This window comes from Pinus tabuliformis, chromosome Q, assembly GCF_031772625.1.
Source record: "Pinus tabuliformis cultivar Carrire ecotype Pingquan chromosome Q, CPIR1, whole genome shotgun sequence".
Classification (NCBI taxonomy): Eukaryota; Viridiplantae; Streptophyta; class Pinopsida; order Pinales; family Pinaceae; genus Pinus; species Pinus tabuliformis.
In genome coordinates this window covers 1,042,739,310-1,042,883,488 of record NC_142296.1, presented here as the reverse complement: position 1 = coordinate 1,042,883,488, position 144,179 = coordinate 1,042,739,310, and positions in this window count along the sequence as shown.

Below are 144,179 nucleotides of genomic sequence, written 5' to 3'. Positions count from 1 at the left end.
CTTGAAGAGTTCAAGATCGCCGACTATAGACCCGTGTCTATGCCTATGATCACAAACTAGAGGATAATCAATGCATCAGAGGACGAGGATTTTGGAACCACCTTGTATAGACATATTATTGGTTTCCTCATGTATTTGGTTAATATTAGGAAAAATATCTACTTTGCGGTCAACACTCTCAGTTAGTTTATGGTGGGACTGAAGATAGTGCATTAGATAATACCAAGGCACATTTTGAAGTATTTGTGGGATAAGGTCAAGTATTAATTTAGGTATATTCGAGGTGATGGTGTCAAGCTATGTATTCATAGATAAATATTTAGTAGATAATTTAGTGGGCTTGAAGAGCACATTAGGGTGTTTCTTCAACGTTGGATTAGGGGTGGTTTCATAGTGCAACATGAGGTAGAAGTCAGTAGCACTAATATCTGTAGAAGGAGAGTATACGTCAGTTACCACAACTATGTGTGAAGTGATATGGTTTCAAAAGTTAGAGGTGAATATATTCATGAAGATGATGTTGAAAAATGCATCAAGAAATTCTCAATTTCATATTTTATTGATTAAATTAAGAAAATTCGAATTTCCACATCATTAAATAACTTAGATGTAATTAACTTTGATGACATGGATCTTGTCACTTAGTTAGCTATATAAATTTGAGTTGTAGGAACTAGAGCTTAGTTAAGCATGTGTGATTTCTAATTTGTAGAAATCAAGGTTAGTTATTTCAAGTTATTTTCAGTTAAACTAATTCTAATAGTTTTAGGAACTAGTGGAAGGTTAGTTGTGAAGTGGGACTTCAGTCAAACTCAGTGACCATCGAGTTAAGTGATCAATAATTCCTAAATAGCTATTGCATGTACATAATTCAAATTCCCTACTTTTGGTGGAGATTCCAAAGAAATGTAGCATCAATTGTAGACTATTCTTGAGTGTACAAGCGTTGCATGGAGTCAGATGATCATCCTTGGGAGTTTCACAATCAGTTTGAGCAGTTTCCTTAATAATAGGGGCATAATTTGTAAATGAATTATGCAAGGAAATAGGGTCTCACACAGAGGCATAAAATTACTAATTCTTGGTTAGAGCTTCTTAGTCAGCAGAGAGATAGGTCAGTCACTTGCAGGTTGAGCTCAGATTGAGCTAGAAATTGCAATACATCTTTATTTATCAATTAATGCAAGAAGGAATTAGAGTTCTTTTTTGTGTAAATGTGTGTTATTTCACATTGCATGTTTGTGATTGATGTTCTAAATTGGGAATTGAATTTTGAATAATAGTCGAGTAGTTTTGTGTGTTGTGATTTCGATTAAAATTTCATGAGCACTTGTAAATCTACTTCGTAATTTCTACATAGAATGGAGGCGACCAATATCTACTATCATAATCAGAGTTACATGAGGCTCTCTAAAAATTGAGTGTTACATGACAAGGGGAAACACATAGTTATTCGATACCACTTCTTCAGAGATTATTTGCAGTGTGGGTTTTCTAGCTACAACATGTTCCCACAATAGAGTAGGTTGAATATAGACTCAAAAAATCTCTATGGAGAGCTAATAGTTTCTATTTAAGAGAACATATGGGTATAGTGGAGAACCATTTTTAGTAGCATATGGATGACTGTCGAATGGCACTGTCAGTTCTTGAGGAGACACTTCCAGTACTAGTTGTAGCGAGATGTTGAGGAGTGCAGTATAGTTGTAGCAGAGATAGACCTAGTAGACAATGTAGAGACTAGTAGCAGTCATTGCCTTAGGACACATGTGTAGTACATAAACACATTTGGTTCATAGTTTTCATTTGTAGTAGTTGTCGCTATTGGGAACCATGATTTTTGTTAGACCAAAACTCGTAGGTGTTACTCAATGATCATATTTCTATAGGTAAATATCCATGAGAGGAGGTTAGTCCATGTTGGGAAAAAAACGAGGAGCGTTGGTTTGTCCAATTTCAATCAATATCCCCCTGAATGCGATTCAGGTATGTATAGAACTCAAGACCTATACTCTAATACCACTTGTTGGGAATCATGATTGTCATTAGACCAAAACCCGTAGGTTAGTCATTGTCGCGAAACAATCAAGGAGCATTGGTTTATCTGGTGTTCACCAGTAGCAACAATAGAAGCATGAGATTAGTTGCAACACAAAGAAGAGTTGGTATTAATACAGGGTGACACAACGCAGTGTTAGCAGTAGTGTATATCAAATTTGGGTGAACTTGGAGTGGTAGATGAATTAGAGTTGTGCAGTGGCTTGCTGGGAAGTGGCCGGTTGTCACAGTTTTCACACATCAGTAGAGTGTATAAGAGGATGTTATGAATTAGAGTGAGATATCAACTTCCTTGGTAACAGGGATTGTTAGTGTGTACCGTCAGATAGGTGTTCTAGTATCAAATTTTCTTAGAGAGGCTTAGAAACACTAGATCTCCAAAACCCAAAAAGTGTTTGAGCAGAAAACACTTAAAGATGGCTCAATTAATTTAATTGATAAATAATTATATATTTCCTAAATCTAACTTAGGAAAAGTGATTAATTAACAATAATTAATTGATAAAGGTGATAATTTTCTATAAACTCACATGGGTTTAGTATGTGATGATTAGTCATTGATGGGGATCAAATTATGGTCAGTGGTTCATAAACAAGAGATTACAAGAACAAATTGATGGGTAGATGGAGAACATACTTGAGGGGCTGAGTTCCTTGGCATATTGAACAATATAATAGTGCCAATAGATCAAGTATGAAGAGTTAAAGGCAGAAGGGAGGCAGAGATAGAGAGGGAGAAGAGACATTTATTTTAGAGTAGTTTCTAGTTTTGAAGAGGCAACGACAAAGAGGCCAACTTATTAAACTAGAGGATACGTAGGGACTGGATAGCCAACTTCAGTTAGGCATATTGATTTGCCTAACTAGGAGGTCTATTCACTAACAAGAGGTTGAGATAAATTTTTCAAAGTGTTCAAGGATCAATTCTAGAGGCAACAATAGGTAGAATGAGTTGTTGAAAGGTAGATTCAAGCTACATGTGTTAGAGTTTGCAAAATCACTGTGCTGGGGCTTTCACAAGGGTTATTGGAGAGTAATTTACTGAAATAGGTTGTGCTAGGATTTCTCATGGAGAGACAAATAGTTCTCTCTAAAAACATTTTCTATATCATTTTCTAAGGATAGCTAATTTTGGTAATTCACATTATACTTAGAAAATTACATTGTTGCATATAAATAAAGCCTTCATCTGCCTCACCGGTTTTTCCACATTGGTTTTATCTAGGGACATTTGTCCTAAAATAAATGTGTCACTTTTATTATGTGGGTGCTCTAATTTTCTTAGTTTCCAATATTTTATTTTCCACAATGTTTTTATTGTGAAAATTGGAGCTTTTATTTTATTCGTTATTTATCGTAGAAAATAAACTGCACTTAATTTTAATCAGTTAGAAGAATAATTTCTAGGTACTGCAATACAATTAAAAATTTCACATGGTCAATAATTGAGTGATGTATCCTAAAACCAGCTTACCCTTTAGCTCTATTACCATGGATTTCAAGCTAGAGGCTAATATTCTTTTCCAAAATGAGCCAATATAGTTTGACTAAACTGTGGCTAATGATAATGGTGCTATATTAAGAGGGAACATTTTTATACCCACTTTTAAAGATAGGAAGAATAAGGATTTGAGTCCTATTCTTAGGGAAGTTTTGCTTTACCACCAGATTAAGAAGTTTATTAATATGAGAGATGGTGATAGGCCTTACCATTTTGAAATATTTTTTATCTTTGCATCCTTCAATATCCCTAGCTTTCTCATTACCAAGTTTCTTAATCCCAAACATTACTTCTTCCAAAGAAAATATATCCCCCACTATAGGAGTGTTTAAGATGTTTTGCCTAGTGTTCGAGGAGTCATAAACATTCTTAGGATAGTTATCCCAGTTCTTTAAGGGGATCAAATAGTTTTATTTTATTTTGCAAACAAGTATATTCCTTAAAAACATTCTAGCCTCAACTTTACAAAGGTGAAGAAGTCGCTCTTTCTTCTTATTAATGAATGACCTCCTATTCCTTTTGATAATATCTTCGAAAACACTTATATTTTCAAGCTTTACATTTTCGTTTGAAGAATTTCTAATCACTTTATGAGAGTTTAACAATCATTATCATATAAAGGGTTGGAAGTTCTACTATTCTTGTTATATAAAAGCTCGGCAGAAATTTTGTTAATGGTAGTGGAAAGGTTTATAATAAAATTGTAATAGATGTGATCAATGTTATCGTTATATGTTAGGAAACTTGAATCCATCTTTATATCCTTTAAGAAGAGATCCATTTTACTTCTGTCAATACAAATGTGCCTTTGAATCTCAGAGTTATTTTGCATGTGGCTAGTCTACATATCAAGATTTAGAGTCAAGGATAAAGGTCTCGGGCCAAAATTAGGCTCATGGTAATTTAGGAGGTCAAAATTTGTAATATGGTTGAGAACACCTCAGATATTGCATAGTATACAATACTATTATGTAGCCCATGAATACAAGTCATTTGGCTAGAGGTTGGAAATTATTAATTCCATTACAAATTATCAGGTCTTGGGAACGCTAAGTGGAAAATAGGCTATCGATTATGTCTTCAAAATTTCTTCCAAATATATTAGCTAAGTCCCAATGCTAAAACAAATACATATTTAATTAGTTTTATTTAATAATGTGGACTCTAAAAATGAATACACATTTGGCTAGATTTAATTATTTAGTTTATTTTTTATTAATTTTTTTTAATAAATGTAAATATTTGTCTCTAAATACTCGCTAATGATTAATATAAATAATTTATTCCAATCCCCATGATTTACATATTGTATCATAATGTCAAGCGGTGCACGTAATTCCCTCTAAATAAAAATAAAATAAAATAAAAATCATAGTAAGTAAAAAGATTAATGTAACCATTAGAGGAAATTTCAGCCTAAAGGTGCCCATGAAATATTCATGTAATTCCCATGACATAATATGTAAACCAATCAAAATCCTTCAAATTTAAAAAGATGTACATCCCAGAAAGAGTATTCGTGAAATACTTTATTATTAATTTGGGTATTGATCAAATATTTTATTATTAATTTGGCTATGGATGAAATAGTTTATTATTAATTTGGCTATTCATGAGATATTTTTATTAATGTTACTTAACTACCTTACCCATATCAATTAGAATGTTGAAAATTTTATTTTTGCAATGTAAATTTTGATATTAGTGAAAAAATATAAATTGAAAATTTGCTCCCATTTGACATTAATAATCATGAAAAAAAAACAAAATGAATTTTTAAATATAAAATATAGGTATAGACGCTAATAGCTAAATATAAAATATAAAATAGTTAAAAGTAAACTATAATTATAGTTAAATACAAAAAAATTAAATAGTTTAAAAATAGTTAAAGAAGAAAAATAGTTAAATAGTCAAAAAATATATATTAAGAAAAGATACATTACGAGATAATGGCCGAAAATAGTTAAATAGTTAAAAAAATGTATTAAGAAAGGTCAAGTTAAATTTTATTCGGAACACCAAAAAAAGTCAAATATAAAATATATATATAGACAATTAAATATAAAATTTAAATGTAAAATATTAGAAATAATATATTATTTTTTATTAAATTTCACGTTAATAAATATTGTGGAACATAGATAAAAATAAAATGAAATAAAAATCATAATAATAAAAAAATTAAGATAATGTAATGTAAAAATTTGAACTCAGCCAAAATTAAATAAAAGTAAAAGGGGCCTACAATATGTCCTCCTCCCCATAGCTCGGGTCACAACAGGGGGATTTGAACCTCACCATAGCTTGGGTCATAATAGGGGGATTTGAACCTGGGTCTCTCTAGATTCAATGATTTAACATATGTCAGATTACCAATTGAGCTGCCCCGGCGCAAACATCAAAACATCTTATTACTAATTGATAGTGTAATTTTGTTATTTTTTTTTATCGAGATTAGATTATACTATTTCATTATTTAAATTATATTTTTAAATATACAAATAAATTTATCACAATTGTATTTGTAAACACAAAAACTGATCATGTAATTTAATTAAGTGGTTTTTTCAATTGAAATTGGATAACCATCGTAAGGTCATGTTAACCCCGGATCTATCAATCGATCAGAGGGATCAAATCTCTTGAGGTGCAAACCTCTTTTTTGAGTGAAAAATTTGAGGAATGGTTTGCACCTCAAGATATTTGGTCTCTCTTGGTGATTGATAGAACCTCGGTAAAGATGGATCTAGCTAGTTTTTATATATACAGATACCATATCTAGGTTGGATCTATCTCTCCCTCACTCTCTCTCTCTCTCTCTCTCTCTCTCTCTCTCTCTCTCTCTCTCTCTCTTCTCTATCACTCTAATCTCTCTCTCCATCTCTCCCTTATCACCATATATCTCTCCACCATTCTCTCTTTATGTATGTTTTCTTCCCTCTCTCTCCCCCCCTCCAATTACATCTCACTCTCCTTTCATATCTCCTATTTCTCAAGTATTTTATCTTTTCCTTCCACTCTCTCCATTTTTCTCACACCTCCCTCTATCTCTCCTCCCCATCAGTCTCTCTCTTTATTCCCTCAAACTCAGTCAATATATCCATCCCTCTCTCCTTCTCTATGTCCCCTTATAATCCCCTGATCTTTATATCTCCCCCTCTCTCTTTTTACCTTCTATCCCTCTATGTCTCCTCTTGTTCTCTCTGTCTTCCCTTCTCTCCTCTCTCACTCACACTCTCCCATCTCTCCTTTGTCAATCTCTTTCTCCTTCCACCTCTATCTATCTATTTCTTTGTTCTTTCCCCTCTCTCCCCCCTCCTCTCCTTATCTATCCCAAGAGATCTCTTGCTTCCTTATTTTCTCTCCCTTTCTCTCCTAGCTCCCTCTGTCTCTGCCCCCATATGTCTCTTTCTACCCTCCAACTTTGTCACTATATACGCCCCTCTCTCCCGCCTCTCCTCCCCTCTCCCCTATCCATCTCTCTGCCACTCTTTCTCTCCCTCTATCTCCCATCTCATTCTCTCTGTCTTCTCTGCTCTCCTGTCTCCCTCTCTCTACACCTCTCCCTTTTCACTGCCTCTCTCTCCCTCTATATCCCCATGTATTTATTCTTCCCTCCCCCACTAAACCACTATCTCCGTCTCCAAATCCATATATCTCTTACTCCCTCCTCTCCCTCCCATCCTCTCTATCTTCATTCCTCTCTCTTACACCCCCCTCTATCTCTCTCCTCCCCATGACTATTTCTCTATCTGCCCTGGTCACTATCTCCTATCTTGAGAATTACCTATCCCAAGATTTTTGTTTCTATGGATATGCCTAAGGGATTGGTGGAGAACCTCATCTTATACTATAGAGGTCATACAAGAAATCATATTTTGGATTATGAAGGTATTCCTTTCAGATGTCGTAGGTGCCATCAAGTGGGGCATGTTTATACCTATTTCCCCATTCTATAGCGGAACCAAGTCCACATCCCCATGAATGTTCAAGAGTCAGCTGGTCAGAATCCCACTATGGGACCTTCTGAGGGTTTGCTACCATCATCCATTCGGGACGCTTCTACTATTACTTATCAAGGTGACATCGAGAACCCTCTTTAGCTAATTGATCACAATAAGGACATCACTGTGATGATGTCCCTACATATTTATTTTCCCTCCTTCCCCCCTTTCTCCTGTCATTTGTCTCTGATTTCTGATCATTTGATATCTTTGGGAACTATTCTTGAACATTGTCATCATTCCTCGATGCATCTCGATCCTATTTCCTATCTAGTATCATCTCTACTTTTGTGATACCCTACTCCTCTACTTGTTATTCATGCACACAATAATTCTTCATCTTCCTTGGGTATAGGGCACCTATATTTCTTCCACTCCACTTCTCACCTTCCTTCGGGCCCTCTGAGCCTCCCTCATCTCGGGACTAGTTTGGGACCTCTCGCCCCATCCGAGATCCCGAAGATCTCTTGGGGTAGGAAATCCCATATTTTGAAATATTTGAGCCAAGCCAGCCTGGACATAGTTGTCAGTAAAAAATTTTATCTTGAAGGGGTTCTTAGAGAAATACATATCCCATCGATAGTTCCCCAATGAACTATTTATCTTTCAATTCTCGAGGGTTGGCCAACCGCTCCAAAAATCTCTCCCTTTAGAACCTATTTTTATATGATCGTCTTGATGCCATTTTTACAGTAGGGGCATAGTCAGATGTCGAATGCAAGCTATCATCTATTAAAAGGGTTGGACATTTCATGCGATTGATGCTATGGGAAGATTTGGGGAATTATATTTCGATTTCAACCCCAAATAAATTCTGACGCACAACATTTGGGGTTCACTAAACTTCATTGTTGTCTATATCCACTCTACTGAACTCGACAGCTCTATCACATTTGTCAACATATATGGTCCCTATCACAATCGTGTTGCTTTCTCAAACTCCTTGAATATGTCCTTTATGAATGTTGATAATCTCATTATTGGGGTAGACATGAATTTCTCTATTGGAAGGTTTGAGTGCTAGGGAAGTACGACTCTGGTGGACTTCCTATCTTATTACTTTATTGGTCTTATGGAAACACATAATCTCATTAATATTGATATGCAAAAATTCCTCCCGACGTGGAGGAATCAAAGGGCGGTGGATGAAGTTCTTTCTCATATATTGGATCATTTTTTAATCAAGGAACCCCTACTAGAGAATTTTTCATGTTATAAACAATGGGAGGGACAAGACGAACAATCTGACCACTACACCATTTATCTTTAGATTTTTGGTCATTTTGACAAGCCTATAGCTACCTTCAAATTCAACTCCACCTAGATCAAGGAGGTGGAATTTCAAAAAATGGTGATAGAACATTGGAAGATATGTGAACAGCCAGAGAATTGATCCATGGCCTCACAATTCAATGATAACCTTAATAATATCAAGAAGAAAACCATTTCATGGATAAAAGGGAAACATAGTAGAGACGAGGAATCTCTCTCTAAGACTGAGGCCACTTTAGAATGCTTGGAATTGCCAGAAGGTGTGGGTTATGAGACAAAAGAATCTAAACTACAGATTATTCACTTGGAAATGCAAAAAAGAAGAATCCTAGAAGCCAGAGAAGAAACATGGAGACTCAAGTGTAGGGCCATATGGCTTCATTCAGGGGATGACAACACAAAATTCTTCCACCAATATGCAAAAGCGAGGAATTCCTTCAATACAATATGGTCCATAATCGATGACATTGGGAATACTACTAACAATTTTAAGGGTTTGGCTAGAATGGAGATTCATCATTTCCAATCGATGTTCAAAGTGCCCCAGCATGAGTCCCTCAATGCCATTATGGACATCATCTAGGAATTCCCTTGTTTTATCATAGAGGAAGACTTTGAAGAATTGCAACAACCCGTCACCCTGAAGGAATTAGAATATTTCCTTCGGTGGCTCAATAAGGATAAAATCCTTAGGACGGATGGGTGGATGATTGAATTCTTCCTCTATCTTTATGAACTCATTGGACATGATTTATTTGTTGTTGTTTAGGAATGTCACAACACTTGAAAGTTGTAGGAAATTTTCAACTCTACTTTCATTGCCCTTATCATCAAATCGTATGCCCATCCTCCTTTGTAGACTATCGCCTGATCTCTCTTTGCAATGTTATTTACAAAATGATTTCCAATAGAATTCGCCTTGTTTTCTCTTATCACATATCAAAGGAATGATTTTACTTTTTAGAATACCATCAGATCCGAGAAGCCATTGGTATCACCCAAGAGAGCCTTCAAATCCTCAAGACCCTAAAGCTAAAGGGAATGCTCCTCAATATTGACCTATCCAAGGACGTTGAGAGGGCCAATTGGATCTACATCAGACTACTCCTCACTCACCTAGGATTCCCCATATCTTTTATTAAATGGATCTTGTGTTGTATCTCCACTGCATCTTTCTTTGTTCTGATCAATGGTGCTAATATATATATATATATATATCTTTCATGCAGAGTGTGGACTTAGGCAAGGATTCCCTCTCTCACCATTACCTTTCTTGCTGATTATGGATGGATTAAGCAGACTCATGCACAAAGACACAAGGTGGGGTTCTCTCAAATGGATTCACAGTGGTGGCACACTACTCTCACACCTACAGCTCGTAGACAATGTACTTATCTTCTTTGATGGTTATCTCAACGATATAAATGCTTTCAAAGGGATCCTTAACACTTTCAACAATGATACTGGTATGTCCCTGAATCATCCAAAATCTACTATCACCTATTGTTAATGCTCATATATTGAAATAACTCATGCTCGAAACATCTATCCATTCACTTTCTTTCACCTTAAAGAAGGAATTAAATATCTAGGTTTTAAACTCAAGCCTAATGATAACTCGAAGGCAGAATGAACATGGTTAGTGAAAAAAATTGAGAAGAAAATTAAATGTTGGTGCCATAAGTGGCTCACTAGAGTGGGTTGGATCATACTCATTGAATCGCTCATTGAGGCCACGTTCTTGTTCTGCATCTCCCTATCTTGGATTCCAAAAGGAAGTCTAAATATTCCAAGGTATTTGAGACTCCCAAAGGTCTCCCACGTATTCGTGATCATGATCATGCTATTCATTTTATTCTAGGATGTGTTCCTCCAAACGTCAAGCCTTATAGATATCCATATACCCAAAGGAGTGAAATTGAACATATGGTTGCAGAAATGGTAGAGGTTGGTACAATTATCCAACCAAATTTGATAAACAAAGGAAGGTATGAATGGAAGAATGGCGAAGCAAGGTGGGAACTCATTCAAAAGTTGCTGAATATCCCAGTTCCAACGATATTGCCAGAACTTGACAAGGAAGGAAAAAGCATATTAGAACCTAAAGCATTTACAGAACCAAGAAGCCGACAGTTATGAAATTGATCAATTTCAAAGCATCTCATCAATCGGAAGAACTTACTTGTTGAAGATTTCACATGGAAGGACAAGAATTTTATACAGAAGCATCAAAAACTACTCAAGCGTTGAGGACAACACTTTTTGAAGGAGAGGGGCATGTTAGGCCCCAATACTACTAGTGTAACCCCTTATTGTTATTAGTACAACCCCCTTATTATATTGTTGTACCCATGTAGTCCCCATAGAAGCCGACTATTGTTATTATTGTGCCCCATAGAAGCCCGCTATTGTTATTATTGTGCCCTTACATTATTATTTTTATGTCGGCTCTGATTATATTATGACCCCTTAGACTCCTATATATAGAAAGGAGGTCATGTCATTTGTATCATCCAAGAATTGTTCATTTATGTAATGTAAAGGAGGTTGCCCCCTTGAAGAGGATGAATTCTAAGGTGTTAATCTATCTTTTCTATCCTTTTGTGAGCTGGTTTCATAACGGTCTATAAGGTTTTTTTCATTGAAAATATAGAAAATCCTTCGCCATGGAGGGACTCAAATGACAATAGAGATTATACAAGTATGTACTATGACTAGCACATTTTATTGCTTTCTTTTGTCTCACACTTGGAAAATTATCGTAGACTTATCTGAGAATTAGTGACACATTGGAAGCATGAAATCCTCTACGAGCTCAATGATGTTGGATTTCAAAGGGATGATAACATGGAACATCCTATCATAGATAGAATACCATAAATATAGTGAAATATATAGTACTAGTCTAAGGCATACTTGCAGATTTCAATCCCCTTGAAGATAAAATCAAACATGGATATCAATTGTCCACTTTATGCTTCCAATATTCCTTCTTAGGTAAAAAATAATAATACATTAAGTTGCCAAGTCAAAGGGATCAAACTTATGAAGCGAAAGAAGACATATTTTGGTTTAGTGTCAAAAACTGACCAAAATACGTCAATTGGACCATAGAGAATAACATGGGGTAGTTGCAAATGTGTATCTACAAACATTTTATGCAAATTTCTACATAGAAGAATTTCCAAAACAACTGTTAGGAAGAGAAAATTTCAAACGCCTTATAATAATATGTTTTCATTAGTTTACAAGCATAAGTTGCTGGAATTCTTGATTAGTGAGGATGGAAAGCATAATTTAGCTAAACAATATAAGACAACAGAAAGTGAAGATATAAATCATGCATACCTTTATTGTATTTTCCATTGATGAAACAATTTTATATGGAATTAGGTCATGACTTAAGTGATCCATACTATATTGAGAATGGAATGAATACATAAAGAAATACATAATAAAAAGGTTCTTTGTATAGAACACAATAGTATAGTGAAACCCAAAAATGTAACTTATGGAATCCCCCTCGTTAAATGGAGGTTAATAATGAAGAAAAGAAATAAGGTGGTTGGGGCTTAAAGACAACTCACTTTTGTGGTAAATATTTGGTAGTTGAAAGCGTATGGAGAGAAACTACTCATGAAAGCCTATTGGTTTGGATGGTTGGGGTAGGACAACAAGGGTTTCTATTGACCCAACTTTGATTGCAGAAATGATTTTATGTTGCCTGATAGGCTAAGAGAATTTGTTCAAAATAAAGGTATATACAATCTCAATCAAATTATTTGTTTTCACTATTGGGGTAGGAAAACCAGGATGGTCATTGACCCTTTGATTGCAAAATAGGTTTAGATTTCTTGATAGTCTAAGATAATTTGTTAAAAACCAAGGTATATACAGACTCAAGCAAATTGTAGATGATATGGCCACAAATATATGGCAATGGGTTGGATGAAGATGGATAAACTAACGATAGAAGGTGAGGATGTTGAATATAAACAAAATTTGATCCTACTCTCCAACTAGACCTGCTTCTTTATAATGGCCTTCTATTTTAATCTTATCATTATGAAGGGAATTTTTTTCTTTTAACTAATAATCTCTTATAATTTTCGATCAAATTCTTTTCTAAAAAACATACAATATTTACAACATGTTCTACTAGGTCCCTATAATACTAGTGTTTCCCCCATTACTATTGTCATTGTAGCCCTTATTATTATTGTTGTGCCCATATTGTCCCCATATTGTTATTATTGTTCCCCATAGAAGCGCACTATGTGATTTTTTTGCACTTATATTATTATTGTTCTATCGGATTTGATTATATTGTGACCCCTTAGACTCCTCTATATAGAAAGGAGGTTTTGTCATTTGTATTATTTAATAATTGTTCATTTGTGTAATGTAAAGGAGGTTTGCCCCTCAAAGAGGCTGATTTCTAATTCATTGATCGATCTTTTCTATCTTTTTGTGAGCTCATTTCATAACACTTGGTATCAGAGTTTTGGATTCAAGGGTTTCGCTACTCCAAAACAAGTCATCGTGGAATTTTTGCTATAACTTTTTGTTTGAGATGTTTCAGACGCTAAAAAAAAATCATTTCAGTTGAAATCTTGATGATCCTTGGGTTTGAATTTCATATCTTGTCTCGCTATATTTTTGGAGATATGATCCAAGGAAGTTATGGTTTTTGTAGGCTCCCAAATTACATCCCAAACATGTGACCTTGGGAAAAACTTCATAACTTTCTCTTTGAGTGTCAGATTGAAATACATCAAAAGTTACAGAAAAAGGATGGACTGTAGTTTTCTATGCCTCATTTTCAAGTCCGAAGGTTGAAACAATGACACTTGGCACTTTGTACAAGTTCACTCTACTGAAAACGTGTATAATCAGGTCATCTTTGGAGATTGGGCATAACACTTTCTTGAAGAATCCAATTTCAATCAGACTAGTAGTGTTGGAAATAGGACTCATAGGGCTACCAGATTTCGCAATTTCAGACCTTGGAAATCCGAAATTTCATAGATACATTAGATACAATATCGAGCTCCTACAAAGTGAAAAAAGGTGTGTAGTTTTTTTATAATTTTTCATAAGTTCGGTTTGAAAAATTAGTTGAAGGAATTCAAAGGGCATAGTGAAGCATAATTATAATAATCTATGCCTCAAAGAAAGAAAATGGAAACACCTAGTAAGCAACCTGCAAGCTCTGGCATGACTCATGAAGAAGAGGAAGAAATCCAACATGATATATCAAAATTACGAGACGATGTGCAACAAAATTCACTCCCTCAAAAAGTAACGGAAGCTAAGAAGGATGGTTTAAAGAAAGCCATAAAAGCTAAGATGAATGACGTGGAAGCTAAAATGAATGACATGAAAGCTAAGATGCATGGCATGGAAGTTAAGATGGATGGTTTAGGAGAAAAACTTAAAGGCAACATGGATGAATTGAATACATAGTTGACAAAGTTTCTGCAATAAATGCTTACTAATGGTGAAAGGGTACTAGAGGAAATTAATGATGAGAACAAAATAAATGTTAATCATGATTTCATAGACTCTAACATTAGATCGAAGACCCACCATGTTACAAAGATCAATATGAGGAAGTTTGATGGCAAGGATCCTATAACATGGGTACTACATATGGAGCAATATTTCGATCTCCATAATGTGAAAAACACACAAAAGGTATGCATTGAAACTTTATATTTGGAACCAAATTAGTTTATATGGTATTGATGGCTTTGCTCTCGTAAATAAATTTTCACTTGGGAAAGTTTATGGATGAAATGGTAGCACATTATGAGGATACAAAAAGCAACACTTTCTTTAGCCAATAGATAAATCTCAAACAAAAGGGTTCAATGATGGATCACGTTGAGGACTTCCAAAAATTGAATATAATGGTAAAAGATATTCGAGAGGAGCATAGGATTGATGTGTTCATAAGGGCTTTAAAGGATAACATCCAACATGAAATTTGCCTTTGGGAACCTAATTCATTGGAGAAGGCATTTGGGTTGGCAAGAAAAATGGAAAGAAAAATTATGGCAACGAGGAAGCCTACCACTCAAAATTATAAAGATGGAAGTGTTCTTGCCCCTAGCCTTCCACGACATACAAGGATGACACCACAAAAATTGGAAGAAAAAAGAGCAAAAGGGCTTTGTTAGAATTGTCATAGAAAATACACTAAAGGTCATAAGTGTGGTGAGAAGAAATGATTTTACATAGATTGTGAAGAGGAGGAAGAAAAGGAATAAGAAACACAAAAAGAACAGGATATACACTAGGAACAAACCCGAGAGAAGGAATAAATGAATTTGACCATATCTTGTAATGCATTCCCCAGAATTACCACTCCTCAAACTATCAAGATAAAATGGCATATCAAGAAGAAAAAGGTAATAGTGTTCATTGACTTGGGAAATACCCATAATTTTATTCATTGTAAGATAGCCAAGGAAATGAATTGCTTCCTATATCAAGTAACAGAGTTTCAAGTGATGGTTGCAAGTGGAGGAACCATAAATTGCTCTGGAAAGTGCCATAATCTCAAGCTATCCATGGGAGAATATGTATTGAATAGCCCAATGCTTTCCATTCCAATGGGTGGTGCTAATGTTGTACTAGAAGTCGAATGACTACAATCCTTGGGTACAATAGCTTTTAATTTTCAAGAACTTTTCATGAAATTTTCTTCAGAAAGAAAGGATGTTAAATTAATGGGTATCGCAGGGAAACCAACAAAGATAATCATCTATAATGGAATGACAAATATTCGAAAGAAAGAACAACGAGGCATAATTGCACAATTATGTTCATTAGAGGTTCCCACATTGAAATCATCTATTTATCCAAATCTCCAGAAAGTCTTGGACAATCATTCGAAGGTATTTGAGACTCCCAAAAGCCGCCCACTTATTCGTGATCATGATCATGCTATTCATTTCATTCCAGGAAGTGTTCCTCCAAACATCAGGCCTTACAGATATCCTTATGCCCAAAAGAGTGAAATTGAATGTATGGTTGCAGCAATGTTAGACGCTGGTGTAATTCAACCTGGTCAAATTTCTTTCTCTGCTCCAGTAGTATTGGTTCACAAGAAGGATGGATCATGGCACATGTGTTCGGATTACAGGGAGCTCAACAAGCTCACTATTGAAGATAAATTTCCCATTCTTGTCATTGATGAGTTATTGGATGAATTGCATGGATCAATTTACTTCACCAAGTTGGATCTTCGTTAACAATATCATCAAATCAGAATGAAGACTGAAGGCATTCCAAAAACAACATTTATAACTCATGAGGGTCATTATGAATCTCTGGTCATGAAGTTTGGCCTTACCAATGCACCTTCTACATTTCAAGGTTTGATGAATTCCATTTTCAAACCCTTCCTTAGAAAATTTGTGTTAGTATTTTTTGATGATATACTAATCCACAACAAGTATTGGAAGGGTCATGTCAAACATGTTGAGAGGGTGCTCAAATCATTGGAGGAGAAACAATTATATGCAAAAATTCCAAATTTTTATTTGGAGTACAAGAGGTGGAATATATGGGTCATATTGTATCACATGAAGGTGTTAAGGTAGACCCTAGCAAAAATAAAACCATGAAGGAAGGGAAGATCCCCACATACATAAAGAAGTTGTGATGATTTCTTGGGTTGACAGTGTATTATCACAATTTTGTTAAGAATTATGGGAGATTAGAAGCAACTCTAACAACATTATTGAGGAAATATGCATTTTCATGGACTCCATAAGCAACGAAGTCCTTTAAACATCTTAAAGAGGCAATGTTCCATGAACCGGTCTTAGGTACGTTTGAATTCACAAACACCTTTATTGTGGAATGTGATGTCTCAGGAAAAGGAATTGGTGTTGTTTTGATGCAAGAAGAAATACCCATTGCTTTCAAAATTCCTCAAATCAAAGAAAAGTATTTACACAAAGCAATTTATGAGAAGGAAATGTTGGTAATACTACATGCACTTAAGAAATGGAGACCCTACCTAATGGGAAGAAACTTCAAGGTAAAAATGGGTCATTATAGTCTTAAATAAATTTTATAACAAATACTATCTTTAGAAAAGAAACAAAATGGGTCACAAAGGTGTTGGGTTATGACTTTTAAATCATCTACAAAAAAGGGAACCAAAATGTTGTGGCAGATGCAATCTCAAGAAAGGATGACGATGTGGAAGCATTTCTTTGCACCATTTCTATTATCCAACCAGATTGGATAAATGAAACAAGGGATGAATGGAACAATGACGAAGAAGTGTGGGTACTCATTCAAAAGTTACAACAAGATCCCAGTATTTCTGATATATTTAGCTGGAAAAATGATTCATTATGGTACAAATATCGCTTATACCTATGTAAGAATTCCCAACTCAAACAGAATATTCTTATGTAATTGCGCACCTCTCCCTTAGGAGGGCACTCAATATTTTTAAAAACTTACCACAGGGTTAAGATGGAATTTTTTTGGGATGGCCTTAAATTGGATATTCAAAAGTTTCTGGCGGAATGTTTGGTTTTCCAACAAAATAAAGTTGAAACAATTAAGACCCTAGGTCTATTACAACCTTTATCCATTCCAAGCCAATGTTGGGAGGAGCTTTCAATGGATTTTCTCACAGGTTTAGCCAAGTCAGAAGGAAAGGGTATTATCACGGTGGTATTTGACAGACTTACTAAGTATGCACACTTTTGTGCATTATCTCATCCATTTTAAGAGAGTAAAGTTTCTACTACACTTATGGAAGCAATTCAAAAGCTACATGGAAATCCAATGATTATTCTATGCGACAGAGATCCCATTTTCACTGGAAATTTTTGGATAGAAATATTTCCTTGTCATGGTACTCAATTAGCTCATAGCTCATCTTATCATCCTCAATTTGATGGGAAAACTAAGATAGTAAATGTAAGCGACAGAGATCCCATTTTCACTAGAAATTTTTGGACAGAAATATTTTCTTGTCATGGTACTCAGTTAGCTCATAGCTCATCTTATCATCCTATATTTGATAGGAAAACTGGTATAGTAAACAAATGTTTGGAAAGATATCTTCGTTGCTTTGTATATGATAAACAGACACAATGGGTCAAATGGTTTTCTCTGGCTGAATGGTGGTATAACACTTCCTTCCATACTGTAACAAAAATGACCCCATTTATGGCACTTGATTGATATCATCCACCATCCATCCCATCATGTTTAAGAGAAAATTCTAAGATTCAAGCAGTGGAAGATCACATCAAGCATCAACAACAAGTTCTCCAACTCGTAAAGGATAACCTCACTTTGGCACATAATAAAATGAAACAACAGGGATATCAACATTGCAGTGAAAGAAGTTTTGATGCAGGTGATTGGGTATTCCTACAACTACAACCATATAAACAAATGTCCCTCAAGCAAGCTAAGAAGGATAATAAATTATCACGAAAGTATTATGGTCCATACAAGGTGTTGCAAAAGATAGGTACTATGGCATACAAATTGGAGCTTCCTGCAGCTTCCTGAGTGCACATAGTTTTCCATGTTTCAGGCTTAAATAAGGTTATAGGTGACAAGCTCCCAATTCAAACAATATTGTCAAAATTTAATAAATTATCATTTGTAGCATGTTGAGAAATGAGAAAGAATAATATGTTACATTTATTATGTAGAAATTGATGTTGAATTAATTGATATAAAGTTTAACCAAGCTACAACCTACTTTGGTAAAGGCAGAGGAACATCTTAAAAATCTGCCTAAGAATACACCATATACAAAATTTGAACACAAGTATTGCCTAACTACTAATATTGTCCTATAAGTCAGTGTTCTCAAAATATTAGTAGTTATGCAATACATATTTTGTCAAAGGGATATGCAATGCTAAATTTTAGGGAGCTCACAACAATTTGTTTCCTTCAATTCTGTTAAAAAGTGTTAGGATATTCCGACACATAGGAAATAGTTAAGTTCAACTTGGTCTAGTATAGAGTTAGGTAAAGTGTGTTTCTTTACCGTTGTACATTTTGTAACTTACAATCTGACGGTCACGATATGTAGTGATCCGACGGTTCTCTCTCTCCTCGGTATTACCGACACTTGATCCGTGGCTTGACACCCGATTGGTCCATGAGTTCTATTTAAAGCACATGGAGGGTCATTGTTCGGGTAATCCGTGCATGAGAGAAGCTTATGTAAATTTTCATTCTTTGATTAATAAATTGCCTGTAGTACCCACGTTGGGACAGGCCGTGGACTGTTTCCCTCTTTGAGGGTTTTAACCACGTCAAAATACTGGTGTATTGATTTGAAATCTGGTTGTGAGTGGTGTCCTTTTGGTGTTCTTTCTGAGGAACTTACCCTGTAAATTCCTACAAAAATAATATTATCCATCTGCACAAAGCAGAGTAGGGATGCTACCCCACACTACTTGTCATCAATGTAATTGAATATCTTACAGTGGGGCATGGATACTTGAATAATACTTTGGACCTTCATCAATGTCATGCTCCTCCCCTTGTTCATGTAATTGTGTAGTTGTAAGGATGCAAAGAAAGTGTGGAATGGATCAAATCATGGAAAGAAAGGATGGGGATGGTATGGGAATCAACTGGTCAAGAAGGGGAAAAAATGAAGGAAGAAGACAACATGTCTTGAGATGAATCGTTGAAAAACTATGAAATGGGAAACTAATAGATAATAAGATTGAGTAGATATGAGGAAGACTTTCTTGACTTTCAGTCACATGCTAAAGATGAAAAAATATGTGAAAAGTGAGTTTAAGATTGACAAAATGGCTAAATCTGAACTGTACATTTCTAGATTGTTAGCTTGAATGAATCCATACAAAATGTATATTCTTCATGTGAGAACACTGACTTATAGGACAATATTAGTAGTTAGGCAATACATATTTTATCAAAGGGATATGCAATGATAAATTTTAGGGAGCTCACAACAATTTGTTTCCTTCAACTCTGTTAAAAAGAATATTATCCATCTGCACAAAGCAAAGTAGGGATGCTACCCCACACTACTTATCATCAATGTAATTGAATATCTTACAGTGGGGCATGGCTACTTGAATAACACTTTGGACCTTCATCAATGTCATGCTCCTTCCCTTGTTCATGTAATTTTGTAGTTGTAAGGATGAAAAGAAAGTGTGGAATGGATCAAATCATGGAAAGAAAGGATGGGGATGGTATGGGAATCAACTGGTCAAGAAGGGGAAAAAATGAAGGAAGAAGACAACATGTCTTGAGATGAATCATTGAAAAACTATGAAATAGGAAACTAACAGGTAAGGGACAAGGAAAGAGGGCAAGAAAGGGGACATAATCCAATAAAGTTAACCAACACATCACATGCCAAAGATTAAAAAAAATTGAGTTTAAGATGGAGAAAATTCACTTGAGAAAGTTAAATTGTAAATTGTTAGATTCCAAAAACATTCATAAGGAAAATATTTCATTCGTAAAAAATAATCAGGAAAGAAAATTATAGGATTAAGTCCAATGAAAGTCCTAGATTCAAAAAGGGCTTAGAACCCTAGAATATTGTCCATATCATTATGGAAGAAGAGATAAAGGGCTTCCTCGTATTGTTTGAGCATTCAGAGTCTTGGAAAATTGCATATATTTTCCAGCACTATTATTCAATAATGATATCATTATCCATTAACAAAGTTGGATTCATCCCTTGGACATGACATCGAAGAAAAAACATATAGCTCTATTGCTAGTCTTTTGATACTAATGGTTAGGTTATTTCTTCAGCCCTAAATCTCAATGAATTTTCACTCATAGCATATGTCACAAGGTTTGCATATTCTACAAAGAGTAAAAATGGTCTGCCCTACACACATATACTTAACGGGGTTTGTATTTCCTAGTTTTCTTATTAGTACAAAATTCCATTTTCCTTTTCTTTTTCATATTTATTTCCATTTATTCCCAACTAATATTGAACCAAAGTTTGGTTAGATATCTATATTTCCTATGTCAATTTGGGTTAAGAGGGAAAATGCTTCCTCTGCCAGATGGAAAACTATGTTAAGCCACATATTCTAGTAACTTTGGCATACTTCATTTGCATCTACAACCACCCAAATGATAAGAAATTGAACATGTTTTATTTTAGGACCAATATTTTTTCAAGTTGCATTTTCATAAAGGAAGATACAAGGGAGGATTTCTACTTGATTCATATTCATGGAATAGTTTGGTTTAGTGAGACAATTGTAGCTATTTAAGAGGAAGGTTGAAGATATAGTAGAGATTTTGGCCTAATCACAAGGGGAGAAGGCACACTTCAAAGAGTATATGCTCCATCATATCATGGGAGTAGGTGAGTGAGAAAGGAGTTAGGAAGAGTCAATAGGAAAGCTTCGATCAAGTCTCCTGGTAGGTTCCTGAAATGTATGTGTTACTAGAATACAGTGAATTAGATAGTTAATTAATTAATCGCTTTTTGAGGATTTTTATTGTATTACTATAGACTCTAATTTGAACAATTTCCACTTTAAGTGACTTGCTAAAATTAATCCTCACACAAGTTTACAAATGCCAAGGAATATGACTAACTGGTCATATTTGAAAAAGAATGTTGAATCTATCTATTTCAAGAGCAATAATAATTTCTTGATAATTGCTCTTAATAAGGATTGTCCATCGTCAAAGTTTAGTATAATCTCAATTGTATCCATTAAAACACAGAAAACTACACATGAAATCAAGATATTTGTAGATATGCCGCAAAAAGTTGCTTGGGGTTTTGACATTCCAAATTGTAAGGGCATGATTTAAAGTTTGTTGGATAGAGCATGTAGAGATTTCAAATTGAATGAATACAAGTTGTTTACCCCACTATTTAAACATAAGTTATTCCTAATATTTTAAGTCCTAGAAATAGGGAGATTGTGATTTATTTCTAAGAAAGGAAATTTCATTGAAAAATCATTTCAAATATAGTGGAGAACTTTACAAGAAAGTTGTCATCTCTCTTGGTAGTGGATATCATGATCAGTTCATTTCTCTCTATGTTAGTGATTGAATACTTCACAACTATGTGGACTGGGGATGGAAGTGGTTGATGTATCTTTTGGATTCCCCTAAAGAATAAAATCCAATGAATTTCATGTAGTGTATGAACCATACTATTTAGAAAAACTATATCAATTCTTGTGCCACAACCAAAACAAAACGGTTCAATTTGAGATCTATAATAGATACTAGCCCAACCCCAAAAGGCAAAGCCATACCTGCATAGATCCTCCTTCATAATAAGAGACTATAAGAGTGAGAAAGGAGTTAAGAATGGTCCATGAGAAAGGTTGGATGGGATTCCTCATCGATCTACCCTCCCATATACCTATGTAGATATTTTTGAATAAAAGAACTCTAATCCATATTTAACTATATATCTATAATATTTCTCTAACTTCTATCTAAACACTGATGATTTCCAATCTAAAGTTCATATACTTTGTAATCTGTGAAAAAATACCTTTCTTTATTGTCTAAACACTAATGATTTCTTATCTAAAGTTCATATTATTTGTAATATATGTAAAATACCTAAGGAATTTACTTCACACAATAGTCTTGTATTGGTTTTATATCAAACTTAGTTGAGGCATTCTAGTGAACAAAACGAAAAAAAACTATGCTTCTCGGTGCACATGAAATCATGGCTCAACATATACATATTTGTTCATAATGAAAAACTGGAGTTTAATGGTTCGAGCCACAACTTGACCTTAATAATCCTTAGTTCTCAAACTTAACCCAATGTTTTATGAATATTGTATGGTAGTTGAAGGTACCTAGTGTTGTTTTTTTGTGATTGAGGGAAGTATGTAGATCAACATGTTCACCAAGGAATGTAGAGAAAATCCCTTCATGGATTCATAAACAATGCTCCTATATTGTGTTGGGATTCATGGGAGACTAGAATATATGCTCTCTAACTTCGTCCCAATGAAAATTCTGTGTATGGAAGCTTTCACTGGTGCTTTGTATTGTGCTATTATTGCATTAATTGTGATAAAATTAATGAACCTAGGGATAAAGAAACTTCATAAATTTCAATAGGATATGAATTTCCTCAGAAGTAATTTTTTTACTTTTTGGTTGCCTTATTATGTGATAATATTGTCTTATAGCAAGATTCTTGGTTGTCAAGAAATAAAAATATTGTCTAAGCTATAAGTTCCCAAGGTGAATATTGTGGACTTTACAGTGATTCATGAGCAGTCAAAGATCTATCTAATCTGTATCATCCTTAGAAGTAGATGGATTAAGAATTTTTGCTTCATAATCTATGGCACATAGTTCTACTAAGGCAAGGTGTATGGCAAGGGTAGGGGACCTACATTTCATCGATCTAGAGCTCAAACCACTTTAAGATGTCTATTTGGATGATCTCGATTTCTAGTCAAAGGATTTTATTTGGTGCAAAACCAATGACATGTTTTCGAACATCCCTCATCACCCATATATTTTATAAGTATTGTGAATGTGAGATTTAGGTAGAATCCTTTTGATTTCATTTTCTTGAGAGCACTTCAGACTACTACAAAAATTTTAGCTTTACATATTCGACAGATGATATTGATGTGGGCTATTGTGTTTCATTTCCATGGTGGATTACTTTTCTTTTTGGAAAGTTTTCCTCCAAGAAAATGAGAATGAGAAGTGATTGTTGTTCACCCAATTGAGTTCCCAAGACTTATTTATGGCCTCCCATTGCATATTATAAACTCCATCCTTCTAGAGAGAACTAATTGTTTCAGCTTTTCTAGCAGGAATGACCTTATCCTTTACATCTTAAGTACCCAGCTCTTGCAAACCAACGTGATTTTTTGTCTAGTTATCTCTTGTAACGATGATTGGGTTTATACCGATTTTATTTAGACCTTCTATGACAACAATTGCCTCCCTTTTAAATGGATCAGAAACCGCTGACATTGCTACTAGTCTTTTATCAAGGCCACCAAAATTCCTATTCTAGCATGTTATTCCATATCCTTTAAATAATCCTCCACAAATGGAGGTGTAGGCACTCCACACTCAGACATCAGCTTCTAGTTACCAACCAAAATATCTATTCCATCTATTAAACGTCTTACATATTTTCCAGCAAGAGATTCAAATTTTTTGGAAGTTAATCAAGCAATATTCCTGGTCCCAATTTCCTTCATATATGTAGTTGTAGGTGGCTCACAAAAGAAATGAAAGTGATATAAATAGTTCACCACTACCCTTGGTAATGGATGCTCATTACTCAACTTTGTTTGAATCATTTTTGTTCAATGTGTTTGAAGTGGAGGTCAGCATAGAAATCTAATGAAATCTTATTTGAACCATAGTGAAAACAATAAATCATTTTAGATCTGAACCTCTATTGCACGTGGAAGAGCAGCATAGCTTTTGCTAGCTTGGTAATAATTTTATATCCAACCTCTGTTTTAAAACCATTGAAATTATAGAGTGAACCCTAACTCAATGCTCCAAGAAGTTTGATGATTGTTGGATTAGTTGTGCAAATGATCAAGATTAAATATGGTATTGAATTCTTGAAAAATATCGCGTGTTTTTGGAACTTCAATGCTATTGACAATGATTGTGGATTCATGGCTATAATTGGTGGGAATTTAGTAATACCTCTAGTTTTAGAATTGGAAGACGAATTTAGAAGATTGTAATAAGGTCATAATTGCATTGGTAAGTTTAAGATTCTATTTTTAAATATTACACCAAGGAGCAACTACTTTGAGAAATTCTCCCAGTTGCATATATGATAGAACTTTAGCACTAGTAATAGAGGATTTTCCTTTTCTGAGGGTACCTACTTTATCAAATACAACACACTATATTTTTTTGGCACGTGACAATGTGGGTCATTGATTATTTCACCAACAACATAAGAAATAACACCAAACCTACTTGAGGGTCTTCATCAGAGAATTGTGATCAAAGATACGCCGTGATATATCTTCACTGCCAGATGGGAGAGTCACACCTATTGTTGGAATAACAACTCCATCCTCACTACACAAAACATATGCAACTTGAGCACCAATATTCACAACATATGAAGTTAACAATCCATTTCCAAATGTTGTATAAGACTTTCCTCGTGGATTACAGTAGTATTGAACTACCCGTCCCATAACCTTTTTTAGTCACCTCTGACATTATTTTCTTATTATTATTTTTTTTCCTCTCAAAAGATGTGAACAATGCCATCTTCCACAAATCATTGTCCAAGATTTCATCGAATTTCAAATCCACTTCCTTAGCAATCGAATCCTGCATATCTTCAAGCTTAAACTTCTAAGAAACAATAACCCAAATGAAAACATCAAATATATCGATCATCTTCTTGAAATGGTTATGTGGAATGTAAACTCTCACAACTAAAACAATATCTTCTAGACATAAAAGTCTAATGATAAAAAATGTGTAATATTTTATTTGAAAATGCTTCAATGTTTTCTGTTAAGTTCTCAAATGTGAGATTTTAATTACACTCTTTAAAAAACACAACAAATCAAACTCTTGAGGATCTACTTCACGAAAACAAGCATCACAAAAATTTTCCAATAGTTTTAAATCCAAAATTCTCTTTTTTCCTTCATGGATCCTCTTAAATTGTCTCAAATAAATCTTAAACCACATACATTTCTAAAGTCCCAAACTACTAGTAGATAATTCAGGTTGCTCATTCTAAAACAAGTCCTTTTCAGACCCTAGCATTTGTTGCTAGTAAGAGAATATTTCAGTCAAATAAGCATGTTTGAAGATAATAAACTTTGTGTTTAGTTAATTAAAAAAAGGCCTCTATTTCTACGTGGAGATTATGGAAGGCCATTAACAAATGACAAATGTGTGGCCACTTAATGGTTGATAAAACCCCATTGGATTATGTGTATGACATGCCCATTTGAAGCTGATGTTCTCACCATTTTTCAGTTCAAGTGGTGCTTCTAGGCTATAACTTAAATGTTGTTTTTCAAGCCAAATTAAAAATTTATGAGATACAACAAAATTTCTAAAGATTTCACTACACAACTGTAGCTTCAATTTCACATGTAACCTTGACAGTGCAAGGACAAAATTCTCCATAGGGTTCCCAAAACATTAACGATATGGTAAATTGTCAAATAAACCAACCTATGTGCAAAGATCTAAATTTCCTATCTCTTACACATACCTACATAATCCATATTCATTCCTCAACACCAGACACAAAGAATTCATCTCTTAGTTTAAAACGTTGTCACTGAGAGATTTTACAATTCTTGAGATGGATTACCTGACTGTGATAAGTAGCAACAACCCACGAAGAGATGCAGTAATGAATTGAGGCCATTGTTGAAGGAAAAAAATTGCATACAAGTTTGTTTTTCATCAAGCAATAAATAGGGAAATGCACTTCATATCTAACACAAGTGGAAACGATGCCGAAAAACAACTTGACGAAGAACTATATTTGTATATCCTATATGGTATTTTCCATCAAGAAGATAAGAAATACAACCTTTAGATTTCAATATTTTATTACAACAAGTTCCTCTCAACTAATGAGGTCAACCATCAGTCTAAATATATTTCATTATTGTGCCAAGATTCTTTATTAGTTTATCCAAATCCATCATGTATCTATCTAAACATGCAAAAACATTCGTAAGTTGGATATTTATTACAGAAATGGATCTTTTTGCTGAGGAAAATCATTACTGACAATAAACATAGTAATACACTAATCCATCATGGAAGTTTAGAGACACAATTAGTACTTGAATTGGGAGCGGTTTCTTGAAGGTTAGAAAAAATCTCACGATCATTAGAAAAAATAGTGATCCAAAGAACAAAAAAGAAATCAAGGGAATAATCTTCAACCAAAATGAGGGCCATATGGTGAAGGCACACACATAGACATAAGACAATGATGGACAGAGTTCATAATAAAGTTTCATCCTTACATCTCCAACACATCATATCTAACTTATTTATAGCACCCCTACTTGTTAGGTAGTTTAACCACTTAACCTCTAACATCAATATTGATATTGTATTTCATTGGTGACATATTTACCCTATAATGTGATTTAAACATTAATGGCTCCTAACTTTAATGTTCAAAAGTGCTATGACTTTAACAATAACCAATGCGGTCAACCCAAAGAATCCACGATAAACTCAATGATCCCCAAGCACAAGAGCCTCCTTTCCTATTTAAATGAGAAGAATATTAGATCAAATCATTCTCACCCAACGACTCATGGTCTAGAGAATACCTCCCCTTTCCCCCACCTCTCCAATTTTCTCTTGCGGACCTTGGGTCAGACATGTTAATGTCAACTTTGAGATTTTTTAGTACCAAATCTATTTCTGATGCATTTATCCTTTCATTATGTTTTCCCATTCCTTCCAATAGATTAGGTACTTCCTATCTTTTATGGAAAATCCTTCCCTTATATAATTTTTTTACCTGTTCCAATGTGGCTAGGTTGAATAGGATTTTTATTCTTTTGTCTCTTACTTTTAAACTCTTCTCCTCCAAGATTTCTTCATCAGATCTAATTTGCATCATTCTCTTGTGGTTATCCCTAGACAATAAATTGTTCACCTTGGATAATGAACAGAAGAGGAACTGAGTAGGGACATGGAATATATATTTTACAAGAGTAGTGAGAAAGATGTGGATTAGTTATATGTGACTTATCCTTTTCCTAGAGTAGTCTTGAATGAGGTTACTCAAGCCACGGTGGGAAAATCTAAATGGGAAAATATGACTTTAGATGATTGACTGTTTGAATGGTTATATGATAAGACAATAACAACATATAAGGCTCTAAACCTACATGTTTTCTTATGTGGTTTGAGGTACCCCAAATTAGATGATCTTTCAAGATTTGGTTATCACATCTACAGAGGTAGCACAAAAGGTTAGAATGGATTGAGATGATAATGAACTACTTCTCAAATAGATTTCTTCTAGAATCCTATTAGTGCCATGTATTGACCATGAAATGCCTTGAGGCTTCTTCGATGAAGCAAGTCAAGTAAACTCTGGTATATGTGGAGCAGGGGTTGTTTTGAATCTACACAATACCTTAAGCTGAAATATGTGCCTCGCCAAGCTTCAAAAAATCGACCCAAATCATGTACCCCTTGGATTTTGTTGAAAATTGCAAATTAAAGAGGACTAAAAAAATTCAGGTCTATGGAGATGCAACATCAGTAATTGCAGTCTACTCCCAATTATGAAGATTGTCCCAAAGATATAAGCCTCTTTCAAAATTACTTCATTTTCACATGTATACCATGAATTCAATACAAAGGTGAATAAGTTGTCTAAAGAAGCTTCTCTCTTGCAGGAGGGTTGCTTAACTTAACTTGAATTCAGAGGAAGAACCCTAGTTTTAGCTACAAAAATAAATTTGTATTTAATTGATCTTTCTATACGAGATGGTGGTTTTTGGTAGAGGTCTTTGAGATCCATTATAAGAACTGTGAGTTTTAAATTCACAAGAAAATTAAGATGTTTGGTTGATGTTTTTTGATGGAATACTTGTGTATAAGACACTACAACAAGACTTAAAATTGTCAACAAGACTTAAAATTGTGGCTTTAGTTTTCTGGCTGGGATAGACAATGCAGATAACAAGAGAGGGTTGAGTCCGTATAGGATTGAAAAATGTATATTCTGATTTCATTCTCAAAAATATCAAATATAAGGATTTTTTTCTTTAAAGAAAATCTTTAAATAATAGTTTGGATCTCCAAAAAGGAAATAAAAGTCAGGGTGTGAGACGGACGAGAAGGGCTTCGTAAAGTGCCATTAATATTAATCTAAAACTATCGGGAGATAAAAATCCATTTTTGTTGCTAAAAATTAATTACACCCAAATTTGTGCTACTATAGAAGAATCAAATCAACTTATATGACAAAAGAGAATGCCTCAGTTTATGAACTTACCAGACACAGGTTATTCCTCCTTTAGGCACTAATGTATGGATGTTATGAAAATTGGTCTGCCTAAGAGCATGAACAGAGCATGGGAGTATAAAGAATCGATGACATAATAGATTTGCGTCATGGAAATTGATCCCCGCACCTCCAATTATCATATGTGACATTGATATCTGGAGCTCCATAAGGATTTATGTGAGTAAATCTACACCAGTAATTGACTCTAACCATGTCCTCTATGGCAGGAATAGCCAAAATGAGTCTATCAAATCAAATAAGAGAGTAATGAGAATAGGATAATTTAGGGTTAACTGCTCAGTGCTCACCTTCCCCTTTCCTTTCATTATTTATTCAGGAAAATAGGCGCCTAACAAATCGATGAATCACTACCATATTTCTCGTGAAAACGTAGAACGAATCTGCAAGTTCAACCCTGAAACCATAACTGTCGATGAATCGCTACACATTTCCTGTGAAAACTTAGAACAAATATCTAGCTAAGGCATCAGAGTGTAATTAGGGCTTCTCCAATTGTGACGATTAATTACCTTAATTCGCGATGCGTGGATCAAGCCCGTGGACCAAAGCTCCTTAGTGTTACTAATGGAGGATGGGTGCAACTCTACGCATCCATTTATATGTTTATCAGTGTCTAGCCCTAGGCTAGTGGCCTTTTATTTCATTGTGTAATCCCTGTTTGGTGTTAGCCCTTGTGATTGTACGATGAGCCGATTCGAAGAACATGAATCGATATAGAGGTCCTAAAAGATCGATCGAGTGACCTATACCTATATATATATTAGCAAGACCATAAATAGAGTATCCATGGGCTTTAAGGCGACTATCCATGGGCTAGATTTTGTTGGAAATAATACTGAGAGGGGGGGTGAATTAGTATTATCTCATTAATAAAACTTTTTCATTTCCATAATCAGATTCATATATGCTACTTCCACAACTTCTTATGATTAAGTTAATTGATCTTCAATGAGTGCATTAGAACATTATCAACCATATTATCAGATAACAGATGCCGTAATAGAGAATAGATCATCACACATAAGGCACACACATGAACACCATGATATAAGGTGGAAACCTAATGCGGGAGAAAAACCACCTGCTCTAAGTCATCTCAATCTTCTTCTTAATAAGAAAATCCTTTTACAATATTTGTACTGGTGCAGTCTTATACCAGTACGGGAGCTACAACCCCCTTTACTCTTGTACTAGCCAATCCATTTACTAGTACGCAGGCTGCTACCTGCTACAATGCTCCAAAGATCTCCCTTAGCTTTTGTACTAGCTTAGATACTAGTACATAGGCGCTGGCCTACAATCTTCTCTCCTCCAGGTACCACGTTTCATCAATTTTCAGACTGGATACACTGAAGCACAACACATAATCTGAAAGGCCACTTTTCATCCAATTTTCATACTGGACCCAACAACAACATTGAAGCTCATAATCAAACAACCTTCTGAATCACCCAATCACCAGATCCATACATATACAATGATATTATGAGAGTTATCAACCAGATCTAGTACATAAAGATAAGTCATTAATCATGCTGTTATCTGAACTCAATACCAGTAACCAAACATCAGTTATGCACCCAAAACCCTGCATAATAGTCAAAGGCAGTTAAAACAAATTTTAAGCAGGGATCGCAACTTCACTGGTATAGATCTGCGGATATCTGTACTACCTCCACACCTGCGCCTTCTGTGGCGCTGCGACCACCGCACCTGCGCCTTCTGTGGTGCCTCCGCACTGCGCCTTCTATGGCGCCTCTGTGGCGTCTCCGCACTGCGCCTTCTGTGGTGCCTCTACACTGCTCCTTCTGTGGCGCCTCCGCACTGCGCCTTCTGTGGCGCCTCTGTGGCGTCTCCACACTGCGCCTTCTGTGGCACCTCTGCACTGCGCCTTCTGTGGCGCCTCCGCACTGCGCCTTCTGTGGCGCCTCTGCACTGCGCCTTCTATGGCGCCTCCGCACTGCGCCTTCTGTGGCGCCTCTGTGGCGTCTCCGCACTGCGCCTTCTGTGGCGCCTCTGTGGCATCTCCGCACTGCGCCTTCTGTGGCGCCTCCGCACTGCGCCTTCTGTGGTGCCTCCACACTTCCGCAGCTGCAGCGCTCGAGAGATCACCCTTCATAGATTCGCTTTCAACTTCACTTTCATAGATCAAACTTTCAAAACAATAACCCAATATTTCAGATCTTAAGATATTTAATTGCAAGGATGAATTAGCCAAGTGATCTCCTTTGCTTTATATAGGCTTAGGCCTTTCACAATACCACGGGCCAAAACCATAGGATCAAAAAACTGTTGGACTAATACCATGAACCAACCATGAAAGAATGTGAGATCAACACTTTTGATGAAGTACCATGGTCCAAAACCATAGGTTCAAATACCAAGGACTAACTACCATGGACCAAAGGTAAGTTTTCCAACATATACGCGCTTTTCCTCATAGGTTCAAATACCAAGGACTAACTACCATGGACCAAAGGTAAGTTCTCCAACATATACGCGCTTTTCCTCATAGGTTCAAATACCAAGGACTAACTACCATGGACCAAAGGTAAGTTCTCCAACATATACGCGCTTTTCCTCATAGGTTCAAATACCAAGGACTAACTACCATGGACCAAAGGTAAGTTCTCCAACATATACGCGCTTTTCCTCATAGGTTCAAATACCAAGGACTAACTACCATGGACCAAAGGTAAGTTCTCCAACATATACGCGCTTTTCCTTGCATGAAAGTGCGTGAACTTTTTCTCTACATGAAATAAACTTTTCTCTGCATAAAAGTGCGTGAACTTTTCTCTACATGAAATAAACTTTTCTCTGCATAAAAGTGCGTGAACTTTTCTCTACACTATAATTTATTATCTGAGATGAGTGGGTTGCCATCAAGTACAACATATGTATCATAATGCCAACAATCTCCCCCTTTGGACTTGATGGCAACAACAACCAATCACTCTCCCCCTTTGACATCAAGGGCAAAGGGTTATGCTCCCCCTAAGAACATGCTCCCCCTGACTATAAACCAGATCTGCAAAGAAGAACCATAATCCATGACCATGAAAGAGATAGATTGTAGCAATAATCAGACCAGCATCCAAGATCTCCTTCTTACGTCCTCCATAATGCCAACAATGCATTATAAGCTCCCCCTGAGTACCTGTTGAAATCTCTAAATGAGCTCCCCCTTTGTATATGTCATGGTGCACCAATCTGATCATGCTCTTTCTGAGAACAAGCTGAAATGTCTTCTCTGCTATATAGTGTTGTTCATGCTCAGGCTCCCCTTGACTGTAAGCAAGGTCTGCAAAAGGATGTTCTACATCACAAATGACCTTCCTAAAAGATTCAATACATACATCCATCACCCAACCAAGTGGGGATATATCAGAAAAATGAAAACCAAATACATTACATCTTCATCCCAGGCATAGTGGGGAAACCAACATAGGTCGTTACATGACCTGAAGAGATGACACTATTACATCATGAGTCTTGATATGACATCACCTAAATAAGATGAACATCAGCAACAACACTTTATGATCTGCTCCATAGTATCTGTCAACAGCAACTAGACCAGCAACTTGTATTAGTGCATGAATCATCAAGGTATGTCCGCATCAACAGAATTTCACATTCTATGTGAGAAACATCATAGCCATCCAGATCTACATGAATCAAGTATCATCAATTGGGAATATCTGCATTAATCAACATATGTATGAAACAATCCTATCATCATATAGATAAGAGCTCATTATCATCATGTCTCCAACAATGCAACTTTGAATAATCATCCCTGTATCCAGCCAACAATCCTCATCCATTTGTGCCAAGAACGAAAGGAATCATAACTGTAATATATGATCTTTATGCATATGACGACAGCAGCATATGAGTGACTCAACATTAAGAAGATGTGAATTCAAGCTAAGTGCTTCCCATGCAAGCATCATTAGAGAATCAACCATAAATCTGATCCAAGAACCATGTGAACAACTCATAACCATAGCAAGATGAATCATTTATCCATATAAGTATCATCACCAAGGACTATTAACCATAATGCCAATAATGCATTAAGTCCATATGCTCCCTCTAAACCTGTGCCATCTGTCTGATCATGCATATCAATAAGAAGTATCAAGACATCATCAATATCAAGTTAGAACCAAAACACTTCTAACCATCATATCCACACATCATTATTATTAACTAGAGCAAAACTGATCCTTCTCTTGAATCTGTCCCTACTGCCTTTCTTCAAACAATCATATACGCGACTGTGCAGTAACTAACTCGCGTATATATGCAACTTTCCTTTATGGAGTTTGCATATGAGATTCAGGACACTGAAGTTTTGTACTTTCAGCTCCCTCTGATTCTGGTATGTCTGTATGTTGTGCAGTGCCGCCTTTTTCTGACTGTACTTCCTTTTTCCTCCATATCTTCAAGCGTGATGATGACATTTTCTTCTTTTGATATGGTGCCCACACTTTGTTCCTGCATTCCTTAGCTATATGTCCAAGCTTGTTACATGCATAACATCTTACATGTTTCATATTCCTCCTGTAACAATCAGCAGCTTTGTGACCAAACATATTGCAAGCAAAGCAATATCCATAAAAGTACCTTGAATGTGATGATGTTTCTGCATAATGGTCTTGAACCCTTCTTCTTCTACATCTAGCTGCAACATGTCCAAGATTATGACATACATAACATTCAACATTATTCATAGGAGGAGTAAAGGATTTTCTTTGAGGAATCTCTTTTCTTGGTTGATGATGAGATTGATCTTTCATTTCTTCATTGATCACTTTAGATTTCTCTTTAGAGTTCCTTGCCTCACCTTGTGAACTAGATTCACCTTCAACAGATTCATGGAAACCAAGACTAGTCTTTATAGTAGGAGACCTTTGACTACTAAGAATATCATCCAAGACTTTAGAACTATCTTGAAATCGTAAAAGCTTATCCTTTTCTTCTAGTTTACCTTTCAAGATATTTACCTCAACCTGAAGCTGTTCTTCCTTTTCAAGAGATTTATTTTTCAAATCTTCTTCAGCTTTCCTTCCTTCTTCCATTTGTTCCCTTAGTTTGAGAATCTCCTTTTCTTGTTCTTCATTCAGATCCTGCTACATTTGACGAACTCGGAAGGCACATTCTAGTTGAGATTTTAAGCTGGTGACTTCGTTTTCTTGTTTTGCAATAGCTTGGAGTAGATCTGTATTCTGCTTCTTTGATTCTTCAAGATCTCCTTTTAGTGAGAGGATTGTAGCTTCAAGATTTTCATAGTAGCTGGATCTATCTTTGAGTTTCTTGATGGTTGTGCTTCTTTCGTTGACTTCTTTTCTTAATGTTGTCACTTCATGCTGCAATTTTTGACATTGGTCTTCCTTGTCCTTGAGTAGCTTTCTTACCTTGTTTCCTTCTTCTAGTTGGGCCTTTAGTTTGGTAGCATCTTCTTTGAAATCACATTCCCTTTTGTTCAATAGATCTTGTTGATCTCTAATTCTGTCTGTCAGCCTTTTAAATTCTACCTCTATTTGATATCTTTCTTATTCACCCATAAGAGCAAATTCAGTAGTTTCGCTATCACTTTCATCTCTTCCAAAAGGAAAGATAGATGGAACATCAGAGGATAATATATTCATACCTGATAATGATTCTGAATCTGATTTTGAATCTGAAGAGCTTCTTATACCTAATCCCCAATCGATTCTCCCATTGTCATAGTTCTTCTGAGATGACTTCTTTTTCTTAGGTGCTTTCTTCTTAAGCTTCTTTCCCATTATTCCACGGATCTCCTTCAAGCGATCAAGCTTCTATCAAAGGACTTGCTCTGATACCAATTGTTGGAAATAATACTGAGAGGGGGGGGTGAATCAGTATTATCTCATTAATAAAACTTTTTCATTTCCATAATCAAATTCATATATGCTACTTCCACAACTTCTTATGATTAAGTTAATTGATCTTCAATGAGTGCATTAGAACATTATCAACCATATTATCAGATAACAGATGCCGTAATAGAGAATAGATCATCACACATAAAGCACACACATGAACACCATGATATAAGGTCGAAACCCAATGCGGGAGAAAAACCACCCGCTGCAAGTCATCTCAATCTTCTTCTTAATAAGAAAATCCTTTTACAATATTTGTACTGGTGCAGTCTTATACCAGTACGGGAGCTACAACCCCCTTTGCTCTTGTACTAGCTGATCCATTTACTAGTACGCAGGCTGCTACCTGCTACAATGATCCAAAGATCTCCCTTAGCTTTTGTACTAGCTTAGATACTAGTACATAGGCACTGGCCTACAATCTTCTCTCCTCCAGGTACCACGTTTCATCAATTTTCAGACTGGATACACTGAAGCACAACACATAATCTGAAAGGCCACTTTTCATCCAATTTTCATACTGGACCCAACAACAACATTGAAGCTCATAATCAAACAACCTTCTGAATCACCCAATCACCAGATCCATACATATACAATGATATTATGAGAGTTATCAACCAGATCTAGTACATAAAGATAAGTCATTAATCATGCTGTTATCTGAACTCAATACCAGTAACCAAACATCAGTTATGCACCCAAAACCCCGCAGAATAGTCAAAGGCAGTTAAAACAAATTTTAAGCAGGGATCGCAACTTCACTGGTATAGATCTGCGGATATCTATACTACCTCCGCACCTGCGCCTTCTGTGGCACCGTGACCACCGCACCTGCGCCTTCTGTGGCGTCTCCGCACTGCGCCTTCTATGGCGCCTCTGTGGCGTCTCCGCACTGCGCCTTCTGTGGCGCCTCCGCACTGCTCCTTCTGTGGCGCCTCCGCACTGCGCCTTCTGTGGCGCCTCTGTGGCATCTCCGCACTGCGCCTTCTATGGCACCTCTGCACTGCGTCTTCTGTGGCGCCTCCGCACTGCGCCTTCTGTGGCGCCTCCGCACTGCGCCTTCTGTGGCGCCTCCGCACTGCGCCTTCTGTGGCGCCTCTGTGGCATCTCCGCACTGCGCCTTCTGTGGCGTCTCCGCACTGCGCCTTCTGTGGCGCATCCGCACTGCACCTTCTGTGGTGCCTTCGCACTTCCGCAGCTGTAGCGCTCGAGAGATCACCCTTCACAGATTCGCTTTCAACTTCACTTTCATAGATCAAACTTTCAAAACAATAACCCAATATTTCAGATCTTAGGATATTCAATTACAAGGATGAATTAGCCAAGTGATCTCCTTTGCTTTATATAGGCTTAGGCCTTTCACAATACCACAGGCCAAAACCATAGGATCAAAAAACTGTTGGACTAATACCATGAACCAACCATGAAAGAACGTGAGATCAACACTTTTGACGAAGTACCATGGTCCAAAACCATAGGTTCAAATACCAAGGACTAACTACCATGGACCAAAGGTAAGTTTTCCAACATATACGTGCTTTTCCTCATAGGTTCAAATACCAAGGACTAACTACCATGGACCAAAGGTAAGTTCTCCAACATATACGCGCTTTTCCTCATAGGTTCAAATACCAAGGACTAACTACCATGGACCAAAGGTAAGTTCTCCAGCATATACGCGCTTTTCCTCGTAGGTTCAAATACCAAGGACTAACTACCATGGACCAAAGGTAAGTTCTCCAACATATACGTGCTTTTCCTCATAGGTTCAAATACCAAGGACTAACTACCATGGACCAAAGGTAAGTTCTCCAACATATACGCGCTTTTCTTTGCATGAAAGTGCGTGAACTTTTTCTCTACATGAAATAAACGTTTCTCTGCATAAAAGTGCGTGAACTTTTCTCTACACTATAATTTATTATCTGAGATGAGTGGGTTGCCATCAAGTACAACATATATATCATAATGCCAACAGATTTCGATTGGGAAGGATCGATCGAATTAAAGGGGGACCGAACCACATTTCTAATGGATGGTCTTCTCGGTTATAATGCAGAGCCGTGCCGAACTATTGTTCTAGCCTTTCCGTTTTCACAACTCTCCAACATTCAAAATTGGATTTTCCAAACACCTGAAAAAGGAAACGCCTGAAAGAAATTTGTGTAATGTGGGTGCTACACTATAATCTGTGAAGACACAAATAATTCAGCCCGGCTCTATCTAACAATCTTTGTGCACACTGTCCTGGTCACATGGGAGCTTAAAAATGCAGATTTCATGATTGATGTTGTAGGGTGTGACATCTCAGGCTTGGATTTGCAGCGTGTTCATCGACTTTTTGGAGATTCTGGTGACGGAATCCGGTGGAAAAAATTGAGGTTAAATCTTGATTTGTATAATTTAAAGTGGTTTTTTAACTGCATATTTGGATTCAGCACCCTGAAAAACCCTGGGACACTTTGATTGTGCAGAAATTAGCTATCAAACTTGCGATTTCAATAAATTGCTGCAGGATTTTGACCAGAAAAACCCACCGGAAAAGCTTCCAAAAAGTCTCTTTAAAGACAACTCCATTTAGGGCTTCCCTTCTACTCGGAGTTATGGTTATATCAATCTAACTCTACCCGGAGTTGTGGTGCTACTTTGTTTTTTGGGCGGGAATTAGCTCATAGTAAATAGATTTAACAACGCGCTCAATTTTGAGTTGTGTTAAATTATGGTGCTATTTGTTTTTTTGGGTGGGAATCAGCTCATAGTAAATATATTTAACAATGCCCTCAAATTTGAGTTGTGTTAAATTACGGGATGGATAGATATATTTGAAGGTGCTCAATTTTGAGTAATCTCCTTCAATTTTTTTGAAGATTTTCAAAATTTGTTTTTTTGGACATTTTTTTTTTATTTTTTGAAATGGTGTGGAAAATAATAAATTTTTTTCATTGTGAAATGTCACAAAAGTGTGCATGTTGATCATTTTTGAGGCCAAAAGCTTCTAATAAATTAAATATCTATTAAATATTTTGAGCAGTAAGAGTGAGATACTTGACACAATGAGTTTCTACATCTTGGATAAGATCTTTGTTTCACTTTATTCATTAGAATTTTCAGATGAGCACATTATGATGTTAGTAGTGTTTGGTAGCTTACAACAACAACATATTTTTCATTTTTTTTCATAGCATAGTTTTTTACATTTGCACATTGAGTAGGGTTTGATTCATATTCTCGTGCACATTGTTGGATACCTATACCAATAGGTTTCATATTTCATGATTGGCAAGAGAAAGTCCAAATATGCTCTGCTTTGAGTTCACAAAGATCCCATATTTCCTAGAGAACAAAAAGGTGTGTGAGTGTCTAAATGATTGAGGACTTTAATTTCAAATTTGATGGATGATCCAACTGTTTAACCTGGATCATGCCATGTTTCAATTTTGTGTTATAGAATAGAGAAAGAAGTCTGTCCAAACAGCCTAATCTTGGCAGACAAGTAGTTCAGGTAGAGAAGAAAAGGTTTCCAACAGCTCAATCTGGGACCTTGGAAGAGATAAGGTTAGAGGTAGATAGAAAAGAATAAAGAAAAAGCCAAAGAAAAGAAAAGGCAAGTAAGGGTTTGCAAGTCCAAGTGCACCCTCCAAGGAGAAACAAAAAATGCTAGGTAAGCAGCTGGGTAGGTAGTTGGGGTTGCAGAAAGTGATCCCTATCATTGCAAGAATGGTGATGATGGGCAGCAAAGTAAAAGACTACAGCAGGAGCATGACTAACCTCCCTCTCCCCCTTCATTTCATTACTAACATTCCCTTTCTTTTAGCTGAGATTTATGGAGAAAGATCATGGTTTTAGATGGTTCTGGTTCATTCAGAAGCCACATTTCTTGTCTAAAATCTTTTCATTTTGATCTACTCTCAAAACTAAATCAATTTCAGATAAACTCAGTAAGATCCCCTTCATCTGCTCCCTTCATTCATATTAACACTAATTCTATTGTATAAATCCTTTACATCCCCTTTTCCCCCTAATATTACTAACACCAAGGTGTATAAATCCCAAACTCTTATAAATACCCACCCCTTGGCATTATAGCCAATAAAGTTACAAATAAGGGATCAAATGACATCAGGTCATGTTGATAAACCTATGCCGAATACCCCTTTTCCTCATAAGCCAGTTCCTCTATCTCTACCCCCTTTTGCACATAAAACCTTTAAAAAAGGCCCTAAACCCCACCTTACCCGCCTCAAAGAGCCAAAAGAGCATAAAAACCTACTTTCCGCCTGTTAGCCGAGGTTGGCGCATATAATTATTTTTATCATAATACATTAGAAAAGCGTTCAAACCACGTTTATCTGCCTCCGCCCTCATCTGTATATTCCACACATGTCACCTCCCCGACGACCGTCAGATCAAAGGCCTACAGATCCGACGGCCCTGATCGCATCGGACTGCATCTGTCATCTGACCATTACCCGTACTAACCCCACGTCACGTCTGCTGTCCTTCCGCCGTCCGATCATCACCCGCAGATCCAACGATCATCGTGACGTCGGAACTCATCCGATGACCGAACGTTATCTTCCGACGTCCGTATTTGGAGGACGTCATCCCACTGCTAGAGAGTAGATGCACAGGGCAATCTGAGATCAGTAGTATATTGGACATCTGTTTTCCACATATCAAGCCACTCTCCATACACCTACTGTGAGTTTATTGATCTTTTCATCCATCCAGCCTTGACTCTACTGATTGGTTCACCTCCTCCTAGACTGACAGATGACATGAAAAGGTGCCTACATTTGTCAAAAGTATACAGTATTGGGGATTGGTATCTCTACCAACACCACACCGTCATCAGAATATATGGGTGTGAATTACCCCCATTTAGACTACCCAAATTTGTGCCCATGAGGCTATTTGCCTTAGAATACTTCAGGCAGTTTGGCTATGTGGATATGTTCCACTTCTCAGGCAGAGGCAAGAAAGCACAGCTGAAAATCAAGAGCCAACTTGGCCATTTAGTCTACAATGAAAGGGATGAAGGGTGGAAGGAGGCAGATAGAATACTGGTGGGATTTGGTTTGAAGTACAGTTTTATATGGAAACCCTATGACCCCAACAACTTCATCACAATGAGGAGACTCAAATATAAACTGTCTGCTTACGGTCATTATAGCCTCCCCCAAATTGAAAAATATGCCAATCAAAGCAAGTGGAAAAGGGGAACTCTAGAAGAAAATATGACTCAAGAAGAGCTTAATCAAAGAGCTCTGAACAATCAAAAGAAGATGGTTGACCTTGAATTTTATGCACAGGTCCCCTCACTGCCAAGCACACAAATTGGACCAGCAGCCTCCTCTTCAACTACTCCACATCAAACTACAAGAGTTGCTGGAAAAGTATCAGAAAAAGGAAAGGAAAAAGAAATGGAGGCAGAAAAAGAGATGGAGCAAGAGCAACAGCAGGAACAGCAGCAAAATCAAAGTCAGCAAGCACAAGAACAAGCAGAAGGGCTACAGCAAGGGCAACAAGAAGACATAGGACAGCAAGAGGAACAACAGCAAGAAAAACAAGGACAAGAGCAACCTGCTCAGCAAAAAGAAACAGTGGATACTCCTCAGACCACTGAAAAAGTCATGCCTGCAAGGCAAGACACTACATCTGATGCCTCGGTCCTCCAAACCCCTCAAAAGGAGGACACATTTGTCTTTAGGAAGAGGGAAAGAGAAACTCCCTTGACATCCTCTATAAATCAAGGAGAGAAAAGGCAAAGACTCAACGATTTTCCAGAAGAGGATATAGCCATCAGAGAAGCACTGGGCATGGGCCCACCGAGTCAAGAAATTTCAGCAAGTTCCTCCCAGCAGGAACTAGACAGGACAATGGGAGGGGAAGTCAGCTCCTCCAGCCAGCAGAAAGAGGAAAGAGTGAGCATAAAGCAGCAGTTCATAGACATTAAGAGGAGGAGTGACCCAATCAAAGTTCAATTATATAATCACCTACTTAACATGGCTCCTTCCAATCAGCAGAGACTCATGTCTGCTTTTGATGTAGGTGAGGGCAAACTGACATTGAGTCATTTTATGCCTACGGCACTCAAGCCACAGTCTTCTGCTGATTATCTCAGGACCAATTTAGAGGTCCTTGCCAAAGACATACACCCCATGGACAAAATTGAGTTGCATAAACAAACAGGGGAAATGGTGTATGCTTCATTGGCCGATAAGACCTTGGACAACTACAAGTTAACAAGCAGTCTGAATGCTACAGCTTCCCAGCTGGAGCTAGAGAGAGCCTCTTCTCAGGCCAAAGACAACAGGATCAAAACCCTGGAAGAAATCATCATAGAAATTGGGCACAATCCCAATGATATCAAAGGGATACAAGAGATCTTAAAAATCAGAGATGCTGATATGGCTGCACTAAGGAAGAAGGTTAAACTTCCAGCCACTATCCATCCACAGACCGATGAAGTGGCAAAACAAAGGTATGAGCAGGATTCCACTGCTCTATTAATTTCTGTTTACAAAGAACTTATAAAGGCACAAGAAAAATTGGGGCAATATGAGGCCACACAAGCACCTCTGAAAGGATCATCAACACAAGCGCAAGAGGGGCAAACATCTCAGCCCCCTCCACAGGTCATTAATCTTGAGGAGACTGCTCCTACTACTGCACCTCCACCTCAGCAGGCTGAACAACCAGCCACATCTACTTCAGCAGCACCCACCAGCACAAATCAGAGCTTAGACATGCAAAAGCTAAAGAGCGAAATACAAGCTCTAGAAGCACAAATGATGCAGCTAAATGAAACTAAGGAGCAGCTGGCCAAGGTGAATGAAAGGCATGACAAAACAAAGAGAGAAGTAGGAGAGAAGGCCAAGGAAATCAAAGCTCTTAAAGACAAAATCAAGGAGCTTGAGAAAGAGCTAAAACTAGATAAAATCATAGCCGAAATCAGAGCAATGATATGGTCCAATATTGGTAAATCCATCAATAACCAATGGCCATACATTGAGACAATCCATGAGCAACTGGAGCTCATTCCAAAGGCGCAGAGGGAAATCAGAACATCAAGGGCCTTATTGGGGAACATGCCTGAAATTGCAACAAAAATGATCAATGTGCTCAATCATAAGACAAGTTCTCAGTTGACCATCATGGGAATCGCAAACAGAACTGATACTATCCAAATGATCAAGAGGGTTCTTACTCTTAGAAGTCTGGTGCAAACGTTAGACAGAAGAACCCAAGATATGCAAACCGAGGTAAACAGGTTCATTGAGAGGTTTCGAGTATTAGAAAGTAAAGGACTCCCCAGCTTGTTGAACAACGGAGGGAGATTATTCACCCATGAAGAATATGCCAAGAGAGTGAATGTTTTTGCCTCATCACAGGTAAATGAGAAGGCCAGCACCTCAGAAGACACAGGGCCTATCACAGGACAGATTTTCTATGGTAAGATAGAAAATCTACTTTTTATAATGAATGAAATGAATCATCTGTTTGATGTAGCTCCCAACTTTTTCAAGTATACAGAAGCTGAAGAGACAATGCAGGCCATCCTCAGGCATCAGCTCCCTACACAGGAATGGTGGATAGATGCCATCCAAAGAATTTTGTAAACATTAGGCCATGCATCAATTCCTGTTTCTTCTATAAATTTAGATGGAAAGAACAGTCAGCAAAATCAGCAGGCATCATAAATTCAAAGCTGAGCCAACTCAGCAGATGAAGCAGCCAACAAAGCAAGAAAGACAAACGCAGCTGGCAAAGCCGAGAACCTCATTGCACAGGCAAAAGTAAATGCGTACCTACAGGATCGATACATAGTAATGTAACCGACTCAGTGACTCCTTAAAGTCAAAACAATCATCTGACAGACATAAAGGGCATTTACTCTGCATTTAACGTTGTAATAACTTCCGGCCTACTTTCTGAACACTACTAAAGATATTTTCTCTCTCTCAGATGACTCAATACCTGAGATATTTTGTATACAGAGTACTATATAGACCCCTCCGCATAATAGAGCAGGGGTTGTTGTTATTTTCCTTTCGGAAGTCTCATTTGCTGTAAGATCCTCAGAGAAGTAATACAAAGGGAGAATGGAATTTCCAAAAGCTTGGTGTATTTGATGCGTCGTGATGAATGGTGAATGTTGCAGGATTCCAGAGTGTTTCATAAAACAATAAGTTTTTCTTAAATCTCTGTATTTCATGTTTTTTCGAGTCTTTTGTTCTCTTTTGTTGTTTAAATGTTTTACACTTAATAGCAAAGTGGAAGAATAGTTCCGGGATTTAATCTATGATTACCCTGAACTCAAACTGAGCTATTATCCATGTTTTCTTTAGATACAGTAACAGAAGTGTAATTCTTAATTGCTGCACTTTAAAACTATATCTTTCACAGTGATAGACATTTCCAGGGTTTCGAGTTTGCCCCTGAGACATCTATCCATTTCTCGTAACCAGTAGGGCGGGAATACTTAAACGCTGAGTGAAAATTCTTAAATGCTTTCACTGCTTGTTTAGCCTGTTCATGTTATTAATCAAAAGTTTGTTCTATAAAGCACCCAAATGGCCCTGTAAGTTTCACCAGTTCATCCCAAAGTTTCTAGACACCTACAGCCATAGACTCCATTGCCCAATGATACTTGACTCTCTGAATAATACATCACAAAGATCTGAAAGAAATTCTTCAACCAAAACATAAACAAAACCTGTGCTTAATACCTAGCCTAAACAGTATCATTACAGATACAAATCATAAAGAGAGAGCCCTCTCTGATCACAGTTTGGCTAGAAACAGTGATCAAAAGATTGGTTAGTGGTTACCCCGGCCGTATTCCCTTGGGAGTCATAGGGAACAACCTGGGTGTTAACATAATTGGCGACTCCGCTGGGGACTATTAAGATTTTTCAGTTACTATCTATCTTCCAAAGCTACCATCAAGCCTGAAACTAGCCAAGAGGCCTTAGGACTGTTTCTGTAAACACAGGGACAGCTTTAGGGAAGAGCTATCTAGGGAATCTTCATCCTAGCGTTGAAACATATATAGTCATTCCAGAAATTGTACAAAAGCCTCCTGTATAAAGTTCTAAAAGAATACTTAGAAGCTGGCTCCCAAAAGAAACCCAAGGCACACTAGGGCAAACCCTGACCCTGATCAACCCATCATTGTTGATAACCCAAATATCATTCCGAAGAACATAAGGGGACAGCAAAAGCAGGAGAAGCCTGCTGATTCAGATATAAGGTCAGACCAACCTATCCTCATTCCAACTCCTTGCAAAGTCCTTTTCCGTTCCACACCTAATTCCCCTAGTTCATCATCAACCCCTCAAAGTCCTCCTCTTCCATCTTCACCATCTGCACATACTCTTTTAACCAGCCCCCCGCTTGTTACCCATCCTATTAACCCTGTTACACCTGTAATCCCAGCTGTCCCATTTGTTCCTATTAACCCCATAAACCCCATAAACATGGCTAACAGATATGCACCTCTGCAGATACCAGCCAATGCTCCAGCTCTACCCCAAGACTACCAAACCAAAATCTCATTTTTTGACTCCCATGGCCCTTTGACAGCTGTCCAGCATGCTAAGAAGATGCAAGACCACTTTGAGACCTATGAAATAGATGATGACAGTGTCAGGATGAGAATTTTTGTTCAAAGCTTAACCGGGGATGTCAGAACTTCGTTTAGATCTCTGAATGCAAATTCCATTGCAACCCCTGAGGTCCTGTACCAAGAGTTTACCAACAGATGGGAGAAGAAGAAAGATCCTCTACACATACTCGGTGAATATAACACTATTAAAAGAGGTCCCCAAGAAACAGTTTTGGAATATTGTGCTAGGTTTAACAATGTATATAATGCTATCCCCCAGAACTTAAGACCCCTCCTGATTTGGCCCTGTATAACTTCCCTGACGGTTTTGACTCTAATATGGCCTATCAGCTGAAAGAAAGAGATCCCCCAACCCTTGCAGAAGCTCAAAGAGTTGCAGTCACTGTAGAGGCCAACCTAATTGCCAAGAGAAACAGGGCAAAGCTGGAAAAGAAGGCTGGCTTCATAGAAGAGCCCTCAGGCTTTGATCAAAAGTTGGATGCAATACTAAACAGCATGAAGAGACTGGGTGAGAGAGTGGAATCAGTTGAAAGAAAATCATCATGGGAGGCATCACAAAGCAACCCTCCTAGAAACCCAAATTTTAGGAGAACTCAGAACCCAAACATAGGAAAAACAAGTGCTGACCAAGATATCAGACCCCCTTTTCAAGAAAACTATGCAGAAACTTCCTCAGCCAATCAGCTCAATGAAGATCCTGAAATCAACTTAATGGGTCTGGATGGTAAAAGCCATGTTTTCTTAACACAAGAAGACCATGAGGAGGATGAAAGCAAAACATTCCAAATGAAATCAGGAGAATCCTTTGACTTTAAACAAGGATATGATACTGCTGTCTATGAAGTCCACAAACAATACAAATTAAGGAGTAGGACTGTGAATGTAAATCAGCCTGAAAAGACAAAAGAGAAACAGCAGTCTAGAGAAACCTCAGTCACAGAACTTAATGACAAAACAAACTTGCCTACAAAGGAAGTAGTGGTTGAGGAGGTTACTGAACTACTGTCCCCACTACAACAGCCCATGGCGACCTCGTCCTCTCACCCTAACCCAAACATTACCCCTCAAGACATGAGTGTAAGGGGCAGGTTTCAAAATCAAGATGAAATCCAACAAGAAGATTTAATGAACAGAGAAAGGACTGCTACCCGTGACTCCAAAACCGAAGTTGACAAACCCTTTGACCTAGGAGCAGAGATTGGCAAGTTAAAGGTAGCAATTCCCCTTTCAGAGCTAGCCAAGCATGACATATATAAGCAACAGATCAAAAAATCCCTTCAGCTCACCAACAGCAAAGATGATGTAAATGTGCTAGATGACACTCCAGAATTACTGTTTGGCCCAGAGGTAGATGGAAAAACAGTAGTCACAGGGGTTTTACCTTTTTTTGTCAGCCTGCATGTTCATGATAAAATACTGCACAATGCAATGTTTGACTCAGGTGCCTCTCATAACCTGATGCCAAAAGCAGTCATGGAAAGATTAAACTTGGATATAACAAGACCATACAAAGACCTGTTTTCTTTTGATTCTAGCCAAGTCAAATGTTTGGGCCTAATAAAAGATTTATGTGTGTCCCTGGTTCAATTTCCCAACAAAACTATTCTAATGGATGTTGTAGTCGCTGATATCCCACCCAAATATGGGATGCTGTTATCAAGATCATGGGGAGCCAAGCTCCAAGGCTCCCTGCAATTGGACATGTCATATGCAACTATCTCTGTCTTTGGGCAACCAAAAAGACTTTATAGGGAAACACTCATGAAGTATATGGTCAGCAGTGAGGAAAAACCTCAAAATTTTCCAATATATGTTGTTCATTCGGACATAGACTCCTTCATCCTCTTCAATGACAGCGCAGACCTCTCCAACAATGACATTAGGACCGAAACACTCATACAAGAGCAAAACACTGATCAAACAAGTAGCACCTGCCAAACTTCAATTAGCCCAACAATACACATTAACCCTCCTCTAGTTGTCAAAGATTGTCAAACAAGTGATGAAATTGTCCTAGAAAATAAATGGGAAAAGAAACCCCAACTCATGCTCACATTGCCATCCCATGAACAGAATCTTAAATCTTCTGTTCAGCAAGATATTCTGTGGGTGCTAGAGTTTGATGGCTCAGTTAACAAGTTAGGGGCAGGGGCTGGAGTATGGATACTTAATAAAGAGAAAGATTATGCAGAAGGTAGGGCTTACAGATTGAATTTTAGATGCACTAACAACATGGCAGAATATGAAGCTCTGTTACTAGGCCTCAAGATTGCAAAATCATTACAAGCACCTAGCCTCTCCATCATGGGGGACTCTGACCTAGTAATTCAACAAGTAAAAGGAAATTTTGTCACCAATGACAAAAGATTGAGGTCCTACAGGTCTGCTGTAATTGAGATATTAGAGACCTTCTCTGAGTTTGTTATCACAAAAATTCCAAGGGGCCACAATCTCCATGCACACAGCTTGGCAACATTTGCCAGCACCTTCAAATTTCCATTGGAACCCAACAACTGTTTCACAGCCGAGGTCAAATATAGGCCTTCTGTTCCAAACAATGTTAAAGAGTGGAAAGCATTTGAGAATGACATGCAAATAAACAACTTTTTAAACTTGCAACAAGAGTTCACAGGATTAAATATTGACCTTGAGTCAGCAACTCAGTCACAAATATTTGATGGAGCATGTCCATCACAAACACAGTCTCAACAGTCTGCTCACCCAATGTCACCTAGGACAGAAAAACAACTACTCAGTCCAACCATTTTCAACAATGAAAACATTCAGCAAATTAACCAAATTGACTGTGAAGAGATGAGTAACGTTGAAGCCGAAATCATACAACTCAAAGACAATTTCCTTCCAGCAGGCCTTACCCCACTAGAGGATATTTTTGACTCAAATGACATCCCTAGAAAGCCAAAGATGCAGCCACTAGATGCAAGAGTTGAAGAATGCAACATTGGTACTATTGACAAGCCTAAAATAATAAAGCTATCTGCCTCTTTGCCCCCTGATCAAAAGCCCAAATACATTGATCTCTTTAAAGAATTTCAAGATGTTTTTGCTTGGGGTTATGAGGACTTAAAGTCTTATGATACTTCTGTCATCCAGCATACCATTCCCCTCAAGCCTAATCAAAAACCATTCAAACGGAAATTGAGAAGGATCAATCCTGTGCTCCTTCCTTCCATTGAAAAAGAGTTGCATAAAATGTTCAAAGCTGGTATCATAGCACCAATCAGGTTCTCAGAGTGGATTTCAAATTTGGTCCCTACAAGAAAGAAAACTGGTGAGATTAGACTTTGCGTAGACTTAAGGAATTTGAACCAAGTATCACTCAAAGATAACTACCCCTTACCCAAAATGGATCACATTCTTCAAAGAGTAGTAGGGGCTTCAAGGATATCATTGCTTGATGGATTCTCAGGTTTCAATCAAATCCTTGTACACCCTGATGATCAAGACAAAACTGCATTTACTACCCCATGGGGAACTTTCAAGTATGTGAAAATGCCCTTTGGATTGAAAAACGCAGGGGCAACGTTTCAAAGAGCAATGGACATTGCTTTTGCAAAAGAGATTCATGACTTCTTGATTATTTACTTAGATGATCTAACACCCTTTTCAAAATCTGACCAAGAACACTTGAAACATTTAAGACAGATTTTCATAACATGCAGGAAATATGGTATTTCCTTAAACCCCAAGAAGTCATTATTTGGTTTGGAGGAAGGGAAACTTTTAGGAAACATTATTTCAAAAGATGGCATAAGAATTGATCCAGATAGGATACAAGCTATCCTACAAATGCCTCACCCAAGGAATGTCAAGGAGCTGCAAGGATTCTTAGGAAAAATCAACTTTTTAAGAAGGTTTATCCCGAATTTAGCAGAATTAGTCAGATTACTAAACAATATGCTAAAGAAAGATTCAAAGGTCAAATGGACTGTTGAAGCAAAACAAGCTTTTGAAAGTATAAAATTGGCCTTGACTCAAACCCCAGTGTTAACTAATCCTCAGTTTGACAGAGACTTTATTATTTTCTCATTTGCCTCCCAGCATACTATTGCTGCTGTATTATTACAGAAAGATGACCAAGGGAATGAAAAGCCCATTGCTTTTTTCAGCAGAGCTCTTATAGATGCCCCCCTAAAGTACCAAATAATGGAGAAACAAGCCTATGCTTTGATCAAAGCTATTAAAGACTTTAGGATTTACATCCTTTACTCCCATGTTGTGGCTTATGTACCTAGTCCTATTGTCAAAGACATTCTCACCCAAGAAAACTTAGAGGGTAGGAGAGGAAAATGGATTGCCAATATACTAGAATTTGACATTGAAATAAAGCCTACAAAGCTGATTAAAGGGCAAGGTTTGGCCAAATTAATGACAGAAGCAAATTTCCAAGCCTTAGATATCAACCAACTGGACAGTGAAACAGAGCTGGCGACTCCAAAGATCAATGTAGCCTTTGAACAATCTCCTTGGTACTCTGATATCTGTTATGTGTTACAAAACTTGTGTGCTCCCCCAGGACTGTCCAGAACTAAGTGTAGGTTCCTGAAAATGAAAACATCTAGATTTTGTGTGATGGATGAAAATCTACTGTGGAAAAACCATGAAGGTATTTTGCTGCACTGTCTAATAGAGAATGAAACTAACAATATCATGCAAGATTTCCATGCTGGAGACTGTGGTGGACATTTGTACTGGAAGTCCACTGTGGACAAGATATTGAGGGCTGGTTATTACTGGCCTACTATGTTCTCTGATGTTAAGAAATTCACAGCCTCATGCCACAAATGCCAACTGTTTGAAGGCAAAAGACAGCTGCTGCCACTTCCTTTGAAGCCCATTACAACAGAGAGACCTTTTCAACAATGGGGCTTGGATTTCATTGGGGAAATTCATCCCTCATCTTCAGGGCAACACAGATGGATTCTAACAGCAACAGACTACTTCACCAAGTGGATTGAAGCTGCCCCATGCAGACAAGCAAATGATTCAGTAATCATTCAATTTTTGGAAAACAATATACTGGCTAGATTTGGCTGCCCAGACAAGATAATAACAGACAATGCTGCTGCCTTCAGATCCAAGAAGATGGTGAACTTCTGCCATAAATTTCACATTACTTTGGGCCATTCTACAGCTTACTATCCTCAAGGAAATGGCCTTGCTGAATCATCAAACAAAAGTTTGATAAATATCATAAAGAAAGTGCTGGAAGAGAACAAAAAGAACTGGCATAAGAAACTAGTAAATGCTTTATGGGCAGACAGACTAACAACTAAAAGATCAATTGGGACCAGCCCATATGAGTTAGTCTATGGATTAGAGGCCAGATTTCCTTCATCACTAGGAGTGCCGGTTATGAAACTTCTGCAAGAAAGCCAAGCAGAGCCAAATAATATGCAAAGAAGGATTAATCAGATAATTTGCCTACAGCAGACCAGAGAACAAGTTTTCAGCAGAGTGCAGATACTACAAGAGAAACTGAAAAGAGCTTTTGATAGAAGAACCAAAGCAGAAGATTTCAATGTAGGGGACAAAGTTTTAAAGTGGGATGCAAGAAGAGAAGAGAAAGGGAAACATGGAAAGTTTGACTCTTTATGGAAAGGACCATTTGCTGTCCAAGCAGTACAAGGGAACAACACCTATTTCCTCAAAAGTCTTACTGAAACTGACTTGGATGAAGGTCCTGTTAATGGCAGGATGCTGAAGCACTACTTTGACTATTCCCCATGAGTGGAACCTAAGGATTCATTGTATATATATAGATGTACATATTATCTTCTGTTTTAGATTGTAAAAAGTAGTTTTCCCAAGTGATTCACCAAGCAGCAAGAGGCTGATAGAATCAGAGGTCTTCCAAAAGAGAAACACACCATTTTGACACATTGAGGCAGCAAGTTTCAAAGATTGGTATGGGCAGCTAAGGAGCAAGGCAATCTGACCTGCTGTTCTTGGTCTTTCAAAAGAAAAACCATCCCCATGTGGAGCCACTGTTGGATACCTATACCAATAGGTTTCATATTTCATGATTGGCAAGAGAAAGTCCAAATATGCTCTGCTTTGAGTTCACAAAGATCCCATATTTCCTAGAGAACAAAAAGGTGTGTGAGTGTCTAAATGATTGAGGACTTTAATTTCAAATTTGATGGATGATCCAACTGTTTAACCTGGATCATGCCATGTTTCAATTTTGTGTTATAGAATAGAGAAAGAAGTCTGTCCAAACAGCCTAATCTTGGCAGACAAGTAGTTCAGGTAGAGAAGAAAAGGTTTCCAACAGCTCAATCTGGGACCTTGGAAGAGATAAGGTTAGAGGTAGATAGAAAAGAATAAAGAAAAAGCCAAAGAAAAGAAAAGGCAAGTAAGGGTTTGCAAGTCCAAGTGCACCCTCCAAGGAGAAACAAAAAATGCTAGGTAAGCAGCTGGGTAGGTAGTTGGGGTTGCAGAAAGTGATCCCTATCATTGCAAGAATGGTGATGATGGGCAGCAAAGTAAAAGACTACAGCAGGAGCATGACTAACCTCCCTCTCCCCCTTCATTTCATTACTAACATTCCCTTTCTTTTAGCTGAGATTTATGGAGAAAGATCATGGTTTTAGATGGTTCTGGTTCATTCAGAAGCCACATTTCTTGTCTAAAATCTTTTCATTTTGATCTACTCTCAAAACTAAATCAATTTCAGATAAACTCAGTAAGATCCCCTTCATCTGCTCCCTTCATTCATATTAACACTAATTCTATTGTATAAATCCTTTACATCCCTTTTCCCCCTAATATTACTAACACCAAGGTGTATAAATCCCAAACTCTTATAAATACCCACCCCTTGGCATTATAGCCAATAAAGTTACAAATCAGGGATCAAATGACATCAGGTCATGTTGATAAACCTATGCTGAATACCCCTTTTCCTCATAAGCCAGTTCCTCTATCTCTATCCCCTTTTGCACATAAAACCTTTAAAAAAGGCCCTAAACCCCACCTTACCCGCCTCAAAGAGCCAAAAGAGCATAAAAACCCACTTTCCGCCTGTTAGCCGAGGTTGGCGCATATAATTATTTTTATCATAATACATTAGAAAAGCGTTCAAACCACGTTTATCTGCCTCCGCCCTCATCCGTATATTCCACACATGTCACCTCCCCGACGACCGTCAGATCAAAGGCCTACAGATCCGACGGCCCTGATCGCATCGGACTGCATCTGTCATCTGACCATTACCCGTACTAACCCCACGTCACGTCTGCTGTCCTTCCGCCGTCCGATCATCACCCGCAGATCCAACGATCATCGTGACGTCGGAACTCATTCGATGACCGAACGTTATCTTCCGACGTCTGTATTTGGAGGACGTCATCCCACTGCTACGTGTCCTCACCACCACGCGTCGGAGGTACAGCCGATGGATACCGCCCCCGTACACAAGGCGGTGCGATATGAAACCATCGCTGGTTTCCGGTTTCCCCATCCCACCCGCACATCACCGTCACGTCAGCGCCACGTCACCCGATGACGTCAGCATGACGTCATCCGACCTTGACCCCACCAATGACGTCATGCTGACGTCAGCATGAATTCGCGCCAAAAACGTAAAAAGGTCTATTATTAGCCAAAAGTTCGCGTTTTTTGGTCATTTTGTGTGTTCGTCGTTATTCTGCTCTGCATGCAAACAACGTCCAAATTGTCTACCAACCTGCTAAACTGAGCAGAAGACCTCCAGCGCACCAGTTCAACCTGCGGTCACGACCTCTGCTCGTTGTTTTACCAGGTATTCTTCATTATTCATCCTCTGTGCGCCTGCAATTATCTATTTAACGCTTTAGAAAGCTTAAAGAAAGCCGAAAATCAGAAATTCATCACTGAATTCCTCAGCAAAGCCTTGAAGTTCCAATTATCACTTTGGAAAACACCAGCCGAGCCTTTTCCCAGTGGCATTCTGCTAAGAAACCAGGTCCTGTCTGCGCAATCGTGGCAGGCACATTTGAAACCAAATTTTACCATTGAAAGGTGCCAGAAAAGCTAAGCTTCGCTCTTAATTACCATAAAGCAGCATTTCAACTGCTGCAGACCCTGCATTCACCTTTTCTCAGGCATTTTCACCCTTCTCTGCAAAGAAACGCTGTTGTTATTGATCTACATAAGTGACACAATCCCCAAGCAAAACAGAAACCTCAAAGGAAAGTCATGGACCCCCCTGTAGCTCCCATAGCCCTCAATGTGGCTCCCCTGAATGTTCCTAATAGAACATTTGACACCAGAGCATTGGCAGACCTGGACTACAAGATAACAGAGGAAATGATGAGCAGAAGCAGGTTCCATCTGCAAATATTAAACGAGATAAAGATCAAACATGAGAGGGGGACAGACATCCTGGGAATTTGGGATTCATTCCTCCAAATATTCAAGCTTCCTCAGGTTAATCAATTCCCTGAGCTTGTGCACATAGCTGCTGAACACTATGATGCATCCCAGAGGGCAGTGCTAGATGCTGAAGGTTCAATTCTGTTTCTCATTACCCCTGAAGCCATCAGGGAGATGTTGCAATTCCAGACAGAGCAAAAGTTGGTCCCACTGTCACTAGCTGATCTAATAGTACAGGGAGCCAAAACCACAGAGGCCCAAATCATTAAGGTCAACCAGCTCTTCATCAAGGCTAGCACTCTGCAAGTTCCTCCTATCAACTATGTTTATCTTAACCAGTTGGGCCTAGACCTGGTTGACATGATCAGTCCCATCCTGGGATATGATTCGATAGAACATGTGGATGAAACAATTATACAAATGATGCTTATGTTTTCCCCAGGAAAAAAGCCAATTCACTATGATTATGCAACATACATATCAGACAAAATGCATGAACAGTTGATGAATTTGTCAAGAGATAGAGTGTTTAGGTACACCTCCTACCTATATCATCTGCTCATATACTTCCAGCATGATAAATTTTCCTTCCCAAAGAAGAGAGTAGATGCACAGGGCAATCTGAGATCAGTAGTATATTGGACATCTGTTTTCCACATATCAAGCCACTCTCCATACACCTACTGTGAGTTTATTGATCTTTTCATCCATCCAGCCTTGACTCTACTGATTGGTTCACCTCCTCCTAGACTGACAGATGACATGAAAAGGTGCCTACATTTGTCAAAAGTATACAGTATTGGGGATTGGTATCTCTACCAACACCACACCGTCATCAGAATATATGGGTGTGAATTACCCCCATTTAGACTACCCAAATTTGTGCCCATGAGGCTATTTGCCTTAGAATACTTCAGGCAGTTTGGCTATGTGGATATGTTCCACTTCTCAGGCAGAGGCAAGAAAGCACAGCTGAAAATCAAGAGCCAACTTGGCCATTTAGTCTACAATGAAAGGGATGAAGGGTGGAAGGAGGCAGATAGAATACTGGTGGGATTTGGTTTGAAGTACAGTTTTATATGGAAACCCTATGACCCCAACAACTTCATCACAATGAGGAGACTCAAATATAAACTGTCTGCTTACGGTCATTATAGCCTCCCCCAAATTGAAAAATATGCCAATCAAAGCAAGTGGAAAAGGGGAACTCTAGAAGAAAATATGACTCAAGAAGAGCTTAATCAAAGAGCTCTGAACAATCAAAAGAAGATGGTTGACCTTGAATTTTATGCACAGGTCCCCTCACTGCCAAGCACACAAATTGGACCAGCAGCCTCCTCTTCAACTACTCCACATCAAACTACAAGAGTTGCTGGAAAAGTATCAGAAAAAGGAAAGGAAAAAGAAATGGAGGCAGAAAAAGAGATGGAGCAAGAGCAACAGCAGGAACAGCAGCAAAATCAAAGTCAGCAAGCACAAGAACAAGCAGAAGGGCTACAGCAAGGGCAACAAGAAGACATAGGACAGCAAGAGGAACAGCAGCAAGAAAAACAAGGACAAGAGCAACCTGCTCAGCAAAAAGAAACAGTGGATACTCCTCAGACCACTGAAAAAGTCATGCCTGCAAGGCAAGACACTACATCTGATGCCTCGGTCCTCCAAACCCCTCAAAAGGAGGACACATTTGTCTTTAGGAAGAGGGAAAGAGAAACTCCCTTGACATCCTCTATAAATCAAGGAGAGAAAAGGCAAAGACTCAACGATTTTCCAGAAGAGGATATAGCCATCAGAGAAGCACTGGGCATGGGCCCACCGAGTCAAGAAATTTCAGCAGGTTCCTCCCAGCAGGAACTAGACAGGACAATGGGAGGGGAAGTCAGCTCCTCCAGCCAGCAGAAAGAGGAAAGAGTGAGCATAAAGCAGCAGTTCATAGACATTAAGAGGAGGAGTGACCCAATCAAAGTTCAATTATATAATCACCTACTTAACATGGCTCCTTCCAATCAGCAGAGACTCATGTCTGCTTTTGATGTAGGTGAGGGCAAACTGACATTGAGTCATTTTATGCCTACGGCACTCAAGCCACAGTCTTCTGCTGATTATCTCAGGACCAATTTAGAGGTCCTTGCCAAAGACATACACCCCATGGACAAAATTGAGTTGCATAAACAAACAGGGGAAATGGTGTATGCTTCATTGGCCGATAAGACCTTGGACAACTACAAGTTAACAAGCAGTCTGAATGCTACAGCTTCCCAGCTGGAGCTAGAGAGAGCCTCTTCTCAGGCCAAAGACAACAGGATCAAAACCCTGGAAGAAATCATCATAGAAATTGGGCACAATCCCAATGATATCAAAGGGATACAAGAGATCTTAAAAATCAGAGATGCTGATATGGCTGCACTAAGGAAGAAGGTTAAACTTCCAGCCACTATCCATCCACAGACCGATGAAGTGGCAAAACAAAGGTATGAGCAGGATTCCACTGCTCTATTAATTTCTGTTTACAAAGAACTTATAAAGGCACAAGAAAAATTGGGGCAATATGAGGCCACACAAGCACCTCTGAAAGGATCATCAACACAAGCGCAAGAGGGGCAAACATCTCAGCCCCCTCCACAGGTCATTAATCTTGAGGAGACTGCTCCTACTACTACACCTCCACCTCAGCAGGCTGAACAACCAGCCACATCTACTTCAGCAGCACCCACCAGCACAGATCAGAGCTTAGACATGCAAAAGCTAAAGAGCGAAATACAAGCTCTAGAAGCACAAATGATGCAGCTAAATGAAACTAAGGAGCAGCTGGCCAAGGTGAATGAAAGGCATGACAAAACAAAGAGAGAAGTAGGAGAGAAGGCCAAGGAAATCAAAGCTCTTAAAGACAAAATCAAGGAGCTTGAGAAAGAGCTAAAACTAGATAAAATCATAGCCGAAATCAGAGCAATGATATGGTCCAATATTGGTAAATCCATCAATAACCAATGGCCATACATTGAGACAATCCATGAGCAACTGGAGCTCATTCCAAAGGCGCAGAGGGAAATCAGAACATCAAGGGCCTTATTGGGGAACATGCCTGAAATTGCAACAAAAATGATCAATGTGCTCAATCATAAGACAAGTTCTCAGTTGACCATCATGGGAATCGCAAACAGAACTGATACTATCCAAATGATCAAGAGGGTTCTTACTCTTAGAAGTCTGGTGCAAACGTTAGACAGAAGAACCCAAGATATGCAAACCGAGGTAAACAGGTTCATTGAGAGGTTTCGGGTATTAGAAAGTAAAGGACTCCCCAGCTTGTTGAACAACGGAGGGAGATTATTCACCCATGAAGAATATGCCAAGAGAGTGAATGTTTTTGCCTCATCATAGGTAAATGAGAAGGCCAGCACCTCAGAAGACACAGGGCCTATCACAGGACAGATTTTCTATGGTAAGATAGAAAATCTACTTTTTATAATGAATGAAATGAATCATCTGTTTGATGTAGCTCCCAACTTTTTCAAGTATACAGAAGCTGAAGAGACAATGCAGGCCATCCTCAGGCATCAGCTCCCTACACAGGAATGGTGGACAGATGCCATCCAAAGAATTTTGTAAACATTAGGCCATGCATCAATTCCTGTTTCTTCTATAAATTTAGATGGAAAGAACAGTCAGCAAAATCAGCAGGCATCATAAATTCAAAGCTGAGCCAACTCAGCAGATGAAGCAGCCAACAAAGCAAGAAAGACAAACGCAGCTGGCAAAGCCGAGAAACTCATTGCGCAGGCAAAAGTAAATGCGTACCTACAGGATCGATACATAGTAATGTAACCGACTCAGTGACTCCTTAAAGTCAAAACAATCATCTGACAGACATAAAGGGCATTTACTCTGCATTTAACGTTGTAATAACTTCCGGCCTACTTTCTGAACACTACTAAAGATATTTTCTCTCTCTCAGATGACTCAATACCTGAGATATTTTGTATACAGAGTACTATATAGACCCCTCCGCATAATAGAGCAGGGGTTGTTGTTATTTTCCTTTCGGAAGTCTCATTTGCTGTAAGATCCTCAGAGAAGTAATACAAAGGGAGAATGGAATTTCCAAAAGCTTGGTGTATTTGATGCGTCGTGATGAATGGTGAATGTTGCAGGATTCCAGAGTGTTTCATAAAACAATAAGTTTTTCTTAAATCTCTGTATTTCATGTTTTTTCGAGTCTTTTGTTCTCTTTTGTTGTTTAAATGTTTTACACTTAATAGCAAAGTGGAAGAATAGTTCCAGGATTTAATCTATGATTACCCTGAACTCAAACTGAGCTATTATCCATGTTTTCTTTAGATACAGTAACAGAAGTGTAATTCTTAATTGATGCACTTTAAAACTATATCTTTCACAGTGATAGACATTTCCAGGGTTTCGAGTTTGCCCCTGAGACATCTATCCATTTCTCGTAACCAGTAGGGCGGGAATACTTAAACGCTGAGTGAAAATTCTTAAATGCTTTCACTACTTGTTTAGCCTGTTCATGTTATTAATCAAAAGTTTGTTCTATAAAGCACCCAAATGGCCCTGTAAGTTTCACCAGTTCATCCCAAAGTTTCTAGACACCTACAGCCATAGACTCCATTGCCCAATGATACTTGACTCTCTGAATAATACATCACAAAGATCTGAAAGAAATTCTTCAACCAAAACATAAACAAAACCTGTGCTTAATACCTAGCCTAAACAGTATCATTACAGATACAAATCATAAAGAGAGAGCCCTCTCTGATCACAGTTTGGCTAGAAACAGTGATCAAAAGATTGGTTAGTGGTTACCCCGGCCGTATTCCCTTGGGAGTCATAGGGAACAACCTGGGTGTTAACACACATCATTGTAACCTTGCTCATTATATAAATTTCAGTAGCACTCGTAAATTTAGTGATAGCCTATCTAGTAGCAATTTCACATACATATCTCCATTAGTAAATTGAGAAGAAAGTGGGAAAATATCCATCTAAGCTGGGAGGACCTAATGTGACACATTAGGCCATTATCCCCAAGGAGAATCATCACTATTAGTTCACCTCCCATGAAGGGTCCCTTTCTATATCTTAAATGTTAGTTTATTATTTAGTTGCATATTTTGTTTTTTCTTCTAGCCTTTAATTTGTATGCATGCCAAATTTAAGGATTGGGTCTTCAATTGATGTTCTCTTTGTAAAACTATAAAAAATCCATTTCCAAATGAATAAGAACCAATCATATTTGTGTTGGATTCATTTATGAATTACTTTCTCTATTCTCCAGGTTTTTGCATTTCTTTGTAGATGTTTGAGATAAATATCATTAAAGCTCATCACACTTATTCTTCTACATTAAAATTTGCTAGTTTTTGACAATATACCAATAAGATGACAAGTGACATACCTAGACCCTTAGTCTATGGCATGTTACCATAAATCCAACTCTAATACCATTTTGAAAGAAATGTATTTATGTTGTATCACATATAGGCTCATGTGACTCTCCATGATTTTAAAATTAAAGAATGTAAATTAATTAATCATGAACAACAACATTTAAACATATAACACAACATAAATTGAACATAACATTCAAGCATAACATTTACATATTAAATAAAAGAGTGATTCGAATATTTATCCTTATAAATGATTTACATAACTAGCTACAAATGTCAAATATTCCATCCAGCCATAGTCATTTTTGGACTAATTCTCTCTACAATAGGCCACCCCTAATATAGGGATATGATTCCACAAAGGTGAGCATGCTCACATGGATGTCTATAGTCAACACTAAGATACAAATACCTAGTAAATTAAGAGTGATGTGACACTACAATAATTCCTACAAGCCAACTCTCTTTCCCATCATTTTTCACAATTTAAGGATGATATCTATTCCTATGTATCATAGTCCCTTAGACAAACTCCCTCCCCTCTAGGACTCTAACATATATTGGTAAGGAATCTCTTAGTTATGGGATTTCGGAAATGTAGCTTCAAGTGGAGAACTTACAACAACCTTTACACAAGCTCTTGAGCGGTTTCTAAATGAGAACCTGTCACAAAAATGCAAAGCTAGTCCTTATCATAAATATCGACTTTAGATATTAGTTGTTGGGTCCCTATAATACTAGTGATTACCCCATCACTGTTGTAGTTGTATCCCTTATTAATATTTTTGTGCCCCTATTGTCCCCATATTGTATTACTGTGCCCCATAGAATTCCTCTATTGTTATTTTTGTGGCTTTATATTATTATTGTTAGGTCGGCTGGGTTATATTGTGACTCCTTATACTCCTGTATACAGAAAGGAGGTTTTGTCATTTGAACCATCCGAGAATTGTTCATTTATGTAATGTAAAGGAGGTTGCCCCCTTGAAGAGGCTGAATTCTAAGGCGTTGATCCATCTTTTCTATCTTTTTCTTGAGCTGGTTTCATAACATTTGGTATCAGAGCTTTGGATTCTAGGGTTTCGTTGCTCCAAATAGGTCAGCGTGGCATTTTCGCTATAATTTTTTTTTTGTGATGTTTCAGAAGCTAAAACAAAACCCATTTGAGAAGAAATCGTGCTAAATCTCGGGTGCAAATTTAAGAGCTTTTCGCGCTATATTTGCAGAGATATTATCTGAGGAAGTTGGTCTTTTTGCAGACTCCTGAATTACATTCCAAATAGGTGACCTGGGGAAAATCGTCATAAATTTCTCTCTGAGCATCGGATTGAAATTTTGTAAGAAGGTACAAAAAGAAGACAGACTGTAGTTTCTTCTATATCTCTTTTAGAGCCAAAGGTCAAAACAGGGACACGTGGCACGTCGTACAAGTTCACTCTACTGAACTACTCTATAATCAGGTCACTATGGGAGATTTGGCATAACTCTTCCTTGGAGAATCCAATTGGGATCAGACTAGTGGCATTGGAAAGAGGACACAGAGGGCTACTACAAGTCACAATTTTAGAACTAGATGATCCGAAATTACAGAGATACATCAGAGGCAATTTTGAGCTCCTACAAAGTGAAAAAAGGTGTGTAAATTTTTTAAATTTTTGCTTAAGCTTGGTTTGAAAAATTATTTTGAAGTAATTCAAAGGGAATAGTAGAGCATTGTTATCTGTAACTGATGCCCCGAGGAAAGAAAATGCAAACACCTAGTAAGCAACCTGAAAGCTCTAGCATGACTCATGAAGAAAAGGAAGAAATGCTACATGATATATCAAAATTACAAGACCAAGTGCAACAAATTTCACTCTCACAAAAGCTAACAAAAGCTAAGATAAATGGCGCGGAATCTAAGATAAAGTGCGTGGAAGCTAAGATTGACAATTTGAAGACAGATTTGAAGAGAGACATGGCAGATTTCAAGATAGATTTGACCAATTTTCTACAAGAAATACTTACTAATGGTGAAAAGGTAGTAAAGGAAACTCATGATGCGAATAAAAGAAATGTTAATCATGATTTCATAGACTCTAATGTGGGATCGAAGAGCCACCATATTCCAAAAATCAATATGAGGAAGTTTGATGGCAAGGATCCCGCAACATGGATATTATAGATGGAGCAATTTTTCGATCTCAATAATGTGCAAAACACACAAAAGGTACGTATTGCAACTTTATATTTGGAACCAAATCAGTCTGTATGGTATCAATGGCTTTGCTCTCGTAAACAAATTATCACTTGGGCAATTTTTATGGAAGAATTGATAACACATTATGAGGATACAAAAAGCAAGACCTTTTTTAGCCAATTGATAAGTCTCAAACAAAAGGGTTCAATAATGGAGCACACTGAGGAGTTCCAAAAATTGAACGTAAGGGTAAAAAATATCCCAGAGGAGCATATGATTGATGTGTTCATAGGGACTTTAAAGGATAATATCCAACATGATGTTCACCTTTGGGAACCTGATTCATTAGAGAAGGCATTCAAGTTAGCAAGAAAAATGGAAAACAAAATTATGGCAACCAGGAAGGATACCACTCACAACTATAAAGATGGAAGTGTTGTTTCCCCTAGTCTTCCACAACCTATAAGGTTGACACCACAACAATTGGAAGAAAAAAGAGCAAAAGGGCTTTGTTATAGTTGTGATAACAAATACACTAAAGGTCATAAGTGTGCTGAGAAGAAATTATTCTACATAGATTGTGAAGAGGAAGAAGAAAAAGAGCAAGAAAGGTCAAAAGAAGAGGATATACTCCAGGAACAAAGCCTAGATAAATAAGAAATGAATCCGACCATATCTTGTAATGCATTGGCAGGAATTACCACTCCTCAAACCATCAAGATATAAGGACAAATCAAGAAGAAAAAGGTAATAGTGTTGATTGATTCAGGAAGTACCCACAATTTTATTCATTGTAAGGTAGCAAAAGAATTGAATTGTTTCTTATATCCAGCACCAGAGTGTCAAGTGATGGTTGCAAATGGAGGAACAATAAATTTCTCAGGAAAGTGCCATAATATCAAGCTATCCATGGGAGAATATGTATTGACTAGCCCAATGCTTTCCATTCCAATGGGAGGTGTTGATGTTGTACTAGGAGTCCAATGGCTACAATCCTTGGGTACAATAGCTTTTAATTTTCAAGAAATTTTCATGAAATTTTCTGTGGAAGGAAAGGAAGTTGAATTAAGGGGTATTGCAAGGAAACCGGGAAAGATAATCAATTCTAACGGTGTGACGAAGCTTCTAGAAAAGGAACAAAGAGGTGTAATTGCACAATTATGTTCTCTAGATGTTTCCACATTGGAATCATCTATTTCTCCAGATCTCCAAAAAGTCTTGGATAATCATTCCAAGGTATTTGAGACTCCAAAAGGTCTCCCACCTATTCGTGATCATGATCATGCTATTCATCTGATTCCAGGAAGTGTTCCTCCAAACATCAGGCCGTACAAATATCCCTATGCCCAAAAGACTGAAATTGAACGTATGGTTGCAGAAATGCTAGAGGCTGGTATAATTCAACCAAGTCAAAGTTCTTTCTCTGCTCTAGTAGTATTGGTACACAAGAAGGATGGATCATGACACATGTGTCCAGATTATAGGGAGCTCAACAAACTCACTATTAAAGATAAGTTTCCCATTCCTGTCATTTATGAATTATTGGATGAATTGCATGGATAAATTTACTTCACCAAGTTGGATCTTCGTTCAGGATATCATCAAATCAGAATGAAGACTGAAGACATTCTGAAAACAACGTTTAGAACTCATGAGGGTCATTATGAATTTTTGGTCATGCCTTTTGGCCTTACCAATGCACCTTCAACATTTCAAGGTTTGATGAATTCCATTTTCAAACCATTCCTTAGAAAATTTGTGTTAGTATTTTTTGATGATATACTAATCTACAGCAAGTCTTGGAAGGATCATGTTGAACATGTTGACAGGGTGCTACAACTATTGGAGGAGAAACAATTATATGCAAAAAGATCCAAATGTTTCTTTGGAGTACAAGAGGTGGAATATCTAGGTCATATTGTATCTCATGAAGGAGTTAAGGTAGACCCTAGCAAAATTAAAGCCATTAAAGAATGAAAAATTCCCACATCCATAAAGCATTTGTGAGGATTTCTCGGGTTGACAGGGTATTATCGCAAGTTTGCTAAGAATTATGGGAGAATATCAGCACCTCTAATAACATTATTGAAGAAAGATGCATTTTCATGGACTCCAACAGCAACAAAGGCCTTCGAACATCTTAAAGAGGCAGTGTGCCAAGCACCGGTCTTAGCCACACCGGACTTCACAAAAACCTTTATTGTGGAATGTGATGCTTCAGGAAATGGAATTGGTGCTGTTTTAATGCAAGATGAAAAACCAATTGCTTTTGAAAGTCATCCAATCAAGGGAAAGTTTTTACACAAAGCTATTTATGAGAAGGAAATGTTGGCAATACTCCATGCACTTAAGAAATGGCGACCCTACCTAATGGGAAGACACTTCAAGGTAAAAACGGATCCTGATAGCCTTAAATTCCTTCTAGAACAAAGATTATCCTCTGAAGAGCAACAAAAATGGGTCACAAAGATGTTGGGTTATGAATTTGAAATCATCTACAAAAAAGGGAAGCAAAATGTGGTGGTAGATGCACTCTCAAGAAAGGATGAGGATGTGGAAGCATTGTTGTACGCCATTTCTATTATCCAACCAGATTGGATAAATGAAGCAAGGGAGGAATGGAAGAATGACGAAAAAGTGTGGGCACTTATAAGAAAGTTACAACAATATTCCAGTACGTCTGATACATTTAGCTGGTAAAATGATTCATTATGGTACAAAGATCGCTTATACCTCTGTAATAATTCCCAGCTAAAACAAAATATTCTTATGGAATTGCACACTTCTCCCCTAGGAGGGCACTTAGGATTTTTAAAAACTTACCACAGGGTTAAGAAGGAATTTTTTTGGGATGGCCTTAAATCAGATATTCAAAAGTTTGTGGTAGAATGTTTGGTTTGCCAACAAAATAAAGTTGAAACAATTAAGACACCCGGTCTATTACAACCTTTATCCATTCCAAGCCAATGTTGGGAGGATGTTTCAATGGATTTTATCACAGGTTTACCCAAGTCTGAGGGAAAGAGTGTCATCATGGTGGTAGTTGATAGACTGACCAAGTATGCACACTTTTGTGCATTATCACATCCATTTAAGGCCAGTACAGTTTCTTCTGCATTTATGGAAACAATTCAAAAGCTACATGGAAACCCAAAGATTATTGTAAGTGGCAGAGATCCCACTTTCACTGGAAATTTTTGGACAAAATTATTTTCTTGTCTTGGTACTCAGTTAGCTCATAGCTCATCTTATCATCCTCAATCTGATGGGAAAACGGAGATAGTAAACAAATGTTTGGAAGGATATCTTCGTTGCTTTGTATCTGATAAACAGAGACAATGGGTCAAGTGGTTGCCTCTAGCTGAATGGTGGTATAACACTTCCTTCCGTACAGCAACAAAAATGACCCCATTTATGGCACTTTATGGATATCAGCCACCATCCATCACATCATATTTAAGAGAAAATTCTAAGGTTCAAGTAGTGGAACATCACATCGAACATCAACAACAAGTCCTCCAACTCTTAAAGGATAAGCTCGTGTTGGCACAGAATAGAATGAAACAATAGGAAAATCAACATCGCAGTGAAAGAAGTTTTGATGTAGGTGATTGGGTATTCCTACGGCTACAACCATATAAGAAAATGTCCCTCAAGCAAGCTAAGAAGGATAATAAATTGTCACCAAAGTATTATGGTCCGTACAAGGTGTTGCAAAAGATTGGTACTATGGCATACAAATTGGAGCTTCTTGCAGCTTCTTGATTGCACCCAATTTTCCATGTTTCATGTTTAAATAAGGTTATAGGCGACAAGCTCTTAGTTCAAACAATATTGTCAGAACTTGATGAGGAAGGAAAAATTATATTGGAACCAGAAGCAGTCACAGAAACAAGAACTCGATAGCTACGAAATCGATCGATTTCAGAGTATCTTATCAAGTGGAAGAACTTATCTGTTGAATATTCCACATGGGAGGATGATAATTTTTTACTGAAGCATCCAGAACTACTCAAGCATTGAGGACAACAGTTTTTTGAAGGAGAGGGGCATGTTGGGTCCCTATAATACTAGTGATTACCCCATTACTATCTTAGTTGTATCCCTTATTAATATTGTTGTGCCCCTATTGCCCCCATATTGTTATTACTGTGCCCCATAGAGTTCCTCTATTGTTATTTTTGTGGCTTTATATTATTATTTTTAGGTCGGCTGGGTTATATTGTGACTCCTTAGACTCTTATATATAGAAAGGAGGTTTTGTCATTTGAATCATCCGAGAATTATTCATTTATGTAATGTAAAGGAGGTTTCCCCCTCGAAGAGGCTGAATTCTAAGTCGTTGATCTATCTTTTCTATCTTTTTCTTGAGCTGGTTTCATAACATTAGATTTCAACACGAATTGTATTTTCTCCTCTTGTAGCACCAAAACTCTAGTTTTTTTGTCCTCTTGATTTTTGAAAGTTAGCTATCTCGTCTACTCAAATTCCTTTTCTTATGCATGTTTTGACTTAGATGATTCAAAAGAAAATTTTACTCATCACATGTTCTCACATCTAGGTGAGATGACTCTCTCACCTACCTCTTACATTCATTCAATAAAACCACTCCATAGGCTTTAGGAAGTGGCCTGGACAAACAACACTTGGCTATATGATCCTGGGTAGTACACGAGAACGGGTGAGTCCCACTCTCCAAATTCAAAACTTCCAAGACCAAAGGGAAGAATATCCTAATGGAAACCTACCTACTTTTATGATATTGGTGAGTATTATACTGAGGTGGGAACCAACAGAGTATTAACTTTGAAGCTTCATAAAGTCAGTTTTTCTACTTGTTTGGTGGTGTATGACCTGTGACATATAATGAAAAATCCTCATAGGCCTTAAAGGGATAGGTCAACCCACTGAGGAGGAGGTCGGGAGGAAACAAGAGGCATCAGTTATCCAAGTAAGTGATCTATAAATTTTGATCTAGAAGAACAAACTCTTGTTTCTTAAGTGTGGGTAAAAATGCCAAATATTTCTCTGGACTCTAGGGCAATGAAACACGTTAAAATCTGAATTAAGATAGGGATGCATTTTGACAATGCTAAACCAAGATTAGGCATGTTCTATCATGCTCAGATTTGTGATAAAAATGGAAGAAGGACTTCTTAAGACTATAGAAATCCAAATAGCTAACTAGATCCATGTGTAGCAATTGACTGATGAGAAGTTTCCATTGAAGTTAAATAATTTCCATGACTATGGTAATTTTGAGAATATTTCCCAAAGAAATCCTCCCCACCCCTCCTTCCAACAACCCCACCGAACCCTCCAACAAATAGAGGAAAAAAGACATGTTTTCATAGGGTTGATTGTAGACCCTCTAATGAGAAGAAGAACCTAGTGCCCCTAGCTAGAAAAGAAAGGGGTTGATATTCAAAAACAAAAGACAACTCCAAAGTTCTAGAGAAGATTTTGAAGAAGAGCCACTAGAGAATAATATTCACGCTGAATCAATGTATGTGTATGCATCAATCATCTAAGGGGAAGAGAAAAAAACCAAGGAGCAAAGGGACAAATGGGGCCCTCAAAATATCTCAGCACAACTCTCAAAAAATTATAGCTAGATGCCACCACTCATAGGCTGCCCCCAAGAGAGGATCCAGTGGGAGAATCTCTTCAATTAGATATAATGGAAAAGAAAGGACTAGATGAAAAAGAAAAGCATATTCATGACCGAAAATCCACCACCTCAAGTCAAGGACAAGAATAGGTACTCATAAATTCTTACAACACTTTGAAATGGAGCTAAGGGTAAAATATGCAATTAAGGAAGCTCCCCAACAAAATAAAGAAATGTCTCTCATACAAAAGCTACAAGAGAATCAAGTGGTGGATAGATGCCCTAAAGAGCCCTCCAAGGGAAGCCCCAGTGTCACAGATTGAGTTGTAGACAGAGGAATATTTCAAAGCATCTTTCAAAATTGACAGGAAAACTATTTTTGCCCCATATTCAATAGCTCACATAATATTTAGCAACAGTAAAGGCCCGATCTAGTTGCATATTGGTGGCCACCATCCTATTCCACTTGGACCCCAAACACTGTATCTTTCAGTTTTAGATTTCCTTAACTGTAGCACAATTTAGTATTTTTGGCAGTTTTTCGGGTTGTGAACTTCCGGAGCCCCAAATTGGTCTTGGTAATTTAGTGTCGGCCTCCTTTTAGATATCTTTGAAATGAGGTATTATGATAGCTAAACAAATATGGTATGCCAAAGTTACAGCCCTGGGACGTTGATGTACCAATTTACCTGAACGGGGCACAGTGTTTTGTGGCTTCATCTCCTAGGGTTAGGTTTTTGGATGTTTAGAGTTTTCCATTGTTTCTCAATAATAAATAGGCCTTCGAGCCTCATTGTAACAAAGTTCAGAGGAATGTATCCACCACATCTCTTCTTAGAGATAAGCTACCATTGCTCGAGATATCTTATTTCCATTTTGTTTGTAAGCATAGTTCAATATTTTTTTGTTAATGAAATGAAGTGTTTTTCTACTGCATCTCTTTATTTATGATTATATCTATAAGTTGTTGCATTCCTGTTTAAGCTCGGATCAGTGGTATCGTAGCGGTCTTCTCTTTCTCTCTTTTTCTTTGCATGTCCCCAATGAGGTAAGGGTATAAAGAGTTAGGACTCGATTTGGTTGCACTGTTGCAAGATCAGTCTCACAAAACCTGGCGACCTCCCATGGTGGAAGAACATAAATATGAGGGGGCAGGAGATCCTTTCAAAATGTGGCTCGAGAAATCCGTTGAGCGATAAAGGGATGCAATGATGGATAACGTTGCCAAAAATTTTCAAAGACTACCCACAGGCGATGCAATTTCATCCAACAACAACTTTGTAGGCACCACTCCTTTTAAGGTACAAGTTAACTTCGATATTTCCATATTTGAAGGCTTGATAGATGCAGATGTCGTATATAAATGGTTAAATATTTTGGAAGGATATTTTTTCAGTTCATGACTTTTCCAATCGAAAAAATATTACCTTTACACTTCTCAAATCCGCCCCACACATCAAGGAGTAGCGGGAAACCTATTGTGAACAAGTGGACGTGTTATGAAACCAGCTCAAGAAAAGATAGAAAAGATAGATCAACGCCTTAGAATTCAGCCTCTTCGAGGGGGAAACCTCCTTTACATTACATAAATGAACAATTCTTGGATGATTCAAATGACAAAACCTCCTTTCTATATATAGGAGTCTATGGAGTCACAATATAATCCAGCCGACCTAACAATAATAATATAAAGCCACAAAAATAACAATAGAGGGATTCTATGAGCACATTAATAACAATATGGGGGCAATGGGGGCACAACAATATAAATAAGGGGTATAACTACAATAGTAATGGGGTAATCACTAGTATTATAGGGACCCAACATGCCCCTCTCCTTCAAAAAAGTGTTGTCCTCAACGCTTGAGTAGTTCTGGATACTTCTGCATAAAATTCTCATCCTCCCATGTGGAATCTTCAGCGGATAAGTTCTTCCACTTGATAAGGTACTCTGAAATTGATCGATTTCGTAGCTGTCGAGTTCTTGTTTCTATAACTGCTTCTGGTTCCAATATAATTTTTCCTTCCTCATCAAGTTCTGGCAATATTGTTTGAACTGGGAGCTTGTCGCCTATAACCTTCTTTAAGCATGAAACATGGAAAACTGGGTGTAATCGAGAAGCTGCAGGAAGCTCCAATTTGTATGCCATAGTACCAATCTTTTGCAACACCTTGTACGGACCATAATACTTTGGTGATAATTTATTATCCTTCTTAGCTTGCTTGAGGGACATTTGCTTATATGGTTGTAGCCGTAGGAATACCCAATCACCTACATCAAAACTTCTTTCACTGCGATGTTGATCTGCCTGTTGTTTCATTCTATTCTGTTCCAACACGAGGTTATCCTTTAAGAGTTGAAGGACTTGTTGTTGATGTTCGATGTGATGTTCCACTGCCTGAACCTTAGAATTTTCTCTTAAATATGATGTGATGGATGGTGGTTGATACCCATAAAGTTCCATAAATGGGGTCATTTTTGTTACTGTATGAAAGGAAGTGTTATACCACCATTCAGCAAGAGGCAACAATTTGACCCATTGTGTCTGTTTATCAAATACAAAGCAACGAAGATATCCTTCCAAACATTTGTTTACTATCTCAGTTTGCCCATGAGATTGAGGATGATAAGATGAGCTATGAGCTAACTGAGTACCAAGACAAGAAAATAATTGTGTCCAAAAATTTCCAGTGAAAATGGGATCTTTGTCACTTACAATAATCTTTGGGTTTCCATGTAGCTTTTGAATTGTTTCCATAAATGCAGTAGAAACTGTACTGGCTTTAAATGGATGTGATAATGCACAAAAGTGTGCATACTTGGTAAGTTTGTCAATTACCACCATGATGACACTCTTTCCCTCAGACTTGGGTAAACCTGTGATAAAATCCATTAATACCTCCTCCCAACGTTGGCTTGGAATGGATAAAGGTTGTAATAGACCCGGTGTCTTAATTGTTTCAACTTTATTTTGTTGGCAAACCAAACATTCTGCCACAAAATTTTGAATATCTGATTTAAGGCCATCCCAAAAAAATTCCTTCTTAACCATGTGGTAAGTTTTTAAAAATCCTGAGTGCCCTCCTAAGGGAGAAGTGTGCAATTCCATAAGAATCTTTTGTTTTAGCTGGGAATTCTTACAGAGGTATAAGCGATCTTTGTACCATAACGAATCATTTTTCCAGCTAAATGTATCAGACGTACTAGAATTTTGTTGTAGCTTTCGAATAAGTGCCCACACTTCTTCGTCATTCTTCCATTCCTCCCTTGCTTCATTTATCTAATCTGGTTGGATGATAGAAATAGTGTACAACAATGCTTCCACATCCTCATCCTTCCTTGAGAGTGCATCTGCCACCACATTTTGCTTCCCTTTTTTGTAGATGATTTCAAAGTCATAACCCAACATCTTTGTGACCCAATTTTGTTGCTCTTCAGAGGATAATCTTTGTTCTAAAAAGTATTTAAGGCTATCATGATCCGTTTTTACCTTGAAGTGTCTTCCCATAAGGTAGGGTCGCCATTTCTTAAGTGCATGGAGTATTGCCAACATTTCCTTCTCATAAATAGCTTTTCTTAGAAACTTTCCCTTGATTGGACGACTTTCAAAAGCAATGGATCTTTCATCTTGCATTAGAATAGCACCAATTCCATTTCCTGAAGCATCACATTCCACAATAAAGGTTTTTGTGAAGTCTGGTGTAGCTAAGATCGGTGCTTGGCACATTGCCTCTTTAAGATGTTCAAAGGCCTTTGTTGCTTCCGGAGTCCATGAAAATGCATCTTTCTTCAATAATGTCGTTAGAGGTGCTGCTATTCTCCCATAATTCTTAACAAACTTGTGATAATACCCTGTCAACCCAAGAAATCCGCGTAAATGCTTTATGGATGTGGGGATTTTCCATTCCTTAATGGCTTTAATTTTGGTAGGGTCTACCTTAACTCCTTCATGAGATACAATATGACCCAAATATTCCACCTCCTGGACTCCAAAGAAACATTTGGATCTTTTGGCATATAATTGTTTCTCCTCCAATAGTTGTAGCACCCTGTCAACATGTTCAACATGATCCTTCCAAGACTTGCTGTAGATAAGTATATCATCAAAAAATACTAACACAAATTTTCTAAGGAATGGTTTGAAAATTGAATTCATCAAACCTTGAAATGTTGAAGGTGCATTGGTAAGGCCAAAAGGCATGACCAAAAATTCATAATGACCCTCATGAGTTCTAAATGCCGTTTTCAGAATGTCTTCAATCTTCATTCTGATTTGATGATATCCTGAACGAAGATCCAACTTGGTGAAGTAAATTGATCCATGCAATTCATCCAATAATTCATCAATGACAGGAATGGGGAACTTATCTTTAATAGTGAGCTTGTTGAGCTCCCTATAATCGGACACATGTGCCATGATCCATCCTTCTTGTGCACCAATACTACTGGAGCAGAGAAAGAACTTTGACTCGGTTGAATTATACCAGCCTCTAGCATTTCTGCAACCATACGTTCAATTTCACTTTTTTGGACATAGGGATATCTGTATGGCCTGATGTTTGGAGGAACACTTCCTGGAATCAGATGAATAGCATGATCATGATCACGCATAGGTGGGAGACCTTTGGGAGTCTCAAATACCTTGGAATGATTGTCCAGGACCTTTTGGAGATCTGGAGAAATAGATGATTCTAATGTGGAAACATCTAGTGAACATAATTGTGCAATTACACCCCTTTGCTCCTTTTTTAGAAGCTTTTTCATACCATTAGAGCTGATTATCTTTCCTGGTTTCCCTGCAATACCCCTTAATTCAACTTCCTTTCCTTCCACACAAAATTTGATGAAAAGTTCTTGAAAATTAAAAGCTATTGTACCCAAGGATTGTAGCCATTGCACTCCTAGTACAACATCAGCACCTCCCATTGGAATGGAAAGCATTGGGCTAGTCAATACATATTCTCCCATGGATAGCTTGATATTATGGCACTTTCCAGAGCAATTTATTGTTCCTCCATTTGCAATCATCACTTGACACTCTGGTGTTGGATATAGGAAGCAATTCAATTCTTTTGCTACCCTACAATGAATAAAATTGTGGGTGCTTCCTGAATCAATCAACACTATCACCTTTTTCTTCTTGATTTGTCCTTCTATCTTGATGGTTTGAGGAGTGGTAATTCCCGCCAGTGCATTACAAGATATGGTCGGATTTATTTGTTCTTCATCTAGGCTTTGTTCCTGGAGAATATCCTGTTCTTTTGACCTTTCTTGCTCCTTTTCTTCTTCCTCTTCACAATCTATGTAGAATAATTTCTTCTCAGCACACTTATGACCTTTAGTGTATTTGCTATCAAAACTATAACAAAGCCCTTTTGCTATTTTTTCTTCCAATTGTTGTGGTTTCAACCTTATAGGTTGTGGAAGACTAGGGGCAACTACACTTATGTCTTTATAGTTGTGAGTGGTATGCTTCCTGGTTGCCATAATTTTGCTTTCCATTTTTCTTGCTAAGCTGAATGCCTTCTCTAATGAATCAGGTTCCCAAAGTCGAACATCATGTTGGATATTATCCTTTAAAGACCCTATGAACACATCAATCCTATGCTGCTCTGGAATATCTTTTACCCTTATGTTCAATTTTTGGAACTCCTCAATCTGCTCCATTATTGAACCCTTTTGTTTGAGACTTGTCAATTGGCTAAAAAAAGTGTTGCTTTTTGTATCCTCATAATGTGCTATCAATTCTTCCGTAAAAATTGCCCAAGTGATAAATTGTTTACGAGAGCAAAGCCATTGATACCATACAAATTGATTTGGTTCCAAATATAAAGTTGCCATACATACCTTTTGTGTGTTTTTCACATTATTGAGATCGAAGAACTGCTCCATCTGTAATATCCATGTGGCGAGATCCTTGCCATCAAACTTCCTCATATCGATTTTTGGAATATGGTGGGTCTTCGATCCAACATTAGAGTCTATGGAATCATGATTAACATTTCTTTTGTTCACATCATGAGTTTCCTTTACAACCTTTTCACCATTAGTAAGTATTTCTTGTAGAAAATTTGTCAAATCTGTCTTCAAATCTGCCATGTCTGTCTTCAAATCTGTCCTCAAATCTGTCTTTAGATCATCCATCTTAGCTTCCATGCCCTTTATCTTAGATTCCACGCCATTTATCTTAGCATCTGTTAGCTTTTGTGAGCGTGACATTTGTTGCACTTGTTCTTGTAATTTTGATATATCATGTAGCATTTCTTCCTCTTCTTCATGAGTCATGCTAGAGCTTTCAGGTTCCTTACTAGGTGTTTGCATTTTCTTTCCTCGGGGCATCAGTTACCGATAATAATGCTTTACTATTCCCTTTGAATTCCTTCAAACGAAGCTTATGCAAAAATAAAAAATAAAAACTACACACCTTTTTTTACTTTGTAGAAGCCTGATATTGAATCTGATTTATCTTTGTAATTTTGAATCATCTAGTTCTGAAATTGTGACCTGTAGTAGCCTTCTATGTCCTCTTTCCAATTCCACTAGTCTGATCCAAATTGGATTCTCCAAGAAAGAGTTATGCACAATCTCCCGCAGTGACCTGATTATAGACTAGTTCAGTAGAGTAAACTTGTATGAAGTGCCACGTGTCACTGTTTCAACCTTTGACTTTGAAAAACATATAAAAAAAACTACATTCTATCCTATTTCTGTACCTTCTTACGAAATTTCAATCTGATGCTCAGAAAGAAAGTTATGACGATTTTCCCCAGGTCACCCGTTTTGAGTGTAATTCAGGAGTCCGCAAAAAGACCAACTTCCTGAGATCATATCTCCGAAAATATCGCGCGAAAAGCTCTGAAACTTGGACCCAAGGTTCAGCGCGATTTCTTCTCAAATGGGTTTTTCTTGCGACTTCTTAAACGTCACAGAAAAAAATTTATAGCGAAAATGCCACGATGACCTGTTTGGAGCAGCGAAACCCTAGAATCCAAAGCTCTGATACCAAATGTTATGAAACCAGCTCAAGAAAAGATAGAAAAGATAGATCAACGCCTTAGAATTCAGCCTCTTCGAGGGGGCAACCTCCTTTACATTACATAAATGAACAATTCTTGGATGATTCAAATGACAAAACCTCCTTTCTATATATAGGAGTCTATGGAGTCACAATATAATCCAGCCGACCTAACAATAATAATATAAAGCCACAAAAATAACAATGGAGGGATTCTATGGGCACATTAATAACAATATGGGGGCAATGGGGGCACAACAATATAAATAAGGGGTATAACTACAATAGTAATGGGGTAATCACTAGTATTATAGGGACCCAACAGGACGAGAGTGAACCCTCAATGTTTTCAGTCGCATCCACTTGGGATTCTTTTCGAGATGCCATCAAGCAACAATATTATCCTGTCAGGAACTATGAAGATAAATACATAAAGTGGACCTATATGCGTTGGAGTTCCCAAATATTTTCCATACCCTTCACACGAAGCTGGATATCAAGGATACTGAGTAGCATTTGCTGCTCAAGTACTGTGGCTCTCCACACAAGTACATCCATGGCGAGATGAAGTTCCTCAACATTTCCTCGCTCCGCACAGCATACTGGTACGCTATAAATTTTGAGCATAAGCTTAAACAAAAGAAGTGGGACTTTGGATCTGTGAATCAAAAGCAAGGAAAAGGAACCCCCAAACCATAGAAAAAAGGACCAAGCCAAGGTAGGGCTACCTAGGACAACCATCGAAGCCGCAAGAAAAGAACAATACCATGAAGACAAATAATGACATGGGAAAATGGTGTGAGTTCCATAAGACCTCCACTCACAGTACAAGTGGATTGGCCACAACCAAAAAATATTTTAGGACCAACCATTTTCTCTAGAGAGAACTGTGAAATAGGCTTTAGCCATATATTTCATGCTCCAAGACGAAGAGAATGCCTCAGCCCTTCACATTATCACTGAGGAAATCATCGATCGATCACTCCCGTGGGATTATTTTGATTGTTCCTCACAATAGGGACATTGTGGTGGAGGGGTTGTTCTCTACATATCTGAACATCATTACTTTCAGTTGAAGTTTGGTCTGGGTCAATGCTCCAGCAATTACGTTGAATTACATAGTCTCAAACTACTGCTTTTCTTTACACTTGAGAAACAATGCACAAAGCTACAATTTTTTTGTGATTCAAAACTAGTGATCAATTATTTCACTTCCAAATCCACCTGTCACACACACACTCTCAAAAGTATATTGGATGAAGTGATGTGACACAAAGCTCATTTTCATTTCCTCTCTTGTCATCATATTTATAGGGAGCAGAATAATACATCAAACCAACTTTCCAAAAAAGGTACACAACAAGCATTTGGTACTTGGCATGTGACAAAGAACAATAACAACAAACAGTATTAATATTATCATATGCCTCTCATGGACACATATCCGGAAGAGGAAGATATACAAGACTAAACATATACTACGGAGCTTTTTTCCCCTCATGAATACTTTGACATAGCTTAGGATTCAATTTTTTTGATATCTTAGTTGCATCCATATATTGGATACTCACTCGACTTTGATGACATGATGTATTTATTTTCTTATGCTTATATGCTAGGATGATGGTACTCAACTTTTCCATTTCTTACATTGGGATGAGACTGCTTCATTGTTATTACCTAACTTTATTTCTTAGTTATATTTATGTCTCCCTTACATTCGATCTATGTAAATTTTTATTAGCCCTGCTGCTTGTGGAATGGGACTATAGTATTTGATATTTTGCACTAACACTAGTCTCTTCATAAATTAACCAAAGTTTTGATTTTATTTTCATAAAGTTGTCTCTTCACCGTCCACTTACCCTATCAAATAGTTACAATGTTTTTTTCAACCAATAAGAATTTTTGTATTCTTATTTGGCCTCTTCCCGAGGTCGAGCTTCATTTTCTTCGTATAAAGGTTCATATTCTTCTTAAAATTTCCTAAGTTGAAAGGATTCACCTCATTTATGTTTTTCAATAACAAGTAATGCTGGCATTACTTCCTTAGTATTAAACGTTAGAGTTAATAAGTAATATTTATTTTGCACAAACATGTCTTGTAGAGACGTTGGTGTCATCTTCTGCTATCACTTATGCCTTGAGTTGTCCAACTACATGACACTGCATGGTTATCCGAATCACTTGGCTATCTGCATGTACTCTGGCACGTGGCTGTCTACATTTACTCTGGCAGGCTCGACAACCCTATTACTACCTTTGAATAACAATATTGTAGTACTACTTGTTCATGAACGTCTCCTTCATCTTCCTCTGCAATTGAATAATTGTTTCTCCTGTAGCAGGGCTATTATTTGCCCCAGAAACCCACTGCTTACTCTATAAGAGCCATAGGAACTCTTATTAACACAACCCCTCCATGCACATCGAACAGTTTTAGAAGAACCTCTTCACGGTCAAATCAGTTGGGATTGTTGAATATGCAATCTAATTCTAAAAGAGCTAGCTAATAGTAATACTCTAAGTTAGTTTGCCCGCTGTGAGAGGATGGGGAGGAGTCATAGCCCTAAAGCGAAGACGACTGAAATCCTTCATGAAACTAAGTAGCCTTGTTGGATGCTCACTTGGACCGACCCACAAGAAAAGCTCAGGCCATGTTGGCTCCTGTAGGAGGGACTATGTAGAAGGGACTCAATTAGGTCGAAGCAAGCAAGCAGGAGAAGGCAAAAACATATCTCCTCACAGGCAGTTGGTCAGGTCGAACCTGTAAGTTTGATGAAGGCAAACAGAAATATATCTCACAACGGCAGGGAGGTGTCGAAGGAGCAGTAAGTTTGATGAGGGAAGTGATTAAGAAGAAGGCGGGTAACAATAACGTAAGTAATGTCACGCACTGTGTTTCCTTCTTGGTCGAGTTGAGTTTCTTCTCCTAGCCCAGCCTTCCTTAGTTTCTTTCTCTCGACCAGCTTTCAGTTCCTCTCCCATCCAGAAAGCCACCCATACCCATTGTATTTAGTCCATCCTCCTAGCCTAGCCTTCCTCGGTTTCTTTCTCTTGACCAGCTCTCGGTTCCACTCCGAGCCAGCAAGCTACCCATATCCATTGGATTTAATCCATCCTCCCAGTGCAGGGAATGCTTACACTCGACTAACAATGGACAGAATGTTATCAGAGTGATAATGCAACCATGCAAACAAGGAAGCCATGACTTGCTTCCTACCATTGGATGCAATGCAGGCACTACACACACAGGGCATGCGATAAAAAATGGATGGTGCGTTGTTACATTTATGACACACACCCCCAACCTCGACCAATGGAAGAGCTTTACTTGTCATTGTGTTTGGATGAGCTATCTCTCTTACATGATTAATGGTGATATCTCATGTTTTCTTTTGTCTTTCATGTAATGTTATCATACATGATTCACTTCAAATGAATTTAAGAAGAAATGGTCATTTTCCGCTATTATTCTTGAGTAGGAACATTGACTAGCTTTGTCGACTATTCTCTTAGTGAATCTTTAGTTCAACTATTTCAGTTGTTTTGTACTTGTATGTGGAGTATTCTCTTAATAATGTAGTAGAGGTGATATTTATAGATAGGGTTCTCTTCCACTTACTGCGCTTACGCTACGTATGCTTAACTGGCTGGCTATAGATATGCTACACAGACAATAGTAATGGATGGTATGCCTTGGCTACCTTCCTCCCTCGATCAAAGAAGTTTCTCACTCTCGATTGCTTTCGTGACACTTTCCGCTTAATAGCAGTAGGCTATGTAATACATACATGCCAAGGTCACACATACAGGCCCAATAGCAGTGGGCAATAGGCACAATAGGCACAATAATACATGTTGTTCTATACCTTCCTAAGTGATTAATCTCCATTTTAGAGTCTGCAACCATCACAGTGCATCCAATTCGTGAAATTTGAAACGTATTATGCAGCAACGGAAGGTTGTCATAAGTATCAAACATGTTCAAAAGGAGAAAGTAGTAAGTCTATTTATTTGTTGTGCCTTGAAATTGTTCTTGAAGCTTTCACCCTGGAACCATTCATCTGGAAGGTCCAAGTATGATTTGTTTAAGAGAAAAGAAATTTTGTTTGGCAATTAATTATTCTCTTGCATGTTGACCCATTCTATGTGCAGAAGCTTCAACTGACTTTTTTCTCTACATGTAAGGGAATATCTCAAGCCATAATTCCTCCTGTTACTAGTGTGCATTAAGATTCTTAGTTTCTTTCAATGCGGAGATAATAAAAATATTTGTGTAGATTATCTATTATGTATCTCTTATTGTCATAAATTCATAAAAAATATAATTACATCATTTCTAGATGCACTGAAGTGTTTTATAAATTTTCTCTGTGTTTTTATATAGCTCTGCATACTGTAACATTGATCGTTTGCATACTGTAACATTGATCATTTCCAAAGATTTATAGAGATGACCCATATTAGTACTATATATTATTTATGTTATCTATACTATTATATATTAACCTAAATAACATAGATAAGGATGGGGGATGTTGGATGCATGACTGGTTTTCCGACCGAAAGGAGTGCACAATAGGTATAAAATTTCTTCTTCTAAAGAGAATCTAATGCCAGTTTCACCCGCAACAAAGCCAACATCGGAACCCATTGCTTTCCTAGGAGAAACTGGATAATTTCAATCTACCTTTGTGCCCCTCACTTCTGGGTCTCAATCTCTAAATGGATCTGTTATGGTTTCGGGGTCTTGATATGTTGCGGATGGAGCCTCTTACGACTTTGGAACCAATCAACCGAGATGATATGCTGAAACATGTGTTAGCTTGAACCACCATAGAACAAAGCTTAGCCATCACCTATGCACTAAAGACTCTATTATTGATTCATCCCAAGATTGATACCAGCGAGCAGAACTGGTTTGTACTATTCAGTTGTGGTCGCTTACTAATTTTATCACTGGTCTAGATTTTTGCAAAAAGAGTGATTAAAGTTTTAGGCTTGAAATGAAAAAGGTAACCGAAGACTCCCAAACCAAAAGATAATTCTCCCAAAAAAAGTGCTCAATTGATTAAAGACTATGGTCAGATCCATTTTCAAAATCACAAAGAAGGCAATGATTAGAGTAATTTACATATCGATTGCTTGGCAGACCCATTTTAGAATCACAAAGAAGGCAATGAGTAGAGTAACTTACATATCGATCACTTGGCAAGAGGTTCTGAACCAAATTCCTGCAGATTATTCAAACCTACTTATTGGGTTGGGCCCATACCTGGGATTCTTCTGAAATGTGCTTCCTAACGAAATGACGAATCCAACCATTTTCGGCTACTTGAAAAATTGTACACACAGCAGGAAGGTTATCCCTTACTTTGCTTCGTTAACTAAGTGAATGTCCTTTCACTTTCTAGTGATAGCTATCAGTCACAACAAGTGCACTTTGGATTTGGATATACATACAATAAATGGAAAAGGCTATGGTCTTGGATCAACTCAGTCAAGTGCTCAATTTATTAAAGGCTCTAGTCAGACCGATTTTCAGAATCACAAACAAGGCAATTATTAGAGGAACGTACATGTCTAACACTAAGCTATGAGCTCCTGAGCATGGGGACTTTTTTGCAAGTTGTCGAGCATGGAGACATTTTTGATAACTGGTTTTTCTAAGAATTGTATTCATAGTGGCTTTCCAGCTGCACACAAAAGTGAAAGAGATCGTCAATAATCGCTACTATTATTTTCACTCTATCTGGAAGTGCCATAGGACAACAATTGTCTGAGGCATGCAAATGAAGAGAACACCTGGTTTCCTTTTTCGTTAATTTATGCGAGTGCATTCACAACTGGCATTAATGAAAAATTAATTAATTCAAAATTTGATAGTATAGTGGTTTCCGAGAGACTACGTGGTTTACCAAGGCGTTTTCTAGCCCCTTTGGCCATGTGTTGTTCCCTACCCTAGGTGAATTGCAAAATAATATAGATACTTGGATTTAATTGTCGCACAGGTGTACAAGTACTTTTGAATGTTTCATTTATTCTTGATTTCATTTTTTAATCTAGTTTATCATAACATTCGCACTTGTCTAAAATCTCCAGTGGATGATGGAAAAAAAGTTGGTAAATCTATCATGGTGTTGATGGTGCTATCAAGCTTTTTCCTGAATATTGCTACTAACTCTAGTAAAGATGCACTTGTAACTGAAAATACAACATTGTCACTATTATATATTTATTATATTTTATATCTATGTTGAGTCACATTCTATCAGTCTTAAGATGATAAGACAGAGACAAATGTATGGGTGAGACACAGATTCATTCTATCAGTTTTAAGATGATAAGATAGAGACAAATGTATGGTGAGACATGGATTTTTAATATGCAAGCATGTGTTATCATTAGGCTTCCCATTTTTATAGGGATTCGAAAATACATAAAGTAATATTATGTTGGCTTGAAGGGTCTAGTTCTCCAAATGGGAAGGGAAATTTACCTTTAAAACTACTTACCAAATTTGAGACTTGAACATCCATGTTGCACAGTGGAATTAGTTAAATTTGAGATTTGGGTATCCACAGTGAATATGATACATGTGGTGGGCTTATTGATTTCGGAACAAAATTGCCCATTATCTTTTGGTACATGTCCTTAGGTTTAGAAAGGGAAATGATTCGTTGTTCCACTGCCAGAATGCCTTAGATGCCGCTATTGGTCCATTGAGTTTGATTCCAAGAATCAACATAAATCCCAGTTTTCTATTCTCAACCAGGTGAGATACTTCAAGCCTTAGGTACTAGGTTAGATTCAACAACACTTGAAACTACTATTATAGGCTATGGGATATGGGTCTGCTGGATCTTGAATTGGACAGCCAAAGAAAAACGTGATGGCTGGGAAAGAACATTAATTTACTGCTTCAAGGTAACCCCGGAGAATTACACGATCCAACCTTAGATAACCACTTAGACTCACCTGAACCAGCCAAAAAGCTTTGGGAGGGACTTGCTGCTTCACAACTTTTCTTGTTATATGTTGTGTTTGATCAGGCTTTCTTGGTATCAACCAATCGATACCAAGTGATTGGGCTTAGATGGTCTAGATACTAAGAGTCTAATTCTCGTACGTTAGTATTTAGCTTATATAATTTCAAAGAGTATGGGGTTTGCTAATTTTTTACTAACAGAGTGTCACTCTTTCTTGACTGCGTTTTCATTAATCAAAAGTTGTTTTTGTCGGGGAGATGAAATATGTCTCCTCCTGTCCAAGTGGAGCCACTCAAAACCATTTTCATGTTCGATTTCTCATTGATTAAGTCGATCCAACGGAAAGGACTCATTTATATTGCCAACGGAGAGGACAAAAATGAAAATCCCCTACGAATGGAAGCTTCTCCGGTAGATGAATTCTAAACGTATGAACCCAAGATTTTTGTTTACAATTATGATGAGACTAACGTTAAATCTTTCTATATGTATGAGCCCATATGGGGAAGGCTATTATAAAAACCTATTTTTGGGGGTTTCAAAAAAGTGGAAAGGCATCATAAAAGGGAGAGAAAGGCTCTTTATAAAAAAAAATGTTTTGGGAGTTTTTATTTAAGAAGGGTTTTGTGTGTTTTGAAAATTTGGGGCAAATTCTATTATTAGTATTTTTTTCGGTAAGTTTGAATTTTTAAAAATAGGGGAAGAATTGAGTAAAAAACTTTACTGGGATAAAAAAAGAAGAATATGGGCAAATATTATAGGCATTCTTTTAGAAATTTCTAGCAATTTGTTTTACTGAGGTAAAAAGATATTCGCACAAATGGTTTGTTTTTTTGGCATTTTATTATAGTTGTTGTAAAATTGGGGTTTTGATATTATGAAATAGCTAAGGATAATAGATTTATTTACTTGGTACAATTAATGTTCGTAGAAAAGAAAAACACAACCACTGCTACAATCCAAGGGGTTGTGGAAAAAGTTTAGTGAAAACTAGAGCAATTTTACAAAAGAAGTGGAAAGGCCTAGCTAGAAGAATTAACTAGATGAAGGAATGGTGCTTATTGAGTTGCATGTTTCAGAGAATATATTATTTCATGTTGAAGAATGTAACACTCCTAAGGAAAGTTGGGATAAACAAAAATTTGTATTTGGAGGTGTCAATGAGTTTCATGATTCAGAATTGGAAACTAAATTATCATCCCTAATACCTGATGAGCATGCCTCTATTGAGGATGCTCAATTTAGGTCTTTGTTTTCTAAATTAAAAGAAAGTGGCAAGGAGAAAAGAATGATGCATTCATTTTCATGTTCTTGTCAAAACTAAAGGGTCCTTTTGAGGATTTTGCAACTACCTTCTATGGAGAAAGGGATGCCCTTGGTGACAAATTTAAAATGCCTATATTTTATATATTTTGTGATCATCTCATACAAGAAAAATCTAAGCTAGATCATCTAGATGTTTTATTTGTCTCTTCAAATCAGGCTTTGGTGGCTCATAACCTTGAAGGCAACATAAAGCCTAGCATCAATAGAAGAAAATGTTTTCACAAACACATGAGTCTCCCTCTAAGCCTTAGTAGAATACTAAGTCTTCTCCTACTTTTTCAAAGAATGAATGATCCTTCTTAAACGAAAAGAAAAAACAGGAAAAGAAGATGACCAAAATAGATGAACCTTGTACTTTTCATGGAAAATAGGGGCATATTGAAGAAAGATGTTGGAAAATGTTGGATGCCTTAGAAGAAGCTATGAAGAAAAACAATATTTCAATAGGAAAAGCACAATCTTATCCACATAGGCCTTATGTAAATGTATAGATAATTGGATACTTGATTCAAGGGTATCACATCATATGACTCCTTATCAAGATTTGGTTCATTCTACATCTCATAGGATCATTTCAAAAATTGCAGTTGGTGACTCTACGCAAATTGAAGTTTTGGGATTAGGCACTATATAGATTACCAATGGCTTCATTGACAATGTGCTCCTAGTCCCTGAAATTTGTGCAAAGTTATTGTCCATTTATCAAATCTATCCTTCTAGTGATGGGAAAACAATAGAGTTTTATCCAAATCAAGTAGATATTAGAGAATCAGATGATCCAAAAGTTGTTTTTATTGAGTAAGCATTGGCATGAAATATTTGGACATCTAAATTGTAGATATTTACAGTAGATGTACACTCAAAATTTGGTTTCATGACTTCTAAAAATTTCTTTTACTGATGGAGTGTGTACAAGTTGCACTCTTGGAAATAAACACCAAGATCCCTTTCCTAAAGGAAAGTCCTCAAGGGAAAAAACACCTCTTATGTTTGTGCATATTGATCTAATGAAACTTTCAGGTCATTTATTTTTAGGGGCCAAATATGTGTCAACTTTTATCAATGATTTTTCATGATACTCTTGGTGTATTTTCTCGAGTACAAGAATGAAATCTTTGCAACCTTCAAGATATTTAAGGGTATTTTTGTGAAACAATATTCATACTCCATTAAAAAGATACACATATATAATGTGGGGGAATATGTGTACAAGAAATTTCAAAATTTTTGTAGAGAACACAACATTACTCATTAGCATTATATTCCCTACACCCCTCAGTAAAACTATGTAACTTAATAGAAGAATAAAACAGTAAAGGAGATGTATAATTGCATGTGTTACATGATTTTTTTTCACATCATCCCAAAAGGGCTACAAACTAGATCAATCAACATCCTTGAACATTTTTCATAATCCCCTCACAAATCCCTAAGTATCACTTCTCCAAAAATATTGAGTTTATAGGAAAAAAATGCTCAAAAACATTGTTTATAGCCCTAATGCACATTCCATGTCTGGCCACTTGCATTCAGCACATGTTGTATACTTGAGCACCATCACCGGTCAACACATGTTGCTCATTCTACAAGTGCGCTAATTCTAGAAATTCGGGAAAGTAAAAAATATCTCCAAATCTTCCTGTTCCAGAAGCTTCTAAGGTAGTTTTAACTACTTACCACAGATAGAGATTTTGGATTCCTATATTATCCTACTCTAGTTAACCTCTCTCTTATCCCTTGCGTTCATCCTCCCATTTTTTGCAGATATCAAGCCTATAATGGTAAATCCTAAATTACCATTCTTACCTATATATTTACTTCTTTCCATAACACCATAGTTGGCTTTTGGAGATTGATAGTGCCCTTATGCTCCTACTTTGAGCCTAAATGAGTCACGATATTCATGCATTAGGGTAGATTTTGAGGTGTTCTTTTGTCGCATACCTATTCACTACTACGACTTTTTTTGTTTTTTCATTTTTAATCTGTATTAATAATAAGAGGTAACATCTTATGCTACTTACTTGTTGTAATTTTAACCATTTCACACTCGATTTTCGTGGGATGAATTACAAGAATCATAACCTTCGCTTCAATTTAAACATGAACTTATGATGTACGTACATTTCTTACATACTTTGCTCGATACTTTACATATGCCTTATGCCTTACCATTAGTATGAATATCCTACTATAATGTCAAGGAGGGTTTCTATGTATATTTATTTATGGTATACACCTTTCACATTCAATAGATTTAGTGTTAAATGGCGATGATGTAAATTTTTAACTCTAAATGCCCCTAGTTCTTGTAAATGTCATTCTATTCCTTCATGAATTTATTTACTTAACTTACCTACTTGGTTTTATAGTCATTGGACCACATTATTTGTTGGGTGCATGGTCATCCAAAGTTCTCATTGATTATTATACATGTTAACAATGTGAGCTTGGGAAATTGATAGAATTGTTTATATTGTTTAAACCTCATCCCTAAGGGTTTTTTTCCACAATACCTAAATTAAAAGCTCTAGTGCATGAAAATCATATGTTGTTGGAGGCCATATGCCTAGAGGGGCGAGTGGCCAATCCTCTCGGGCCAACACATAAAATTCCACGTGAATATCACATGGAGGGTTTATACCTAGGTTTTCATAGATGAATAGGATGGGTTGAGGTGATCCAATGGTTCACTCTCCACCTCTCAAACCATAAACCCCCTTCATCGAGTTTTCCCTTGTTATTTGCTAGGTAACCTATCCTTTGAGTGATGCCAAGTGATAAGAGGGGAAATTGAACAACTACACTGGCTTATCATGTATTTGTGTCAATGTCTTCATTCCTTACTTCTGCAGGCACATAACCGATCAAGTAGGGTTTTTATCACTTGTGATATCCCCTGTTTACACCCCACCCCATCATTATTATTCCCAAAAAATATGGCAATGTTGTTTTTAATTAAACTCGTAAATTTTCCCTCTGGAGTTTCGATTTTGACCCCAATAGAAAGAGTGCTTATAAAACAACTCTCCTAGACAAGTGTTACTAGTTCTCCACATGTAAGGTTTATTTAAGAAATTTTCTTATTACCTCTCTAAAATGCATAATTTGGTGCTCTTTATACTTCTCAAGTTGTTTTTTTTCCTTTATTATTCTCGTCTTGTAATTGAAGATCTAGGTTTCATTTTGATAGGGGAAAATGCATCAAAATTTGGTGTTGCCACTTATTATTGATTTCTTGCTTCTCATATGGCCAAGCGAGCTTATGGATTCTTGTAGCACCTAACCATTTAGTTCATCTATCGGGTATTAATGGCTTACACTTTCCTTTTTTTTCTTCTCCACTTAATATAGTATTTGATGGATTATGTTTCGATGATGGCATTCTTTAATTTGGTGTACCTCTTTTGACCCTCCCTACAGGTAGAAGGGTAAAACCTTTGTGACAACAATTATTATAGGTAGGCCATTGTTTGATTTTGGCTTGTAGTTGAACTTGAACCATTTCCTATCTCAGGATAACCTTTCTCACTCATTTTTAATTGTTTTTTTCTACACGTATGGAGATAGTATCGATGACTGGTTTGTTTAACTCATTTCACCATAGAAGAAGATCATCAACAAATAGTGCTTCCCACTGCTACATATATGTTTAACATGTCCAATCCAATGATGAGTTTTGTGAGGACTTCTTAGATGGCATCTTTGTCTTGTTTATGTTTTTTGTTACATGATTTAAGTCATACTTACAGTCCACTAACAAATACTTCCTATCTCTTCTAGTGAAGTAGTAATTTTGTAGTGTTACTTTTCGAATTTATAGCCATTGAGGGAAATGTTTCTATAAAATAACTTGGTCATGATTACTTCTATCTGACATGTTGTTCCATTCAATTTCACGTTCTGTAATATTTATAATTTCACGTTTTGTGAAGAAACAATGTTTTATTCCGACGTGAATCCTGTAAAGCATAACTGGATTTATTACAAATCGAATCCCTTATGTTTTAATATATATTATATACCAGACAATTTCTTTAAATCTCTTCCACTCATAGTTTTTCGTATATACATGCTTTACCTAATGAATACTGATCATATTGTTCCATTTAATTGTTAAATTTCATCCTCTGCTTGAGGTTGAATTATATTATGTGATATTCTTAATAATGGTTTCCCAAAACAATTTGAACCTCTAATTATCTGTTTTTTAATGTATCTGGTATCGAAGATGATATTTAGCAATAGAGCATATATATGTCTAGCTAGGGTGCACAGTTTGATTTACCTTATATCCTGGCTGGAAATTTACTTCCTTATATAGCAAGAGAGAAGTGATTTATACGTTTATATTTGTCTCCAAGATTGAATTTTCTAGAGGCATCTCTTTATGCCCTAGTTACCATATTTTATGAATATTGCTAAGTTATTAAATTCCCTAAAGGATTCATACCTGAACTCTAGCTGAAACTTGGTTTTCCCTTAATTGTAACTTGTTTCTAAACAATGTTGCTCATCTTCTGATATATATGCTATTGGTCCTCTCCAATTTCTTTTTATTTTTATTAGGGAAGAATTATTATCGATTATGTCCTCTAGTCTAAAGACTTTCCTTTATATTTTCAGTACTAAATTTATAATAAACTAGGTTCTCGATGACCTCAATCGTTATGTACTCGGATCTAGCTATTTCCACTTTGTAAGGAAACATAATAATGTTATTGTGAATTTTATAATACTACCGTACTATGAGTAAAATTTTTCCATTCGCTGTGGTTATTTGTATGGGTCAATTAGCCTCACAAGGCAGGAGTTAAGAAAATTATAACAAGTTTCCTCGATGGATTTCGAGGCATTCAAGTTGACCCTATGCGCCCCAAATTCAAGACAAGGTTCATGTCTATGATTTGCGGAGTTAATAGTTATTGAATTAAATTATTTTTTCTCACATGATGATTCATGATACGACATTTATCATCCAGTAGAAGTAAATTGTTTTTTCATTCACCTACAATACATGTATATGTACATCAGATCACCAAATTATGCAATCTCAGAAATAGTATTAAATTTGTTTTGTATTACTACACCAAACAATAAATTTGACAAGAGACTTTTCCATGGAACCATTTCTAATTCCTGTGATCCCCTCAATGGGATACAAAACTTATGTGTAGAATATTTGTTTGTAGCCTATCTAAATTTCATTTATGGTGCTATTGTTTGTGTGTGTAATTACTTAAACAAGCCACCATGGAACGAAATTTTATTTTGTAAAATAACATAACGACTTTCCTATAAAATAATAAATAATATAAACTTTCTTTTAAATCAACAAGCAAAAATTCTAAACCTAGGCCAACGGGATCTGCTTGGGATGAACACCTTTCCACCCAACCATGAACCTTCACCATTGTTCCCCCTGAGATGAGATCTCATTACCAATGAATCAACAACCTTTGGTGATTCTAGACAAGGTATTTTATGTATTACTTCCCTAGAATATTTTTCCTTAGTGATGTCCTGCATTCTAGGGTTTTCCAATACAATAGCCTAGGATTTTTCCTATATTTCAAAAAAATTATCTTCCCCTTTCTCATTAAAGCTCTCTTTTTTCTCAATTGGTGCTTTATTCACCCTTTCTTGGTGTTTTTTTCTACACTAAGTGATTTAATAAATTTTCTCTCCAATGATATTAAATCTCATTAAGCAACCCCTAGGGATTTTTAGGAATGATTTTAGGGAATATTGTCTTCATCTTATCCCTCCACATTGGTTTCCAGATTTGGGCAATAATATGTTTTACTTAAGTGTTTCTTTCCCAAGTAATCTCGGCTTTTTCCTTTTTATTCATAAAATATATTTATTACATCATCATACTTTATTTCAAATTGACTTCACTATGGATTTATATCCATCACGACTAAAATTAGTTCCATATAAAATAAAATATATTTACATAGAAACAAAGGGGCATCACATTTCCCCCCCACTTGAAAATAACACTATCCTTCGTGTTTATTACTAAGTTGTCTCATTCTTGAACAATTCTGGCTAGGCTTCTTTCATAGTAGCATCCCGCTCCCAAGTAGCCTCCTCAAGTGTAGAGTGCCTCCACTACCCTTTAACCCAAGTGGTGACTCAATTTAGCAGCACGGTCTTTTTTTTATCCAGGATGTAGAATGCCTTTGGTAGAAACTCTCCTTTGGGTTCCTCCTGTATCAAGTTCCAACCAATTACATGAGATTTATCATGGATATATTTCTTTAACAAGGACACATGAAAAACATTATGAACTTTAATAGGGCTCAGTAGGGCAAGCTAGTATGCCACAAGACCAACTCTATCCAAGATCTCAAAAGGCACACATAAATGTGGTGTGAATTTGGCATAGGTCCTAGTCCTTAAGACATTTTTTCTTGGTTTTACTCTTAAGTAAACATGGTCTTCAATATTAAATTATTTATGAATTCTCTTCTTATGCACATAACTTTTTTTTTTGTCTATAGTTGTTTTAATATTGTGTTTAATATTTCACACCACCTCTCACTCTATCTTCTGGTTCACCCCAACTGAGTGGTGTATGACATTTTTGGCCATATAAAGCTTCAAAATGACGCATTTTAATTGAATTTTGGTAGTTACTATTATACAAAAATTATGATAAATGAAGAAAATCCTCCCACTTGGTAGGCTTGTCCATGACATACATTCATAGCATATCTTCCAGGATCTGATTAGTTATTTTTGTCTACCCATCCATTTGAGGATGATATTTAGTCTTGAAACTTAATTAAGTCCCCATGCCCCTAAAAAGAGATTTCCATAACTTGGAGGTAAATTTAGCATTTATGTCCGACACTATGATTTTTGCTACACCATGTGGTCGAAATATTTATTTCATGAAAATAATGGAAATCTGAGCAATTCTAAAAGTAGACGACATCACTATAAAATATGTTGCTTTAGTCAAAGTTCCCACCACCACCATGATGGAGTCATGTTGGAGCTTTGTCCCTGGTAATCCTATAATAAAATCCGTTGAAATTACTTCCCACTTCCATTTAGGAATGGGTAAAGGATTCAACAACCCCGCAGGATGTAGATGTTCCACCTTTACTTGTTGACATTCTATGCATTTGCCAAATAGTATGCTACATCCTTCTTCATACCTGGCCAAAATAAGTTTTTCCTTAATGTTGTTATCATATTTTCGTATCCAGGATGGCGTGCATATGGTTTCTTGTGATACTGATCTAATATCATTTGTTTTAGCACACCCACATTTTGAATATACGATCTATTCCAGTAGGTTAGTAATTCTTCCAAATTTTGAGCATATCCTCGAATTTCTACTTGTTGTAGTTTTTGCTGGATTTCCATATATTAAGGATCTTTTTGTATTGAATTTTTTATTAGTTCCACAAAATATTAATTAATGTTTCTAACAAACATACCTATCAAAGCATGGGCATGTCTACTTAAAGTATTTGTGATTTTATTTTATTTTCCTTTTATATGTTTTATGCCAAATTCAAACTCACTGAGGAAGGCTAACCACCTTGATTCTCTAACATTTAGATCAAGCTAGATAAAGAAATATTTCAGACTAATGTGATTTGTCACTAAAATAAAAAAATTTCCCTAACAAATAATGTCTCCACATTCTTAGACCATGTATTACTATTGTGACCTTAAGATCATACCTAACATAATTCCTTTCATGTGTTTTCAATTTCCTAGACTCCTATTCTATTACTCCATTTTCCTACATTAACAGTCCTTGAAGGCCTTCCAAATAGGCATCAGTAAAAACAATGAATTCCTTACCTGGGTTTGCAATTTTTAATAGAGGGGCTACTGTCAGAAGTTGCTTTGACTTGTCAAATCTTACTTGGCATTTGGCTCCCCACTCGAACTTTATTTCCTTTTTCTATGAAGAAGTAATGGGATAAGCCATTTTTTGAAAATCCCTCTATAAACCTTAGATATTATCATGTGATCCCCATAAATGAAAAAACTAATGACACATCTTTAGCTCTGGGCCAATTCATAATAGCCCTAACCTTTTCAGGGTCAACAAATAGTCCCTCTTTGGAAATAATGTGGCCTAAATATTGTGTTATGTCTTTGTAAAACTCACATTTACTGATTTTTTCATATAACTGATGTTATCTTAAAGTTTGTAACACCAATATTATATGTTCTTTGTGTTTCTTTTCATTTTTAATTAGAATACACTAAAATGCCATCTATGAATAATAGCACAAACCTATCAAGGTATTTGTGAATTACAATGTTCATTAAACACATGACGGTTGTTGGTGCATTAGTGAGAATAAAGGGTAACACTACGAACACATAGTGGCCATATATGGTTCTGAAAGTTGTCTTATGTGAATACTAATCTTTTATTCACAGTTGATGATAGCCAATCATTAGATCATTTTTTGAAAATATAGTTGCTTCCCTCACTTGATTGAACAAATCATCAATTCGCGGCAACAAATATTTATTTTTTACAGTTAACTTATTTAGTTGACGGTAATAGATGCGCATTCTGAATGTGCCATCCTTTTTCTTGACAAAGAGTACAGGGGCCCCACATGGTGTCACACTGGGTCTGATATATCATTTTTTTACCAATAACTATAACTCCAATTTTAGTTCTAGTAATTCTACTATACTCATTCGATAAGGGGATCTAGGTATTGGGGTGACACCTGACATGAAGTAAATAGATAAGTCTATGTCTCTTCGAGGAGGTAACCCTCGAATTTCCTCTGGAAAAAAGTCCTGAAAAAAATTCCTTCTTTTATTTGTTGTTTATTGGTTTCCACGTGCACCATATATATCTAGCAGACTTTCCTTTCACTCCTTTTAAGCTGTAAATATGAAATTTGTTGGAATGTTATTTTATTTGGTTTGCCACTATTAACCGAGTTTTTCCATTTTGACCCATACAACTCATTTTTTTCTCCAAATAGTTTATAACAACTCTTTGTTTCTCCAGCTAGTCCATCCTTATTAATAAATCATAGGATCCTAAGGGAAGAATATTTAAATTTTCCTCTGTGAGGTAACCATTTAAGTCAATGACACACTATTTAATTTGACTGGTTACACTTCTTTGTGTGCCAATCACTAACTATACAAACTAGGCATTCTTGAATTTTTCAGATCTTAGTTTACATTTTTCAACACTTTGGGGACTAATATAGCTTAAAATATTCCCTCAATCAATTAAAGTAGAAAAAAATTGTTTTAGAATGGTACCTTCAATGTCAATCATAGTAGATTGATGCTCAACCTGTCTGTGTTCTAGTGTGGCACTGATCCTGGGAATATTTCTGGCAACATCATTTACCATTATTTCTTCATGAACTGCTTGAATATTCTAAACATGTCGTGTATTATGCATCCAATCCCTTAATAAATTGGGTTCAACACAACCCCAAAACTTTAGTGGTTATATTTCCTTGATCCCATCATTTTTTTATTGTTCAGTTCCATGGGTTCTGACCCAGTGTAAGACTGTGCGGGCTGATTTACGTTTCCCTTTGCTGAATTTTTTCCTCTACTGATCTTTGCCAAATTCTCACGATAAGGAGTTTTCTATCATTTTATACTTGTTACAAACCTTATTCTATCCTTATTATGCCATGGTTTTAACCCTTTTCTTATACTTTTGAATTATTGGTAGCACAATCTGTCTTTTCTAACTGCCTCATCCATTGACTTAGGATTGTCAAACTCAATCCTTTCTTTGTAAGGTGCTGGAAAATAGTTAAAAAATCATTGTAACTTAGCTTTTTGTTCTTTAATATAAGGAGCATACCATAATAAATTTGTAAATTTCATTACAAACTCATCCATGGTTAGTTTTCTGAACTTTAACTCATGGAATTCCTTAGCACGGTCATCATAGTGTCGCTCACTTAGGTACCGAGACTTAAGCTGTTTCTTGAATTCCTCCCAAGAGACTATATTTTCTTCCAATAGATGTAAACTTTTGGCCTCTTCCCACCAGAGGATTTCTTTGTCTTAAAACTGGTAAATAATTAACCTAGCCCTTAGATTGCATTCATATTCATATACCTAAAAATATTATATCATATTAAAGAGCCATGTTTCCACATCTTTTTCCTTTTCCCCATAAAAGGTTGGGAGTTTGATTTTCCTTAACTCTACTTGTAACTCCATTTTATTCTTTTCTTTATGTGACTTCGGATATGTCGTATCTGATTCACCTCCATTTCCATACTTTCCTGAATATGCTTCCATTTTTTTCCTCTTCAGCAATTCTGGTTCTATGCTTCTATGACTAGAATTTTTAGTTAATTCCATTATCATTCGCTCTTGTTCCTAACTAGCCTTTAACTGGCATTCATTGTCGTTTTTGAGATGATTCAGTTCTCATTGTATAGTTTGAATAACCTTCATAAACTAATATTTTTGGTGGAGTACTACCACCTCCCAATTGCACGTATAGTTCTTCACCGCCTGTTATGGACGGAGAGGAATTCTCTCTCATTCCCTTGTAGCATGCTTTTCAACGGTACCTTGTCAACCACATAAATTGTTGTTAGTTGTTCTATATACAATTTTCTTACCTTACATTTAAATCTAATGTTACATTCCAAGCCCAGTGTAGAATTGAGGCTCTGATACCACCTATCGCATACCGCTTCACTACTATGAATTTATATTTTTCCCTCTTTAATCTATATTAACAACAAGAGGTATTGTCTTATGCTACTTACACATAGTAATGCTAACCATTTCACACTTGATTTTCATGAGGTGAATTAAAGAATCTTAACGTTCACTTCACTTTAAACATGAACTTATGATGTACCTACATTTCCTACATACTTTGTTTGGGACCTTACATATTCCCTATGCCTTGCCATTAGTATGAATATTAAACTATAATGTGAAGGAGGCTTACTATGTAAGTTGATTTATGGTATACACCTTTCCCATTCAATAAACTTAGTGTTAAATGGTGACAACGTACTTTTTTAACTCTAAAAACCCCTTGTTCTTGCTAATGTCATTATATTCCTTCATTAATTTATTTAATTGACCTACCTACTTGGTGTTATAGTCATTGGACCATATAATTTTGGGGCACATGGTCATCCAAGGTTATCATTGATTATCAAACATGTTAATAGTGTGATATTGGGAACTCGATAACATTGTTTATATTGTTTAAACTTCATACCTAAGGTTTTGTTTCCAGAATACCTAAATTAAAAGCTCCAGTGCATGAAAATTGGATGGTGTTGGAGGCTATATTCCTAGGGGGTCGAGTGGCTGATGCTCTCCAACCAATGCTTCAAATGTCATGTGCATATAAAATGGGGTGTTCATACCTAGGTTTTCGAGGATGGCAAGGATTGGTTGAGGTGATCCAATGGTTCTCCATGCATCTCTCAAACCCTAAACCCTCTTGACTGATCGTTCCCTTGTCGTTTACTTGCTAACCTATCGTATGAGCGATACCAACTGATAACAAGGAAAATTAAATAGCTGCATTGGTTTATCATGTATTCGTGTTGAAGTCTTCATTCCTTTCTTCTGCACGCACATACCTAATCAATTAGGGTTTTTATGGCTTGTGATCACCCCTGTTTATACCCCATGTCATTTCTATTATTCCCACAAAATACGGTAGTGTGGTTTGTAATGAAAATCACGAGTTTTCTCTATGGAGTTTTGATTTTGACCACAACAACCAGAGTGCTTATCAAATGACTCTCCTTGACAAGTGTTACTGGTGCTCAACAAGTAAGGTTTTTTTAAGAAATTTTCTTATTAGCTCTCTTGCATGCACAATTTGGTTCTCTATGTACTTCTCAATTTTTTTTTTTCCTTTATTATTCTCATCTTGTAATTGAAGATCTAGGTTTCATCTTTGTAGGGGTAAACACATCAGAATTTGGTGTTGCCTCTTATTCTCAGTATCCTGAATCACATATGGCTAAGTGTGCTTATGGAATTTTGTAAGGCCACCCATTCAATTCCTATATCAACTATTAATGGCTCATGCTTTTCTTTTTTTTCTTATTTACTTAATGTAGGATATTTAGGATTATGTTCAACAAATAGCATGCTTTAATTTGGTGTAGCTCTTTTGACCCTCCCTACAGATAGAAGGGGAAAACCTTTGCGATAACTCTTGTTATAGGTAGGCATTTATATTTGTTTGATTTGGGCTTTTAGTTAAACTTAAACGATTTCCTATCTCAGGTCAACCTTTCTCACTCATGTTTAATTGTTTTTTTCTTCTATAGGTTTGGAGATAGTATCAATGTCTGGTTTGTTTAGCTCATTCCACCTTAGAAGGAGTTCGTTGAATAAGAATGCTTCACACTGCTACAATTCTATTTTACACGTCCACTCCAGTGATGTGTTTTATTGGGACTTCTCAGATGAGGTCTCTATCTTTTTTATGATTTTTGTTACATGACTTAAAGTCATACTTACTATCCATTAACAAATAATTCCTAGCTCTCCTTGCGAAGTGGAAATTGTGTAGTGTTACTTTTCAAATTTATAGCCCTTGAGGGAACTGTTTGTATAAATTAACTTGGTCATTGTTACTTCTATTTGAAACGTTGTTCCATTCAATTTCACATCATGTAATAGTTATTCATTCATTGGTTATTTATTTTTCTGGAAATGTATTGGTGTTGAAGAACCAATGTGTTATTACGGTGTGAAGCCTGTAAAGCATAATTGGCTTTATTATAACTTGAATCCATTCTATTTTGATATGTATTCGATACCGGAAAGTGTTTTTGAATAGATTCTGTTTATAGTGTTTACTAAATTCACGATTTGACAAACGAATATTGAGAAATAGAGTATATATATGTGTAGTTGACGTGCATAATTTCATTTACCTTATATCATGGCTAGAAATTCACTTCCTTATATAGTAACAAAGGAGTGATTTATATGTTTCTATTTCTCTCCAACCTTGAATTTGGCAGAGGTGCCTCGATATGCCCTGCTTACCATAGTTTATGAATATTGCTAATTTATTAAATTTCCTGAAGGATTGAAACCTAATATCTCGCTGAATCTTGGTTTTTGCTTAGTTGTAACTTATTTCCAGATAATGTTGCTCATCATCTGATATAGATTTTGTTGGTCCTCTCCAATTTATTTTTATTTGCATTAAGGAATAATTACTATCGATTATGTCTTCTAGTATGAGTACTTTCCTTTAATAATTCCAATACAAATTTGTTAATCATGTTTCAATCTTGTGAAAAAATTAAACCATCTTCAGGTATTAGCAAGAATAGTTTCCACATGTTTCAAGCTTGTGTATGAAACCATTCCCACTTTTCTTCTTGTGATTGTGATTTTTATCAGCCTAATTTTTCTAGATGAGCCTTTATTTTCTCATTCCATCGTCACCACTTGTTTGGTTGATCATACACTTTCACTTGGTTGTTACCATTTCCCAAGGAACCGCTACAATCAGTGGTCTTATTAGCCAGCCTCTTCACCTCTACGTCTTTTGAGGAGTTCCATCATAAGCGAAACTAATTTCTACCATTTATACCACTTGTTCCTAGAGGAGGAATTATCTTTCATCTCTTTTCAGACTCCCTAAACATAAAAATAATGTCGAGAATTTGTCTTCTCGAAATCATTAAAGTAAATGAAAAGACATTTACTCAGTATAATTTTAGCCCTTTCCAGGCAGAGATAGAATAATTACGAAAAAGGAATACCTTAGTTGAAAATGTCTAAGAGGTTAGAATAATTACGAAAAAGGAATACCTTAGTTGAAAATGTCTAAGAGGTTCTCCTGAGTATTGTTTTCTACCTGTTGGGATAGGGTCCTTATGGTCAATTTCGGGGTTTGTTAACACAAATTTTGTATATGTTACTGTAAAAGATGTAAAGTCTCCATGATATGTGGATACAGAGTGCACAAATAGATAGGTGTCAAAGGGTTCTTAGCCCCTTGTTTCGAAAGATAGTTAAGTCGGTTTTGAGACTCACCCATGGTCTACATACCATAGTATTATATTGAAAAGTATATATATTCTAGTCATATCAAGTTAAGAAAAGGAGGTAAGTAGCAGATAATCAAGATAGGAATTGTTTTGGGAAAGGAATAAGGCAGGAAGGCTCTGCTTCCTGCACTTAGGTAAGAAGGGGAAGGCTGCTGCAACTGAGTGTGTAGGGTAGAAGAGTCTATAATATGAATATTGAAGATGAATAAAGACTAATTTTGAAGAATTAATGTGCATTTCTATAGAATTTTTTTATGTTATGTTCTCTCACTTAATAATATGTTTTTATGAAACAATGAATGAATGTTGCAGGAAATCATTATATCTATCTTATTTATGCATGATATGAGTATTTATCTATTTTCACAAAGTTAAAATCTATTTCCGTTATGTTTTATAATGAATTAAATAGATCAATGCGAACTCAGATCTAGGGTTGTTTATTGATCTGCAAAAGTAAATAAGTCATCTGGTTAAGGTCCACAAAGACTGATCGCAGACCTTTGCAAAGGTCTAGAAGCCATTTTAACTTAGTTATAGTGATGAGCCCTAGATGAATACCGATATGCATGAAGAAAGATCTGAATTGTCAGAGCCTAAGAACCGTTTATCACATATCCCTAGATGTAGAAACCTTTCTCTAACATCCCCCAATACTGCTTCAGGTGAGACTGTAGCATGTGATATGTAGGTTGTTTCCAAAAGGGCTAGTAGTTAGGGTGTTGTTGGTTGGTGCGAACAACACCGAACCTGGTTCAGGCCCCCTTAAGCCAACAAATGGTTCTGTTGTCGGGACCAGGATCCGTCTAAGAGATGTGTCATAAATGGTTTCTAATGAAGAAATAACTTGATAAATGGATTGATTGGAAATCGCACGTGTTCGCTGCTCAGGAGAACAAGAGCCCCAAATTATCCAAGGAGTAGTGGTTGCAAAAAATTTTGTACATGGATGAGACCGACGCGTTCTTCTGTTTCTTTCCTAAAAAACTATATGAGTGGTTGTATAAATTAGCTGATAACCAAGGGACATGGCAGCTCAAAGAACCTATAGTGTGTAATGCTCAAGTGGTGCGACGTCTGGAAGCATCAAGAAGCAATATTGTGTGGGAGTGGATCACTAGGTTGACCGCATATTAGGAAGATTTGTCATTTATTTCTCGATTGATAGGAATATTAGCTACATCAAAGTAGAGTGAAGGATAGTTAAAGGACCGCGAGGTGAAGATTTGGATTAAAATGTGTGTATGTGAAAATAGGGTTATGAAGTTACCTTGATGTTTAGGGCTATGTGAAGTGAGAGACTGTTCAGAAGACATGTAGGATCTAGCCTGGAATATAGTCTGCTCATTGAACCTCCTTCAAGTGACAATGAAGTGTCGATGTTGACTACACCATGAAGTGTCATTTTGTTTAATAACCTAGGGTGTTGTGAGGATATATCATCCATCCACTCCACCACCACCTCCACCTCCACCTCATACACCTACACCTTCACGTCCTCCACCTCCCCTTCCACCATTCAACATGGCGAATGCGATGAAGATGTGGATTTTTAAAGGAACGTTGGACGAAGATCCAGAAAAATTTTGGTTTGTTGGAGGGGCTTTTTGGAAAACGTAACAGATTACCGATGACAATATTAAGAAGGCACAATTGGTTGCAGCCTTACAGGACGGCGCATTGACATGGTATATCAAGTATTGCATTGATAACCCCAATGCGTCATTGGCAGATACCCAACTAGATGTGAATAAGGAGTTCAGTAGGCCTAAGTCATAGGTGCAGTCAGTGATTGAATTTAAGGAGATGCAAATGAAAATCAATGAGATGCCTTAGGAATTTGATCAGAGGTTGAAATTCCAGATCAGGCAGGCTAATATGCAAATCTCATATACTTAGCATAATGACTGGTTTATAACATCACTTTTATTGCATTTAAGAATACCGTTATCACAACAAAAGATAGTAATGCAAGCAAAAGCCTTGGAGATCGAAATGAGGCTACACACATTACATATTCATGATACAAACCTTGGGGTGCAATAGAGTCATTTGTAGTTGGAGAGCCTACACTTGGAGTTGCAGATCTTGAAAAAGGGAAGGGAAGTTCAGTCAGAGGTGCGCTGAGATCTGGTGCCTAAAATCTAAATTCCATGGACATGATAAGGATCATTGCCCCGTCTTTAGTAACTATATCATACATGGAGGGCCTTTTTCCCTGAAACCAAAGATAAATGTTGGAATGAGCACGGGAGTTGTGCTATGGTGCGCTATTTTTCAGGTTACATGACAACATTCTATTGATAATTACCATATATTGCAGAATTTTGTACAGACCGCTTAACAATTATTTTGCAATTTCTATAAGTCAGTAGGGAAAGATGAAGGCCATTGTAGAAGTTATGAGTTGATGATGGATAGGACCCCTACCTACAGAATGAAGGTGGAAATTTGGCCTTAGGATTAAGGCGAGGGAGCAATGATTGGGGGATTCTAAGGCCGAGGAAGAGGAAGAGGTGCTGGACCGGGGCAAGGGCATGGGCAGGTAATTTTCTATAATTGTGGTGAAGCAGGGCACTTCGCACATGATTATCCAAATCCCATGCTTCCATCATGTCAGTATTTTCGACAGTTTGATCATGTCATAGAGGAATGTTCGGTCCTTCTGGAAAAGATGCTAGAAAAGAAGGTGCAACCCCAGAAACATACACAAAACATTCATATGATGAGGGTTGAGCCCTGTGAAGAGGATCATAACATAAATATTGTATTGAGAAGTGGTATAGCAACTCGCACATATAAAGGTAAGTAGCCTGAGGAAGAGGGACGGGTACACAAGGCTACTAAGAAGGAAGTTGAATTTGATCTGAATCGCGCTAAAGAAACATTCTTGGAAGCAAAGAATAACTTCATTGATGCCTCCACCTCAAGAAGTTAGGAGAAAATGCTAGAGACTAATGCAACTCAAGAAGAAGATCCTTCAATCCTAACTACCTTCTTGAAGACTTGTATGAATGTTTTGCACTATCAAAAAGCAATTGAAGGGTTGCAAGGCTTAGTAGACAAGTGCGTCAATAAGGAAAATAATTCTACGGAGAAGTGCATAGTTAGAAATATTGGTAAGTAGAAGGCATGAATGGGGTGTGAGATGAGGTTAACCATGTAGATAGGTGAATACGAAATGGACCGGGTAATCTTGGATCTGGGGTCTGATGTGAATGTCTTGACTAAGAAAACATTGGAGAGGATGGGGAGGTCTACGTTGTAGTTGTCTCCTATTTAGTAACGGTGGATATTGAGGGAGCGAGTGCGCTGGCTGACTTTGAGTTCATTGAGATAGTGGATGATAGTAACGCATATGCTGTGTTGCTAGGAATTGACTGGGCTATTGAAATGAATAGAGTAATCAACTTGAAGAAGTGGAAGATTTCATTTGAGCAGAAGTCGCTCAAGGTAGTAGTTCCATTAGACCCTACAGAAGGAACACGTTATATTGAACCAATGCGCGACTATGTAGAAAGTGACGATAATCTCGATCAGATATACAAGATAATAGCTTGAGATGAGGATTTGATCAATCCTATAGCAGATGGATGAATTGTGTGGGACAGGGATAACTCCTGTGCCTCAGATTCAGATGAAGAGCTGGATAATCGGCAAAATAGGCTCCATGAAGTATCTATGCTCCAATACAATATGATGACCAAGTCACTAAGATGTGTTTCGACTGAGGTAAGAAACCTTCTGCATTATGATGGGTTGGCTAATGTGTAATTGTTTTTAGATTAATTTGAATGAGAAGTACAAGAAGAGAATCGATTACAGGCACTAGAATTGGCACTGCGCGCTACGTCTTCCCGTTGGTGGGGTATAAACAAGGAAAGATTTGTTGGATGGAGAGAATACCACAGAATGATGAATTCAAGGTTTGGCTATGCTAATAATATAATGACAGAAAAATATAATGGGAAGGATGATCCGCGTAATCATTTAGCACGATGGACTAAGGCCCCAAGAATAGAACCACAACCAGAATGGGTGCATATATTTTGTCATACGCTAGATACGATCCCTATGAAGTAGTATTTGGAGACAGAGCTTGAACATGGAACGAATGAATGGGATGTTTTAAGGGAGAGTTTTCTATTAAAGTTCAACTTCAAGGATGGGTTTGAGAGCATTGATGAGGTACTCCAAGAAATCAAAGCATATGTATTCAGAACGCCAAAGGAACCAGTAGAATGGACTCAGCCATATTGGAGTACACAACTGTGCCATGCATTGGAATGCCATAATGTGACTGCTGAAGAAGAGGATGACTTGTGGAATATTACCATCCCCGAGACAAAAGGCCAATGTGAAGTCGAAGGACTGAAGGTGGTGAACCCAGATATAACAAGGCCTCTAAAACTCGATCGGTAAACATTGGGTTTGAAGAAGAACCCAAGTTCGCGAAGATAGGAAATGATTAGGATGAAGATAGGGTTGATAAGGTCATTGAGTTTCTGTGCAAGTACGAGGACATATTCCCCATGAAGTTTTCAAATTTGAAATGGATTGTTGGAGATTTAGGCATTGTGAAGATTACATTGAAATCAGATGCAAATCCTATTAAGCAATGACCTTATCAATTATATCGAAATTATAAAGAAACGGGGCGCCTGGAACTAGATAAGATGCTGGAAGCTGGCATTATTGGACCTGTAGAAGAATCTGATTAGGTAAGCCCAATGGTGGTTCAAGAAAAGAAACAGAAAGGCAAAATATGCATATGTGTAGATCTCCGAAAGCTAAATGACACCTATGTGCATGAACCATTTCCAACACCGTTTACTGACGAAGTATTATAAAATGTTAGCGGATAGGAAGCGTATTCGTTCACTGTTGGATTTTCGGGTTACCGTCAAATAAAGGTCGTGCCAGAGGATAGAAGAAAAACAACCTTCGCAACTGAGTGGGGGTCCTTCCAATATATAATTATGCCATTCAGACTGAAGAATATGCCCGCAATATTTTCCTAGATAGTGATTGCGACATTCAAGGAATTTATTCATAAGTTCTTGGAAGTATATTTCGATGACTGGATTGTGTTTGGGTTGGTAAAGTGACATTTCATGAGTTTGCGCCTCATGTTGGATACGTGTCGAAGATATCAGATCATGCTTAACTTGAGGAAGTGTATATTCTATCTGGCTTTTGGGACTTTTCTCGGCCACATTGTATGTAAGCAAGGATTAATGGTGGACACTATGAAGATCATCGTTATTGTGAATTTGGGACCCTCTCAAAATGTGAAGCAATTGTGTGCGACAATGGGAGACACTAGATACTACAGGTAATTTATCAAGGCATATGCCTAGATAACCGTGCCAATGGAAAGTTGCTAAAGAAGGATGTGATGTTCTGTTGGGATGAATATTGTCAGCGCAGATTGGATGTCTTGAAGGAGAAATGGTGATTGCACCTATTTTGGTGTTTCTCGACTGGAAAAAGGAGCTTCATGTGCATGTTGATGCCTCTTGTATTGTGCTAGGAGTAGTCTTAACCCAGGCAGGAGAGGGAGAGATTGATCATCTAATAGTTTTCACGAGCAGGAAGTTATCCAAAGGTGAGAGGAATTACTCCACCACAGAGCGCGAAGCGCTAGTGATGGTCTATGCGTTGCAGAAGTTCAGACATTTTTTGTTCGGCAAACACTTCAAAATGTATACAGATCAGTCCGCGCTAAAGTACCTTGTCAACAAGCCCATGTTGGGTGGAAGATATGTCGATGGTTGCTATTATTTCAAGAGTGTGACTTCAAGGTAATTGTGAAGCCTGGAAGGATGAATGTAGGCCCAGACCATCTGTCAAGGATTGAAAGTGGTGAGGAAGCAAGTAGTTTTGAAGGACGACATAAGACTTTACGCACTGTGTTATGATGGCCCATGTTACACAAGTATTCTAAGGCATATTGCAAGGCTTGCAATGCTTGCGAAAGGACGGGGAAGCCTTTGCGAAGGGATGAATTTCCTTTAAATCTCCAAGTTTCGTTGTAGGTATTTGAGAAATGGGCCATTGATTTTATAGGTCCCATATGACCACTAAGAAAGAAGATAGGCACATGGTATATTTTATTGTAACAAAGTATTTAACCACATGGGCAAAAGCACAACCAATGGGGGATTGTACAGTTTCCACTGCTAGAAAGTTTCTCTTCGAATATGTCTTAACAAGATTTGGATGCTCAAAGATTTTGATGAGTGATAGGGCTACACATTTTTTGAATGAAACTATCAGCGCAATGTTGGGATAATTTTAGGTATACCATCCGAAGAGCACACCCTATCACTCATAGTTGAATGACAGAGTGGATGCTTTTAATAAGATCTTGAAGCATGCATTAACCAAGGTATGAAACGCGCACAAGAATGAATGGGAGATCCACATACTGGTTGTGTTATGGGCTTATAGGATGACCTCCAAGGAGTTAATAGGACAAACGCCATTCAGGTTGGTCTATGGAATTGAAGCAGTCATGCCGATGGGGTATATTGTGCCCACTTTAAGGATTACAACCTTGACTGAGATGGCGGACCACAAAACCTCGGAGTAACAACTCGTGTAGATCATGGAGGTAGAAGAAGACCTTTTCCTTGCACGATTTTATCAAGAAGTGTAAAAGGAATGCGAGAAGGCATGGCATGATCAACATAATAAGCTGTGCATGTTCAAGGTACATGATTTGGTGTTGTTATGTGACAGTAAGTTCACAAACTTTCCAAGAAAATTTCAAATGCACTAGTTGGGGCCATATGTTATTAAGGAGATCACAGATGGTGGCGTAGTTCAGCTCGTGAAGCTGAATGGGGAACCATTCCCTAGAAAAGTGAACAGAAGTAGGATGAAGTTGTACATTGGCAATCCTACCCTTGCGCGATGATTATATGGCAGCAGGCCAGTCTTAGTAATCAAGGTAGTTGTAAGGGATTGTGGGACTATAAACTACACTACTCGACGAGGTGAGAAACTTGGTAGGGAGGCTCCATGACGGATGGCATGGGTGCGATAAGTGAAGCTCCGTTAGATGAGTTGTGAGATGGCAGATGGTGTCACGTAGGTGGGTTCAAATGTAGCCGTTGAGGTTACTATTCATGAGTTGTTGGCCAAAAATTAGTTAAGAGGAGTAGGTAGGTACTATTTATGGAAAAAATATTTGAAGATCTAACACCAAAGTAGCATTTATTATCAGAATTTGGGGCAAACGGTTAGATTTGAATTCAAAAATCCCTATAAATCTTGCATGTTGGACCACCGAAAAACACTTTTCATTTTGAGACTTGTGTGGGCGATTTGCTGTCTGCAGTTTATGAGTCGTCAATTATGGGAGGATTTCGTGGCAAGCCTAGCATTTGCTGCATTACTTGCATGGGATCATAAGGTTATTCTTCAGAAAAAGACTTCAACCAACCCCATCGGAGCCGTGAGTTTTGAAGCCCCTGTGTCTGACACATCAAGGTCACCAAGGCCATAACAATCCGCTGCAAAAGAGAAATATCCCACTGCAAAAGAGAAGTAACAAACTATAAGAGAGAAGAAACCGACTGCAAAGGATAAGTAGAAGAATTCGGTGCCAGTGATAATTTCACCAAGGAAGAATCCTGAGGTGCAACAAAAGGAGAAAAAAGGCAAACAACTGAAGCAAGTAGCAGATTTAGAAGAAGAGGACTACCAAGGTGTCGAAGAGATCAAGCCTATCTAAGGGATTCCTAAATATATCCCTTCGTAGAAGGGAAGAACCAAAGTTACCAAGGACCCAAATTCCCAAAAGTTCATGGTGTCGACTCCCTTGCTACCCGTGCAGGTTGAATTTGAAGTTTCTAGGCTAGCATGCATTATGGTATTGAAAATGGAGGAATGCGACTCGCGGACCATGAAATGTTGCCGCATTTAGGAACCCATAAATATATGACAAAGATATATTATGAAGAAATGGGGGTTACACAATTGGAGCCCACGAAGTGTGTCCGCGATGTTGAGCAAGCAGGGCTACTGAACATGCTTAGTGCCACACTATCATCGCTTAGTTATCAATATGGTGTGTGTGCACCAGCTCCTAATGCTAGTGCATGATGGGTGTCTGTGTCTTGGACAATCCATTCCAATAACTGACATGTTGAACCATAGGATAACCAGGCTGCCTCACAAAGGCGCAAACCCTTCCAAGGAGTTTGGAGGGAAAATGGGGGAGAAAGAATTAGCTGAAAAAATGAAGAAAGAGTATGCTCTTATGAAAATGTCACGTGGATACTCCACCCTTTCAATTCAAGACTAGGTAGTACAATTCGCTTCTCAGATTCTTGCAGGAAAGATCATGAGGAAGTGCTGCGTGGACAAAGTTTCGACATTAGTATTGTCACTTGCAACACAATGCATGAAGGGCATTCAATATAATTGTTCAAATATCTATGCCAAGAGTTCCTCGCGAGCTACCCAAAAGCCCAAGATGAAAGAAAGCCCTTTCATTATGCTTGGTTTTTATTTTCTATCGTGTTGGTTTCTTGGAGGTTTTCGAAGGAAAGTCAGTTTGCTTCGTAGAAGGAAGATTTACCCGAGGCCGCGCGGTTCACCTTGCTGTGGTTTACAAAGGATCTTGCCCGAGTCAAGGAGATGAAGATTTTTTGGATCCTGATGGAGATGGACCTGCGCATGGTGATTAATCAGTGGCTAAGGTTTTCCCCAACCTTGCTCGAATAATTGATGGCCTACGCAGAGTTTAAGTCCTTTTTCCACAATGTGTCAATCCGAGCGTGGAAGGACCGAGAGCACACATGGCATCTATTGCCTTATTTGGTATCCAAGAGGGATGTGAAAGAATTTGTGGGTTATTGGTCAGCAAAGTGGAACGAACCTACAAAACTTGATGTCAGAACATGCAAAGGCATAGAGAGCTTTGTTGTGTAGAAGTGAAAGGATGCAGCTGAGAAGGCCGCACGTGCCTTGGCTGAGCAGAAAAAGAATGAAGATACTAGGGTAGTTGCAAAGAAGGAACAAATGGAGAAAGAGAGTGTTTCCAAAGAGAAGGCAGAAAAGGAATGACATGATACAGAGGAGGGTGGAAAATTAGCTTTGTATCACACTAATGAGTAAGAGATGTCAGAACAGGGAGGAGGTGTTGGTGAGGAGCAAAGCACTCCTTTCATCTTGAAGAGGTGTGATCAAGAGTAGACTAGTGGATAGTGAAAAAAACTTAATCCAGATAAGCAAACACATCTTGACTGAATGGTACTGATAGAAGGTGATCTCGATGAGATCAACGATAAATTTCGAGATACGACGACAGAGGTGCTGCAACATTTTGAGTAGCAGTATATTTGCGCGAGCTGCAGATCTAGCAAACAGGATCTAGGAAAACGTCAAGCAAGTGAGTGGAGAGCGAGCGAGCCTGACAGAAGGAATTAGCACGGTGGCAGAACTAGAACAAACTCTGGACCTCATAGTCATTCCATTTCCAAAGGGGTCAGTCCACATAGAATCGGATGAGGATCACACTGTGATCAACATAGTGAAGGATATGGGCCTAAATTTGGTCATGCATCCACTCCAGACCCTCCATGCACTTCATCAGGGGGTGTCATATGAGTTGAGGATTAGAGAATAACTGGAACTCACCCTCATCATTGAATTTAAGGTCAACAACAAACAATTATTTGCATAGAAAACCCAAGCACTAAAGAAAAAGGAGGAGTTGTAGACACGACGTCAGAGCCTAGTAACAACGATCCAGCAAGCCTACAAGTTAGTAGCTGAACTAAAAATATGAGAGGATGCAGAAGCCTATGCGCCTAGAAAAGTTACAAGAGGGCATGAAGCTACTAACATAGGCGGAGGACTTGCAAAGGACAGAGGCCTTGCCGAAGGCCAGATTGAAGTTGTGGCTAGAAGAAGCTTGTTAGCTTACTCTATCCCTTCAAGAGTAGCTAAAGGGGCTATAACAGATGTAGAAGACAATGCGCCTAGCATTGGAAGGGAAAAAAATAGAGAAATCGGTCAAAGAGGTACAAGAGGTAGCCACGCAAAGTGTTGCTAAAGTTGCAGTGATGTGGGTTGAGTTGGGTGGTCTTCGCAACAAGATCACAGTGCCAATTGAGTGGCTCTAGGGTGATTCAGGATATTTGTGTTGGGAGCCTATTAGGATAGGGTCCTTAGGGTCCGTTTTGCGGTTATTTAACCCAGATTTTGTATATGTTGTTGTAAAATATGTAAAGTCTCCATGATATGTGGATGCGGAGCGCGTAGATAGATAGGTGTCAAAGGGGTCTTAGCCCCTTCTTTCGATAGATAGTTAAGTCAATTTTAAGACTCACCCATGGTCTGTAGCAAAGAATAAAGATAAGAAATATTTTGGGCAAGTACTAAGGCGGGAAGGCTCTTCTTCCTACACTTAGGCAATAACGGGAAGGCTCCTTCATCTGAGTGCGTAGGAGGCCCTTGTAAGTCTGTAGCTGAGTGCGTGGACCCCCGCAGCTGAGTGTGCAGGGTAGAAGAGTTTGTAATCTGAATATTGAAGATCAATAAAGACTAATTTTGAAGAAGTACTGTGCATTAATGTCGAATCTATTTATGCTATGTTTTGTCGCTTAATAATATGCTTTTATGAAATAATGAATCAATGTTGCACGAAGTCACTGGATCTCTCTTATTTATGCATGATATGAGTAGTTATCTATTTTCACAAAGTTAAAAGGTATTTCCATTATGTCTGATGAATTAAGTAGATCAACGTGAACTCATATCTATGGTTGTTTATTGATGCATGAAAGTAAATAAGTCGTCTGGTTAAGGTCCACAAAGACTGATCGTAGGCCTTCACGAAGGTATAGAAGCCAATTTAACTTAGTTACTGTGACGAGCCCTAGAAGAATACCGATCTACGGGAAGGCAGATTTGAACTGTTAGAGCCTAAGAGTCATTTATCACATGTCCCTGAATGCAGAAACCTAGTTCTAGCATCCCTCGATACTAATTCAGGTAAGACTGCAGCCTGTGCTATGTAGGTTTTTCCTAAAAGGGCCTGCAGTTAGGGTTTTGTTGGTTGGTACAAACAACTCTGAACCTAGGTTAGGCCCCCTTGATCCAACACTACCTTTTCAAACTCAAGATTATTTAAGGAAAGTAGCCTTTGAATTTTTCTTTATCACCTATTTTTCAAACTCTCTAAACATGAAAAAGGAGTCGAGTTAGACCTTCTTTGGATTCGTAAAAACATCAAACAATGATAAGCTCATCGATCAAGATGGGACCGAACCGCTCCTTCTCAGTGTTTGTTAAACATGCTTAGAGGGATCCATCTGAAGGATGAAATTGCATATCAAGCAGATGTCATCCTCCTCAAACTTATTAAAAAAATAAAAAGGTATTGACCAACAATGGTTGGGGTTATTGGGAAAATAGGGTACTTCACTTGCTAAAAGCAACAAATCATTCTTGAAAATGAAACTCTTCCACTTAATCTCCGTGGTTGTTTGGTTTAGAAATATGCTTGTATTTTGGTCCATCACACCATTTTAAAGCCTCTATTTTTAGTTTTGGGTCAAAGATTCTAACTCCATTTAGTGTCCCTGATGTGTTCAAGAGAAGTTATTTAGTGAATATTTTATACAATACTCTTAAGCCTTTTTTTATCCTCCACAATATCCCAAGTCTGAGAAAGGAGATCGATGAAGGTAACCTCAAACCACTGAGGGTTCAACAACTAGCCCTACCAAACAAGAGAGGGCTCTCTCTATGAGCTCACATCCAGTGATGTCTTGAGTAGGATAAAATATTAGGCTAGGTCTATTTCAGCTCTAGGGTTTTGAAATTCAGGGCTTTGCTGGATCAAGAGTCAAAATCAAGGAACTATGTAAGGTCTCAAGGGTTCAGTTGCAAGAGATAAACAGGAGCAGGGTAGGTATGATTTTGTGATACTTTTTTTTTGATGTAGTGTAGGGTGGAAAAGCAAAGATTCAAAATGAGCATGGCAAGCATGAATTCACTTATCAGAAGATAGGTAACATTAACATGAAATTCCTAACAAAAGAAAGCTTAAATTTAAGAATTCTATTTAAAAAATCCTAGTAAAATCACTAAAAAGCATAGATATTGAAAGGAGATGAATTATCATTCATATAAGCTATTAACAGAAGGAAAACATTATCATGAACTCATATCACAAGAATTCCTAAATACTAGCTGCAATTGACCTTTTATTTCATGTAAAAATTGATAAGTACAAGCTCCAAGCCTTTCACTCACTCATGTCGAACACCTAATACTTTGAAACCTAAAGTATTTATACAATGGTTTATAGAAAAATATCTTGAAATAGATCTCAATATTTGTTACAAAAAATCATAAAAATGGATCACAACTACTAAAAATATCATTTGGCTAAGCTCTGGTGCTATTATGGACATTCTGGTGTAACTTAGGCCTCGAATAGACACTTTTTTTACTCATGTTGACTGATGAACCATGTTTCTATTCCATTTTTTCTAGATTCTATTCTGAAAGTTGTTGTAAAGAATGTGCAATGCTCGCTCCTTTTGCTCCTTAAATTGTGATGAAAAGTTCTTCATTGTCCTTCGAGTGGCAGTGAAATGAGTGATATGGTGCTCTGTGAATGGATTTCATGGTCTTTCAATTGAGAAATTACATAAAAGACATTGAAAAATCATGGTCGAGGGCATGAAAAACTTAACTGATATTGACTATTGGGAAGAAATATGAGTCGTTGATCTGAATTGTCTGATCCAAGCTAATGATATCTAGGTTGTTGATCTGGGCCAATTATATATCACAATCGCAATAGGGAGAGGGGCTCTAAACCATGTTCCATAGTGTTTTACTGACGGGTCGGACCCGATAATTTATCAAGAACCATTTTATAATATATCTAATCGGTCTAGGGCTTTCCACATCACAATCGCAAATGGGAGGAAGACCTTGAGGGGGAGGAACTCAAAGTTGATGCAATCACCAGTGGCTAGGACTTATCGTAATCAGGAGCTGGGACTCATAGCCATATCCAGAACTCATAGCTTGGGCTTGGGACTCATAGATGGGGGCTAGGACATATTAGAGCGGAGTGTATCGGTGCGGGGCTTATTAGTGAGCGAGAGTTATTGCAGGATGAGGAGCCGATTATTGGATGCGGGAAGGGACTGATTGTGGGTTATCATAATCGCAATTAGGAAGGGATGAGGAGCATTATTTCATTGTTTATCTAATATGCTCTAGTTGTGGGTTGTAGGTTTTGAAGGGATTTCAATATAGTTGAATGGGTGTGGCTAAAGTTTCACTGTATAATAATGGAAATATGATTAAAAGAATATTCAAAGTGACTTTGGGATAAGGCTAGAGTTTGGGAATTAATATGAAATATGAGTGTTTCCAAGGGAAAAATGTGTTTTGACTTAGGATTTAAGGATTTCTCAAGGAAAAAGGGGTTTTAGATGGAATGAGGGGATTTATGAGGGAAAATTGTGGGAGTTATATTAAGTATGAATGGGGATCTTCAAACAAGCTAAAATTCGTTGAACACATTTTTTCCTCTAATTACTACTCCCATAGTTATTAACCATCACTGATGTTATGACTCTTTCGACCTTTTTGATGACTTGACCTACTGATGACATCTAATGGAGTATGAAACGACCATGAGATGAGACTAAGATGGTGATCAAGACATTTACTAATGACTCATCATCATGAGTGATAACAGGACCAAAATGGCATTAGACCATGAAATGGAGCGAGTAGTAACATACCTAGACATACTAACCAGTGATCCAATTTTTATTTCAAATCCTTTTAAACCATAAAAATTTGACCTTGGACCCTATCAAGAAACTTTGAAAGACCACATTTGATCACTAGTGATGGGCGATACTAACAGACACTAACACCTTCATTCCACGTATGTCAATCCTCATCCTGTTTTGTATCCATATGATTCTGTCTCAAATCATGATACTCATTCAGTGTCATTGATGCGGGATACATCAAGGCCCTCCTGCGACAGGTCTCTTCCTGTTGACATAAGCTCATTATCTCAGAATTTTACTTAGAAAGACCTTCTAGTACCTTGGTACTTGAATACATCAATGACATGTTTCCTCGCTCGTAGTGACATGTTTTCATCATTTACCTTCGACTGACAGACTCTGTGTGGTGTTCAACTTCAACTCATTCATTCACACCATACAGATTGTAATATAGTACCTTGACATCCATTAACATCATCGATGTTTTTGTCGTGGTTTTTAATGACTTACATCATTAGTAGGGAGTTAGATGGTGTCTACCATGTTCAACATCAACTCATTGATTCACATGGTTAGAATCATACATTGGACTATGGAATGAACAATATTGAAGACCCTAGATTTGGTCTCATATATACGGGCTACAATTTTAGGATTAATGAAAGATTACAAATCATGATGGTTGTGATAATAGAGTCATCCAATCATGGGTATACCCTTTTTCATCAGTGGACGTTTTTTTCTTATCATTGTAGATGTAATTTTATCTTATGTGTTAAGCATGGGTATGCCCCCCCTCAGCAAATATGTCATGACTTAAATGTATTGTAATAGATGATGATATAAATCGTTGTTCTTGATCTGGACTTGTCACAAAGTAAAGAACTTCACTCATTAACCACTGTTTCTGACTTTTCACTTTAGGGGGAAATTTTTTATATGCCCATTTTGTCACATCTAGTGAATAGGCCTGCAAACTAGATCAATCAACATCCATGAACACTTTTTCATTATCCGTACGCAAATACCTTGTAATGAATCTTCTAGATCCCAGATTTTATGGGCTTAGCTACTTAATTTCCATGCTTTTAAGGCCAAACACACATTTTTCCCTTAGGGACTTGCGTTTAGTGGGGGTTGTTCCATTTTTCACCTAAAAGGATGATTATAAAGTTGTCCCTTGGTTAGGGTGTGTTGATTCTAGAAATTCAAGAGAGATAAAAAACCCTGAAGCTTCCTCTTCCCAAAGCTTTCAGGAGTTTTTTCAAGCTCTTACATTGGATAAGAACTTTGAATCCTATCTAATTCTACCTTGGATATTTCAGCTCTTATCACTTGAGCTCATCCTCCTATCAAGAGTGGATCTCAAGCCTAGATTGGTAAATGGATAAGAATTCCTAAACTACCATCTTGTCTTATACATTTACTTCCATCCATAAGCTAGGGGTTCAATTTTTTAGATTGATTACCCTCATGTTGTTGCCCTAAATCTAAGAGAGTCATCATTCCATGCACTCAGGTGACATAGATGTTTGTTTTATGGTAAGGAAGGACAAGTCAACTTGGGGAGTTCTCTACATGATCAACTCCTATATCTGGTTGTAACTCACTCCATTTCTATTAATACAAAGAGTACATTGTTTTCCTATATATGATGTTTACATTCATAAGTTTCAATGCTTTTCTTATCCATTAAATAAATTTATTGTATAATGATACATAGATGTCTTAGATCTTTCGTTTGTTGTGATTGTATGTGCAGGTTCTAATTATAGAAAACACAGCTAGGATTGGAATGTACAAGCCAAGAAGAGAGTGAAGTTTCTGGTGGATTCTAGGTAAGCCTCATCTCATTGTTCAATTACTTTAAGGGAAACATTATATTGTTTGTTTTTTATTGTTCTAGACTAGGCCACTAGGTCTAGGGAAGATACTTCTATCCACAGTCATAGATTTTGTATAAAAAACATGTTGACAGGGTACTAAAACTATTGGAGGAGTAAAAATTTTATGCAAAACTCTCAAAATGTTCCTTTGGGGTACAAGAAGTAGAATATTTGGGTCATATTGTATCCCACAAGGACATTAAGTTATACCCTAACAGAATAAAAGCCATCAAGGAATGGAAAATACCACCAAACTTAAGGCATCTTCGAGGATTTGTTAGGTTGATAGGGTATTATGGCAAGTTTGTCATGAATTATGGGAGGATAGTAGAACAGTTAACAACATTACTAAAGAAATATGCATTTTTTTTTACTATAGAATCAACTAAGTCCTTTGAACATCTTATAGAGGCAATGTGTTAAGCTCTGATACTAGGTACACGAAACTTTAGAAAAACCTTTAATGTGGAATGCAATGCCTAAGGAAATATGATTTGTGTAGTTTTAATGTAGGAAGGGAGACCCATTGCTTTTGAAAGTCATTTAAACAAGGGGAAATATTTATAAAAATCTATTTATGAGAAGGAAATGTTGGCAATCCTACATGCACTAAAGAAATGGAGCCCTTACCTAATGGGAATAAACTGCAATGTAAAAAAAAAATCATGATAATCTTAAATACTTGTTGGAAAAATATTATATTCATAGGAGTAACAAAAATGGGTCACAAATATGTTGGGTTATGAATTTGAAATGATTTACAAAAAAGAGAAGCAAAATGTTGCTGTGGATGCATTCTAAAGAAGGTATGAGGATGTGGTAGCATTTATCTATGTCATTTGTATTATCCAACCTAGTTGAATAACTTAAGGAAGGGAGGAATGGAAGAATGATGAAGAGGTATGGACACTCATTCAAAAGTTACAACAAGATCCTAATGCATCTGGTTCATTTATTTTGAAAATGACTCACTGTGGTTCAAATATCACTTATATCTATGTAGGAAATCCTATCTTAAACAAAAGGTTCTTTAGGAATTACACACCTCTTCTATAGGAGGGAACTCTTGATTTCTAAAATCTCACCACAGGGTCAAGAATGAATTTTTTGGGTATGGATTTAAATTTTATTTTCAAAATCTTGTGATGAGATGTTTGGTTTTCCAACAAAATAAAATTGAGCCAGTTAAGACCCCAAGTATTTTACAACCATTACCCATTCCAAGTTAGCATTGGGAAGATGTCTTAATGGATTTTATCATAGGTTTAATCAACTTTGAAGGAAATAAAGTCATCATAGTGGCATTCGATAGACTTAGCATGTATGCACACTTTTGTGCACTATATCATCCTTTCAAATCCAGTACACTCGCTATTAAATTTGTGGAAATAATTCAAAATATGCATGGAAACTTAAAGATTATTGTAAGTGAAAAAGACTACATTTTCACTAGATTTTTTTGGAGAGAAATATTTTCTTGTATTGGTACTTAATTAGATCATAGCTCACATTATCATCCTAAATCAGATGGGCAACCTAAGATAGTGAATCGATTTCTGGGAGGATATCTTTGTTTCTATATTTCTGATACACAAACAAAATGGATCAAGTGGTTATCGATGGCAGAATGGTGGTATAACACTTACTTCCACACTGCAACAAAATTTACCCCCTTTGTGAAACTTTATGGATATCATACACCATCCATCATGTCATCTTTAAGAGACAATTCCAAGATTTAAGTAGTGATAGAGCACATTGAGCATCAACAATAAGTTCTCCAACTCTTAAAGGATAACCTAACTATGAGACATAATCAAATGAAACAAGAAGATCAACATTGCAATGAAAGAAATTTTTATGTGGGAGATTGGGTATTTTTATAACTACAACCATACAGACAAATGTCCCTCAAGAAAGCCAAGGATAATAAATTATCACCCAAGTACTATGGCCATTGCAAGGTGTTGTAAAATATTGGTACTATGCAATACAAGTGGAGCTTCTTGCATCTTTGTGAGTACACCTAGTTTTCCATGTTTCACGCTTAAATAAGATTATAGGTGACAAGCTCCATGTTCATACTATATTTCGAAATTTTGATTAGGAAGAAAGTGATATTGGATACTGAAGTAATAAAATAAAAAAAGAATCATGCATCTACTAAACATATCCGTTTTAGAGTATCTCATTAAGTGGAAAAACATACCTACTGAAGACTCCACATGGGAGGATGAGTATTTTATTGAAAAACATCCAAAACTTCTCGAGAGTGGAGGAAAACACTTTTTGGAAGGATAGGGGCATGTTAGGTCCCTATAATACTAGTGTAGCCCCCATATTGTTATTGGTGTGCTCCATATATGCCCACTATTGTTATTGTAGGGCCCTTGCATTATTATTGTTATGTAGTCCCGAGTTATATTGTGATCCCTTAGACTCGTATATATACCAAAGAGGTATTTTCATTTGATTCATTTAATAATTTTTTATTGATGTGATGTAAAGGATGTTTTCCCCTTGAAGAGGCTTATTTTCAAGTCGTTGATCTATCAATTATTTTATTTTGTGATTTGATAACATAAAAAACTACCTATGGTAAAATTCTTAAATACATTCGTAGCCCATGTGGAATTACAACGTTGTATATCTCTATAGTGAAAGTTTGTAATGGCACCCTATGATGAGCCCCTTGATTCGATCCTAGGACACGAAACTATGAGGTCTATAGGAAGGCTTTGAAAGCCATCTATTAGGTGAATATATGTAGAAGAATTGAGTACTTCGAATGGAATTATTTGGTAAACCAAAAATTTGAGCTATTTGAGCTTCAATACAACAAGATTTAAGGTATGACTCACAACTATATATTCTGGAATATGAATTATGTGGGTCACCAAAGGTTACAAATGGGTCCAATTTTTATGGTGATATGAGTCAAGTATTTATGTTTTATCCTTAAGTATTGAGAAGTAAGAGTTGAAGATATGTGTATCTCTTGATACAAAATTTATAAAGCTTGAAATAGGAAAAATTGAGATAAATGAAAGGTTCTAGGGTTTATGAAGCCTTGATAGCATCATTATTTGAATAGTTCTAATGGTAAGTCTAGAGTGACCATCTCGGTGGTGTACAATCGCTATGAAGAAACTAAATCTCTATAATGTACTTGAAATATGTGAAGGATCTAAACTTATGCTTGAACTAAAATTTAAAAAATTATATATGTTCTATACATAAAATAAGAATGAATCTTACTACAAAAGACCAACCTAACTATTCTTAAATAAAATAAGTCAATCAAATGTGTTACCTTGAAATCTATCAAGATTGTATAAGATATATCCTTGAGTTTTTAAGTGGCATTAAAAGTCAAAACATGTTGCATGCTTGCAAAATGAAAGGATTTGCTAAATGTGAGCCTTGAAGACCATTATTTTTCTTTATGATGTTCTATATGTATCTAAGAGTTGACATACATATTGAAGCACGAGCACTAGACCACAGAGGAGATTATGATCTGGTATATTGACGTTACAATGACAAAAGGAGTGGCTTGAGTTAAATATTTCGAATTCTAACATGAAAAAATGGGTTCAAAATGAAAGCTTAGGGTTTGTGATTGCTTGTTTCTGCTAAAAGAAGAAACTCTAGCTCTACAAGATTTGACATATTAATACTAAGGTTAATATGCAGGATGGATGAAAGAATAATAAACATTAATAGGGAGATACCAAGAGCTCAAAAGATAAGTATATTCTATTTATTTTAGTGTTTTAATGTTTATTAGCATTGGCTTGTTTATGGTTTGTAAACCCTAGGTAGGGTTTGGAAAAAAAATCTAAGGCTTGTGAACCAAATATTAGAATTGATTATGTTGGTTTGAAAGAAGAAACACTAACTCCTAATGACGTGGATTTTGTAATGATGATGTAGACTCCATGATGTTTTTGATAATGTGGATATGGATGAAGTCAATTTCTTTACGATGACATGATGATGATGATGATGATATGGACTCCTTATTGATAATATGGATGACCAACTTGTTGATGAAAATATGGACTCCTAGATGATGTGGATGTTGATGATGAGGTCTTCTTAATGTTGATAATGAAATTCTTAATAATGTCAACTTGTTATGATGCAGACTTCTTGATTATGTGAACAAGGTCAACTCTTTGATGATGATATGGACTCATTGATGATGATAAGGAGCCTGTGTTAATATGAACGAAGTTAACTCCTTGATGATGTGAATAAATTTGACTGCAGATCATGAGATAAGTATTTTCTTGATCACTTATCTTATCATTTCATTATGAGTCTCTTGTCTTTGTATGTTTTTCTTGGTTTAATTTGTTCTTCCAAGGCCTCCTGGTGAGGATTGCAGGAACATGATAAAGTGTGACAAGGTTGCGACAATCATTTGAAAAATGTAAGAACAAGTGACAAGAAGACTCATGATTGAATGAGATTTGGACTCAAAGGGAGTAGACAAGATAAACCTTATTGAAGCATGTTTTGAGTTATGATATAAAGAATTTAGTTGAGAAGATAGATTGAAGTATTGAAGATTAATGCTAATCCAAACACTATGAAGGAGAGCCCGTGACTTTTCTTTCATGGAGCCTCATTTTAACATAGTTTAAAGGCATGTAGTAATCACATCTCTTCTCAGAGATTAGCTAGCATCACCCAAGCTAGTTTATTTCCATTCTACATGTAAACAGTTTTAGTATTTTGTTTTATTAATGAATTTAAGTTCAGTTTTTGTTGTAACATTGTGCTTCTGTTTGAATCTATATTTCATTTTGTTCGTCCATAAACCTATATTAGATTTGATCGAAAATTGGTGGCATTGTCAAATTTGTAGCTTTTAACCATATATCAGGTGAATTCTAAAAATAAAAAATAAACAATGACGAGAATATAAACAAATACATAGAGATCTTCCACTGAATTTCAAAACCAGGATTACTAGATTGATTTTTCATTATAGTCTTTTCAATGTTGCAATATATATATATATATATGTCGAAGCATTCATAAACCCAAATCCATTAACCTTGGCTTAGAGCATAACCATAGTTCCCTTGATCGGATCTACAAAATACCATGGGCACAAAACCATCATACTCAAAACTATGTGTAAAACGCATGCAAAAAACCATAAGTGGATTGCATGGGTTACCACATGATAGCAACGTGGAGTTTCAAATCACATCATTGTGGGTCTTTTTCCCTAGCATGAATTCATGGTGAATCATTCAAAATTGTTGGGTGCCATAAAATGAAATATGTGCACAACAAAGACATGTGTGTGGAAGTGCGGACATAAAAGGTAAAGTTTCACTGCTCCACATAAAGTAACTCCAAAAACAAATATTAATTTATATTATCCATTTTTGTCCTTAACATTACAATCATGACTACATTACATATATCAAATGGATAATATATGTGGAACTATGTGGCTCATGACCATATGGAGAACTAAAAGATGTGCACAAGTGCATACATAAAATGATAAGTTCCACTACCATGCACAATGTGGACCCAAAATAGAATATTGCATCTACAATTGTATTGTAAAAGCAAACTTAGATTAGTTAGGATTGCAAAATATACAAAAATAATGCAATAATTGAAAGAAGGTTACTAATTTCATATATTACTTTCGAGTTACTATATTTTATGCTTGTCAGATTTATAAAAAGTGACCACATGTCAAACCAAAATGCAACAAAGATGTTAGGTAAAGTGCGGAAAAAAATCATAAGTTTTACTTGTCCCGCACAAGATAAGTCTAGAATTAATCATGGCTATAATACCCAAAATGGATAAAATATGCACTTGACTAAATGTGATTCCTCACTATTTATAGGACTAAAACATTTGATGAACTCCATTCATAAAAGGACAAGTTCCACTGCTCTACACAAGGTCAACCCAAAAGAAAATATTGAATATACAATTATATTAAAAAATCCCATCGAGATACTTGGACTATATACAATTATATTATAAAATCCAACCCAAGTACTTGGACTTTGAAAACAGACAACAATAATTTCACATATTAGTTTCAAGTTACTATCATCTATGAATTTCAAATGTATTTCTTGTTAACTTGTCTCAAACAATTTGATGATTGATATCATCTTATAAGTTGAAAGGACTCAACCTAACCTAGTCCATTCTGCCAGCGTCGCTGGAAACTACCTTAATTCAAGTTGAATAGGTCATTGTTGCAAGCGTCAACTACCTTAATTCAAGTTGAATAGGTCATTGTCACCTGCTCTATGGCCATGTCCACAACAACAAATAGAAATAGAAAACAAAAAATTGAAACAAATTTATTTTTCTTTATAAAGTGTCTCTTATTTGGAAATGTTTTAACAAATCTAACACAGTTACCTAAGGAAACATGAATTTCTACTACATAGAATTCACAAAACAAGCAAATCAAAATCAACAATATTAAGCCCTACTCCTAAGGTCACTTAAAGTAGACTATATTGCATTAATCTTAACTAAAGCATTTGTTCATATTTTATGCTACTATACAACTACAAACTAAATTGATGATTCATACTCAATCAAAATAGACTATATATCCCACCAAATACATGTAATTTGAAGCACATAAACAAATGCACATTATGTAACTTGAAACAAACTAATGAATGCATACAAAAAAATATGTAAACTATAACCTTATTCCTAAAATATTACTAACCATAACACAATTATGTAAGAAAACATGAACTTATAACGTACACCAATCACAAGACATATCAGAAACAAAGCAGAACCTACTAATAAGGTGACTTAGACTGCTACTATATTATATAAATATCAAATGAATTCCATATCTCTTGAAACATAGATAAAATAATATAGTTATTGATAAATTAATACATCATGCTATACACTTTAAGGTACTAGCTAAAAATTTAACAACAACAAAACAAAACCAACATCTTGACCACATTGAGCAGATGGGTGAGGAAAACGAATTTGAGGACTTCCCCTCAAAAGGTGAGTCACCAAATAAGTGTTATCCCGTTCATGCAGACATCGAGCAACACCAAGTTGGAAACTAATAGAAACATGTGAAGAGATAAAAAATAAAGCGAAAAAAATAACTAGCAAAATATGGCTTACATTTAAACATATTGAAAATAAACACTTCTACTTACAACTTTCACTCTTCTATATTTTCCTATAGTGCTTTTTAGAGTGTGCAGAAAGAGCCCATTGAATTGTTTGCATTCTGTCAATTGAAAATCTAAGTCTCCGAAGTTGGTTTAAGAGCATCCTATGAGTAGCAACATGACTAGGGCTTGAGGGTTCCTATCTTCCTAGCTTCTATGCTCATATACAGTGTTCTATCCCCATTTAGGGTCCACATTCTCTTTCGCAGGTTCATGTTTTGGTTTCTTTATTGTTTGGTTCTTTTGGTTTTTGGTTCATGGTTATTGCTATTGTGTGTATTTTCTATTTCATATTGCCCTCTCCAATGCCCTGTGAAAATGTAAATCCACTTCTCAACACCTAGTTTTATACATTAAATCCTAAAATGCATACTCTGTAATTGAGAAGATATTGTGAATTTTCAAAGTGTCTTAATACTACTGAAAAAAATTAATAGTCAAATTTGATAATCAATGTTCTTGAATGTGTAAATACTAAATATAGAATCTACCATCATGACAATACTAAATATAAAATCTAACATCATGTTAAACCTACAAACTATAATCGTGAAAAGAAATTGAATGTAAAAGCTACCGAAACTCCCTACGGATGTGATGGCGAGAGTAGAACTCATTAAGTGGAGGCTTAAATACTCTGATTTGATCATGGAAGTAAAGTGTGCATATAATTTTGGTGAAGCAAAATTGACAAAATGAAACGAGAAGAGAAAGGGATAAGCATCGAGAAACTACAGCAAATTAATTTAAGCTCCAGAACTCGTATTTTCAAATACATTTGAAATATTAAATAAACCATAACAACCCATATTTCACCTCGAAAAAATAATTTGAAATGTGACACGGGAGGCACGAGTTTGTAGAAGTGAGCCCAAAGCAATTTGGTCTTTTACTTATTTTGTACTTTGTGTGGTGTCCTCCAAATTGGTTGAGCATCTTAAGCCCAACTTGTTGTTGGCTCTCTCTTGGTAATTTGTATGAGCTATACTTTATCATAGCTATTTCTCTCTAGGGTGTCATTGGAATTGGGCAGAGTATAAAGGGAGAATTGGGTAGGCTCCTCTCCTAAATGTCTCTCGTTTCCTTGGCTCTATGTTTTCCTATGACTCTACGACCCACTGGTGTAGAGGTGTGCGACCTTCAGAGGGTATTTGGTTATAGGTGTCACGACCTTCACTTGTGGGGTTGAACTCCTCAGGCGCTGAGCTAGTTGTGGGTGGATAGGATTGAGGGTGCAAGGGGTTAGTATTTGGAGAGCATTGTGCTTGGTGGTCGGAAATTGATACATTTGTGGCCAAGTCTAGGGTGGATGTTAAACCCATTAGGGTAGTATGCGAAGGGTAGGCATAACGAGTGGGTGTCAAGGATGTTCACGTGGTCCAAGGGAGGTCTGAGTTTCAAGCAGGAAGAGGATATGTGTTGCGATGAGGAGCGAATTCAAGGTAGCGTGGGTGCAATAGTTGGAGCTTCTACCTTTGAATTTTCCTGGTATGGCATTGTGTCACAACTTTCGTCTCAATACCAGTGCCAGTGGAACTGCCTTAGAGACTAGGCCTCAATGGAGATATAAAAAAAAGGTTTTTGATAAGTCAAACACAGTTGCAAGGGGGGGCACTCTGCGACCCTATAGAGGTCCCTCTCCACCCTAAAAGAAGAGAGGCAACTACTCCCATGCAGCCCCAACACCATCGAGGCAGTCAATGAAGATGTAGCCGAAGAGCTATGAGAAAAAAACATCTCAAGGAACATGAGGGAGTGATGTTGGCCTTGTCTAGAATTGAGTATTTCCAGTGCCACTTACGCGAGCGAGTGGTGGTGTTATGGCACCGACAAAGACACATTCAAGATGAATTGGAGTAGCTTGAGGCCTCCTGGAGTAACATGTCAACTTCCCTTTTCTCCCATCCCCACCATGGATCGTGCAAGATAACCGAGCTTTTCTCATCTTCGACAATTGAGTATGAATTTTGGCATTTCGTTTATTCTATTAGTCTTTGGTAAGTTTTTGGTTTTATGCAAATTCAACCAAACAATATGCCCCAAAAAATCCAAAAATTATAGTTGTAAATACTTAAACGCACATTTCAATTACTAATTTATAATGTGATAAATTTATTTTATATTAAAAAATATAATTTAAATAATCAAATATTAGCATTTTACAAAAAAATAGTTCTAAATAATCAAATATTATTATTTAGCTCCAATTAAAAAAAGCCATTTGAATATTTTAAAATCTTTTAGAATAAATTTATTTATATAAATGAAATTTTATTTTGAATAATAATAAATTATGATTTCAAAATATTTTTTTAAGTAAACATTCAAAAACATCCTAAAACAGTTGAATAATATTATTAAAAAATAGCAATGTAATTGACACTTCATAAGTATCTAAATAATAAATAATAATAACATTTTTCTAGTTAATTTTAACTAAATATTTAAACTTAAATGATTTAATAGATATAATTTAAATGCCCAAAAAATCACAACTTGCATAAAATTATATAATCAGATTTTAGAAAAGAAAACCATTTCATCATTAAATTACACTAGGTTATTATTATTTACTATAAAGGTTATTGGTAAGAGTTTGCAAAACTAAGTAATACTAAACCATAATCATTATTTACTATAAAATTTATTAGATAGATAACTGTGTAGGTGTAAGACTTTGTTGAAAAATGAGCTATTTATTATAGGACACTTCTGGAGGTAATATTACTTCTGTAGCGGTAGCCTAAAGAGGGTTTTTTGCTCGGAAAATGATGAAAATTTTGGTCATATTTTGAGAAAATTTGGTAAGGATTTTTGTAAATCCAAGTTACAGGTGTTCTAGATGTTTTTCACGATGTTAAATCGATTTCCACCAATAAAAACATGGTTCAAACATTGTCTCTACAATTTTTTTGAATTGTCCACCAACAAAAAGACGGTTCAAACACTATCTCTACAAGATTTTTTGAATTTTCCACCAACAAAAACACATTTCAAACACTGCCTCTAAAAAAAATTGCGGAGATTCCAACCACTTTTGACTATTAGAGCAATTACTCCGCTTCCGTAGATGACTCCATATTTAAATGCAAGACATGATAAAGTTAACTTATATCGGTTTTAGGTAGGCTTGGAAACTAGGTTCAAAATAAAGTATTATTTTTATAATTTAGAATAAAATATTTTTGGCATTGTATAAATATGAAATATATTTTTATAATATTGAAATAAAGTAATTTTTATTTTATAAATTTGTTAAATATATTTTATTTTTAAATGAATTTTTTAATAATTTTGAAAATGAGATTGTTTGATATGATATAATGGTTTCTTATTTTAAGTTTGTATATTTTTATGTTAAAAATTATCAAAATAATTTAGTATCTTAGTTTGGTGTTTTATTTATTTTTGTCTTTTTTTTTTTTTCTTTGTATTTTTTCTCTTTTTAGTTATGGTAAGTGAGCTTGTATTTTCTTGGACTATTTGTTATGATGTAGTAATCTTCAACAAATTTAGATGGGGTGAGACAAATAAAATATTGGGGAATAACCCTATAAATATTTACATGAAAATTCCAATTTACAAATGATTGTTAGATTCTCTTCAAATTCAATTGAACAATACACCCCAAAAATTCCAAAACATATAAAAATTTATTTTAATCCATAAATAAATGTAGAGAAATTACAATCACAAATATTTAAAACTCCATTTTAGTTATTAATCAAATATTACCATTTTACCAAAAATCCTTCTAAATAATTAGATATTATTATATAATTCCAATTACAAAAATGTTTAAATATTTTAATTTTTTTATAAAAAAACTATTTTAAATAATAATAAATCATGATTTCAGAGAGAAAAAAAAATAAAAAATAAATTAGAGTAGTGTTAAAAAACAACACAAAACAATTAAATAAATAATAATCATTATTCTTGCAGTAGAACTAACACACAAAATAACAATTTTTAAGGTATTTTTCCTCGTTACTTTTAACCAAATATTTGAGTCCAAGTTGTCTATTATGCAGAATTTGAGTATCCCAAAAAATCAAAATCTTGCATGAAATACTATGGTTGGATTTTAGAAAAAAAAAAAGACCATTTCATTTATAAATTATATTAAATTATTATTTTTTTTTTCTAAACTTGGTAGGACTACATCTTCTTCATGTCTAAAATATCACCTCAATCAAGGGTATGAATTAAAATGGTGCCTTCACTTCAAAAACTACCTTAATATACCACCTAATAACTTCACATAAAAGAGTGCGTTGACTTACACTTAAAATATTTTAAAACGTTTTTGTATGTAAATTAACTTACCATAAAATAAAAAGTTAATTTTATAATTATTTTTTACTGAATATAAGTTGGTTTAAATTTTCTTTGAATATCTCTTATATTTTCTTTAAATATCTCCTCACAAAACCTCGTATGTTATCCTGGTCATTATCTTTATGATTTTAGGTTTATAATTAAAGGGGCCATTCTTTGAAAATTGCTTATATATGCATATTTTTTTTTTCCTTTATTCGAGTATGGCCAGGGCTTGTTGTAGGTTGGAAATCATCCACTTCTTATGTTATTGTAGTTAGACCATTATTATTGGAGGAAAATTTTCATTTAGGGTAAATAAAGTTGGATGCTAATTTTTTGGTTGAAGTAGTTTGCAAGGTCAACTTTCGGCTGGTAAATTTTATGATTACACATGATGAACTTCCATTTTGGTTCATAATCTCAATTTTTTCTATAATTTCTATATTTACATATTTATACAGGTACTAGGGTTACTATCACCTCCACAAACTCCTTACAAGTTACATCTAAACCTTAACCCATTTCTTGCTTTTTTTTACACTATTTCTTGGTCACGAACCTTTCTAACAAGTTTCTTACTATGACAATTACAGGTTCGTCTCTCGATAGCTTTTGTGGATAGGAATTGCTTTGAATGTTTATTTTCAACTCGTGCGAAGGTTTCCAGGTTCTAATAATCTCTTTCTATAGATTTATTTAATTCCAAGTTGCTTTTGTTGAAATTTATAAGTCTATCAGTTAGAAATTTAATTTGTATTCTTCTGATTTATTTATTCTACTTGTTAATTCTAAACAAGTTATCTAAAACATATAAATGACAAAATAAACACAATACAGTCTCAACATCTATAGATCAACAGATGAAAGAAAAGAAACACACAAGTGACACTGTTATTTTTGGACAATCGTCCCTGGAAAAATAATTCAGGAAAATTGGTGCAGCTATTTTGAGGGTTTATTGTTATGCAATATTTCCTGGAGTGCAATTTGGTGCCAAACTAGATCACCCCATAGAGAAAAAAAATTGGTAGTAATACCTCTCTATTTCGAAATAGGTATTTAGAAATTTTGTCCAACAAAACCCTCTCCTGCAACTCTCAAGCGCTACATCAGCCTCCTATTGCTTTGTGTCAGCCGTCTGAGGCACTATGTAGCCTCTGGGACCCTCTGCATCAGTCCTACTGCCCTATGCGTGGATGACGTAGGCCCTCTATACATTGTGTTATATCTTCTAGGCTCTACGTGGCCTACTTTGGCTGATGCTTCTCGCTCTCTACCTCTGCGTTGGTATCTAGACACTATCTCTGCCTCTTTGTCCAGTACTCGCTGCCCCTCGTTGTTGATCACTGATTCGAATTTGCTTACCAACCTCACTCTAGCAAATCAAATGACTGATCACGCTAGTGTATTCTCCACTCAATCCTCAAGCCTCCTCTTATACTTTTCCTGTTGATCCTTCAACGACCGAGATTAAATATCTAATCAATGGCTAAGATTATATTTGGCTTGATCCATGACTTTGGGAACCTTCTAACCCAATTTTATATTCCCATTAATATTTTATGTTTCCTAAGTTTAGACTTAGAAACTCAATTAAAAATATTAATTATTTTAGTATCTCCCAAACCGGGTACAATTTGTCGAAACCATTTCTGGCTCTTGGAGATCTCATGTGCTTTAGCCTCTCCACCAAATTTCATGGCTATAGCACATCTGATTCTACCCCAAATCAACACTCCCTATTAGCGAGGATTGTGCTCTAGTAATACACCTTAGTGAGCATCACTCTGATCATATGGCACCAGTACCTATGCTACTGCTAGGCCTCTGCGCCAAGCATCCTCTGCACTGTTGCATCCTGTACTACTGCTCATGGCTCTGCCACTACCAGTTCTGTATTCATATGGCAGCTCCCTCTGCATCGACGCGACTACTGGTCCTTTCTCCCAACACTGCATCTGCACTGCAACCCCCTATCATCATGTTGCATCATGCTACTGCTAACTGTTACTGCATTGCAAATCAGTTACTGAGAAGTAAGTAACTGATCCAGCCAACTACTAACATTCATGTCACGTTGGAAACACTCTTGATTTTGAACCTCTGTTGGTCATTAACAACTGCTCCCTCTACTGCCTCTCCGCTGCTGCAACAACTTCTTGTAGCTCACACCGCTACAAACCTCTCTGTGCCATCCTGCACTGTTGCAACACTCGTCATGCCTCTCACAATGTTACAGCCTGCTAGGCTCGCACTACCCAGGGACTCCTACACTGTAGCACTCTCTTCCGCTTCATCAACATTCATTTCTAATGACATCCCGCAGTCCTGCTACTCTTTCTTCGGGGCTCCCGTAGCAAGGTGTAATCCAAGAGGTTGGGTACCTCAAGGATCCTGCCCCTCATCACTTGTAGTCCTCTTGACTACAGCTTGATGTCTCCCCACTTCTTCTCTAGAGGTACATGAGAACTCATGGAATAATTGCCATCCTCCTCGACCTCCTTCACTACCTTTGCTCGCACTGACTTAGATTCAGATGCCTCTCCCTTACTCTTCTTATTTGAACACTGGTTCGCATAATGACCCAGTTCCCCACAATTGAAGCACTTTACCTTGGATAGGTCCTTTTTCTTCCTCTTCTCCAGCTTTCCGGCAGATGCCAAAGCTGCATCCTCTTCCTCTTCCTTCTTGATCTAGACTCCTTTGTTGCTACGTCCCATCTTTCTCAACCGCCTAATCTCCTCTTGGCGAAGAGCCACCTACAGTTATTCCCAATCTGGAAGATCTGCCCTGCCTAGTATGCTCTAGACAAATGTCTCCCACTCCTCAAAGATTGCGTTAAGTGCGGTCCTCACCAACATCCCCTGATCAGGTGTGGCCCCTATGGAAGTTAGTTGGACCTGACTCTCTTTCAACCAACTAAGGAAGTGATCTATCTTCTCCCCCTTTTGCATCTAGCATGGCTGTAGTTGATTCTCAAGTAACGTCTTCCTTGACACTGAAGTATGTTCATACAATTTCTTGAAGGCGTCCCCCATTTCCTTCGTCGTCTCCTTCTCTATAAAATGTTGGACCACATGATCCTTAACCCCATCAAGGATGATGCACTTCACCTTGAGCATTTCCTCCTCGTACTTCTCATTATCAACTGGGTCAATTGGGATCACCACTATTCTCAAGGAGAAGGCCTTAATGTGATGTCTATTTATAATGGACATGATCCTGGTCTTCCAGACCACAAAGTTGGATGCTTTGTCCAACCTGTCCTCATCCCTCGCCATTCATGGCCATCTCTCTGCTCTTATGTTGACTCCTCCGAGACTTTCTACTTCCCGCCTGGAAGTTCTCTCTTTGACTCCTGTTGATTCTCTCTACTTCCCACCTGGAAGTTCTGTGCTAGACTCTCTCTAAGTCATGAAGTCACAATTTCCCTTCTTGAAATCCTCCTACCAATCTTCAAGCCGCACCTCTCCAATCTTTTATGCACCTCCAACATTGGTCCAGATTCCTTGGCTATAAATGTGCCTCGGTAGCAACTTACTCTACATTGGTTTTTCTCTGTTAGGTATTGTTTTGCCCATAGTACCTCGTTAGCTTCACTCCCACAAGTTGCCCACAACTTCCTATGTCCCAGCAACTAAAGGTCTGAGCCTCTATGCTTTGCGAAGTTCCAGTAATGGAAAGACATCTACCTCATCCAACTGCGTCAACCCTGTTGGTCTCTACATGAACATCTTTCTGCCCTCCTCAACCTCTACACTAGCCTCTGTCTAGCCCAAACTGATCACGCAGTTCCTCTGCGTCAACCCTTCTTCTGTCACTTTCTCCAAGGATCAACTTATGTCACTCAGGACAGTTGATTTTGCTGGAAATTCTCTGCTTAGTTGATGCCTTCAACTCTTCCGTGATCTGTAATCACGCTCTAATAGCATGTTGAAATTTATAAGACTATCCGTAGAAATTTAATCAGTATTGTTTTGGTTTATTTCTTCTACTTGTTAATTCTAAACAAGTTATTTAAAACATATAAATAATGAAATAAACACAATACAGTCTCAACATCTACAGATCAACAATTGAAAGAAAACAAACACACAAGCGACACCATTATTTTTGGAAAGTTGTCCCTAGAAAAACCCAATTTGGTAAAATAGGTGCATCTATTCAGAGGGTTTATTATTATGCAGTGTTTCCTTGAGTAGAACTGGGTGCCAAACTAGCTCACTCGGTAAATAAAATCAAACGGTAGTAATACCTCTTTATTTGGAAACAGGTATTGAGAAAACTTGTCCCACGAAACCCTCTCTAGCAACTATGAAGCACTGCATCAGCCACCTATTGCTCTGTGTTAGCCTCAAAACCCTATGCCTCAATGCTCTGAGGCACGATGCAACCTCTGTGACCCTCTGCATCACTCCTGCTACCTTCTACGTGGATGACGTAGGCCCTCTAGCCTCTGTGTTGTCTCTATAAGGCTCTGTGTGACGTGCTCTGGCTTATGCTTCTTGCTCTCTGCCTCTACACTAGTCTCTTGGCACTATCTCTACCTCTCTGTCTAGTACTTGTTACCCCTCGTTGCTGATTACTAATTCAAATTTTCTTAGCAACCCCACTCTAGCAAATCAAATGACTGATCACTATTGTGTATTCTCCAACTGACCCTAAAGCCTCCTCTTATACTTTTCCTGTTGGTCCTTCAACGGCTGAGATTAAATATCTAATCAATGGCTAAGATTATATTTGGCTTGATCCATGAATTTTGGAACCTTATAACCGAGTTTTATATTGACACCCATTAATATTTTATTTTTCCTAAGTTTAGACTTAGGATCTCTATTAAAAATATTAATTATTTTAATATCTCCCAAACCGGGTACAATATGTCCAAACTATTTCTGGGTCTTCGAGATCTCATGTTTTTTAGCCTCTCCACCAATTTTCGTTGCTAGATCACATCTGATGATACCCCAAATCAACATATGTAAGACCAAGGCCAAACTTTGAATAGGGTTTCAGATTGGGATTATCATAACGTCATTCCAACTTTGAGTTTTGGTGTGTATAATTTTGTTCCAAGTTTGGTTGTTGGCCATGCGGATTCAACACTCATTTGAGTGAATGGCCTATCATCCCTCTCAATTTTCTATTGTAATTATAACTTTAAGTATTACATTTTGAAGGGCTTGAACAATTATACTATAGTTTACCAATTTCTCCACTAGTTTGGTAATAGATTTTATGGTCTGTTGTGCCCTACAACAACCCCCCATTTCATATCATTTATATTCATAAGATTATTATATGAAATGGGTCCCTCTAGAAATTAATTGGTATCAATAGTGCATTCTTTTTAAGAGGTCCGCAAACTAAATGAAGACATTATTTAAAATCTTTTGAAAAACCCATTTTTCATCAAATAAAACAATCTTTTATTATTGCGATAAAGCGATCGCAAGATCGCATATCGCAATAACATGGAAAACACAAATAGGTGGCACATTGGTCTCCGCCGATGCGATTTCGCTATCGGCTATCGGCAATACTCCATACACATGTTAAAAGCGCTCACAACATAAGCCCCGATGCGATGCGCAGTCGGCGATCGGCTATCGGTGATACTTAATATATGGTCAAAGCACCTTAAGCCATTTACCCCGATCCGATGCGATTTCGCAATCAACAATCGGCAACATCCCATATATAATAATAAGGCGCCCAGGCTTTTCCCCTGATGCGATGCGATATCGGCGATCGGGCAATCGGCAATGCACTCTCTGTGCACATTGTTATCCCTTTTCACACTGATCCGATGCGATTTCGCTATCGGTGATCGGGGGTATCCTATTCATATGTTTGTACAACACCTATTCTCCCGATGCGATGCGATATCGCTATCGGCAATCGGCGTTTCGAAATTGTCAACATAAAGATTTAAAGTGTTCCCGATACCCGATCAGGATATCACTTCCAAAGATACAGACACTTCCAAAACAAATGACACACAGGACATCACTTCACCTCAGGTTCTAAGTGGAACCAGCGGCCCACCCATTTCTAAAGATGTTGAAGTAATACCAAAAGACCCCTCCGACCAGATCGTTCTACAGGTAGAAGATATTCCTCCCCTGGATGTTTTCTACAGCCCGAGGCATAGAGTAGTGGTAAAACGACAAAGGAAAAGAAGGAAGATTGATCAACCTTCCCTTTTCCCGGAACAAACTGTCACGGGAAGCGTGGTTTGGAAAGAGGAATTCGACCCCTCCGATGATCTAACAAAACTGTCGCAGTATGCAGGAGCCTATTCGGCAGCGACAATCGACAAGGCATCAGAGGTAAGTCTTCTACTGAAGACTAAAGACCAAGAAATTTTTGCATTGCAGGCAGAGTTGGCTGAATCAAAGCAGAAGGCAGAGCAGGCGGAACAGCAATTGTTGACACAGCAACAAATGAACAGTCAATTAACTCAGCAGTTGCAGGCAGAGAAGCAGAGGATCGACCAAAGTGCGATCCAGAAACAGAAGGAGTTATCGGAGGCATTGGCACAATTGAGGGCAGCAAATGAGCAAATGATGAAAACGAAAGATGAGCAAATAGCTCAATTGTCATCGCAGCTCGAAATCATAAAGGGCACTCCACAAGTGGATGAGTTCAGAGCAGAAGCATTGCAAATAAACAATGCATTAATATCACAAATTAGGCTCCTGTGTCAACAACTCACTGAGGCAGAGCCATTGTGTGAGCTAACTACATCCATAAATCAGCAGGTAGAGAAGGCCAGGAATGAGTTAGACCAAGCCGAAGAAATCATAACCGCATATCTTGACTGGAAAGATTCTGATCTAGGGAAAGCAACAAATTTTCCCAGGATCCAAGAAACATATAAGGATATACTCTTCACAGAATGGCAAATTCAAGTGATGAAAGCAGAGAGGGCGGCTTCAAGATGTAAATCAACTTCCAGCAATCTAGTTGATTTGGTTAACAACACTCTCTACTTAGCGAATATGATTTCCCAATGTACACCAGGAAAGATAACAACAGCAAAAATGATAGAGCAAACGTGTTATCCTGACTTGGAGGAAAAGGGGAGATTAATCACTAGGGTTAACACTTTGACCTTCGATGCATATTGGCTCTTCCTGATTAAGCCACACACACAGAGATCCGCCCTTAAGTGTTTAACTGATGCAATCAGGTGTATAATTCCCGATATTCAAGATGCCACATATGCCGCCCAGCTCAGTTCGCGCCTCAACAAACCGCCTGAAGTAGAGCCAATGCTTGCGATAAGTCAGCTCAGATTTAAAGGCAAGCAGCCTACCTGATGAATCATGTCGCCGATTGCCAGATCGCTGAGGGAAATAGGATCAATATTTATTGATACCAATTTAGTAGGATTTCAGTTTCATAGATATTTAGATTAATTTAGTATTTATAGACCCTTTCATGTTTTTAGAAAGGGTCGTAAAGTTTTGTATCAGACTTAATAGACTGAAGTTTGCACTTCTGTGCTTCAGTCAATATTCTTTTATAAAACTGGACCAGTTGTTCTTAATTCAACAAGAAAGCTTTTATGCAATTGTGCACTATTGTCTTTGTTGGAATGTTTTTGCGTTGAAGGAAGAACTACAAATAGCGATTGATATTGGGAGTGTTGCGCAGCTCATATGGTATTTCTATCTATGTCTGAATTCATTCCTTTCATATGAATTGCTATGTGATTATTCCTGCTATTATTGATTATATGCATGCGACATAACAGCAGATCTGTATTCATTCCACTATTGGATGTTTTATGATGTGTTTCTTTTAAATCATGTATATTTCAATGATATAAATGATGAGTGTGGTAATATAGCTTTAATCGCTTTGCTTAACTATTTAGGCACAACAATCTTGAATGAGTTAATATCTATGTCTGAAAGATGGAGTCATCTATATGCATGTCTTTAGACACAGACCATCAAACGCTACACTTTAAAGCTCAATAGATTCCCGGGATATATTATAGTTTATATATTCTTGTTGATAGTTTAGTTATTCACCCCGCCAGCTTAGATTATAAATCATCCATTTATCCCGTTCATCCATTTCTGGGAAACTGGTCCCATTATCCCCAATCGGAGCCACTATTCCAAACGGAAAAGGAGTTGTACTAAGGTCTGGACCGGGTGGTTATCCCCAATGTTGTTGCAGTGATTTTAGAGGCATCAACATTTTTGGCGCTAGAAGGAGGGCCTGACTGTGAATGGCAAACAAACCCAAATCTGCAAGCCATTCTAAGAGTAATTCTCCCTCCGAATCCCCTCGAACTTCTCATTCGCATGCTGGTTCGCCAGTATCCAAACAAGAAGAAAAGGAATCAACTACCACTGCTCAAACCTAGCATACTCTAGAACAATTAAGTCTTGAATCACCTGAAGTTCAGTCTCTTATCCATAAACTTCAGAGCTTCTCGATTTCGCCACAGAAATCTGAGGTATCACAAAGCAGTGTGACTTCGCAGTTCAATTTACCTCACCCTCTCACCAGACTTCAGAGCGAAAAGCTCGGTATTGAACCCACTGAGTTTCCTTTACCTAAAAGGAAAAAGGCAAAGAAAAATACTGAAGGATCTGACAGTGAAGAGCTTTCATCCATATCCTCCATTTCAACTTCTCATCTGCAAAGTCAATCACCCACTCCCCCATTACATATTGTCGTACACCGGGGATTAGAAGCTTCAGCATCCCAACCTGCACCTTCCTCAACATTATTTCCTTCTCAAACATCTGGAGTTCCAGCAGTAGTATCAACTACTACTGCTATTATAATGGCAGATCCATGGACCAGACCTGGTGCAGTCAATATGCCTGCACCATTACATCCATTACCAGATCTTCCCGAAAAATGGTTACCCAAGTTTAATCCAGATAATGGAACCCAGGCTGAGGAACACATCAATAATTTCATGTTGGCAGTCAACTTGAAAGGTGTAACAGAAGAAGATGTTGTTGTTAGGCTTTTCCCTTATACTTTGCAGGGATCAGCAGGATCCTGGTATTTTTCCCTACCACCTGGTTCCATTACCAGTTGGAATACTTGCCAAGAGAAGTTTCTTACCAAATATGGAGATGATAGGTCTTTGGCTACCCTAATAAATGACCTCTCCAATTTGAGAATAGAGCATAGAGAGCCAATTAAGGAATTTAATGCCCGTTTCAATAAACTCCTAAATAAAATCCCCACAGCCTCCAAACCAAGTGAACAAATTCGGAGCGAATGGTATATAACAGCTCTGCCTGCCAATATAGCCATCTTTGTAGACAGGGCTGGGAAACCTACTTTAGCCGAAAACATGAAAGAAGCGCTTGCTGTGGAGAAACGCATCAATGCCTTGGAAAAGAAAGCTGCCTTGGAAGATAGAAAAGCCAAAAAGGTCTCTTTTAAAGATGACTCAAGAAAGAAAACCTCTAAAGACCCCTATGACATGGAAGGTTTGCAAAAGGTTCTAAAAACTTTATCAAATGAAATGGTTGAAATAAAGAAACAGGTAGCCGAAACATCAACCAAAAGGCCCTTTAGAGCTTTTAAGAAGAATGAATCAAAGCCACCAAATGTCATATCTAACGCTGATTCAGAACAAGAAGAAGAGGAAGAAGAATCGATTTCGCAAACTAGAGAGGAAGAAGAAGTAGTAGAATGTCACGGAATGTGGGATTTTATACTACCTAACTCTGATACCGAAAACGAAGAAGAAGCATTTCCGGTCACTACTAGAAGCAAAAGTATTTCTGAACCTGTTCAGATAACATCAAAGAAAAGAAGTGCTGGTGCTACTACAACCAAAGAAAGAATACCTGCAAAGAAATCACCTGTGGCAATTCCCCAAAACCAGCCTTCAACTTCTAATACTCCTTCAACATCTAAAACATTAGTGGTGTCAGATTCAATGGAGTATAATATTGTTGATGATATGAAGAAAACTAAAGTAAACATTACGATGTTTGAACTTAGTAAATTAAAGCATCAGCAGAAATTACTTCTCAAAGAATTGAATGTTGTTCCTTCTACACCTCTTCCCAGTGCAAAAGCTGCTAATGATTCAGGCCAACCTCCTCCAGGAATGGTTGAAGCTACCGATTCAGTTTTGATTGGAGACAGGTCAAATTCTCACACCCCACCCTTCCTTTTAACCTATGAGATTTACAATAGAAACTTGCACAACTGTTTAATTGACTCAGGGGCATCATCTAACATAATGCCAGCTTCAGTTTGCTCTAAACTGAATATAGAACCCCAAAAGTCTGCCATTCATATTGTACAGTTGGACAGGACTAAAGTACAGGTGTTAGGAGAAATTAACTCTGTAACCATTAGGTTATCTGCTGATCCAGGAATAGTGCAGAGGATTGATATCCTAATAGCTGATATACCTGAGTTCTACGGTTTAATTTTGAGTAGGGATTGGTCTGAGAAATTGCATGGGTATATTTCTATTGATTGGTCACATATGTGGCTTCCCTATAAGGGCAAGCCAAATCAAATAAAGATCGATCGAGAGAAACATATGACCCATACGGTTACTGAATTCGAACAAGAAAACCAGCCGGTAGCATTCAACAACAACATTTTGGGAAGTTATTCATCATAGTCATTCTTTGGTAACTTTGTTGCCCAACCATCCCCTTTCTCTGTTAATCATTTTACATCTCAGATTGAGAATTTTTCACAAACAGATAGGTCTAGATGTTTCAATGATGCTGAGAAAACTGTAAATACATTTGTTAATACCTCTTTGTTTTGGTCTTTATATTTCGATGGGTCCAAGTCTAGCGAAGGCTCAGGAGCAGGGTGTATTTTGGTTAGCCCACAAGGAGAAAAGACAATGCTGTCCTGTAGGCTAGAATTTGAATGCACTAATAATACAGCCGAATATGAAGCTTTAGTTTAGGGATTATATAAAGCAATCGGCCTTAAAGTCCAATATCTGAAAGTATTTGGCGATTCTGAAATTATTGTGAAACAGGTAAGAAATGCAATTCATTGTCTTTCAAATCACCTCAAACATTATCAATCGCTAGTACAGGAACTTACCTCGCACTTTGCTGCATTCAACATTTCTTCTATTCCCAGGTCTCAAAACTCGGCAGCCGATCTCCTAGCTAATGTAGCATCCAAGCTCCTACCTTCTGAAGACTACAGCCCAGATAGATTTTCTGTAGAATTTCTTTTTAGGCCTTCAGTGCCTGACAATGTCACTAATTGGAGAGTATTCAATCATGATGAGGATGTTTTACAATTCTTAATTTCCGAAAAGTCCTATGATAATCAAATCATTGAGGAGGATGAACATGACTCCCAAATGAGAGAAACACCTCAGGAAAATGCAATTCCTAAGCCTGTGGTAAAGCTGGAAGATCTTTATGATATTAAAGACAGGTTTAAACCTGTAACTAATGCAAAGCTCCAAAGCTCTACCCTTAGGTTTGAATTGATCAATCTAGGTACTGAACAAGCTCCTCAAAATATTAATTTAGGATTAGAACTCTCTGTTGAAGAGAAAGAGGCATTCATTAGATTGTTAAGGAAAAATAAACAGGTCTTTGCTTGGAAGTATGATGATTTGAAGACTTATGATACATCCATTATCCAACACACCATTCCAATGCTGCCCGACCAGAAACCGATTCAGCAGAAGTTAAGGAAAATACATCCAAACTTAGAGAGCCAGATAAAATCAGAACTTAATAAACTCTTGAAAGCCAAGATTATTTTTCCTGTCCGACACTCAAACTGGGTCTCTAATATGGTACCAGTCAGAAAGAAAAATGGCGACATTCAAATTTGTATTGATTTCAGAAATTTGAATAAAGCAAGCTTGAAAGACAATTTCCCATTACCTACTATGGAGCAAATCCTTCAATCAGTAGCTGGCTCCGAACTAATGTCCTTTCTAGATGGTTTCTCAGGATATAACCAAGTACTGGTTCATCCTGATGACCAGCTTAAAACGACATTTAGAACTAAATGGGGAACATATGCTTATCAGAAAATGCCTTTCGGACTTATAAATGCAGGAGCGACATTTCAAAGAGCTATGGATATAGCTTTTAGAGGGTTGATTAATAGAACAGTAGTCGTCTATTTGGATGATATTACTGTATTCTCTAAAGAAATATATAATCATTTGCATGATTTAAATCAAATTTTTCAGCGCTGCAAAAGGTATGGTATTTCTCTTAATCCTAAAAAGTCTTTCTTCGCCCTTGATCAAGGAAAACTCTTGGGATTTATTGTGTCTAAAGATGGCATTTATATTGATCCTGATCGGATCAAAGAAATCTCTGAAATCCCTTTCCCACACAGTAAAAAGTCGATGCAGTCATTTTTAGGCCAGATTAATTTTGTTAAAAGATTTGTTCCAGATTTTTCTCAAATTATATTGCCTCTTCAAACAATGATTAAGAAAAATTCGGTCTTTAAGTGGGGATCAGCAGAAAAGGAAGCTTTTGATCTAATCAAGCAATCAATAATCAATGCCCCAGCCTTGAATACTCCAAATTTTTCTAATCATTTTACATTGTACACCATCGCATCCGACTTGTCTTATGCTGCAGTGCTCACCCAATTAAATGATCATAATTTGGAAGCACCCATTTCATTTTTTAGCTCTAATCTTCAGGGTGCTGAATTGAATTACTCCGATGTAGAAAAACAAGCCTTTGCTGTATTTAAAGTAGTCAAGCATTATAGACCCTTCCTTTTGAAAACCCACACAAAAGTTATAGTTCCTTTCCCCGCGGTTAGGCAACTATTAATCCAAAAAGAATTGGGTGAAAAAAGGGCAAATTGGGTCACAGCGCTTCAAGAATATGACTTAGAGATTAAACCAGCAAAGATTGTTAGGGGTCAAGGTTTTTGCAGGATATTGGCAGGAGCATCCAACATTCCAGAATCAGGCGATACAAGTCAAACTGAAGAAATCAATCAGATAAGTGCCACTGATTCTCAATCTCAATATGCAGATTTAATCTTTTACTTAAAGAATGGTTATGCCCCTCCACACCTGTCTTATAAAAACAAAAGGGCCATTAGGTTAAAAGCGAAGAATTTCACACTTATTGATGATGTGCTTTTTAAGCGGAATTATGATTCTATCCTGTTAAGATGCCTTGAGAAACCTGAAGCCCAAAAGGTCTTGCAAGAATTACATGATGGACCAGCAGGAGGACATTTTGGAGTAGACACAACAGCTCACAAAGTTATTCATACTGGGTACTATTGGCCCACTCTGTTTAGAGATGCCCACGAATATGTAAGGAAATGCTTCAATTGCCAGACTTCTAGTGGAAGACAACGTAAATCAGCTTTCCCTCTGCAACCAGTCAATATTGAACAACCATTTGAGCAATGGGGATTGGATATCATTGGGGAGATTACTCCACCATCTTCCAAACAACATAGGTATATCCTTACTGCTACTGATTATTTTACTAAGTGGGTGGAGGCCATTCCTTTGAAGACAGCAAATTCCGAAGCGATCATTGAGTTCATAGATCAATGCATCATTACCAGGTTTGGTGTCCCGAATGCTCTTGTTTTTGATAATGCATCCTATTTCTCAGGAAATGCTATGTTTGATTTTGCCATTAAAAGAGGGTTTAAATTGAAGTATTCTGCTAATTACTACCCCCAGGGTAATGGCTTAGCCGAATCTACTAATAAGAATCTGATCAAAATCATTAAGCGAACTATAGAGCAAAATCATAAAAACTGGCACAAATCTTTAATGTTTGCATTATGGGCTGATAGAATAACACAAAAGGCTTCTATAGGATCTTCCCCATTTAATCTGGTGTATGGAAAAGAAGCAGTATTGCCCACAAATCTTGTTCTTCCTTCTTTAGCCCTAGTACAGTACATTGAGGAAACTCCTTCTTCTTCTATTCAGCTTAGACATGATCAAATTCTAAAATTAGAAGAGGAAAGAGAAAAAGCTAGAGTTACTCATGCCAAACATCAGCAAATCATCAAAGCAGCTTTTGATTCAGTCTCATCCGGTTCAAAACAATTTCAAGTCGGTGACTTAGTTCTGAAATGGGACAAAGCCCATGAAGATAAGGGAAAACACACCAAGTTCCAGAAGATGTGGCTTGGACCATTTCAGATCTGTGAAAAGGTGGGCCATTCGACCTTTATATTGCAAAACTTATCAGGGTTGAGAGATTCTCTCCCTGTTAATGGCCTTATCTTGAAAAAATTCTTTAATTGAGGAGGTATCCCCTTCTCCTTTTAGTTTGGTAAATTTTTGTAGTTTGTAGGATTTGTAGAAAATAATGTTGTAAGGTATCTACCATTGACCTTTGCTGTGTTTGAAAGTTTGATCTACAGAAGTACCCTGATATTTGCTTTTAGAATAATGGAACTCATAACCAAAAGGGATAATTTCTAGGAAATTAGGTATCATTGTATTCTGAAACCACATTCCAAGTTTTGTGAACTCCTCTCAGAAGTTTAAAAGTATTGTAAATCATTTTCTGTTTTCAAATTGGTCTCAAAAGGTTATCAATATTAAGATAGAATCTAATCCAATTTCAGCATCTTCAACTCTTAACCTGTCATCCATTTGCTCTTAAGGAGAAGATTGTTCATCCCATTCACTAAAGTTTATGATTACTCAGAGTGTAATTCTAAAATATTTGATATTAAAGATAAGAGGTCTTATAACAAACCTGCTTACCATGTTCATAGGGAAATAGTTTGACCGACATTACCAATACTGCATACCAAAACAGGGTAATGGCTTGAAATTAAAAGACAAGGGGTCTCATCACGAGCCATCTTGTTCGGTTAGATTACTACCAGTGAATGGCATTGTCAATAGCTGGCCACCAAACCAGGACAATGGCTTTTTATCTTATCAACAACAAAAGGAAATGAAATACAAAATATGAAAACATGTTTTGAATTCATTCTGTTAATCACACTCTTAATTGAATGGAACAATGGACAATAGCATGGTTAAAAGGTATCTCTGTCGAAACTACAAATGTTTGCTGGCAGCAGAGGCTCTACCTATGATAGAGGAGTTCATTTTAAAAGCTGATTTGGAAAAGTATTCTGTTTTATCATTATAAACCCATAGAGACCTATTTAAAACTTAGAATGTATCTATTTTATTTAAAAAGAGAGGAAATTAGCAAAAATAGATTCATTTTGGAATGCATATATACCTAGTTATATTAGAATTTTCCCCTTTGGTTAGAATTCTATTTTGCAAAAGTTTAAGTATTTTCTTACTTTTCAGAGATAACTGGTTCTTCCAGCGAATCGCCAATTGTTGTGCCCTACAACAACCCCCCATTTCATATCATTTATATTCATAAAATTATTATATGAAATGGGTCCCTCTAGAAATTAATTGGTATCAATAGCGCATTCTTTTTAAGAGGTCCGCAAACTAAATGAAGACATTATTTAAAACCTTTTGAAAAACCCATTTTTCATCAAATAAAACAATCTTTTATTATTGCGATAAAGCGATCGCAAGATCGCATATCGCAATAACATGGAAAACACAAATAGGTGGCACATTGGTCTCCGCCGATGCGATTTCGCTATCGGCTATCAGCAATACTCCATACACATGTTAAAAGCGCTCACAACATAAGCCCCGATGCGATGCGCAGTCGGCGATCGGCTATCGGTGATACTTAATATGCGGTCAAAGCACCTTAAGCCATTTACCCCGATCCGATGCGATTTCGCAATCGGCAATCGGCAACATCCCATGTATAATAATAAGGCGCCCAGGTTTTTCCCCCGATGCGATGCGATATCGGCGATCGGGCAATCAGCAATGCACTCTCTATGCACATTGTTATACCTTTTCACGCTGATCCGATGCGATTTCGCTATCGGCGATCGGGGGTATCCTATTCATATGTTTATATAACACCTATTCTCCCGATGCGATGCGATATCGCTATCGGCAATCGGCGTTTCGAAATTGTCAACATAAAGATTTAAAGTGTTCCCGATACCCGATCAGGATATAGCGCAGATTTCGAAAAAGCCGTTAAATGGAGGGATAAGGTGATTCATTCGTATTTAAAGTTTTATCTCTTAAATAAACGATCACCTGCGCTCAACCGCCAAAATATCCATAGCACGCTTAAGCAAGCCAGTCAGCCGAATAATGGTGTAATGAGCATTTAAGGGGTAGCAGGCCTTAAATGGCCATTTAATGTATCTGTAAGATCTTCCCATCGATTGGATCCGCAGCCATTTTTGAGAGTTAATCTCTCAGCACGCTTTGATTAATATATCTTTCCCGTATTGGATTTTCATTATCATATTTCTGTGTTACGGTTATTTTTGCCTTTGTGCAGAATTCATCCATAGAGGGAAGCTTGAGCAAGATGGGCAAGAAATCCAAGAAGACCGCAGGCTCTTCCGCTACACCAGTTGCAGGACAAGCTGCTGTGGACAAAAAGAAGGGCTTAATTTCTGATACTACGTGTACTGGTCTCACCAGAGTTACTTGGCAAGGCACTTACAATCTGATTGAAGCCGAACAACCAGTGAAGACAGTAACAGAAGCAGGTGTGGATTTACTTCGGAAATCTGATAGCACTCTCAAAGATTTGGCCGACTCTTTCCTTCACAGGATAGCGGCCAGAGAGCAAATTCTCCCATACACAGACGTCGTGCGATGGGCGATTGAAGAAATTCCAATCTTGGACAGAACTTTTAGCACCAGAGATGGGAGGATTTTCGGATCATTCAAGGCAGATGATCTAAGGCAAATGTATCATTTTCCCGAGCCAGAGAAGGTGTATAACAAGGCGTTCCTAGAGAAGTTTGCAAGCGATAATGAAATTGAATTCGAACCCATCCGGGATTGGAGACAGAATCCAGCCAAACACAAGCACGAGTCTTCCGGTAAGTACTCCGTCGATTCTCTGGCTTCTCCTTATTGCTATGCAGGGATAATGATGTGTAGATTATGGGGATTGCATGACTCTGCTAATTTTACCATAGAAATGGTTCCTCTAATGGAGGCAGCAGTAAATAGTATAATTATGGATTGGGCCACTATCCTTTTCGACAAACTAGCACAAGCTGTGCTTGAGTTTAGAAGCAAGACCCGGGTCACTGAAAGGATAATTCCCCCATTTTACTACAACGCTTATATTCTAGACACCCTCTGTTACAATTCTGAATTCCCCGTACTCGGCTGGAGGTGGACTGCGCAAGACCCCTCGCCCATTCATATATATCACCAGAAAATGTGGAAGTCTTCTTATAAAGATCACTTATACCAAGTTTGTAATGGCTTTATGTTGCCTATTCATTATTCCATTTTTGATAGACCTGCCCCCAAGATCTCTTATCAAGCCGGATTTGATTTAGCCGGAATAGCCAGTTGGTTTGGAGAGGAAAGGTTTACCTACATAAGAGTTTTCGGCAGCCAAGCCAGACCCCATGTCCTCCCTCTGTACATACCAGATAAACTTCTAGCGAGGGAAATCTCTTACCAAATCATTTCCGAGAGTGTTACACAAACACTTAAGAAGAATAAAAAGCAAGGCTGGCCCTCTTTTCCTTTGAGGTGTGGTGTGTATACCTTGCATGACCTCAAACATGCAGAAAAGGAAGCCACAAAAATTCAATCCTTGACTCTAGCGACTCTCCCAAATAGGCATTTTGATCCAAAAAAGGTTGCCTATAATGCTTTAGAACAGGCCAAACTGACAAGATTTGATCATCAGGAAGATCTCTTTGATGACCTGTTCTCCTCAGCCGAGTCAATAAGCCAGGTTAGGCAATTCGCCCTACAAAAGTACAATGATGAAGGGTTGACTGAATTTAATAAACTTAGAGAACAGAGGTTGCAAACTCTGCCTCTAGATTTACTGGCAACGACCCCAGCAACATCATCAAGCGAGCCTGGTCGGCAACAGTCGAGCCAACCTCCTGTTATAACAAAAGATCATAAAAAAGAACAGGAGGAAAGGCAGAGGAAAGAACAGGCAGAAAGGCAGAGGAAAGAACAGGCAGAAAAGCAGCGGAGAGCACAAGAAGAACAAGAGGAAAGAAAGAGGAAAGAGATAGAGGAACAGCAGATAAAAGAACAAGAGGAAAGACAGAGGAGAGAACAAGAAGAGCAACAGAAGAAACAGCAGGAAGAAGTGCAGAAGGAGTCTGAAGCCGAAAAGCAGAAACAATCCACCATTGATGTCAATATAGATACTCGTATTGACCCCGAATTGCTCCAGCAATGGAAGCAATTTGACTCTATCATCAGTGGGATGGAATGTTCCAAAGATACAGACACTTCCAAAACAAATGACACACAGGACATCACTTCACCTCAGGTTCTAAGTGGAACCAGTGGCCCACCCATTTCTAAAGATGTTGAAGTAATACCAAAAGACCCCTCCGACCAGATCGTTCTACAGGTAGAAGATATTCCTCCCCTGGATGTTTTCTACAGCCCGAGGCATAGAGCAGTGGTAAAACGACAAAGGAAAAGAAGGAAGATTGATCAACCTTCCCTTTTCCCGGAACAAACTGTCACGGGCAGCGTGGTTTGGAAAGAGGAATTCGACCCCTCCGATGATCTAACAAAACTGTCGCAGTATGCAGGAGCCTATTCGGCGGCGACAATCGACAAGGCATCAGAGGTAAGTCTTCTACTGAAGACTAAAGACCAAGAAATTTTTGCATTGCAGGCAGAGTTGGCTAAATCAAAACAGAAGGCAGAGCAGGCGGAACAGCAATTGTTGACACAGCAACAAATGAACAGTCAATTAACTCAGCAGTTGCAGGAAGAGAAGCAGAGGATCGACCAAAGTGCGATCTAGAAACAGAAGGAGTTATCTGAGACATTGGCACAGTTGAGGGCAACAAATGAGCAAATGATGAAAATGAAAGATGAGCAAATAGCTCAATTGTCATCGCAGCTCGAAATCATAAAGGGCACTCCACAAGTGGATGAGTTCAGAGCAGAAGCATTGCAAATAAATAATGCATTAATATCACAAATTAGGCTCCTGTGTCAACAACTCACTGAGGCAGAGCCATTGTGTGAGCTAACTACATCCATAAATCAGCAGGTAGAGAAGGCCAGGAATGAGTTAGACCAAGCCGAAGAAATCATAACCGCATATCTTGACTGGCAAGATTATGATCTAGGGAAAGCAGCAAATTTGCCCAGGATCCAAGAAACATATAAGGATATACTCTTCACAGAATGGAAAATTCAAGTGATGAAAGCAGAGAGGGCGGCTTCAAGATGTAAATCAACTTCCAGCAATCTAGTTGATTTGGTTAACAACACTCTCTACTTAGCGAATATGATTTCCCAATGTACACCAGGAAAGATAACAACAGCAAACATGATAGAGCAAACGTGTTATCCTGACTTGGAGGAAAAGGGGAGATTAATCGTTGGGGTTAACACTTTGACCTTCGATGCATATTGGCTCTTCCTGATTAAGCCACACACACAGAGATCCGCCCTTAAGTGTTTAACTGATGCAATCGGGTGTATAATTCCCGATATTCAAGATGCCACATATGCCGCCCAGCTCAGTTCGTGCCTCAACAAACCGCCTGAAGTAGAGCCAATGCTTGCGATAATTCAGCTCAGATTTAAAGGCAAGCAGCCTACCTGATGAATCATGCCGCCGATTGCCAGATTGCTGAGGGAAATAGGATCAATATTTATTGATACCAATTTAGTAGGATTTCAGTTTCATAGATATTTAGATTAATTTAGTATTTATAGACGCTTTCATGTTTTAGAAAGGTTCGTAAAGTTTTGTATCAGACTTAATAGACTGAAGTTTGCACTTCTGTGCTTCAGTCAATATTCTTTTATAAAACTGGACCAGTTGTTCTTAATTCAACAAGAAAGATTTTATGCAATTGTGCACTATTGTCTTTGTTGGAATGTTTTTGCGTTGAAGGAAGAACTATAAATAGCGATTAATATTGGGAGTGTTGCACAGCTCATATGGTATTTCTATCTATGTCTGAATTCATTTCTTTTATATGAATTTCTATGTGATTATTCCTGCTATTATTGATTATATGCATGCGACATAACAGCAGATCTGTATTCATTCCACTATTGGATGTTTTATGATGTGTTTCTTTTAAATCATGTATATTTCAATGATATAAATAATGAGTGTGGTAATATAGCTTTAATCGCTTTTCTTAACTATTTAGGCACAACAATCTTGAATGAGTTAATATCTATGTCTGAAAGATGGAGTCATCTATATGCCTGTCTTTAGACGCAGACCATCAAACGCTACACTTTAAAGCTCAATAGATTCCCGGGATATATTATAGTTTATATATTCTTGTTGATAGTTTAGTTATTCGCCCCACCAGCTTAGATTATAAATCATCCATTTATCCCGTTCATCCATTTCTGGGAAACTGGTCCCATTATCCCCAGTCGGAGCCACTATTCCAAACGGAAAAGGAGCTGTACTAAGGTCCGGACCGGGTGGTTATCCCCAATGTTGTTGCAGCGATTTTTGAGGCATCAACATGGTCTTAGACCATCTATTTGTAATTGATGCATGGATTTTTTTCTTGACTTAACCATCTCATGAAAGTTTATATATATACCTAAACAATATATCAGCTATGTATTATTTCTCTTACAATAATTCTCATTCTCAAAATTGTTCACCAATTCAATATATATATCTATCTATATATATATACTTACTTTATTGTGTTGGCTTTTCTTTTTTAAGTAACCCAGAAGGGGGTTTCGAGTTTACAAATTTTACTCCTTTGTTTGACTATTGGATCTTAATTCGGTTGGTTAAAAGTCTTCATTTTGTTATGCAAACTCAAAATAAGTTTTTATTATTATTATTATTATTTTCTATTATTATTATGAAAAACTGACATATAGCCAAAAATCTTTACTTATACTCTATAGAATAATATTATTACTAATCCTAATGCCTGGGGTTCATTTATTTTGAAAAATGATTCACTGTGGTTCAAAGATTACTTATATCTATGTAAGAACTCCTATTTTAAACAAAATATTTTTTTGGAATTTCACACCTCTTCTATAGGAGGGAAATCTTGATTTTTAAAATATCACCACAATGTCAAGAAGGATTTTTTTTGGGATGGCATTAAGTTTGATCTCAAAAGTTTGTGATGAAATGTTTGGTTTTCCAACAAAATAAAATTGAGACAGCTAAGACCCCAAGTATTTTACAACCATTACCCATTCCAAGTTACCATTGGGAATATGTCTTAATGGATTTTATCATAGGTTTAATCAAGTTTAAAGGAAATAATGCCATCATAGTAGCATTTTATAGACTTACCATGTATGCACATGTTTGTGCATATCTCATCCTTTCAAATCCAGTACACTCACTACTGCATTTGTGGAAACAATTCAAAAGATACATGAAAACCCAAAGATTATTGTAAGTGACAAAGATCCCATTTTCACTATAATTTTTTGGATAAAGTTATTTTCTTGTCTTGGTACTTAATTAGATCATATATTACCTTATCATCCTAAATTAG